This window comes from Coenobita brevimanus, chromosome 98 (assembly GCF_032717465.1).
Source record: "Coenobita brevimanus isolate Jiangsu-jjx chromosome 98, ASM3271746v2, whole genome shotgun sequence".
NCBI lineage: Eukaryota > Metazoa > Arthropoda > Malacostraca > Decapoda > Coenobitidae > Coenobita > Coenobita brevimanus.
The window spans coordinates 4584989-4729167 of NC_137051.1; the positions used below are offsets into that span (position 1 = coordinate 4584989).

General features: G+C 42.0%; 4 protein-coding genes, 1 long non-coding RNA gene and 1 pseudogene across 16 annotated transcripts; 3 read left to right on the forward strand and 3 right to left on the reverse strand.

Annotated features, from left to right (window-relative positions):
* Positions 1 to 12912: 12912 nt before the first annotated feature.
* On the reverse strand, positions 12913 to 20622 carry LOC145414113 (uncharacterized). The gene is made up of 3 exons (XR_013899828.1): positions 20489 to 20622; positions 18500 to 18596; positions 12913 to 13910 (listed from the first exon to the last, which is right to left on the reverse strand). It is a non-coding gene; the product is annotated as an uncharacterized LOC145414113 (long non-coding RNA).
* LOC145414290 (5S ribosomal RNA) lies at positions 19123 to 19240 on the reverse strand (annotated as a pseudogene).
* A 16959-nt stretch (positions 20623 to 37581) lies between the features above and the next one.
* Positions 37582 to 120053, reverse strand: LOC145414167 (organic solute transporter subunit alpha-like). Its single transcript, XM_080283733.1, has 6 exons — positions 119906 to 120053; positions 49855 to 50006; positions 48843 to 49078; positions 48375 to 48470; positions 43624 to 43895; positions 37582 to 42715 (listed from the first exon to the last, which is right to left on the reverse strand). Exons 1-6 carry the CDS (start codon positions 120051 to 120053, stop codon positions 42435 to 42437), a joined length of 1185 nt encoding a protein of 394 aa, XP_080139859.1. The 3' UTR covers positions 37582 to 42434.
* LOC145414184 (SET domain-containing protein SmydA-8-like) lies at positions 71559 to 84327 on the forward strand. 12 transcript variants are annotated; one of them, XM_080283757.1, is made up of 5 exons: positions 71559 to 71615; positions 73405 to 73514; positions 77550 to 77734; positions 78585 to 79732; positions 82827 to 84327. In XM_080283757.1, exons 3-5 carry the CDS (start codon positions 77565 to 77567, stop codon positions 83084 to 83086), a joined length of 1578 nt encoding a protein of 525 aa, XP_080139883.1. In that variant the 5' UTR covers positions 71559 to 71615; positions 73405 to 73514; positions 77550 to 77564; the 3' UTR covers positions 83087 to 84327. The 12 variants fall into 12 exon arrangements, with proteins under 12 accessions (XP_080139883.1, XP_080139874.1, XP_080139886.1 ...); XM_080283748.1 differs by having other exon boundaries at positions 77553 to 77734; XM_080283751.1 differs by having other exon boundaries at positions 71607 to 71661; positions 77553 to 77734.
* LOC145414062 (uncharacterized) lies at positions 91813 to 96780 on the forward strand. The gene is made up of 3 exons (XM_080283626.1): positions 91813 to 91933; positions 92439 to 93586; positions 94871 to 96780. Exons 1-3 carry the CDS (start codon positions 91815 to 91817, stop codon positions 95857 to 95859), a joined length of 2256 nt encoding a protein of 751 aa, XP_080139752.1. The 5' UTR covers positions 91813 to 91814; the 3' UTR covers positions 95860 to 96780.
* LOC145414098 (SET domain-containing protein SmydA-8-like) lies at positions 101479 to 109805 on the forward strand. The gene is made up of 4 exons (XM_080283657.1): positions 101479 to 101601; positions 106872 to 107045; positions 107508 to 108649; positions 109046 to 109805. The coding sequence occupies exons 2-4, from the start codon at positions 106879 to 106881 to the stop codon at positions 109312 to 109314; spliced, it is 1578 nt and encodes a 525-aa protein (XP_080139783.1). The 5' UTR covers positions 101479 to 101601; positions 106872 to 106878; the 3' UTR covers positions 109315 to 109805.
* Positions 120054 to 144179: the final 24126 nt, after the last annotated feature.

Genomic DNA, 144179 nt, shown 5'->3' on the forward strand with positions numbered 1-144179 from the left:
TGGTGGTGAAGACTAATAAATGAGATACGTCATACTGAAATTGTTCATGGAGTCTGTTTCTAACCTCTCCTCTTTGAGACCTCTTCCCTTAGTGAAGTAAATTTTGTATTGTGTGAGCAAGGGTAAAAAGCTATAAAAAGATATAATACTGAAGGGGTTATAAGACTACTTATCTACAAATAGGAAGGAAAGTGTAAGTAGTGCAGTTAGTTGAACAACAGCATATTCATTGAGTTTAATGTTTTAAGAAATCCCTCTTTCCATTGGTGCTGATACATCGAGCTGCAGGTACAAGCACTCCCTTTGAATCCAGATGATGTCCTTTTTAGCTGATACTTACTGCTACAAGTTGATTATATTCAGCTTAGGAAAGGCATTTTGTATTGATGGGGTTTATTAATGTTGTATTGAACCTCTCCAGTTTCCAGGAGCTATCCCATACTGAACAGAATCATCAGGAGCTGGCAAGAATAAAATGATAAAGATGTTCCAGGACTCAGTGGGTTAAGCAGGGGTTTAATTTCAGAAGGCTTTGGGAAGGTTTAAATGTAAAAATTTGCGTGTTAGATTTAACTCTTTAATACTTATTTGTAAATGCGCATACTATACATAATCATCATCAGCATTGTCATCATCATCATTGTCCTGACCTCTTCCCCGCCTAAAGATGGGATGCTGTTCCCGCCTAAAGATGGGATGCTGTTGGGTCCAGAAAACATGGAAGAGGGAGAATTGTTACCAACATGCCTGGTGAAAGAGTAAACCTATTGTATGCACTGTAATTATAAGATGACAAATTGTAAGCAGTGCAGCAGTAAGAATAAGCATACTGTACTATACACATTGCAGTGATATGCAAAAAAGCATTTAGTATATTGTAATAAAAAACAAACAAGCAGTCTGACATGCAGACATTTCTGTTTGGGCAGATTTCAAAAAATTGTGGTCAGAGTAAAAATAGGACGTTAATGTATTGTATACCATAAGCTATATCGAGTCCCTGTTGTAAGTTGATTTATATTAATTTTAATTTTTATGTTATTTTTGCTGTTTGAGTCAAGTAAATTACAGAAAAATTGTCAGTAAAGGTGTCATTGCTACATGTAAACTTTATTTGCCAGCTTTCCCAGGTTAACAGTACTCTGCAAGTTGAATCAAGGCAGTTGTGTTCTTTAGGAAGTTGGAACATTTCTCTTATACATTGTATAATGGGGACTGGCTAAATGCTTCTGTGCTTTGGAGTCTTACTGACAACTAGTCCTTAGCATTTTGTTTTTCATAATGCACTTGAATATTTGTATGATCTAATATTGACATAGTAGAGGTATATGTAAATCATATACAGTATTTTGTGCAACATTATCCAGCTGTATACAGATAGAATGTAGTGTGGAAATGATGATAGGGAACCTCTTTAACCCATTCAGTAATGTTTTATAATTTAATGGTTTGAGTCACTGTAGGGGTGATTTCTTGTTAAGATTATCTCCTAAGCTGAGCAGAATCACTTGAAGATAGCAAGGATAAAATATAAAAATATTTTTGCAGATTAAAGGGATTAAGTAACAAAATTTTGGGCCCATGTTTATCACCATAACTGTAGTATTTGTATAAATGGATTTTTTTTTCACTCTCGTCATGTATTTTAACCCTCTCATACATGAGGGCTTGGTAAAAAACCCAACTGCTCACACTTTTACGATGCAGGGTGCATCCAAGTGAAATCCAGCCACTTTCATTTTTTTTAGTCAGGTTGTGGTATTTTTTTACCACGACTTTCGGTTGCGTCGTTGAATTGTCTTCCTTGCCCTTATTTATAACTTATAACTGTATTGTTATGAAATTGCTACATGTTGTAAATGAATAAGTGATACTCCTATTAAAAAAAAAAAAAAAAAAAAAAAAAAAAAAAAAAAAAAATCCATACTTTGTTGTTCACTTATTTATTCATCTCTTATTTCTCACAGATCTATAAACATTTCATCAATGCTTGTTGAGAGAAAGTTGTAGAACATTCGACAAGTATTGATGAAATGTTTATACAGTAAAACCTCGATATAACGGACTTCAGTACTCTGGAATTTGCTTTTATCGGAATTGAGGAGCTACCGGGCTAAATTCTTATACTGTATATCGGAAAAAGCCCAACAAAGTTAGAAGCAGTCCGGACTGCGTGACCACTTCAGCTATGTTCACCACAATCAGGTAAATAAAAGACATGTTTATCAGTGTTCAGTAGAGAATAATTTTATATATTGCATCATTTGATTAATGTAGTGAATGTATAATATAGTACAGTACTGCAGCGGTAGTGAAAACAGTTTAAAAAACTGTTAGTGCGACCTGGACGAATATCAGAGATATCGGAAAAAGTCTGGGTTAACTGGGGGGAGTCTGGATGTCGCTTTTATCAGAATTCCGCTTTTTAAAAAAATGGCTTGGGCCCCAAATTAATCCGTTATAGTGAGGTTTTACTGTATATTTTTAAAATCAGCATTGAATAAATGAGTGAATGAAAAAATATAGGTATCTTTTTTTTTTTTCTACCGTTATAGTGAGGTTTTACTGTATATTTTTAAAATCGGCATTGAATAAATGAGTGAATGAAAAATATAGGTATCTCTTTTTTTTTTTCTTCTTCTTCTTTCATTAGGAAGATCATTTATTCATTTATAACATGTAGTAATTTCATAACAATACAGTTACAAATAAGGGCAGGGGAATGAAATGTTTGGAAACATTTTACAATGTTGAGCTAGCCGCTACTTGAGCGGCTGGGTGTGGTCAAAGAGCATAAGATATTTATGTTCCATAAGCCCTAGAAGTTTGGGAGAGAGTGTAAGAAACGGAATCTAAGGGTGAATGTAGGGAAGAGTAAAGTAATGGTCTTTGAGAGAGGTGAAGTCAGTGAATGTACAGCAAGGTTGGATGGTGAGGAATTGGAAAATGTTAGTACGTTTAAGTACTTGGGTAATGTGATGAGTAAGGATGGAGGTTTGGAGGATGAAGTGCTTGAAAGGGTACAGCAGGGAAGAAAGGTTGCTGGTTCCTTGAAAGCAGTGATAAGAAGCAGGGAAGTGAGCATGGAAGTGAAAAAGTTACTACATGACAGTATTGTGATACCAACTCTAACGTATGGAAGTGAAGCTTGGACGTTGCTGGAAGGACACAAGTCAAGAGTGAGAGCAGTGGAAATGAGTTATTTAAGAGGAGCCTGTGGAGTCACATGGAGAGACAGGCTGACGAATGAGGATATAAAGGAGCGTTGTGGTGTGGATGTGGATGTGATAGGAAGCGTTAGGAGGAATGCACTGAGGTGGTTTGGCCATGTGGAGAGGATGGAGGGTGAAAGACTGACGAGGAGAGTGTATGTGAGTGAGGTGGAGGGGGGAAGAGGGAGGGGGAGGCCGAGGATGAGATGGAGGGATGGGGTGGAGAGGTATATGAGAGAGGGGGGTGTGAGTTAGGAGCAGGGCAGTGAAATGGCGGGGGACAGGGCGACGTGGAGGCGATTTGTTTGTGGCCACCCCAAACGGGATTGAGGCGTCTGGCAATAGATAGATAGATAGAAGCCCAAAAAGTTTTTCTGGTAGAGCTAGAGGTGTCATTTTTTAAAGGAAATCATCGCAGATAAATCCACTACAACTTTCTATCAACAAACATTGACAAAAATGTTTATACTGTATATCTCTGAGAAATCAGTGTGGAATAAATGTGTGAATGATAAAATATGGTAATTTATTTTCTCTTCTCTTTTTTTTCATTCATTAGGAAGATCGTTTATTTATTTATAACATGTAGCAATTTCATAACAATACCTTTATAAATAAGGGCAGGGGAGAAAATCGAATGGAAACATTTTCCGATGTCGCGCACATCACTGAGTGTGGGGTGTGTGGTGCGTAAGGCCTGGGCCAGCCCGTGGGGGCCATGCAGTACTCGGAAGTGGTTCAACGCAGGCTGCATCGAAAGAGTTCAAGAGGGGTAATGACTTGTTCTTGGTACCTCTTGCTAATTTCATTCAGCTTTGGAGAGACCTCTTGTAGTGAAGGATGTATCTAATCACTCTAGTTCAAAAGTCTCAACTAAGCTGAATGAAATCAACTGGAGATACAAAAAATAAATCAGAATGAGCATCATAGTAGTGAAGTGGTTCAAGAAATTTCAGGTCAAATTATTCATTACAGTAAAAGGGTTTACTGAGTGTATTGCTGTTGACTGCTTCTATATAGGAGCTGAAGAATGATAAAAGTGCTGATTTTCCTCTTTTATCATTACATTACATCTGCTTCTTCAAGAGGGAGGGAGGTGTTATTTTGATGGTCCACCCACTTTTGGGGTCATGTGCAGTCACAGAATCAAGTATCTTCCCATTTTGCCTGAAGATTATGTAAAACTATACCCTTTTTACTCTAACTTGGCCTAAAATTGCAATAGGATGTAAAGCCATGGCACTGTCTTTTCCTGCCACTCGGTTACATGAAATTAGCCGCAAAGGATGAAAATCTGGGCCAGGTTAAGGTGAAAAGAGCATAGTAAAACATAACCAGTCTTAGCCTCTTCAGTGTGATGACTTTTTAAATATTATTTGTGCTATCGCCAGACTGCTTTATTCAACTTTTAGGAGCATTCCTGAGCAGTGAAGTGGTTAACGATTGCTATATCTCACACTTCCAGTTGAAAAGACTTTGTTAGATGAATAGTACATCTGGAGATAGCAAGAATGAAATGAAAAATTATTAGCAAGAATAAAATGAAAAAGGCATAGCAAGAATAAATTGAAAAATATACAGTGAGAATAAAATTGAAAAATATATAGCAAGAATAAAATGAAGAAATACATAGCTTGAATGAAATGAAAAATGTATAGCAAGAGTAAAATGAAATGCACCTAACAAGAATAAAATAAATGATACTTTGTTGGAATGAGGGGACCAGTTGGACCAGTGAATGTCTCAGCTGGTTCTGCTTCCCCATGCTCTGTTCACTAATATATAGGAAGACACAGCCTTTACAGTCGTGACATATTTTTGTAGTTTATTCTTGCTAATTCCCAAGAAATGTACCTGTGCTGCAGAATGAGTCAGTAAAGGTCAGAATTAGCCTTTCCAGTTTGAAAATTCTCTCCAAGGGCAATAAACCCTGAAAAGAGCAAGAAGAGAGTATGAAATATATAACTGTATTGAAGGGATTAATTCCCTAACACCACATTTTACTTAAGCATGTGTAAGATTATTCAGGAGTATTAATTTTAGTCATTTAGAGAATATCTTAAAGATATGTCATTTGCTTCTTTATACCCTTCTGAAAATTCTGCTTTTAGCCTGTGTACTGATTTTTATTTATTTTGGTACTGGTGGGCACACTAGGCAGATCAGAAAGTCATTTACATATGTTGTAAAGTGATCATCATTATATCATCATCATTATTGTTAGCATCAGCGTCACCATTGTTGTAACCATCATCATCGTACTTCTCTCAAAAAAATAGGTGGGTAGTTAGTCTCCAGGAATAGGACAGGAGAGCAGAAGAATTGAACTGTGGTCAGTGTCCAGGGAAATGGGTCAGACATCCAGTGTTTCATCACTCAAGCCTGCAAAATTTGTAGCTCGACCCCACAGATAAAACCCTGTACATCATTTGAATACAGCGTAACCTGCCAATATAAGTCGGTGGAGGTTATGTTTTTACCACGTTTGTGCGTCAGCTGAACTACAGAAAACCTGTTCGAGGATCAGAGTGAAGAAAATATGTTAAGATGTTCTTATTGACCTGAGAATATTGATTTGTCCCTTTCTCTGCAGACACAGGGATGAGGTTGTGCCAGGTCTTTCCAGTTGCGAATTGTTTATTATGGAAGAACTGTGTCTGGCTCACCCACCCATTCAGTCATTATGAGTCAAGAAAAAATGTAACAATTTCATCACAAGAAACTGCATTGCCAATGCCAAAGTCAAAATTAAGGGAATTGCTGGCTGTTGTGAAAAAGTTTCCGAAATTACACCAAATATGAGAGATACCTAGAAATTTTATCATTTGACTTTTATGAAAAAAAAAAAAAAAAAAAATGTGCAGATTGCAAAATGTCAAAATCAGAATTATACAGTGAAGTGGTACCTGTAACGACAAAGTGTCCCAAGAGAGGTTAATATTGAAATCATTAGCAAACGACTGTTTTGCCACCATAACAAGTTACAAATCAAACTCAGATATGGTATGATAAAAAAAAAAAAAAAAATTATCCTTCCTTATGAGAACTCTATATTAAGGTTGGCCATGTTATAGTTGATGTTTTCTGTGGATTGAAACCAGATGCCTAAACCAGCCAGATATAGCCCAGCTATTGCCAGAAACTGTTAAGGGGAAAAAAAAGAGAAGTCTTAGTTGTACAATACAATAATGTTATATGTAGCTTCTGGTGAATCTCCGAACGGCATTGATTATGTAGCTGATTGCAAAAAAAAAGGGGGGGGGTCTCCAAAAGTTGCATAATGGTGTTAAAGATCCCCCCCCCCCCCCCCCAAAAAAAAAAAAAAAAAAAAAAAAAAGCTAATGTAAAAAAATAACTACAGATATATTCATTAGTGTGGTGTTGGAAGATAGCAGAGAGGCCGTATAGATAGCTTTCTTCTGCCTGCAGTTCTTCATAAAGTCTGCTTGATGGATACCAACAGTACTGTAGTTAAAGAATTAACCCGTGGATTGTGCAATTACCTTTTTTTTTTTTTTAATCTCACCCTGTGGTGCACAGAAAATGAAGAAAAATAAGTTTTGTTTTTTAGTTTTTGTATATTATAAACTTGAAGATAAACATCCAGGGCATCATCTGGTGAAAAAAAATAATCTGTCTCTCTCTCCATCTTTGTGTAGTGCCATGTGTATGTTTACCTAGGGGAGTAGTGAAAAAATGAAAAAATATTGTTTTTGTTTATTATAAACTTAAAGATAAACATCCAGGGCATCATCTTTAGAAAGAGAGAAAAAAATCTCTCATTCTTTGTATTTTTGTGTAGCACTATGCGTAAGTTTGCGTAGGGGTGGAGTAGTTAACGGTGATGCACAGCCAGCACAGCCTGAGCTGTGGCTCGCAATCTATGGGTTAATATTGAGTATTTTGAACTGAAGGTAGAATTTTGAATGCTAGAATGATGTGTCAGTGGTTATGGGGTCCATTTTACTGTTGAAACTTGTAGTTCTACTTTTTGCTTTCTTGTCTTTGTATTGTACACACCCAGTTTTGTAGTGAGACTGATGGTGATGATGTCAAGGACAGTCATAATAGTATACTACAGCAGCATCCAGTCCCATAGCTCCCCTTGCTAGGTGTAGAGTTAGGTTACCATAGGTGACCTACACATCGGGTGGTGTTATAGGTACTGTACTTCAAAAAACCTCAGGCCACATCATGGAGATTGAAACCAATGAGTACAACTCACATGTAATGGTACCTTACTCCATAGTACTGTACTTTACTTCCTTCAGTCTAAGAGATCTCTCCCAAACTGAACAGAGTTGTCTGGCATTAGCCAAACTATAAAACAAAATATATCCTCAGGCTGAAGGAGTTCATGGAAAGTGTCTCTAATTCCTTCAGTCAGAGGAGTCTCTCCTAAGATGAATAAAATATCTGGTGTTAACCAGAGTAAGCTTGAGTATGCCTACCAGGCACCTAAATAAGGAAAGAGGAAGTGTGAATTGCCCAGGATGGCGGAGACATGTGCTGTGCTGAAGTCTTGATTTTCTCGTGAGTAGCTTATTGTATCATGAATGTTCAGAAATACACTAAAAGCCTTGGTTTGTTAGATGGATCAGTGTTGCCTATAAAACATCATGTTTTTTGATAATGCTCTATTTCAGTGGCTGCATGGAATTGTGGTTTATTAACCCGCCACGTCCCGGAGACGTGAATTCATGTTCTCACATGATGTGCACTCATATCCCGGAGACGTAAATTAATGCGGCAACATTGCAAGGTCCCTAATTTGCACAATTTTCAATTTTCGCGTGTGATTTCGCGAGTGATTTTTGGCACATGTACACGGGACACCTTCCTCTATTCCTCTACAAGATCCCAAGCAGGGACAATGCCTTACACCTCATAACCTCTCCCCCCCCCCTCTGCACGCCATTGTCTCGGCAATTCACCTGTTACCAGTGACCTGGCCAATAAAGACATTCAGGGCCAGAGTGATTCCCCAATCGATGACAATGTGGAGGACAAAGTTTACATAGCATTAGAGGAAGAAACATTCAGAAATGATCAGGTAATGTGGGAAAAAAAGGTCATGAATGGTGATGAGTTAGTGAGTGAAACAATGCTTATAATGCCTATATTACTCTTTGAAAACCAATATACTCTTGTACTACATATAAATTCGTACCAAGTAAATAAATAAATACTGTTTATGAGTGGATAGAATAGTTACCCTCCCATAGAACTCGTTTTCTTTGGTGCCAGCCTGTTAGAAAACCCAGTCAGGTAAGGAAGTACTCGTACCTGAATCAAGTATTTTAAACCTCAGGTGAGCGATTTCTCTATGAATTTTTGATGTTTCTCACCAAAATTGGATGTTTGAGCCAAAAAAAAAAAAAGGTCCAAAAATGCCGGGACTGGGGCGTACCACTGCCCAGAAAACGTCGGGATGGGGCGGGTTAAATTCCAAAGAAATGTATTTTTTATTTTATGCTGGAAATGAACTCATAGAAGTAGTTTATATCTTCATAAAGTGACATCTGTTTTGATGATTCAGCTGGAAATAAAACTTCTGTTACAATACTGTCTTTATTACAGTACAGTACACAATTCTTGTCCATGTACTTGTGATAGATGGGAATACCCACTCTCCCTTCACTCAGTGTAGTGGATTCTTCAGTTGACTCTGCATTGAGTGACAAGATTTTTTCTGCAACCCAGGAAACCATTGTATGCACTGAGTGGTAACCATGGTGAGTTAATGGGTTAGGGGGCTCCAACCAGATGTGGCTTCTTTTTGGATACAAGTTCAAGGGAGGGCTGGGATTTTTCACTCACATAATGTAGCTCAGGGATGAGAAATTGGTCATTATTGCCTGAAATGTCTGAAACGTAGTCCATCACAGTAGAGGCCAGTTCTCTTTCTTGAGCAACCTTACTTTCCACGTCCTTTTCACACTCCCCTCTCTTTTCAACTGCTGCATCAGATTATTCATAATCTTTCACCAGTGCACTTGGTTCCCCATTTACTAATACATTACATTAGAAGTTACCTATTCGCTCAGCAGCCATGACATTTATTCTTGTTAACACTGACTTTCACATATCACCTCAAAAACATCTGCAGATCTTGAATCAGTCTACCAAAATCCCATTCCCATTCACTGGTAGCAAGCTAGACAACATTCTGCATACATTGTATTAAACATATTCTTTCTTTTACCATCCATATGGACACTTTGTTCTTTTTCTATGACGCATTTTGAATTTCATCATAACACTAATCCAAATGTCAATTGAAATGCCATGGAGACATTATACACTGTTGTCTCACGTCATCTTGATACTGAGCCACTCATTCAAGCATCTACATACTCTTTCACATACTTGCCATCATTGTAATGTCTTCTTATTTAGTAATTTACCTTTCACACTATGCATGCAGTAGATAATTGGTGGCAATATTTCTGTTAGTGCATTTTGTTATTATGGTTTTGAGGTTCTGAGACTTCTTAAATATAATACAGTACAGTGTTGTTATGGGTGTGAGGTGCTTTATTCCTTTGCCTAAGCATGTGAAAACCATGGCTTGTTGATGGTACAAGTCTCTCTGTTTCTTGCCTTGTGCACCACTGTGATTCATGAAGGGGCAGTGTCATAATCAACGGGGTCTATTCCTTGAGATGTGGCTGTTGCTGCCATAAAACTCAAAACAGGGGAAAAGGTTTCATTCAACATCTTTCAGCACTCTTGCCACCTTTGTAATTTGGGCATACCTCTTCCAGAGAGTTGCCAACTTGTACACCGCCTGCTTATGGTAACCTTCCATACACCTCATTAAGATTTTCAGTTTATATTTTTAATACACTTTCAGCATTGTTTTGGATCCAAGGGGTGACACAGACGGGGATGGCACTGCCTACAGAAGACTCATTCAACTGAAACTGCCTTGACAAAGATACACAGTGATTTGGTGGAGAATACCTGTATAGGGATGTTCTCTCTATTGGTTTTACCTAATGACAGATTTTGACACAGGTCGTGAATTATTGCTGAGTGATCCTTACTTATATGGTGTTTGCAGTCAAGCCTTTAAGCTTCTGAGGTTGTACTTATCTTGGAAATCCCAGTGTGTGATGGTGAATCAGTCTTTAATTCCATTCCCTTGCTGTATGGGGTTCCTCAGGGTTCATTGTTAGGTCCAATTCTTTTCATCCCATGTACCAGCAGCTTGTCATGTCTGCTTGATGGACACAATGTTGCCTATCACTTTTGTGCTAATAACACTTAGTTTTATGTTAAGATAACAAATATTGCTGGTACTATGATAAAAATTGAACGCCTGATGGTTGATATAAAAATCTTGATGGTTAAGAGAAAGCTTAAGCTAAATAATGAAAAAAACTGTGATCACAGCTGTCCGAGGAAATAGAAGAGGTCATGATGCGAAGAACTCATTGATCTTTGATACTGGTGAATCACAGCTTTGTCCAGCAACTACTGTTCGAAACTTGTGTGTTTACTTTGATTTAAAATTAATTTGCAGGGAGCACATTAAGCTAGCTATTAGAAACTGTAATCTGTTTTTCAGTAATCTCAGTTTTGTGAGACAGTTCATGAAGAGATGCTGCCTTATGGCATTGGATCACTCAGTTATCTTGTGTTGATTATTGCAATGCCTTTTTAATTGGCCTTCCAAATTATCAATTAAAGAAGGTTCAAATGGTCCTAAGTAGGGCTTCAAGGCCTGTTTTTGGCCTTCCACCATGAACCCCCACAACCTCCAACCATGAAGAGTTGCACTGGTTGGGAATAAAAGCTAGAACTGAATTTAAACTTTGACTTACTGAAACATTTGTTTGCTCCTTCTGGTGCAGTACTGCAGAGCAGCAATGATATTTTGCATCTTGAAGAGCTGGGAGCTGTCCGGCAGTCATCTTTCTCTTATCAGTCGTTTTCTTATGTAGTACTGAGGCTATACAGTAAGCTGCCCTTATCTGCAAGGCTGCTTGCTTCTGTCATTTCCTTTTGAGGCAGTGTTAGACTACATTCCCAGTAAGTTATGATCTTGAAAGAGGTGTGATGATAGAAGTCTACAGGGTTTAGTCTCCCTTGGGGAGATGGAGGAAAGAATATTTTCCCATTATCTCTGCTTGTCATAACAGGAGACTAAAAGGGGCCTGTTTGTTTTCAGCCGTTCCCTCTGTACTGTCCTTTTCTGCTTTTCTGTTCTACCTCTTACCTCGATATTTCAATGTTTCTTCCGTCCTTTATTTTCCCTTTGCTCCTACAGTGCTATATAGCCATATTATGGCTTGGTGCTAATTCTTCATTATTCCTTCCTTCCTTCCAACAGAGTTCAGCTGATGCTACGGCCACAGATATGGTATAGTTTTCTGTCACCTCAGTGATCAGTGGCTCATCATATTACACATTCTTTGTGCATACAATAGTACTGTTTGTAAATGATGCTGGAGAAGAATCCCTTCAGGCAATGGCACCAGTCTAGCCGGGTGGCTTCACTGCCTGGTTATACAAACATCCCTCAGCTCTTTCCATACCCCCCCCCCCTCTCCTGGGAAAGAGGATGGTGGACTGCAGGAGGACTTCAATCTGCAGTCCACTAGTTTCATGACCAGATGAGCCCAGAACCACAACAATAACAGCATCATGTAAAAAATTCTATCTGTCTGTCTATTATAGCTAGATGCCTTAATCCTATAACGGGTGGCCTCAAACAAATCACCTCCAGGTTGCCCTGTCCTCTGTTATTTTGCTGACCTCCCTCCCCCCAACTTATACCTCCCTCGCTTATTAACCTCTCCATCTCATCCTCGGTTTCTCTCTCCCTCTTGCCCCCTCAAGCTCATTCACACACATTATCCTCAGTAGTCTCTCACTCCTTTGTCTTCACATGACCAAACCACATCACTGTATTTCTCCTATCGCTTTCTGCCACATCCACATTTACACTACAACAGTTGTTCCATCCATCCATCCAACATCCAGTCCTACATTGCCCCATGAGGAGCGTAGGAGCCCGGGGCTAGGCAGTTGGTCCTGACATTTAAGATGAGAGTGACCAGCCTCACTCATCCCTGAGTGGCATTGCATGAGCAATCAACCCCAACCACCCCTTGAATATAAACCTTCATCGGTTCAATCCAATTTACAGAGTGAAAATTGTTTGATCAATTAATAACTTCTGCACAATACTACTTGAATTTTATATATACATTATAAATACTGCATACAATACCTCTATCTATATCTACCTCTATGTTAGGGAATAAAAACTACTTTTTACTGTTTTCAAGTATATTAATGATTATTTCAGAGAATAAATGATCAGTTCATTGCACTTGGACCATTTGGAACTTTACAACTAATATAACTTCATTAGATGGATGACATGATGAATATTTTGACAAACATTCATCTCTGGTATTCTTGGTAGGCTACAGATATATCTGTATTCAGTAAACCTCATGACAGTTACCTATGGTGTACATTTATGAAACAGTATCTGTTTGAGAACAATGCCTTTATAGTACCTTAAATCAGAGTATGCTCTATTATAGTGGAAATCCTTACTAAGTGCATTTCACACATGCTGTAGCATAAGGAGCAGATATGAAGGTTGGTAAGAGAGAAGGTAAACCATTTTTCGCCTCCATGTTGCCCTGTCCCCTGCCATTTCACTGCCCTGCTCCCAGCTTACACACCCTCTCTCATATACCTCTCCACTCCATCCCTCCACATCATCCTTGGCCTCCCCTTCCCTCTCCCCCCCTCCACCTCACTCACGTACACTCTCCTCATCAGTCCCTCGCTCTCCATCCTCTCCACATGGCCAAACCATCTCAGTGTGTTTCTCTTAATGCTTCCTATCACATCCATACCATAATGCTCCTTCACTTCCTCATTTGTCAGTCTGTCTCTTCATGTGACTCCACATGCTCCTCTCAAATAACTCACTTCCACTGCTCTCACTCTTGACTTGTGTCCCTCCAGTAAGGTCCAAGCTTCACTTCCATACGTTAAGAGATGGTATCACAATACTGTCATGCAGTAACTTTTCCACTTCCATGCTCACTTCCCTGTTTCTTATCATTGCTTTCAAAGAACCAGCAGCCTTTTTTTCCCTGTTGTACCTTTTCAAGCACATTACCCTCTAAACTTCCATCCTTACTCGTCACACTACCCAAGTACTTAAATGCACTCACATTTTCCATTTCCTCCTCATCCAATCTCACTGTACATTCAGTGACTTCATTTCTCTCAAAGACCATAACTTTACTTTTCCCTACATTCACCAGTAGATTCCATTTCTTATACACTTTCTCAAACTCATTCACCAAGCCTTGCAGCTCCCCTTCATCTTCACTTAACAACACACCATTATCTGCAAACAACAGTACAGGGAGGTTCCACACACTATCATTAGGGCTGCACCAACATCCACTGCCCTACCTCGTATTTATTTTATAACCCCACCAATATACAGATTGAACAACCATGGAGACAATACACATCCATCATCCCTGATTCACAAGAGGTTGAATTGTGAAAGAAATTTTAGAAAAGATATGACAGTACAAGAAGAACAGAAAATGAGAAGCAGTGAGAAAGTTTGTTCAAACTAAAAGTTCTCAGATGCACTGCAGTCACATCCAATCTATGGAGACTCAGTGTCAGAGGCAGCATGCTGGGATCCTGAAATAAAAGAATTTTATTGTAAGTCATTTTAATTACTTGAGTTATGGCAACTAATTTGTGAACAGTACATGCTGTTTTTTCTTTTCTTTTGTCTACTATAATAGATGTGTGAACAGCCCATAACAAACCACAATTTGCCTAGTTTCAGCTTTAATGAACTCCATGAGCTACTTCAACAGTCTCCACCTATACGAAAAAAGGTTTAATATACCGTACTCTAAATGCCCAGATGTGTCTGCAATGCTTTCATTTTAGTTTAAAATACCCCATTTTAGGGTATTTTGACCATCGTTAGGGTAACGTTTAGGGTAAGATTAAAATATGCAAAATCTAGGGTAATCAAGCATTTCTTGGGGTATTTCACTCATATTTTTGAGTAACTAAAATTTCCATTTACTAACATGTTAGTGATTCTGAGAGTAAGCTAACGTGGAATAAATTGTTAGAATAATCTGTAATTTGTTGTGGATATGTTGCCATCTGTAAAATGAAACTAGTTTCCCATTAAATTAGCTCAAATATGCGTTTTCTCTTCTGATCTTTGTTTTCATTACTTTGATCAGCTGATTACAGAGCATCAGACCCTCTTTGTTGATATTGTTGAGTAGTGCTGCTTGCCTCTCAGGTAAATATTTAATTTTTTCTGGTGTGCAGTACTCTGTCAGCAGTACAGTTTCATTATTCATTTCTGTGTGATAACTTCTGTGATACATTGAACAATATGTTTATATTAATAACTACAACTCAGTTTTTGTTTATTGTGGCGAAGATGAACTGGATAGGTTGGTGACGATTGGCTGAATGCAACATGGCCGAATAACATTTACTAACCTAAATTTCCCCATCGGATATATGTTATCAAATAATAATAAAGAGATTATAAAGTGATGTTGCATTCAGACAATCATCACCAATCTGTCAAGTGCATCTTCGCCTCGATAAAAAAAAACAGTATAGTTAGGATTCCTTTTTCTTTAATCCGCATCCGACATTACGAGTATGGTGTTAATTATTTAATATGTTCAAATGGTAAATAAACCAGGGGCCAAATGCACAAAATCTTCCTTAAGTTATGGTGCCCTAGATGTTTTTACAATGCCTGCAAACTAAAAAGAATAAATGTGAAATGATGTGGTATATAGTTTTTTCATTGATACATTTTTCTATGGTTGTGTAAGACTGACGGAAATATCCTAATCATAGGGTTACAATTACATGCAAATTCAAGAAGAAATGCTCAGATTTTCAGTCTGTGTTGTCTTAGATAAGGCATCATATTTGTATATTTGCTTTGCCCTTTGGATACACACACACACACACACACACACACACACACACACAGATGGGCAGTGTCGCAATTCATGTATCAACGATACATACCAATCGATACTTTTGTGTTGGTATCGGTATCGCATTAGCTATTTAATGAAAGTATCGATCTATGGGTATCGCAAGGGCCCTTTTCTCAAAATGTATCGAAAAAAACTACATCGATACATTAGTGAAAACTAATGGAAATTAGAATTATTAGATACCGGGTATATATAAAGAGCAAAAAGGTAGAATAACCCATCATCATTTTTTATTTGTATGTATGTTAATATAGGCATGTTAAATTTAGCAGTTGAAAGATCCTAATACAGTATATACGGTACATGTCTATCATATGCTAAAAAAATGTACATTTATTTACCATACAGTAAAAATAAGTAAGTAGGCCTACATTTATTCACTAAATTTGTTGTCATGTCATATCCTCAGACTATAAACACCAATGAATATGTCACATTATCTTCTAAATCTCTATTATAAACACCATGATTGGATGATATTAGTGGGATTTTATATTCTTAAAGTATCGGCAATATATGTATCAGTATCGCTTTAACCATCTTCTGTACAAAGAATCGACGTATCGGTATCACTCAAGACGATTTCTGAGTATCGATGTATCGGTATTGCTTTAGACATTTTCGTGTATTGATGCCCACCTCTGTATACATATATATATATGTGTGTGTGTGTGTGTGTGTTATTTTGAGTTGTATTTAAAGAATTCTGGCTGTAGTCTTTTATTGATAGATTACTTTTTAAAAACTTTAAAGCATTAACATAACACAGTGATGAAAAAATCCACTGTTAATGTCAGTTTGATGAATCTAGGGTGATTTGCCCAATTTTAGGGAGAAGGTTTAGGGTAAAAAAATATTTACTTGTGGAAGTCCTGTGTGTCTGACCAGCTGACTGACCAGCAGTATTGGTCTAACTCTTCCACAGTCATCCTGCCGCTTACCTAACAGATTTTGTTATTGTATTATGCTGTGATTTACCAGCTAAGGTGGGCACTGGTCCTCTAAATAGATCAACAGTCTCGGTTCCAGTCCTTTCCTCACAGTGGAGTGGACTGATGGTCCCAGTCATGGTTCTTTCTAAAGAAAGCATCTAAAACCAACTAGGTCCTTGGTCCTCAGTCCTTTTGTACTGTATATTTTAAATGAAAAATTTGATTAAAATAAAAAATTATATCAAAGACACCGGAAATCTCTTTGTTTCTTAATAAAAATAACTTTTTTTTTTTTTTTTTTTTTTTTTTTTTTTTAAATAAAGAAACACCAGTTGTATTACACTGTTGGTTTCCATAATGACCAATGTCTGATGAGTAGTAGTCACTAATGGATGCCTATGCCGTGACTGTTTGACCATAAAAGCATTTTTCTTTTGGCGGGCTGTAAAAGAAATTTGTACCACAGTAAAGAAATTTTCCTTGGTCCTCTTGCATATATTAAAAAAAAAAAAAAAAAAAAAGTGGGGAATGTTGGATTGTCCAGAATTGCCTAACAGTGGACCATAAGTCCTCATTCCAGTCCACACTAAAAAGAGGACCAACTTGCACAGTTACGATCCTTTAAAAGAACAGCTCCCAGAATTCGGTCTATTTTGGAACCCAGTCCAGCCCACTTGCATTTATTGGTAACGCAGAGTGTAAATTATTAGTGATTTGTGTATTTATACGATATTTTATTGAGTTATACTCAACCATGTTGAACCCACAGAAAATTAAAACACAATACCATACGTGTACATGAACACATGTATCTAACAAACTTGGGTAGGTATACTGCACTGTATTACTAACAAGGGTTCATAAATTATGATGACTCTTCAGAATCAGTACTTTGTGAACCTTCTGATGTAATGACTTGCAGTGTCCTGTACTAGTTAGATATAAAGAGGGCTTTAATATGCAACATGCTGATATGCATAGTATAGTACTGTATGTACTGTATGGACAGAATGTAGAAGAGCTCTGTCTCACAGATAGTGAAAAGTTCGTGACAGGGATTAAGTTTCATGATTGCCAGAATAGTTTCTGACATCTAAATTCTTTGAAAATAAATGAGAATTGTAACAGACACGGAAAACAAAGCACTCAAAGGGTGCATACTGTACTTCCACCAGTGTTGGTAAAATCTGACTTGCTGCTGTATTCCACTTGCCTATCAGAGGAATACTTTTACAGCCTCACATAGTCAAATTCAGTACAGTAATTCAGCAGTCATTGTCTACCCTGCTCCACAATCTCAGGGAGCAGTAAAATTTATTATTTGTTTCTGTGCCTAATTTGGAGATGCCTTAAAAAATAACCCTTCCTTGACCCATTCCTCAACTGTCCACCAGATTTCATTAAGGTAAATATTTCCTTTATTGTCATTTCCTATTTTCGGGTGTTTTTTTTTTTTTTTTTTTTCCATTTGATAGTTTTTTTGTTCATATGACCATGACAATCTTAGTTACCTCCTAACCCTGCAGGAGCTCTTAATTGCCACCTAACCTAACCTAACCATACAAAAGTAACCTAACCTAAAGTAACCTAACTTACCCGGATGGTCCTTTTTGGCTCATCCGATAAGCTAAGCTAAGCTAAGCTATCTCAGCCTAAGCTAACCTAATCCATGTTCATGGAAATTTAAATGTTCATGAAAAAAAGAAATATTCATTTACACACAAAAACACACATACAGGCATATACTGTACTATATGATAGCACAAATCTACTGGGTATGGTAAGATTGCCTGCTAAAGAAACAGCAATAAAAGATATAAATACCTTCATTAAATTTGATAGCAACTTTTTTAGATACCAGCATCTTGTACGTAAACAGGCAAACATACAAACAGACTCAGCTGAATACATAACCTTCTCTCAACTTTGTTGGCATAGATAATAATGTTACTCCTCAACAACAGGAGTTCAGTGATAGACATAAACATCAGACTTATAGTTCTGTCTATCTTTAACCAGACGCCATAATCCCGTAAGGGGTTGCCATTTGTCTTTGAGTTAGTTGTTTTACCTTCTGCCAACCCACTTGTTGATACAAAGAGAACATGTCTGATTGGTTATATGATTACCACCCAGCATTGTAAATGGTTTCCTGGCCTACAGGAAACTTACCATTCATTACAGATATTAAGCTCATTCCCCAAATCTTTCACTTCAATGTATTCTTTCACTTAAGCACTATGAAGAAGTACATTTATTCCAGAGGATAATCAATATGTTGTCTGCTGTAACATGAACTTACCATTGGATCCTGTGTCACTTGCGTTCTCGTAGATGACGCACCCAGGTACATCATAAATGTGCTCTGCACAGGAACGTGATGGGGAATCTCCATTGCTCTGCTTTGAAGGCAGATAGAAGCAATGGTAGTTGGATAGCAGATGCTTACTTTATAGTCTGTATATATTGCAAGGTTATTAGAATAGTTTATGCTGAAATTTACAGTAGGTACCATTGATTTTACTGTATACTACAGTAATCATCATCATCATCATCATCATCATCATCATGACCTCTTCTTCCCAACTAAGAATGGAATGAAGCAGGCCTAACAATCTCCAGATATTTTTGAGTGTATTTTTATATATAGCCTAGATGTACTTCATATTAGCTACATACTATACTCAGTTTTTCTTATTGAAGCGAAGATGCACTTGACAGGTTGGTGATGATTGGCTGAATGCACCATGTCCGAATAACATTTACTAACCCAAATTTTCCCCACATATATATGATGTCAATTAATAATTCATTCATTCATTGCCAGACGCCATGTATCCCAGACGGGGTGGCCAATGGCTTAGAGTTAATTGTTTTACAGGGAGGGGCACTAATCCTCCACCAACCCCACTTGACACGTAGGGATGCCAACAGCATCTGGTGTTCCCAGGCGGTCACCCATCCAAGTACTAACCAGACCCAACGTTGCTTAACTTCGCTGATCGGATGGGAAGCGGTGTACTCAACGTGCTAACATGTAAAGGGACTATGACAAGATGTTGCATTCAGCCGGTCATCACCAGCCTGTCAAGTGCATCTTTGCCTCGATTAAAAAAAACTGAGTATAGATAGGTAATCCATCAAGTATCAGGTTAAAAAAGGAGTGCCAGACCTTTGTCATGTGCTCCTCAATACACCATTCCTCCAATTAACTCAACCCCGTCAGTTCCCTAGCCTCATTATCTTTCATTCCTCACTTTCTCACACACTCATTTACCATATCCATCCACCATCTGATGACGGAGGGGGATTCCTTCATGTGGTGACACTTATAACCAGACAGCACAGCTGCCTGATTATACAAATATCCCTCACTTACTTCCTATTGCCTGAAAGGAATTTGGTGGACTGCAGGAGGATGACAGCTTTGGCCTGCAGGCCAGTGGTTTCACATTTCAGATGAGCCTGGGACAACAGCAACAACAACAACATCTTCCATTTTTAGGTCTACCATGTCTACTCCAACCTTCAAACTCTCTCACATACTGGTAGGCAGATCCCAAGATACGATACCCCTGCATAGCAATGGGGGTGGAAATATCACCCTACCCTGCCGAATGATGGCCAAATCCTGGTGTAACGATGGGTTTTGTTTTTGTTTTAACCGATTTTGATGATATTTTAGACAAATTTTGTGCTTAGGTTGATTTTTAGATTTTTTTATTTTTAGACTTAGATTAACATGCTTTAGTCAGGTGGGGTGAGCATTGTCATTTTGGGTTACAGTTTACTGAGTGATTTTTTCCAGACATATTTATGATGATTTTTGGAATTTATTTTTGGGTTTAGGTGTGCTATAAACTGCTTTTAGGTTTAGTTTAGTTTATTTTATAGCTATTTGGGGTTTAGGTTAGCTAGAAATTTGTATTTCACCTCATTTGGGTGGGTTTAGGGCTTGGTTGGGGGGAAACCCAAGGCTCAAAAACACATCTCTATACAGTACTTTACATGTTAAATCTGCCTTGAGATATGATACCCCACCTAACAATGGGTATTTACTTAACAGTTTGCATCGTTAAATCGAGGTATGCCTGTATACAGTACCATTTTATTTGCCCTGTTTACATCCATTCTCTCCATCTGACCATACCATTTAATCACACTGATTTCACTGTGCTCCATTTCTTAAATAAATCACATGCATGTATATTCATGCTGCTTATCTCTTTGGAAACATGGGTGCATTGCATCAGCATAATTTACTGTACATGTATAAGTATATGATACTCACACTGGAGGGTGTTGGTGGGCGCTTGCCAGGCACTTGTGGGCGGCCAGATGTCCTCACATCAGTTCGAGGGTCGAGGTACTCCCCTTCCATGGTCTTGGTGCGATGGCCTCCTCTCCCATGATCACGACGAGGGTTTCGATCTACAGTAGGTACTTTTTACTTTTATTACTGTTGTTATTATTATTATTATTATTATTATTATTATTATTATTATCATCTGCTGTTAGTCTGTAGTGAATTACGGAACATCTGCCTCTCAAAAAGGCCCTCTTAAAGAGATAGCAAGAATAAAGTCCCATGGCACCCTACAGTATTCAGTAACTTCAGCATTCCCTTTACTATAAATTATAGCTTTTCACCTTTAAAGTCATCACTGCAATACCACCATGCACTGCATACCTCACCAGAAGGTCTCTCTTCACTCATCCTCATATTGCATCCTGATCCTTCACCCCACAGTGTGTAATGCGAATTCCACCATGAATATCACATTCCTCAGTCACCTTGCATCCCATCTAACTCCCTACAATTTTAGTCTAATGCATTCATTACTTACTCTCTAACCAGGTATCCCTCACCCTATATGTATATCCTCCACCATGCATATCATTATAGCAACACACCACTCCACAATCTTCTTCAGGAACATTCCTCATTCATCTGGCATACCAATCACCAAAGACCATTCTTCACTGTAACACTTCATTCATTACCAGTGTATTTTGGTATCTGGTATGTTAACATATTAATGTACGTTATTTATGCAAACTGTATTCCTTTAAAAAAGGATACAAATATAATGCCAGGGAAAAATAAGGTGTAATATGCAAACTAAATTGTTCAGGAAGTGTTGCCAAAAAGGCTCCAAAGCCAATGAGAATATGGCCTCCTGTGATATTACCATAGAAAGACTGGGGAGCATGGCGGTTATAGTGCACCAAGAGCCCAGTGATGGCAACCATGATGCCCAGGATCAGCAGGATTCCAGCTGTGATGGACCACAGTAAGGCACGTGACTCAACCTAGGGAATTATCTGCTTTTAATGTCACCAGTCAGCTTGCCATCTGTGTGTACTTATTTATATTTTTTTCTCCACATCTGTCAGTCATTGTTAGCATCTAAGGAAGTGCGGCAGTGCCACTGATGACCATTTATTTTTTTTTTTCACATTGCATTCTGTCTGTAGGTGCCCTAGGAAGTGGCTTCAAGCCATTCATGTCACCGCACAGACATGAAAAGTGGTGATGAGAGGAATCATCACAAACTTGGTGAGCTAAGGAGTTCATGCATTACTTATTATTCTTATCATCTACTGCATTGCCTCATTAGGTGTGATGACTTTCCCATAACATAATATTGTTAAAAGCCTCATCTGATCTTTAAAAATAGTATCTTCAGCCTATTTACCACACGTTAAGATGTGGGACTGATGGGACTGTGTACTTCACGACATTCTTTGAGGAACATTTATATTTGTGCCACTGTTTTCTTGTCTTCTATGTATTCCATCCTTTGGGTGAACCTATGCCCATGTTCTGGTGTAGTACTGTCCAGCATTTTATGTAAGAGTGTAGCACATTTTAATGTCAGTTTTCAACCATATTTTAGGTTTTTAGGTGTTTTGTAGACCTACATATGAAAATTCCAGATTGTGGTGCATTTCAGTCACATTCCTTAGTATGCTAGTTTTCTGGTATCATATATGTATTATTACTTTTGCATTGTATTCTTTGTGTTCTTAAGTAACTACATGTAGTGTAATTTTCAAATATTTTAGCCATTGATTTATGCACTTTGGCTCAGTGAGCCATTAAAGGCTCCACTACCTTAGTTTGATTTCACCATTATGTATATTTTATGTAAACATTTTTTTTTTTCCCTTAATGATGAGTATTTTTCCTTTATGGTAACTTTTTCAGACACTAGATTCTTAAGCCATTTTGTGTAGTCTCTTATTCTAAAACCTGCCATTATGCTTCACCCTTGCTTTCCTCTGCCCTCCATACAAGTTGGGTGTGGCTGTTCCTGAGTTACCACAGAACAGTATGGTGGGAGGACTGTCCTTCAGTTGGTATATTTTATTATCCTTATCCAAGGGTTGGCAGTTTTGTGACCACACTGTCTTTTCCTTCAACAAGTTGCAGATATGTGCGAGGTGAACAAGGATCTGCCAGCTGGGTAGCCCTCTCTGGGGAGTCAGGGTCATTCTACCAGACTTACAGAGAGATATTTGTACAGCGTTGTGCACATCCAAAATATCAGAATCACTGACAGCAAAAGAGAGATCTACATTACAGGTGGGTCTGGAATAGTCAGTGCTTTAATAAGTCAGGGTGGTTTTTTCGACTGACACGAGCAGCTTATGCTCTGAAAAGACTCCAGCAGCTTGGAATTGTGAATATTAAGGAACCCAGGAAGTACAGTAGGTGCATGTAAGGTAAAGCTGCAGAAATAATGCTTAACAAGGGTTCCCAGCTCCTGCCAGTCCCATACTGAACATAGGAACATGTATTTAGGCACTATGTTCAAAGAGCAAATAAGACATCAATGCCCCATTGGTAAATCATCATGCCACTGAAGCATTACAAATGGAGATAAATAATGTACTCACTTCTCAGCCCTTCCAAGCTGGGATGCATCCTCCTATCACTACTTCTAATACCTATGTGGTGTTGGAGGAAGCCTGAAGCCCCTTCAAAGGAAGTCTCCAAAAAAATGGAGTGTATGTTGGAAAAGTGCTGAACATGCTGTGGACATTTTTTTTTTTTTTTTTTTTTTTTTTTTTTTTAATAAACCCAAAAGTGACATTAGATTTAGCTAGGACCATTTTTGTTTAGCCAGGAGTTTTTAGCTATTAGTTATTTAGTAATACAGTAATGTCCATAACATAATGTTGCTTTTTTTTCTGTCAATGAACTTAAAATAATAGTAGCTGTAATTAAAGCTAAAAACAGGCAAGGCAAGCACAACCCTACTAGGGAAGTTGAGGGCACAGTCCCCTAGATAATTTTTTAAATTTACCACTAGATTGTGCAGTTTGGGGATATACAATAATATATAAGGAGGAAAATAGGCAATTTTATCCTACACAGAGAAAAAATGTTACTGCTTTATGCGCATATTCAGGTTATTTTAGGATTTGAGTGCATAACAAAGACATGGCCAATCCCTAAGCTTGGAGATGGATGGTGGTGTGGGCTGGGGGAGGGGACACCGGATGTGGCAGCAGCCTTGTATACCACAAGATGGCCACAGACCTGCATAGATACCAAAGATAACACGTTATCCTAGAGATTTATTGCAGTTCACCAACCTGTAACATGTTCAATACGTTGATACTTTTACATAGGCCCCTGTACATAACTGTCTATCTGTCTATCTATCTGTATCTGTCTATCTGTCTGTCTGTCTGTCTATCTATCTATCTATCTATCTGTCTATCTATATATACAGTATATATATGGGTAGTTGATGGTGTTCACCATCCACTCACTCGATTTAGTGCTGCTTTGGGTGTCTTCTCTTTCCTTTCATCCTTCTTTCTTCTTCTGTCTTTCTTTCCTTCATTCTTTCCACTTCCTTCTGCCTATGGGTGACTTTGCATGCCCTCTTCTGTCTTTCTTTCCTTCATATTGTCCCTTCTCCCTATGGGTGACTACACTGAGTGACAAGCCAAATGGTTTCTTGTACACCAGGAAACCATTTACTATGCTGGGAGGTAACCATATAACCAAATTATGGTGCCTGGTGGTTTAGTGGATAATTAAGGAGCTCCACTCGGATTGAGCCTGTATAGGTTTACATCCAAGGGATAGTTGGGGTTTATTGCTCACATACTGCCACTCAGGGATGAGTGAGGCTGGTCACCCTCATCTTAAATGTCAGGACCAACTTACCTAACCCCAGGCTCCTCTGCTCCTCATGGGGCAACATAGGATCGGATGATGGATATATATATATATATATGTATATATATATATATATATATATATATATATTTTATGTAGATAGAGAGAGAGAGAGAGAGAGATTTATATTTATACATGTGTATGTATATACAGGAAGGAAAAAAGAACTGTACTTTGTTTTTGTTGATTTGGAGAGGGCCTTTGACAGAGTCCTCTAGAGAGGTGGTGAGGTGGGCAACGAGAAAGCTTGGAAGCGAGGAGTGGCCGGCTAGGGTCGTTATGGCCATGTATAATGGTGGTCACACCCAGGTACGAGTGAATGGAGATTTGAGTTATGAGTTTTCCATGAATGTTGGTGTGCATCAGGGGTCAGTCTCTTAGGCCCCTTTTTGTTTATCAAGGTACTTGAAGCCCTCACATGACTTCAGAAATGGACTTCCCCGGGAGACGTTGTAGGTTGATGATTTGGTGTTGGCTGTAGAGAATGAAAGGGAGGTGGAGGAAAGATTTAGGAAGTGGAGAGATGGTATGGAGCACTAAGGCTTAAGAGTAAATGTAGATAAAACAGAAGTGATGGTATCTAGTGCTGGGGGTGGTACTATCAAAGATGAGGGAGAGTGGCCATGTGCGATGTCACAAGGGCATGGGAAGTAATTCCATCTTGTGCAGTTTTTGTGGCAAGTGGGTACATAAGAGATGTAGTGGTATTAGAGGTAGACTGTGAGTTAATGCTGATTTCATGTGTGTGGTGTGTTTTGGAGAGCATGTGGATATTGCCAGGCATGAAAGGGTTGAACTTGCTGGTGAGTCTCTTGAGTGTGTGGAGGAGTTTTGTTATTTGGGAGACATGTTATGCACTGGAGGTGGGGTAGGAGCTAGCTCTGTAGCTAGAGTGAGGAGTGGTTGGAAGAAGTTCAGGGAGGTGTTGCCTAACCTGACATTGAGAGGGCTCTCCTTCCATGCTAGGGGATCTTTGTATGTGGTATATGTTAGGAATGTAATGCTGTATGATAGTAAGACCTGGGCAGTAAAGGAAGAGGATATGAGGATATTTGCAGGCTCACATGTACAGAAATGGCAGTGATTAGGTGGATATGCAGTGCATCTTTGAGTGCAAGGCTTGGGGATGCTAGGTGTTCGATGGAAGAGCTGAGAGGTAGGATGGGACTGGAGTGTATTTGTGTTGTGATGAGAGGTAGATTGAGATGGTGTGGGCATGTTGAGAGGATGGGGGAAGATAATTGGGTGCAGAAAGTGAGAAGTGTTAATGTTGTTGGTTGGGTTTTGAGAGGTAGACCAAAAAAGACCTGGGACGAAGTCACTGAGTGTGACCTCATGGTTAAGGCACAAAGTAGGGAAGCTGCCAAAAATCGAGCAGCATGGAGAGCCCCCATTAGGCGACCAAGGTCAATGCTTGCAAGCATGTTGGAGCTTTCAGAAACAAAAAGGATATATATATATATATATATATATATATATATATATATATATATATATATATATCTCCATCCATCCATCCATCATCCAATCCTACAGTACATTGCCCCATGAGGAGCGTAGGGGCCCGGGGCTAGGCAGTTGGTCTCGACATTTAAGATGAGAGTGACCAGCCTCACTCATCCTTGAGTGGCATTACATGAGCAATCAACCCCAACCATCCCTTGGATATAAACCTTCATCAGCTCAATCCGACTGGAGCGCAATAATTACCCACTAAACCACCAGGTGCCAAAATTTGGCTATATGGTTACCACCCAGCGTAGTAAATGGTTTCCTGGTGTATAGGAAACCATTTGGCTCGTCATTCAGTGTAGAGTCACCCACAGGCAGAAGGAAAAACAAAGACTGAAGGAAAGACAGACAGAAGAGGGAGTGTAAAGTCACCCGTAGGCAGAAGGACAAGGAAAGAATGAAGGAAAAAAAGACAGAAGAGGATGGAAGGAAAGAAGGATGGAAGAGAGGAAAGGGCAGACACCCAAGAGCAGCACTACATCGAGTGAGTGGATGGTGAGCACCCCCACCTATCACATTTATATATATATATATATATATATATATATATAATAATTCTAGTTATTTTTATATAAGTTTGGAGCAACCCCTTGATTCTAATATTTTTTTCCACTTTATTCTGACTACTGCCAGATGATTTATTTAACTTAGGAGACACAATTCATATTAACCCTTATGCCTTAGGAGAGTTCCCCGTGACAAGTATATTGGCATGTCATTTTGCAGAATAATTAGATAAGTTACCTGTCATAGTTTAGGGTTCAAAGGGAAAAGACTGTGAAGTGTCAGGGATGGCTGCCTTTGTAACTTATATAACATCTTACGCTGTTTTCGCCGTCCATCGTTGAAAATAGAGGTTGGTCTTGAAGCCCACTGATAATGCAGACTCCCTTCAAGATGATAGGTCTGAAATACATGATTTAAATGAAGAATTCGTCATGCCTTTCAGTGTTCTTTACTGAATTTAAGTTACTTTTGCAGTTTAATTTTGGGTCTTGTTCACTCAGATTGTCATTCATGGAAGTAGAGGCAGAGTTTATTATAATGATAATTACTGTGATGAGGAAGGTAGCACACAACCCCCATATTACTCCTTTAAAGTGCCATAAATGCCTCCATTAGGTCTCTTTGCTTGAGGCCTAGTAGACTGGAGGAATTAATGTACAGTACCATATAGAGTATATATGTTCATAAGAACAGTTGTTCTGCTATGAACGACAAGCTTAATGGTCATCTGTAGCCATGTGCAGTGGCCAAACAGATGCCGGGTACACCATCTCCCAAGCTCCCTGGGTTTGGGATGATTTCTTCCCTTTTCATTTAAAATCTATTAGTGGTGTTGTAAGTGGCTTAGCACCTCAAATCTGGGTGATAGCTTTTTTTTAGTTTACTCTTGCTGCTGCCAGATGGTTTTATTCAACATAGGAAATATCTGTTGTACTGAACAGGTTACTGAAGGCTGTATCTATGCCTTCAGTTAGAAAAGTCTTCCCTCAGCTAAATGAAATCGCCTGGTGGTCGCAAGAATAAAACACCTTAATGGAGAAGAGTTAATCTCTTCCTTTTGGGTGCCTCCAAAGAATTGTAGAGTGAAAGATAAAATCATTGTCACAACCTCTTGTCCCACTCAAATAGAGATGGGACAGCAGGGATCCAGAACTTGGATTAGGAGGACATAAAGGTAGAGCTCTCAACAGAGCTCTCAGTAACATGGGCCACACATTCATTTACATCATTTATGCTTTCAGAATTTTCTGCTTCACTTTGTTTGTTTGTTCATTTCATTTTTAAAGGCTCCAACATCCCTGCGAGCATTAGCCTTGGTCACCTAATGCAAACTCTTCATGCTGCTTGATCTCTAGCAGCCTCCCTATTCAGTCCCTTATCCCTGGTCATATTCTATTACCTCATCCCAGGTCTTTTCAGTCTGCTTCTCACAATGCTACCCTCAACATTCACACCTCACACCTTCTGCACCCAGTTGTCATCCTCCATCCTCTCCACATACCCAAACCATCTCAGTCTATCCCATCTCATCAACAATACAAATACATTCAAGTCACATCCTACCTCTCAACTCTTCATTCACAATCCTAACCCCCTCAGACCTGTCATTCAAGGATGCACTACACATATATCTAATCATTTTCATCTCTGAACTTGAGCCTGACAGGCAAAGCATCCACACCCACATATTTTTTAGATGCACCTCAAATGTATGTGAGAGAGAGCAGTTTCATCAACTGCCAAATTTAAAGAGAAGTGGAACTTGCCCTGTGCATCTCCAGGCATAGCCTCATTCATCTTCTTTCCTTCATATTTGTTTGCTTCCTCATATCCCATGCTGTATCAGGTCATTGTCTTCTTTGCCACATACTGTATGGTATCAAATTTAGTCACAAATATCTTTTTCATCATCTTTTTCATCTCACCCTCAAACTCATTAACAGGTACTCTTTTTATCATCCTATTAACTCCACTGTCAAACTCACATAGTATTGTAACCTTTTTGTATTACTCTATAAACCTTGCATATTACTGAGCTAGCCTATATAAAAGCCTGTATAACTGGGTAGACATGTGAACTACAATGCTTTGCTTGACTCAGTTGTTACATTGCAGTCTTGGATCTTGTGGGGCATGGGGTTGGTTCTCTAGTCCGACATTGGTTGATTTATCAAGTTTAGTTTCACTTATTACACACTTCACCATGAGACACACTCACACATTAACGTTTTCATTATCTAAGTCACCCCATTTTCTGCATGTGACCATACCATCAAAGTACAGTACGTGTTTTTTTTACCCATTTATTAATAGACTTAATTGCTCCAAACCTTGCACAAACCTCTAATTGTTTCATATGCTGTTCCACATATGCAACCCATATACTGTACATTCCTTAACCCGCCCCGTCCCGGAGACGTGAATTCACATCCTCACATGATGTGCACTCATATCCTGGAGACGTAAATTAATGCGGCAACATTGCAAGGTCCGTAATTTGCACAATTTTCAATTTTCGCGAGTGATTTTTGGCACGTATACACGGGACACCTTCCTCTACAAGATGCCAAGCAAGGACAATGCCTTAACCAGCATGACCTCCTCCCCCCCCCCTGCATGACCTTTTCTCAGCAATTCACCTGTTATCAGTGACCTGGCCAGTAAAGCCATGTCATGCCATGGTACGAAATTCAGGGCCAGAGTGATTCCCCAATTGTTGACAATGTGGAGGACAAACATTAGAGGAAGAAAGAGTCAGAAATGACGATCAGGTAATGTGGCAAAAAAAGGTCAGGAATGGTGATGAGTTAGTGAGTGAAACAATGCTTATAATGCCTATATTACCCTTTGAAAACCAATGTACCCTCGTACTACATATAAATTCTTACCAAATAAATAAATAAATACCGTTTATGAGTGGTGTAGAATAGTTATCCTCCCATAGAACTCGTTTTCTTTGCAGCCAGCCTGATAGAAAACCCTGTAAGGTAAAGAGGTACTCCTACCTGGATCAAGTATTTTAAACCTCAGGTGAGCGATTTCTCTATAAATTTTCGATGTTTCTCACCAAAAGCGGATGTTTGAGCCCCCCCCCAAAAAAAGGTCCAAAAATGTCGGGACTGGGGCGTACCACTGCCCAGAAAATGTCGGGATGGGGCGGGTTAACAGACTCATATCACTCCAGAATTTACAGACTCATGTTACACCTAAGTCTTTACTTTAATACAAGTATCACAACACCTTTGTGCAGTCATCCAGCATCATCAGTAACCACTACTCAGTCCGTATGTCTTGTATCAGAGGCCTCCTAGCACTGATTAAGTTTCTTCCTGGAGCCACTTAGCTCTTCAAGAGCTACACATTTACTTCTCTTTTTCATTACTAGACTGAGGTACTGTGTACTGAAAACCAGTAATGGTATTGCAAAATATGGATCTCTCTGCAAGAGTAATGATTATACAGTACTCCAGCTTAAAGTGAATTTCAGCAAAGGTAACACATTACTTTCATATGTTGTTGTTGATGAGTGGCATGTTCTCATCAGATTAGGATTTGTCAAAGAAAAATTAGGCAACTATCAATAAGGATTCTTACCTCTGTCCAATGCTGAGAGCAAGTGACGAATGAAAAGAGAGCACACACCAAAGAGGAAGTACAGTATGTTATCTCTGTGTCATCCTGTGCGACATCAGAACTGTGGAATCACAACAAGGATTTTTCCATTTTCTCATGTAATTTGTTCGCTAGATTTTTATTGCTTTCATTGTTACAGACTGGACAAATGTTCAAATCGAGTACAATCTTATTACCTATAAGCAACAATTGATAAAGTTGTTTTAAGTATACAATACAGAAATGTAAGTTACCATAATACTGTTGTAATAATTTGGGGTTCATAGTACTGTATGTAATTTATGATTGTTTACTTAATACTGTTATTTTATTTGAAATCTGAAATAGTTCAAACTGTATCTGTATGTGTTTTGGAGAGATGAATAAGAGAGGAAGGTTGGTAGTGTTAAGTGTATCTGAAAACAGGAAGTGATAACAGCCTGTTCTTTGTTGACTGTTGTTTTCCCCTATCAAATCTGAGCTAACAGTAGGTTACTGTGGCAGGGTGAAGCAAAACCAGGTGAAGACTGAATTGGAGTAATGGTTGAAATGGAATTAATAATATAGGCCACTGTGAGCATGGAAGTGAATAAGTTACTACATGACAGTATTGTGATACCAACTGTATCGTATGGAAGTGAAGCTTGGACGTTGTTGGAAGGACACAAGTCAAGAGTGAGAGCAGTGGAAATGAGTTATTTAAGAGGAGCATGTGGAGTCACATGTAGAGACAGGCTGACGAATGTGGATATAAAGGAGTGTTGTGGTGTGGATGTGGATGTGATAGGAAGCGTTATGAGGAACACACTGAGGTGGTTTGGCCATGTGGAGAGGATGGAGGGTGAAAGACTGATGAAGAGAGTGTATGTGAATGAGGTGGAGGGGGGAAGAGGGAGGGGGAGGCCGAGGATGAGATGGAGGGATGGGGTGGAGAGGTATATGAGAGAGGGATGTGTGAGTTGGGAGCAGGGCAGTGAAATAGCAGGGGACAGGGCAACTTGGAGGCAATTTGTTTGTGGCCACCCCAAACGGGATTGAGGCGTCTGGCAATAGATAGATTGACATGTATATATATATAGATATATATATATATATATATATATATATGTATATATATGTATATAATATTTATTTATACACAATAAACTGCTGAAAGCAATTGAGGTTAAATCAGTAAAATGTACTCGTACTTGGATTCGAATACATCACAAATGTACTCGTCCTTGGACTTGAATTCAGCTATAAAACGGAGTACTTGTACTTGTACTTTGATTCGTGATACCGTAATGTAATCATACTTGAACTCGAGTACAGAAAAATGTACTCGAACCCAAGCCTGGTCAGAGGAGGGTGAGGGGTGGCATGGTGAAAGTGAGGAGTAGCTGGGTGAGGGTGAGGGATGGCAGGGTGAATGCTAAGTGGGAAGGATGAGGGTGAGGGGTGGCATGGTGAGAGTGAGGAGTGGCGGGGTGAGGGTGAGGGGTGGCAGAGTGAGAGTGAGGAATGCCAGGATGAGGGTGAAGGATGACATGGGAAGTAAGGGTGATAGCATGAGGGTAAGGGGTGGCAGGGTGAGAGAGGAATGCCAGGGTGAGGGTGAGGGGTGACATGGGGAGTAAGGGTGAGGATGAGGGGTGGCAGGGTGAGGGTGAGGGATGGCAAGGTGAGAGTGAGGAGTGGCGGGGTGATTTGTGGCAGGGTGAGGGAAGCAGAGATATGTAGTAGAATGAGGGAAGTAGTTATGTGGCAGGGTGAGAGAAGCAGTTATGTGGCAGGGTAAGGGAAGCAGTTCTATGACAGGGTGAGACTCAGTTTCATGACAGTGAGAGAAGCAGTTATGTGGCAGGATGAAACGCAGTTATGTGGCAGGGTGGGAGTTGTGTGCTGCCTAAACAGGAAGCCAGCAGATATGTTTTTTGGCCTTTCCCGCTATATCACGCCATGGATAAGTTAGATAAAAAAAGGGAGGGGGGAGGATAAAAAACTTGGCACACGATAACACCAAGTATCCGGTATATAGATTTCATAATACAGACTGGTTCATCTGCGTATTATAGGATGAAAAATACTGTACTGTATCTAGGAAAGGGAGACAAAGCTTTCAAACTCTAGGGTGCTTCATCTCCTCTTCCACAAATTATCCTCCATCAGATGTGGGGATGATATAGCTCTTTCACCTGAACATAGCCCAAATTTTCATCATTTTGTGTCTTCCCATAGCTCTGACAGAGAGAGAGAGAGAGAGAGATAATGTGGCTCTACATCCAGTCTTCAATAGTAGCATCTTATTCAGTTCGTAATGTTAATTATTTTTATTAATTAGTATCATTGATACACATATGGCAATTTCAGACCAAGTTAGAGGACATGGGGTATACTGAATTTAAACTATCCCGGCCATGATGGTTAACAGGCTGTATCTTCATGACAGGTTGTGACAGGCTGGTAGCTGTTGAAGTTGTCGCTTACCTTGGATTGCCTGACCAAACAGATTCGTCAGCCACAAGCAAGCAGGCACCTTTCTATGGAAGACAGCGCTTCACCAGGATCATAACAGGGTTCTTCCACATACTGAAGTACTGGTAAAAAGGAGGCATGATCCCCAAGAGGATGAGCCTTGTTCAGGAGGTATGTTTGAGTAGTAGTCTCCACCTCGGACTTTGACTTGTAAACGCAGTATTATTGTAACCAGTTTTTGCTAGGGGGGAAATAGATTGCATATTCCTTTGCAACTCCAGCAGTGCTGTTTTAAGTCTCCCCACACACACATATGCACCCACACACTCATACAGGCGTACAGTATATATATATGCTGATGATTTGGTGTTGATTGCAGAGAATGAAAGGGAGGCAGAGGAAAGGTTTAGGAAGTGGAGAGATGGTATGGGGCAAAAGGGTTTAAGGGTAAATGCAGATAAAACAAAAGTGATGATATCTAGGGTTGGTGGCGGTACTGTCAAAGACGAGGGAGAGTGGCCATGTGCAGTTTGCCACAAGGGCGTGGGAAGTAATTCCATCTTGTGCGGTGTGTGTGATAAATGGGTGCATAAGAGATGTAGTGGTATCAGAGGTAGACTGCGAGATAATGCTGATTTTATGTGTACGGCGTGCCGGGGTGAGCAGGTGGAGATCGTCAGACGTGAAAGGATTGAACTTGCTGGCGAATCTCTTGAGTGTGTGGAAGAGTTTTGTTATTTAGGAGACATGTTGTGTGCTGGAGGTGGGGCTGGAGCTAGCTCTGTGGCTAGGGTGAGAAGTGGTTGGAAGAAGTTCAGGGAGCTCTTGCCTCTCCTGACATTGAGGGGGCTCTCCCTACGTGCTAAGGGGTCTTTGTATGCAGCGTGTGTTAGGAGTGTAATGCTGTATGGCAGTGAGACCTGGGCAGTGAAGGAGGAAGACATTCGCCGGCTCAGACGTACAGAAATGATAATGATTAGGTGGATGTGCAGTGCGTCCCTGCGTCCAAGGCCTGGAGGGGCTGGGTTTACAATGGAAGAGTTGAGAGGTAGGATGGGACTGGAGTGTATTGGTGTTGTGATGAGGAGAGGTAGATTGAGGTGGTTTGGACATGTGGAGAGGATGGGGGATGATAATTGGGTGAGGAAGGTGAGAAGTGTTAATATTGGGGGTGGGGTTATGAGGGGTAGACCGAGAAAGACATGGGACGAGGTCATTAAGTGTGACCTTAGGGTTAAGGGACTGAACAGGGAGGCTGCAATGGATCGTGCAGCGTGGAGAGCCGCCATTAGGTGACCAAGGCCGACACATGCAAGCATGTTGGAGCCTTTAAAAACGAAAACGATATATATATATATATATGTAGTGTATATGTATATACTGTATATATATCAGCCACGGACTTGTTGCTTGGAAAGCCAGTCTTAATAGGAGGGAAATCACCAGGGCTTGTATGTACATCTTCATCTTTATTGGCTAACGTTTCGGTACAATACTTCTGCCATCATTAGAGCCTAAAAAAGAAGTAAAGGACTGTACATGTAATATTCTTCTTTACTGTATGTTAGTCATAAGTGATAAATAAAATTGCATTAATTTCTGCATAAAAACCTTAAGGTGAAGTGCAAAATGAATAATTTTGGGTGAAATTAATCTGTGAAAATAATGAATTTACAAGGTGAAAAATGCAAAATGAATTATTTGGGGTGGAATTAACCTACTGGAAAATAATGAATTTAAAAAAATCATTCCAGGTCAAATAATAAAAAAAAAAATCTGAAGTCGGGTCTGGTAAGTAATATCATTATTAAAACAAAATAAATAAATAAAATCACAAGCTGTTACAAAGTGTGGCAAGAATTCATTAACATATTAAATACTTACGTAAATACTAGTATAGAAACTTTAACAGTTAAGAAAAAATGCACTAGATGACAATATTTAGCAAACTTGTAAAAAAAAGAAAAAAAAAAAATCTAAGAGCCCAAGACATAGAATTAAAAACACAGTAATTCTGTAGATACCTCATTATTGCAGATAGTAGGTTTGTCCCTGTATGACGGATGGGACTCCAGTATTAACAGGTGACTGTCTGAGGAGGAACTGGTCAGCACAGACAAGCTCTCCGTGGACATAGGGTGGTCGTTGTCGTGAGCACGTTTACGAATAGCTGAGAAAGGCGGGCTGGTGATAGGGTTGTTTGTTCAAACAGATTGACCAAAGTGTTCATAGGTGCGTGTTTTGAGGTGCCGTTTCGGCTTCCCTATATGCAAAGCATTACAGCTTTGACACTTATATTGATATGCAATGGACAATTGCAGCTTCTCAGGAATTACATCTTTGAACTTAAAGAATGACTGGAGAGTGCAATTTGCCTTGAAAACTACCCTAAGATTTTATGCAGGATATTAATGCAATTTTATGTTATTACTTATGACTAAAATACAGTAAGAAAGAATATTACATGTACAGTCTTATTTCTTTTTTAGGCTCTGATGATGGTAGAAGTACTGTACCGAAAAGTTAGCCAATAAAGATGAAGATGTATATACAAGCCCTGGCGATTCTCTTCATATACAGTTTATATATATGTATATATATATATATATATATATATATATATATATAAATACTGTATATATATATATATATATATATACTGTATATGTATATATATATATATATATATATATATATATATATGTAATGCACACAGGACCATACATGTGACAGCATTCATAAAACATTCTAACCACATTTTACGGACAGCAAGTCTCTGTAATGGTTAACTGTCATCACAGTTTGTTTTGTTTTTCATATTTTGTCACTGCATTGATTTTGAAGTGTTTGATGGCCATATGTGTGAAGACAAACATATTTACAAATAAATTTATGCACAACTTAAGCTTAGGAGAATTCATAAATTCATCCTAGATATGATGGGATCAGATGGAGGATACGATATAGAAAGAGTAGAGAGACATCTATAGAGTCCACAAGCAGTTGTTTTTACCCTTACTGTAGCTCTCTCACCTCCCATTTCCAGGATCAGACTTGCTTGGCTTTGACTGGTGAAGCCCAGATAAATTTGGGGTCGTGCTTTTGGGACTAATATCTCCTCTGCTTCTAAAATGTCCGTTTTCAAGAACATGGAACTCATATTAAAGTGATGTGTGAAGTCAGTGAGTGTACAGTGAGGTTGGATGAGGAGGAAATTGAAAATGTGAGTATGTTTAAGTACTTGGGTAGTGTGATGAGTAAGGATGGAAGTCTAGAGGGTGAAGTGCTTGAAAGGGTGCAACAGGGAAGAAAGGTTGCTGGTTCCTTGAAAGCAGTGATAAGAAACAGGGAAGTGAGCATGGAAGTGAAAGAGCTACTACATGACAGTATTGTGATACCAACTCTAACATGGAAGTGAAGCTTGGACCTTACTGGAGGGACAGAAATCAAGAGTGAGAGCAGTGAAAATGAGTTATTTAAGAGGAGCATGTGAGTCATGTGGGGAGACAGACTGACAAATGAGGAAGTGAAGGAGCATTGTGGTGTGGCTGTGGATGTGATAGGAAACGTTAGGAGAAACACACTGAGGTGGTTTGGACATGTGCAGAGGATGGAGAGTGAGAGACTGATGAGGAGAGTGTATGTGAGTGAGGTGGAGGGGGGGAGAGGGAGGGGGAGGCCAAGGATGAGATGGAGGGATGGAGTGGAGAGGTATATGAGAGAGGGGGGTGTGAGCTGGGAGCAGGGCAGTGAAATGGCGGGGGACGGAGTGACATGGAGGCGATTTGTTTGTGGCCACGCCTTGCGGGATTAAGGCGTCTGGCAGTAGATAGATAGATAGAAGAACATGACCCACTACCTATTTCTTTGTGGAGGTTACTTGAGTTCACTAATGGATAGAGAATACTTAGTAGTAAGAGGGTTGGGGGTGTAATATTCTACTTCTTTGCCCTATGATATATCATTCACACACACACACACACACACACACACACACACACACACACACACACACACACACACACACACACACACACAGGCAGACTTTTTTTTTTGTGGGGGGGGGTACTCAGAGTAGGATGAGTTCACCACACCAATGATTACTCAGATTAGTCATAATAAAGCTGTTATTTACCAAGATATAACATGATAAATATGTTTTGCAAATGTCAAGGTGATGATGCGAGATGGTGCCTGACAATGTATCGGGATGTGTTCAGGTGTCTGGTGATGTGTTCTGGTGCCTTGTGATGTGTTCAGGTGTCTGGTGATGTGTTCTGGTGCCTGGTGATGTTTTCTTGTGCTTGGTGATGTGTTCTGGTGTTTGGTGATGTGTTCTGTTGCTTGGTGATGTGTTCTGGTGCTTGGTGATGTGTTCTGGTGCCTGGTGATGTGTTCTGGTGCCTGGTGATGTGTTTTGGTTCCCGATGTGTTATGGTGCCTGATGATTTGTCCTGATGATGTCTTCCCATACCTGCTTATGTTTCCTGATAGTGCCCTTTCAGTGTATCCTAGTGCCTAATGGTGTGTCCTGGTGCTTGACTATCAATCCACCTATCACTCTACCTGTCAGCCTGTCTGCTTATGTATGTACATGCTTGCCACCCTCCCTATCTGCCTGAAACCATAGTAACAAGATAAATGATTCCTTTGTTTACCTCTTAAAGGATCCTTTTAAGAAAAGCAACCTGTTACTCGTTCCTACGAAAGTAATGCTCCAGGATAGAAATATTCAGAATTCTGTTTTTAATCCATAATTCAAAGGAGGGGTGAACCCAGATGAATATGATGTGTAGAAAGAGGAAAGAAATGCCTCAAGATTTTACCTCTCAAGGATGACCCATTTTCTACCCATTCAACTCCATATTTTAAGGAGACTTGCCTGGTCTAGATGGATAAGACTCAGATCTGTCCAGGGTTTCACTTAAGTACTATCTCCTTTGCTTACTTGTATAATGCCAGCTTGCCCGTTTTCCAAAATAACCCATTACACCCCTTTTCCTATAATCTCATAGTGAGACCTGGCCTATGGATGGAGGACACACAGTTGAAGGGGAGTTGGGGTGAAAAAAAATGGGGGCTTCGTAGCTCTATGTTCAAGTTTATTGTGCATGTTACACCTTGATATTTATGTCTATGATATTTATAATTTTTAGTACTGACATAGCTTGTATCAGTATCGTACAAGAGAATATTGAGGTGTACTGTGTAGTATAAATCACTGAGGAAGAGTTGTCATGACCCCTGTCCAATCCCTGTTCTTGTGCTGAAGAGACTTATTGCTTAGATATTATACTCTTCTTACTCTAACTTGGCCTAAATTTACCATCTCTCCCTCTCCAGTGCTGAGTTTTAACACTAAATTAGCACTAGAATATGATGCCAGTCATGAAGTGTTGTGGTAAATCTGTAGTGCAGTACTATTCTTATTCTTCCACTGGGCTATGTGAAGTACATTGCAAAAGGTTGGAATTCTGGTCCAGGTTAAGGTGAAAATAGGGTATAATTTGAAATGCCAAAAAATATTGCAATAACTTTTTATAAACCAATTACTACAGCTACAGTACACAGCCTAATAACAATCACATTACAAGAAAAATAAGCACATAACAATACTCTCTTTTTCATTGAAAATAAATACACATTTGAATCAGATCACATGTCATAAGAAAAATATTGCCAACAATAACCAGACTAGCCTGTCAACTGCCGAACCTTTTGGGTGTTTGGCCTAAGAAGAACCTAATAAAGGCCTACTACCTCGACTTGCAATATATTCTTAAATATTCTTAAGCCATTTATTTTTAAAAATCAGTCTAAGAATCTTTATGAATATCACCTGACTTTTTTTTTTTTTCCCCATAAATTTTATTTGAAGATACATCATAACATGTGTCCAAAAGACACTTTATGCATTCGGCCTAAGTCATATTCATAAGACTATGAGTATGGCTTAAGTCTCTGGGATTATCTGGTAGGGTACTTAAAATGTACTGATAACTGTCCTGGAGGCTTTAGGCCCTAGGGGCTACAAAGGGATTTAATCCCTTTGCTAGGCAACAACGACCATATAGCCCCACTAGGGTTACAGGAGAGAGTTACCCCTCCTAGTACGGCCAGCCACCCGGGCAGGGGGCGAACTTTCAACCTTACGATCTCCAGCCTGACACCCTACCACTGAAGTACCGCACTCCCCTGGGGGCTACAAAGGGCTAGTTTCAACTTGATCACCAAGTAATTCAATGACAAAGCGTTTCTTGGCCTGCCCTTACTATGAGGGTGTGGCAAATACAGTACTAAGTGGTGCATCGTTTATCCCACTCCCTCTGCACGATTTATTCTTGCTGCTACCGGATGATTTTATTCAGCTTAAGAGAGCCATCCCACAAGTACAGGTTAAATGTAGGTTGTATCTAAACCTTTGCAGTGGTGAAAAGTCTGTCCTGATCCAAATAAAATCGTATGAAGACGTACTCGAGGATATATTCATGCGTAAGTGCTGTATATATGTATATGTACTGTATCTTCCAGGTTTGGCATGCCTGATATGGGTGGGCAGCTCTACTATACATCTCTGAGTCATGATTTGTGAGTTTGATGGGCAACTGATCCATCGGGCCAAGGAACACAACTTGCCGTCATTGAAGCAGCAAACCCGCCCCCAGCCTCTGCTTCAGGTGTGGGTGTGGAAAAGCTTTTGGAGTGTAGGGTGAGAGAGAACACACACAGACTGTTGGAGTGACTGTGTCTGTGAGTGAGAGAGACAGAGACAGAGTATGGGTGCGAGGCTTCTGGAGTGTAGCATGAGAGAGTGCAGGTTGAGGTTGTGCTGGAGTGGCTGTGACTGTGAGTGAGAGTGTATGGGTGTGAGATGCTTTTGGGGTATACAGTGAGAAAGTGTATGTGGAGACTGCTGGAGTGGCTGTGTCTGTGAGTGAGAGTGTATGGATGTGAGAGGCTTTTGGGATCTAGAGTGAGAGTGCATGTGGAGACTGTGCTGGAGTGGCTATGTCTGTGAGTGAGAGTTTGTATATCACACTAAATCTCAATAGGGTGCCAACATAATGACACCATATGAAAGGACATACAACTCCACCTTCTTAATATCACATACAGCTACACCCTCTTTAAAGTCCACCCCTGACTGAGATTGAGCTTAGATCAGGGTAATTGGTAGGGGCACGTTTTACCGACCCAACCATCTGAGCTTCCCCATCCATACAGGAAATACATATACATCTAATTATTGTCATATTCACATTCAGCAACAAATGAATGGATATAGCCTATATAAACAGAATTATTGTCATATTCAGCAAAAAACATCCTGAACAAAGTCATCTGGTGTTTGCTTGAGCAGTGAGAAAGTAACAACTTTGGGACACATTCTAGTCAGCTAAGAAACCTTTACCTTATCAACTTATCTCTGCATACCGTATATTATCTTAGTACAGTATTATCTTATAGGGTATATATGCTAACTACTGTATGTCTGTTTTAACCCCCTTCACTACTATTAGCCTTTAACATTTTTCTTACCACTGCCAGACGATTTTATTCAGCTATCTGTCTTTCTGTGTTTATATATTTACCTACCTATCTATCCATTTGGCCATAACAAAATAGCCATGAAATGTGCTAGTATGAGAAGACTCTATTTGTTCGAAGAGCGACTCATTACATATTTACAATGTAATATTTTTTAAATACACATGAAAATATTGTCAGCTCTGAATCTTTGAAATACATGCAGCGTTAAAGTATATGGCGAGTTTTATATAATACAATGTCTGGATCCTTGACATCCTGTATGAATGATGTAAAATGATGGTGATGACAGAGAGAAAGAGAGAGAGAGAGAGAGAGCTATCATGTTATAATGGTTCTAAAAACTTCAAGCTATTGTTGCTACTGCACTATACCCATTTCAGCTAAGGGGATTTAGATTAAGTAAATGCCGGTAATGACTAATGAATTAGAAAATACAGTTATACCACTGGACACAGTCTGGAGGGCTTCGCTGTAGAAGATTGCCTTCATTTGTAATGGCTGGCTACTACATGATCAGTTTTCTCTGGAATTATTTCCTGGTACAGCTCTTACAACAAAGTACTATCGTGACCAAAGTTCACTGATAGTCACCTGCCAGCACTGTTTCCTGCCTGCCACGTTTCTTATTCCTCACTGATGCCATATTCCTTTGCTGAGGACTTCATATCGCTATTGCAAAAAATATTTCACAAATCACATTCTATCACCAAAGTCTACAAGGAAGTGCTGGCGAACTTTTAATCATGGTAGTACATTCTTGGCTCACTTTAAGGTGGCACTCTGTACCACCTTGCCAAAACATACATGCTATACTGCAGGTGCCTGCAGAGGACAAGTAATTACCCTTGCACCAGTTTACCATGTGCTGCAATGCTTTCTCTATCAACCACCAAAATTACTATCTTCCTGCTTTCTGAGTATTGTGGAATCTAAATGACCTCTAAAGTTTTGTCATGAGGGCTTGTCATAATCCCTCTGCTTACATTTTAATTACTGTACAGGAAACAACAGACATTCATCAAACAGCATTCCTTCTGCACCCAACATAATCATCACCACTCATATGCATAAATTCTAAAACTGTAACTGCCTTCCTTTCGTATCTAATCTCTTCGTCAAAGAAAATGAATGTTTCTCACATTCTTTCCTCTAACATCAGTCACAAATAAATACCGGTAACTCTTTTCTCGTTGCTTTTGCAAACATCAAGCACAATAATAATTTTTCAAAAACATTCAAATCCAGATTTCTTAACTCCCTTTAAACTGGCCTTATACAGCATCAGCATCACTAAACAATAAATTGTTCCACTATTCCCTACCTTTATATATATATATATATATATACACACACACACACGATTGCAACTGTTTATTTTCATTCAGATTTAAAACACTACGTATTTGACTACCTTCCTTTAGCATCTGAATCACTGACACTTAAAGACACCCACATTGCTTTTCCAGATTTCCTGTCACAATCATCACTTTATATTTTACTGTAATTTCAGAACACTTACTGACCCTTAAGTTCCTGCTTGTAGTTACTAGCACACAATGACACTTAGCGACTCCTGTACAGTTCCTCCAGATTTCCGGTCATAACCATCACTTTGCAGTTCCACTATAATGTAAGATCACCAAATGACTCTACTGCTTTCCTATTGCATCGGCATCACATTAAATGGCACTGAGTATCTACTGTGGGAGGTGACGATCATCATCCACCCAACTGATGTAGTGATTCTTCCTTGGATGACTACACATTGACAAGCTGAATCATGATTTCCTGTGACCCTGGAAGCCATTTCCAATGCTGGGTGGTAACTATATTACCAAATAATGGGGTTATGTGGAGCCTACTATAGTGCCCCTGTTAACTGGGAGGAGGGGCACGAATGTGGCGTCCATCCAGGAACTAAACCTCCACACGGTTGTGCCTCGCCACAAGGCGTTGTCCACTGCAAGAAAACATTTGTCCATTGCACGGGATAGCCTTGAAGAGGCGATTTGTTTGCCTGCAGTTGCTGGGTTTGCGCAGCAAGACAGCCTGGGGTTGCTCTGTTATTATTACTAGATAATTTTTCCAAACTTCCTGTCATAGTCTGCTTTTATTTCCATTTTAATTTCAGAAGACTATTTGTCCCTAAAATTTCTTTTCTGAAGCATCATCACAAAGTGACACATGAAGAATTGTCTTGATCTATCAAATTTCCAGTCGCAGTCATCAATTTCCATTTCTATTATAATTTCTGAACTAATGATCCTTAGTTATTTTTCCCCAAGCATCAACACCAAAAGACACTTTGACTCCTGTTTTGGTCTTCCAGATTTCTAGCCACCAATCAATACTTAATATTTTCCATCTTGCTCTTCTATATTTCTAGCCGCCATAATTATCATTGTTTATCTACGCTGGACTTGAGCACGGTGATTTCAGGCTGTGTAAAATCCTCCAGCAGACCTCTTCCTTCCGGTCCTTCCCTGCTCCCCATTTCACTCTGGAACCTGGGCAGCTTGGGCGTTCCGTTGACCATGAGCATCCCTGAACTCTGGCCATTCATATCTTTGGTGTCCTGTTGCCTGTAAATGGTGACCTTCGGGATGGGCAGCTTGTAGTAGTGCCTCGCCACCACCATCAGTACCACCAGCTGGCCCAGCAGAAGGGAGTTCAAGATGGCTGAAAATAAGAGGACACATTAGAAAAAAAATTAAGGAAGGATGGAAGGTAAAGATATAATTAATATATGAAAGAAGGAAAGGGGTGGTTGGTACAGACAGGATTAATATGAAGAAAAAAAAAAGATGGGGGTATAGTACATAAAGTCTTCCACCAATTCATCTCTCTGCATTTAACATTGAGAGTCATCTTTTCCCTCAACAATCATTGGTGTACTCTTGTGTATTTAACATGTTATATCACGCTCGTCAAAGATATTCACAAGAATCTAATCAAGTCTGCAAAGATTCTGCACATCATCAGTAGCCTACGCAGCAATGTATTATCTGTGTTCATATAGCACGAAATGCTCGACCCTTCACCTTCCATCATCAGATCTGCTCCATTTTCCACAACTCAGGATTTTAAATTTTCTGTAATATCTCTCTCTCTCTCTCTTTCTCTCTCTCTCTCACACACACACACACACACACACACACACACACACACACACACACACACACACACACACACACACACACACACACACACACACACACACACACACACACACACACACACACACACACACACACACACACACACACACACACACACACACACACACACACACACACACACACACACACACACACACACACACACACACACACACACACACACACACACACACACACACACACACACACACACACACACACACACACACACACACACACACACACACACACACACACACACACACACACACACACACACACACACACACACACACACACACACACACACACACACACACACACACACACACACACACACACACACACACACACACACACACACACACACACACACACACACACACACACACACACACACACACACACACACACACACGAAAAACCTACTATTAGCAAACACCCTGGGCGAGATAGGGGGCAGACATGGAATAGCTCCTGATGGAACGAGGATAACATTGACAATAAGAGCCTGAAGACGGAGGAAGACAAGACACAGCTGGAAGGCGATGATCTTCGGAGTGTAGTGGAACTCCTGGAGCTGAGGAAGGGAGGCCTTGAAGCCAACGATGAAAGCCCACAGCCCGAAGAGGAAGGAGACGACGGAGAGGATGACGATGTACAGGTATGTGTTGGTGGGCTCCAATTTGCCGTGGGTGTACCTGTTGGGAAAAATAAAGGGGAAGTTACTGGGTCTTCAAGAAGTAAATGGGTAGGTTTTTGCAATATAATGAGGAAGAATTTCTAGTATAGTGGAGAGGTATTTCTGAGGCGGTATTTCTAGTTTAAAGGGGAGATTTTCTAGTTCAGTGGAGAGGCCTTTGGAGTTTAGTTTTTTTTTTATTTATGGGGAGGTATTTTCTAGTTTAGTGAACGAGTCCTAGTTTAATGGGGGGGGTATTTTCTAGTTTAGTGGGTGAGTCTTTCTCATTTAATGGGGAGGTTTTCAAGCTAAATGGGAGGCTTTTCTACTTTAATGGGTGAGTTTTTCTAGTTTAATGGAGGCATGTTTCTGGTTTAAAGGGGAGGTCCTTCTAACGAAGTTTAATGGGACGATAATAAGGTGTTGTGTGGGGATGCCTTGTGAGTGTATAATGTGGGAAGTAGGGTCGGTTAATGTGTGCCTATATTATAATTGCATTAATGGAGGTTAGATGTCTTGTTGAGTGCCAATATTTAGATTCTACAGGGAAAATGAGAGTTAATGGGTGCCTTCCTAAAAACAGGTGAGAATGGGAAGGCTTTCTAAAACTGGGTGGGTTAATGGAGAGATGAGATTTGAAACCTATAACATGTTCCCCTACGATAAAATTGGTAATGTATGAAGGTGTGATGATGTAGCGGTGAAGGTATTCGCTAGGGAGAGCTTACCTAACGGGAAAATGGGTAAATTAATGGGGAAATAAGAGACCATGATTTTTTTTTTTTTTTTTTTTTTGGGGGGGGGTTTAATGGGCAGTTTCTGAAGACGAGTATGTATGAGTAGGTATTGGCGGGGTGCACGTGTGAGGAAAAATGGGGAAATTAATGACTGCTTTATAATAGCTGGGCTAAGTTCTGTGAATGAACCACTGAGGATAATATTACTGACGAGATCTATGTGGAAAATCTTGGTAATGGTGTACCGAGGGCGAAATCGGAGTTAATAAGAGAGGGTGTTCTAATGGGTTATACTAAAAATAAATCAGTTACTGAAAGAAGATGGTAAACAATTTGGGGGGGGATATTTGCTTAAACGACCTTACAGAAAAGGAAGGCCGTGCTACGAGAAGAAAACTGGAAAATACAGAGAAAACATTATTTTATGGGTCTATCTATATCTATCTATATACCCAGGCTGCTTCCCCCAAGGAAAGAGAGGTAGCCGAGACAGGACGACACACTCCCAATTTACTCATCCACTCAAACACATTCATTCGCATCGTAGCCCTACGGGAAGAAGGGCCAGATCCTCACCGCACGAGGGTCAACTGTGTAGTGCGATCAGTGACATCCGCAGCAGGGCCCGACAGCAGAGCTGTTTTACCCCTGCCACATCATAATAGACCCATCCCCTTACCCGCAACTGACCTGATCAGACCAAATGCGGGAGAATATCCCCTCAGAGCTGCGTCATCATTTATTCATTCACTCCAATCATTTCTATCACGCACAGCCACTCTTCCATGCTCTACAGACATCCCTCTGGCATCCAACGCTCTCTTCACACAGTCCATCCATCCTATTCGTGGTCTTCCTCTCAGCCTTACACCTCTCACATCAGATCTAGTTATCTTTTTCACCAATCGCTCATTATCCATTCTCTCCATATGCCCAAACCATTGCAACACCCTCTGCTCAACTCGATCAGCCATCTCCCGCACAACTCTAGTTCTCCTTCGCACTTCTCTTCTCACTCGATCCATACGCGTCACTCCACACATACACCTCATCTCCGTTACATTCAAACTTTTCCTCTCTGCTACACCCATATTCCATGTTTCAGCCCCATATAGCGCAGTTGGTACCACAACACCCTCATATAACCTTTTCTTTACATCCATTCTAAGCGACCATCTAAACACTTTTTACATTCCTCCCAGCACCTTTCCTACTTCATTCATTCTAAACTTCACTTTTGCATCTATTCTTCCATCCACAGCAATATGTGACCCTAAATACTTAAAACACTCGATCTCCTCAAGCAACTGACCATTCAAAACTATATTCATCCTCCTACCATCTACCAACCTCGTACACTTCATCATTTTACTCTTGCTCTCATTTACTTTCAATTTCCTCCTTTCACACACCCTTCCACACTCCTCTACCAACTGTCTCAATCCCTCCTTAGAATCAGCTACCAGTGCGGTATCATCCGCAAACAGCAGCTGCTTCAGATTCCACTCTCTACCACAGTGGTTCCCAACCTTTTTGGTCCTGTGGCCCTCCCGAGAAATTTATGAGAAGCTCCATGGCCCCTATATAACTCAGATCGTATATTTATATATTTTTAATATTTGATATTGTGCAGAAAACGGTAATTACCCCAATATACTTAAGGCTAAACTAGCACAGTAAGGTATATTTCATACTTGATTTCTGTCAGGTTTTACCCAGACCAAATACCTTATAATATCTTATATTACCAATAAGGCCTATGGCCCCCCAGTCAATGTCCCATGGCCCCCTTGGGGGCCATGGCTCCCAGGTTGGGAACCGCTGCTCTACCATCAACATTCACCAGACTCAGACCCAGTCTCCACCTAACACTCTTGCATTCACCTCCCTTACAACACCATCCATATACATGTTAAACAACCAAGGGGACATCACAGATCCCAGCCGCAGCCTCACTCTCACAGGAAACCACTCACAGTTTTTCCCATTTTTTACACACGCTCTACTATTTACATAAAAACTTTTCACCTCTTTCACCAACCTACCATCAAGTCCATACAGTCTTAAAACAGTCCACAAAGCCTCCCTATCAGTTCTATCATATGCTTTCTCTAAATCCATGAACGCCCAAAACACATCCTTACCTTTTGCTAAATACTTTTCACGCACCTGTCTCACAGCAAACACCTGATCCACGCATCCCCTCCCTCTCCTAAAGCCACACTGCTCATTACCAATCACTCCCTCTTTACCTTCTATAACTCTCTTAATACTTTATCATACACCTTACCTACAACACTCAACAGACTTATACCCCTAAAGCTAGTACATTCATACTCATCATCCTTACCTTTATACAACGGGGCCACACAAGCACTTCCCCGGTTAATTGGCACCATACCTTTCACAAAGCACACATTCAACAATCTTACTAACCAGTCAACAATAGTCGCTCCACCACCTTTCAGGCATTCCACAGCACACCCATCCATACCTGTAGCTTTCCCCGTTTTCATCTCCTTTACTGCCTCCTGCACTTCCTCCATCGTGATCAAAGAATCATTCAACTCCCAACAAATTTATTCCTTCACCCTTCCATCTGCCACAATCTCAGCCTCCCTTTCCTCCTCTACATTTAACAATTTTTCAAAATACTCCGCCCATCTCTTCCTTACTGCATCCATCTCAGTTAACATCCTTCCATCCTCTGCTTTTACTCGCTCTTCCTTCCCAGACTCCCCTTTCACCTTCTTCCAAAACATTTTCTTATAGTGTTGAAAATTCTCAGTCAACCGCCTACCCCATCTCTCGTCTGCTGCCATTTTAGCATCACGCACATACATACGACAACTGATTTATATGACCTCAAGCAACATTTCCCAAACTGTTTGGCTTGGACTGAATGTTAAAAAAAAAAAAATACAAAAAAAATGTGTCGTTATTTCAACCCGTTTTATCCTAATTTATGCTCAAATGCCATATTTTGCTCAACCCAGCTTGGTTGTCAGTGCTCATGTATTTAGTTTAAAAAAAAAAAAAAAAAAGTTCCCCTCAGTTTTAAATAAAAATGGCAGAGAGTATGTAAGTGTAAAAATGAGTTAGCAAATAAGAGGCTAAGATGTGCTCGCTGCTGTGGTCCTATCTAAACTGGGCACTATCAAATGGACTACAGAAATCCTGCCACTTCATCCGGGTGCTCCAAGGATAATCTTCCGGGTGTATGTTAAAGGTTTGTTTGTGCTGTAAGAAGAAGCACCATGAAGTAAGACTGTTCTTGTGTGAGGAGCAGCATTATAATGAGGGTAGAGTGGGTTGTCTGTGAGCTGAATTTCGTGCCCAGTATTGAATTACAGTACGCATGAATGGTGGTGGGGGCAGCAGGCTCGACGAACTCTTATATCTATGGTAAGGGTACACCTGGAAGGGGGTTCAAAGAGGATGTTGTTTGGCTGAAGGCTTTAAAAGGCTGTGGTGGCCAATGCTTTGTTTTACATTATAGTGGTTGGTGGTGGAGGAGGGATTATCCAAGTACACTGTGTAGAGTTGGGAGGGTTGTTACTTTTCTGTTATTGTCCTGTGCTGTTAGAGTCCTATTATTGTCCAAGTGCTGTTATTTTCCTATTCCTGTCCTTGTCTCCCTCCCATTCTTCTTCTCATCTTCCACACCTGCCTGACTCCGTGGCTAACCCCCTGCAAGCCTGCCTCTCTCCCTGCCTGCCTGAGTCTGCCTCTCTGCCTGGATGCCAGCCTGCTTTCCTTACCATCCCTCCAGCCAAAGCGTGAGCATGATGATAGAGAGCACCAGCTGGAGCCACGGATGCTGCATCACCAGGATTTTCACCACACGGATCTGCCGTCTGCAACAAGGGGCAACGTGTTATATGGGGTCACAGAGATAGAAGATAAAACTGATACACAAGGATAGATAACTTGATAATGGATACGGATATTTTGTTAGTAAATAACTAGATAGCAGGGTCAGTAGCTGTTAGGGCAATGTGAAATGTGGATTACAGTTTTAGAGGTAGAGGATTTGCTAATAGCTTATTAATGTAATAATTCTGACAGGCAGCGTTCCATGCTTGCACATTATCAGCCTTGTTCACCTGACTGATGCTGTACGTACCTCTGACATTCCTAACCTCTTACTCACGTCTTCCCTCCCACACTCCCAGTCCTCACTCACACAGACTCTCTCACACTCAGTTCCTCCCTCCTCCCCCACTCACTTATTAACAACACTCTTGGGGCAGACGCAGCAGGGGAAGCAGCAGCACGGGGGTCCCTTCCACGGCAGCACGGTACCCTGCATCTTGTCCACGAAGCTGCTCTCCCCTCCGAAGTACTTGAGGGTGAGGGTGAGGAACTGATACATGCAGAAGGCGAACCACAACTGGGCAGCGGCGTCAAGGAAGATATTAGCCTTCTGGAACATGAGGCCCAGGTAGCTGCACAGGCCTAGTACCTGTGGGAGATAAGGGGATTAGTGATAAGAGATATATGGAATGGGCTATTGTTAACAATATATTGGCCTTCCGAAATATGAGGCCAAGGCAACTACCTTCATTGGCCTGGCACCTGCGGATGACGAGGAAGATTACAGATAAGGTAGATGAGCGATGTGTTCTTAACAGCTATCAATACTCCACGTAGCAGCACCTGGAAGTGAATAGGGAGATAGAGATTGTGGAGACAAGGAAAATGGTGACGTGCTCTTACGAGGAAACAAGCAAACGGACGCACAAACAGACATACGAGTAGACTGACAGACGCAACCAAAACATTACCCACCCGGTACACGAGCGACAAAAATATGTTGGTGATGAGGTAAACTACTGAGTCCTGTTATTTCCACCGGCAGAGCAGGACACTAGTACATGGAAATCTAAAGTTATTTGCATAACTATCACAATATGATACGTATGAGCTTCTACAATTGTTTGTTACTGATATGCTGAACTATATAAAGTTCATGAGTACAGCGCGCATGACTAATGTTATATATATTGGTGGCAACTTCATACCTTCCCTAGAAGACCAGATTTTATATGATTATTGTTGTCATGTGAAAATGCTTCAAGAACTTCCTTAGAACCAGTTAATATTGCTCCATATATATATATATATATATATATATATATATATATATATATATATATATATATATATATATATATATATATATATATATATATATATATATTCAGTGAAGAAACTGTCAGTGATGTAATACTAACTGACCGGGTAAACAGTGAGTACGATGGCTGTGGTCTCCTTCACCGGGACCTGTGTGTAGCGGACGACATGGATGACAGTGTCGGTGAACAAGACGACCAGGATGACGAACGCTATAGTGGCCAGGCACAGCATCACCCAGCCCCACACTCCTAGCGCTGAGAAAGATTGGAGATATGAGAAAGACATAGTGACAGACAAGAAAGAGATATAATATAGTATAAAATATAATATATGTTTTTTTCATTCCTTAACATCACTTTGGAAGTAAAAAACATACATAACAATAAGGAATAAGAAACATATAGTTTTTCTTTCCCTAACACCACCCAACTTCACACTTCTACCACTATGATAGTTACATGTGAAATACAGAAAGGATATAAGAAACAGTATAAGTATTATGTTCTTCCTCCCTGTACCCCAATCCCTACATTCCCAACTCTGAGATAAGAGATGAGAGGTAAGAGACAGATAAGAGATAAAGGAACAAAGATAGCACTGTGCATATTCCTTTATTTCTCATCATCCAACTCTACACTCTAAGCACTATGATAAGAGATATAGATAGGTGATGGATATAAGAGAAAGATTGCACAACACATTTGTCTTCTTTCCCCATTATCATAAAGTCCCAGACTAAAAAATGAAAAAATAAAAAAATACTGTTTAAGATATACGTAGCTGATTATCATGAACACATTGTTGGAGAAAGATAGTAAACAGAGATAAGGAAGAGAGGGCGAGTCAAGGAGTACATAGGACGGACACACACACACACACACACACACACACACACACTATCCATTTTTCCTAAGTTTTTCCTCCCTGCTCCCACCGTCTGTCTTGTATTTTATTCCTGTTGATTTTCCTCGTTTTCTCTCACGCCTCTCAGTCTTCTTCCTCCCCTTCCCCCCCCCTCTCTCTCTCTCTCTCTCTCCCCTCAAAGCAACCCGTCGTACCCAAAACTCCAGTATCAACAAAATGAGGTGATTCATAAAACCCTCCCACACCAACCCACGCTCCCTCACCCCTATCCCCATCCCTCTCCTCCTCCTCCTCCTGCCAATTCGGGTAAGTGAGGGAGGTGCCAGGGTAAAAAGCCGAATATACAAGCTGTGACGAAGTGGTTGAAATATGTAAACAGCCTAGCGAGGGATTAATATGAGAGAGAGAGAGAGAGATGCAAACTGATTGCGGAAACGGTACCATATCCGACTACCCGTCCTTCATTTTCTGTACTAGTTTATATGAGACTTGGATCTTAACCTATACAGACTTTGCTGCGATATTTTCACTAAGGGAGTCGTAATCTTCAGTTGACTAGTAGTAAGACTGGCAGGATGAAAATATAGATTAATAGCAATTAAGATCACGCAAGCCATCATATTCCTAACCACCACCACCACCACTACCATCATCACCATCACCATCATCCTTTTTGCCTGTGCTAGTCCACTGAAAATAAATAAAAGCATATATTATCCTTTCCTTCTTTATTCTATCGATAAGCTAAAACATCTTGACATTTCATGAAACACACACACACACACACGCACACACGTGTCTACAGTTTCCACGGTTAAAAAGCAGGTCGCATCATCCGGAGAATCACAGTGGCAAGTAGAGGCAGGCGGAGAATACGATGAAGAAATATACCGTAATCTGTAAACGTGAACTCAGATGGAATAGATGGCTACCAGCCTGGACTTCTGAGCTACAGACCCATTCAAGTGAGCGCGAAGTATCAAGATGAAGTCATGATATCTGGATCCGAGTCAAGATAGGTCCAGGGGTATCTTGACTTTCACCTGGGCTTTATCTTTCACGTAGAGGCACAGATAATAACCAGGCGGCGGAGCTACCAAGTAACGGGTATATACACATCCCTCAAGTCTTTCATTATAAGCTACTCTACAGGAGGGGGGACAGGAGGGATGCAAAAGAAGGGTAACTCCAGCCTGCAGAGAAATGGAACCACAACAACGCAAACATCGATCCATCCCACTCGTGTGCCATATTTGCAGTGAATGTTTTATTTCTTTCGACTAGTGTGATTCCCAAGTGACAAGAACACACAACGGAATACGGTGGGTAGGTACCATAAAGACAGACTTGTAAATATAGCCTACGTAAATGTATGGGGACAGAAACCAGAACGATCAGCTGAATTTACCATATCAGCACGGTACCGCAAAAACTACAGTGCAGGTCAAGTACAAATAAAGACAAACACGGCCCTTGAAATCTTACAAAATACACAGCTTACGTCCTCTACTTTCGTAATTTCCTTTATCGAAGAAGTCCTTATTTTATCCCTCCATGCGATATCCAGCATTACTCTTCCCATTCCTCCCTCAGCAATCCTAGGTTTACGTTTCAGGGACTTATTAGACAGGTCTCTGATCAGTGAGTTAGATGGGGGGTACACACTGATTATACGATTATACACATTGTTTTTTAAACCAAGACACTTCACTGACTATCTGTTTATTACATGGGGTGCTTCATAATCGTATTTCTCGATGGAATTAATTATGTTGAACTGGTACTATCTGAACAATCTGTAGCCTACTATGTAAATAAATAGGCTATACAGGAAGGCTTTCGTCTTTTTCCTATAAAGTTTTAATACTACTTTTACACTCCCTATTCGGCTCGATAGTATTTTCTGGTACACCACCCTTGAATCACCGATATTAGCTACCAGGGAAACGAATAATGTTCAGCTGTTCATAATTTACGTGAACTTCTTTCTCAGCGCTGACACCAACCTCTTCCAAACTATGACGGCATTTATTTGATTTCTGTTGCCAGATGATTTTATTCAGCTTGGCAGACGACCCTTGCATGGAAGGGGTTAGTAACAATTTTCGTTAACACCTACACCACTTTCACGTCTTTTTCTTTAGTATTATGGTTACCCTCAGGTGACGATGGCATTCCTCTATTTAAGCCTTGCTACCCTAGACATTTCTATTTACTTTAGGAAAGACTGCTTCGAAGGGGTTAATGAAGGTTATATAAAATTCCTTTACTTCGTCGTCTCTCCTAAACCAAATAAAACCATCTAGAGGCGGCGGAAATAAATAAAATGGAGGTTAAGAGAAATATTACGTGGCCAAGGAAGTTCTCGTACTTCTTTAACCAGTGCCAGCATCAGATAATGGGGCCTGTAGAAAAGCAGACAGGTAGGGAAACATCTCGTCCACGCTGGCAGCGAAATAAACAGAATACAGATATAAATAACAGGTGCAACGAGAAACACCTAGAACTTGGACGGGATACCACGAGACCTTGGCAAATACAACGCGGCCGGACACCACACGAGACATCTCGACGAATTATTACCCTCGACTCACTCACTCCTGATGCTTTTCCTTTTCATCACTGTCTTATTTTTCGCTGTCTCCGTTCTTGAAGGCTTTTTTTTTTTTTTTTTTACGTATATGAATCTGAATCTGAAGCAGCTGCTGTTTGCAGATGATACTGCACTGGTGACTGATTCAGAGGAGAGATTGAGACAGTTGGTAGAGGAGTCTGGAAGGGTGTGTGAAAGGAGGAATTTGAGAGTAAATGAGAATAAGAGTAAAGTGATGAAGTGTACGAGGTTGATAGATGGTAGGGGGATGAATATAGTTTTGAATGGTGAGTTGCTTGAGGAGGTAGATTGTTTTAAATATCTAGGGTCACATGTTGCTGTGGATGGAAGAACAGATGCAGAAGTGAAGTTTAGAATAAATGAAGTAGGAAAGGTGCTGGGAGGAATGAAAAAAGTGTTTAAATGTCGTTCGCTTAGAATGGATGTAAAGAGAAGGCTGTATGAGGGTGTTGTGGTACCGACTGCATTATATGGGGCTGAAACATGGAATATGGGTATAGCAGAGAGGAAAAGTTTGAATGTAATGGAGATGAGGTGTCTGAGGAGTATGTGTGGAGTGACGCGTATGGATCAGGTGCGAAATGATGAAGTGCGAAGGAGAACTGGAGTTGTTCGGGAGATGGCTGGTAGAGTTGAGCAGAGGGTGTTGCGATGGTTTGGGCATATGGAGAGAATGGATAATGAGCGATTGGTGAAAAAGATAACTAGATCTGATGTGAGAGGTGTAAGGCTGAGAGGAAGACCACGAATAGGATGGATGGACAGTGTGAAGAGAGCGCTGGATGCGAGAGGGATGTCTGTTAAGCAAGGAAGAGTGGCTGTGCGTGACAAAAATAAATGGAGAGAAATTGTGAATGAATAGGTGATGACGCAGCCCTGAGGGGATATTCTCCTGCATTTGGTCTGATCAGCTAGTCAGGTCAGGTGCGGGTAAGGGGATGGGTCTGTTATGATGTAGCAGGGGTAAACCAGTTCTGCTGTCGGGCCCTGCTGCGGATGTCACTGATTGCATTGCGCAGTTGACCCTTGTGCGGTGTGGTGCGGTGAGGATCTGTCCGTTCTCCCCTTTGGGGCTAAGATGTGAATGAATGTGTTTGAATGGATGAGTAAATGGAGAGTGTGTCGTCCTGTCTCGGCTACCTCCCTTTCCTTGGGGGAAGCAGCCTAGGTATATAGATAGATAGTATATGAGTACCTGACAGAGGTTGCCTTGGATAATGTAACGATATGGTGAAGTTTGTGGCGAAATTGCAACTAGTCCAAGTGTCCCGTTCCCACTGAACCCCCCCCCTCCTCTCTCTCTCTCTCTCTGCTGGCTACTTTAAGCGCACACACACACACACACACACACACACTCGAAGTCTCCTGTACCCACTGACCATTCCCCCCCTCTCCCCTCTCTCTTTCTCTTGGCTACTTTAAACACACACACACACACACACACACACACACACACAGATGCTTCAGTACAGACTTGCAGTAATATCAGTCAACACGGCCAACTGAGAACTCACAAGACATGCCTTCACATCTTGCCCTCTAAATTCCTAGATAACATAGAACACCGAAGACATCACTTCTTCTGTTTTCCTTTTATTTTTATTTCCCTCCTCTTACTCTTCGTCCTTCCTCCTCCTCTTCTTCCGCGTTCCTCCTCCTCCTCCTCCTCCTTCCTTTCTTTAACTCCTTCAATCCGGTGACGTGCTTTTTTCTTTCTTTCTTTCCCTTTCTTTCTTTTCTTTTCTATTTTTTCTGCTTTGACATCTCCAGTCGATTACAATCACCTCAGTTGGAGCTTTTCGAAAATGGAGGACTTGCAGATAGCCTTAGACTAATCCATTTTTTCACTAATTCGGGTTCTTCCCAGGTTAAATAAAATGGTATAAAAAAAATTCACCTACTTGAAGAGAACGTTCGAATTTCCTCTTGGGGTAAATAAACAGGCAACACCATTTCTTTCTTTCTTTTTTCTTTTTCTTTTTTTTCCTGTACATGCCATCTCCCATGCCAATACCTTCTGCCTTAATGTGGGGAATGTGGCTGTAACTCAGGCCTACCCATCTCCACTCAGGCAGGTCAGAATGTTGGGCACAGTCCGTCTTCCCCTTATTCCTGTTCACCCGCCACTACCACTGGGGACCTGGATGTTACGTTGACTGTTGTGTTATTGGGGAAGATTGGGAACTAGCAATGATTCACTGTCTGCTTTCATTACCTCAAGGAGTCGACAGGTAAGGTATAGATGAGTCATGTTCTTTTCTTTGTCTAGGCGTGAGGTTCGGTCTTGAGGTGAAACAGACAGGCGACCATACTTTAGGTGACACTGAACGCTTCCTAGCACCTCTTCTTTAGTGATTTATTTTACATCATTCTAGTATATGTTATTTATATCATTTTAATAACGACGTAGATCGAATAATAACCAGAGACAACAACATTACGGTGGAGTTTTTTGCGGGATAAATCGCTAAGGTGGTTGTGTTACGGTATGACATGATCCCGACAGTCGGCTGAAAAATAAGTGCATGTGTACTGAGGATTATTTTTGAACTTCAGCCAGTGTTTCAAAATTATGATCTAAATTGCAAAAGACGAATAGGGCGGACTGTTCTGAGTAGCTTAAGTCCTCGTACTGAATGGATCAAAACTTTATTCTTGCTAGTAACCCCATCACTACCATGACGTCTTTTTACTTCAGTTATGCCTCAAGGTTTTATTCAATTTAGGAGGCTTCATTTAGCTTTCATAAATTCGTTCACTATCACAAGAGTTTATCAGTACTGCCGTCAGTCTTTTTCTTTTAGCATCTTTTATCTTTACTGTTATTGCCACCAGATGAGTTGATTCGGCTGGAGGGGTTAACAGGAAGAATGAGAGCAGGAAAATAAACGAAGGTAGGTCAGGAGAGTGCAGGGGTAGAGATGGGTGGGGAGGGGACAGGGTACGACGCAGAGGTAAATGCCCTGTCTATGGGTGTATTATGGGTATATGGGTCCCCTTCACCCCCACCCCCCACCCTACGCCTCTCAAGGGCACGTCAAGAACTGTCACGTTTTCTCAAGGTCGTGCCCCCACCTTTCACATGCCCCCACCCACACACCCACCCACCAACCTTCAGATCCACGCGACATTCACCAACTTAATTTAGTCCCCCACCATGCAGAGTTGCCAGGCCGAATTCATACATGATGCTAAACTTGGTAAATGTCGCTAAATGTGCCCTCAGAATGTCACTAAATTTGCTTTTAGAACGTCGGTAGATGTGGTACATGAAATAATCCAGAATATCGGTAGAAAAGGTGTTAAAATATCTTATGCATCGCTAAAAGTGACAGAATTTTCTAATACCTCGACTGTCACAGTATAATGCTGATGTTCGCAAATCAAGTCAGGTAATGAGAAGAAACCTGAGTATACAGTAGGTAAAGCGCTAAAAAATTCTCAAATATAGTTGGATTTCATGACGCCAGACGCCAAGACTGTAGCTAAATGTATGTGTAGCTCAAGGGTAAAAAAAAAAAAAAAAAAAAAAACGCTGTATAAGCAACCCTGCACCTGACTGACTCACTCCTTCATAATCTTCACAATAATCCCTCTGCCAGACCACCTAGTTCCAAAACACTCACTCACTCTTCCCCTTCCTAGAAGAGCTGGTGGGGTGACGTTAAAGATAGACCCTCGCTCACGTCAAAGGCATCCTGGATCAAAGACTGGGACCCTCAAATTCACCTGAACGTGGGAAATGGTAGAAATAAGAGGGAAGGTAAATGTTTTTGAGATGGCGGGCGTCCACTGCAATTAATTCTCTCAAGTGTCTCCCGCCTCTCAGTTTTCGACGGGTGGGAATTAACATTTATTATATCTTTCCTTTGCTAATTTTAAGAGAAGCACCATTTCTTCTCTATTATTCTTTTATCACAGAAACATTCAGAGAGCTGTTTGAAGTGTATGCTCATTATGCTGACTCGTCTGTCTTCAATTAATTCCTTCAGTACGATGACTTATTTCTGTATACCTTTTGTCACTAATCCATTTTATTCATCTCAGGAGTGTTCGTTGGAAGGGTAGTGTTTAATAAGGACGATATCTAAACCCTTCAGTTCGAAGTTTCTCCTACTATGACACAGAATTTATGGATATAACACGAATAACACGCGTTCGTCGACTACATGACCTCAGTCGCACCATGAAATCGACAGAGGAGGGGTAAAGAAACGGGCGTGGTGACGAAGTAATGGATGACATCGGTTGGAATGCTGGTGAGCGGTGGGCCTGGGACAAGAAAGTACACTTTGTGATGTGGGCGTTGAAGGATTGGCTGTCTGAGTGCAGTGTAGGTTTATTTCAAAATATCCCCCAAAATGGAAGCGTCGGGGAAGTAAAGACATGGGCGTGTAAGGCAAAAGAAGTGGGCAGGATGAGCTGAAATTATGGTGGACGTGGGGAATGGATATGAAAGTATTCCCTGTGAAAATGGGTGCTACAGGTTAATGGACTGTGAGCAATGACAGCTGGTTTTAGACGTTGCCCTTAGAACACGAAGTTAAGGTTGTGCTGAAATCATATGCCTGGCGTCTTTCAACGCAAGTATAAAAGACGCCCTTGGGCTGACGGAACTGAGTCCTCATCCTCTTCATTATCACTGCCATTTTCATCACCAACATTAACATCAAATTCTTCATCGTTCCCATTAAAATCATCATCATAGTCATTATTATCACCGTCACTATCATCTGTCCTCTCCGTGTCATTTTCATAATCGTTGTCAATTATGGTAATTCTCTAATAATAAAATGATAACTTTCACCCTACAGACTTCCTTCATCCATCTTGGTCTGGATTACTGATCTTGATAACTACTGTTCATTTTATTAGCGCCTCCTCTCTCTCTCTCTCTCTCTCTCTCTCTCTCTCTCTCTCTCTCTCTCTCTCTCTCTCTCTCTCTCTCTCTCATTTAATCGTCTCTCTCTCACTCTCTTTAACTTGTCTCCTTATAAATCACTGTTCACCCATGCGTGTAAGGTAGGGTGTCACGGTGCTTGTGGAGAGTGATGGATGGGTGATGGAGAGTGGGAGGTGAAGGGGAGGAGTGGGGGTGAGGGGGGGGATTGACAGCGAGGGGGAGGAGAAGGGTTGCGTATAGGGTAATCTGTTTATTTCTGTCTGTCTATCTGTTTGTCTGTAGGTAAGTGTCCCGCGCATGTAGGCATGGAATACAGGTCAGTCTCCTCCAAGCTTTGATCAAAGGGATGTTATTTTTTAAAACATATCTTCACAATTGTTTATCTTAACTTTTCCTCCTCATCATCATCATCATCATAATCATCATCATCACCACCATCATCATCATCATCACCATCATCTCCGACGCCTTGTTTCCTTTCGGGAGCCCCTCGACACGGGATGGCTTTGGCAGAACCGCCTCCAGTCCACTCTCTCTCTCTCTCTCTCTCTCTCTCTCATAGTTCTCTATGCCCCCTTTCTAAACTGAAGTAGCAGAAATAGAGGATGCTGCGAACGCTCAAAATATTACACCAGCATCAACACAACCCATCAAAGCCAGAGCATATTTTACGTCAATCGGCGAACACAATATAATATACAGGAAGAGGAGGAGGAGGAGGAGGAGGAGGAGGAGGAGGAGTATTCTTGTTCTGATTCACTATGCTGTTGAGTTTAACAGTGAATACAGAAAAGAAAAAACTTATCTGGCCCTTCAGTACGATGTTGTTTTGCAATTTATTCATGCTCGCAGGCGATTTTAGAAAACATGGAGACTTTTTGAATTTGGATCTAACAGTGAAGGCACAAAATTCTCTTAAAACTATCTCTTTCAGTAAGATGGCGTATTTTCACTCTTTATATTCAACTTACGAGAGATCTTTTAGCACTGGAGGGGTTAAGATATATCCTTCACTTCTACGATGTTCTACTACGCTGAGTATAATCCTCTAGTAGCGGCCAAATACTACAGAAACAGGGCATCAGGGCGGTAGGGTTAAGTCTAAAAAAAGTCTGAATATACATAATGAAAGAGGCAAACGATGGACTGGTCTTAGGAGTGTGTCTACGTTATTCTTAGGGGTGAGTTTGTTACTGAAGATACCAACATATTAAATTCCCTTCAATACAGTGACCCATATTTACACTTTATTCTTTCCCATTACGGACGATTTTGCTCAGTTTGGGAGATGTTTCGAGTTGGAGAGGATGGAGACAGCATTCCTCAATCTCTTCGCCACGCAAGTCTTCCCTATGTTTAATAAAATTGTCTCGAGGAAGCAAAAACAGAAAAAAAATACGTCACTCGATTGAAGAGGCTAAAACTGAAGCATCAAAGCAATCAGAACCAATAAACAAATAAAAAACAGTATTATAAACAGAGACGTGACAGACAGACAGACAGACACCATGTTTACCCCTTCACTACGATGACGTCATTCCTAATATGACTAAAATCGCTTGATGGCAGAAAGACTAATTTAAAAAAGTCAAAACTGAGGAGGGAGTCATCTCTTCAGTCTGACGATGTATTTCTTTTATTACTGCTATCTCCAGGCGACTTTCTTTAGCCTCGATTTTTTTTTTCCCGAACTGGAGCGATTGCATAAATCCTTCATTAATCCCTTACACTGGGGACAGCTTTCCTTCGCTGAATAAAATCGTCTGGCGGCAGAAAGAATACACTAAGCTGGTACGTCGTGTGAATGAAGGAGATGATGGAGATTTTCAGAAAGCAATTACCACCAGAGTATGAGAGGAATAAAACTCGTCTGGAGGTAGCAAGACTGAATTTAAAAAGGAGAGAGAGAGAGAGAGAGAGAGAGAGAGAGGCCAAACAACGTGTTCATTAAAGGTTAACTTATTCCGACGATTTTAAATTATTAACTAATACTCTTAATCAATTCTGGAAACAAATCATCTCGTACTGAAGGGGTTAATGGAGGTCAAATACAATTGCTTTAGTTCGAAAATTCTGATAAAAGTGAACAAAATCGTTTCGAAGTGAGGGAGTTAATGAAGGAGTTATATATATATAAAATCCCATCACGTCTGAAAAGTCTTAAATACAGCACTAAGTCTCCTGAAGGAAGCCTGAAACACACACACACACACACACACACACACAAAAGCACGAACGCGCGCGTGCGCCTCGCTGCCTTCATACTCTGCCAGCTGGGAATGCAAAAATATTCACCCTCACGTGTCCTACGCCTTGTAGTAGTATTTGTGTGTGTGTGTGTGTGTGTGTGTGTGTGTGTGTGTGTGTGTGTGTGTGTGTGTGTGTGTGTGTGTGTGTGTGTGTGTGTGTGTGTGTGTGTGTGTGTGTGTGTGTGTGTGTGTGTGTGTGTGTGTGTGTGTGTGATTATTTTCCGTGTGTGCAAGAATGAGAGCATCCAAGTGCGAACTCGCGGGCGTGTGTGAGACTAAGTGCATGTGCATGTGTGTGTGCGTGAGAATGTGACTGTTTTAAGTGTAGGTGCTTGAGTACGTGTGTGTGTCAGTGCTTTATTTTTGTGTGTAGAAGTATGCTAGTTTCCATGTTTATATTTAAGGTGTGGGTGGTTGTGCGTGCGTGCGTGTGTGTCAGTGCTTCTTTTTGTGTGTATAAGTGCAAGCGCACTGAATACGAGTGTTTGGAGTGTGGGTGGTTGTGTACGTGTGGAAGTGCTTTATTTGTGTGTGTGTGTGTGTGTGTGTGTGTGTGTGTGTGTGTGTGTGTGTGTGTGTGTGTGTGTGTGTGTGTGTGTGTGTGTGTGTGTGTGTGTGTGTGTGATGAGGAAGTGGATGGAAATGAATTTATAAAGTAGAAACTTAGAAAGAATGGAAGAATGTGATAAATTAGAATACGTGAGGAAAAAGCATAAAGACACACACACACACACACACAAACACACACACACACACACACACACACACAGATACGTACACAAAAAAAAAAATACATCCGGTCCCTACCCTCTCTCTCTCTCTCTCTCTTTCATGTTTACCCGAAACCACAACACAGACTCTCAGCTTACCCATACCATCACGGTTCCACATTCCTCTCTCAAGCCTTAATTTTCTCTCTACCATTTCCTGTCCCTTTACTTTCTCCCTGTACTCTCTTTTCCCCTCATTTTTTTTTTTTTAACCTCATTCTCTCTTCCTTTCCTCCGGCCCTTTCTCTGTATCTTATTCCCCCCCCCCTCTCTGTCCCTTTCCTCTATGTCTCCTTCCCCATTCTTTCCCTTTTCATTTTCTTGTCTCTGTCCCCCATTTCTGCTTTTCATTTTTTCTTACCTTATCTTAACGCCAGCTTCAGTGAACATCACTCACATTCACATTTATTAACTTATCAAGCCATTCAATCATTAGCAGAGGCGAAGAAGCTACATACCAGCAAGGGTTTGGGCAGAGGAACAGGAATTTTTTTTTTTTTTTTTTTTTTTTTTTTTAAGGGATATATCCCCGCACAAGTGCACCGGATTCCTTTCCTTACTGTTAGCCCGTCTGTGCACTGTTCTCCAAAACTATATGTATCATGACGTGTTGCATATAATGTTCCTGAACTCTGATTCTGTAAAACATAAACAAAGCACAAAAATGCTGACACCTGAAGAAACCTGAAGAGGGAAGTATTTTGTACTACAACTCAAGGCTGCTTTGCCTACACAGGCATCTTTCTACATTATAAATCAAGGAATAAATAATTTTACATCTGTCTATACACATATATATCTATAATATCAATCTATCTGACACTATCTATCTATATCTATCACTGTTTTTCTATATAGATAAAAAGATAGTTATAAGTTGTTTTTCGGTAAAGCATATTCTGAAGTCATGATAAAATTCTAACCACAGCATTTACTTTTACAATGTCTAGTAGCATTAAACTTGCAGTCTGTGGGCAATTGTTTATACACAGAGGAGCAAACTAAGGTTACATATTAATATCAGTAAATGTCTCCCAAATCAGACAAAATATGTGTACATTAGTAAATGGTTCCTGAGTCAACGCGAGTCCGTAGTGAGTTAAACCTGCCTGCAAACAAGGTAAGGTAAACAAGGATGTGTTTTGGTTACTAGGGGGCAAGAGGAGGAGGAGGAGGAGGAGGAGGAGGAGGAGGAGGAAGAGGAGGAGGAGGAGGAAGAGGAGGAGGAGGAGGAGGAAAATAAAGAAACAAAAAAGATAAAACAACGACGACATACCGTAAACAACCTGAACAGACGAAACAGGAAGAAGATACAAGAGGATTAGGAGGAAAAAAGAGAAAACGAAATAATCATCCCAAAATTCCCCCTCCCCCTTAAAAAAAAAAAAAAAAAAAAAAAAAAAAAAATCGGCTCACCTCTGGCCTAATCTCTCTCTCTCTCTCTCAAACACCACAGCATGTATGTCAGTAAAAATGCCACTGAAATTTATGGAGACCTTGAGAGGGGGGGGGGAGGAGTATCTGGGGTACCTCTCAAGGATAATTCTGGAGTTTGAGAGAGAGAGAGAGAGAGAGAGAGAGAGTGAGTATGCATATCTGTGTGTGATATACGTGACTACCGCAGCGTGTATCGTCAACTTTGGGGGTACTAAGGCACAAACGAGTAGGGGCTGAATCTAAACTTTTACTCGTCACTACCAATCCTCTAAATCTGCCTTCCATCCCAGGTGAGGACGGACATACCAGTGGGTGTAGCCTAGCAGCAGTGGCAGTATGATCCACTGCGCGCTCTCAGTATTACACCCATTCGAGGTTCCTAGAAAACGCATATTTACTAAGACCGTTTTCTACGCGGCACAGTGGGCTTCGTAATTCCCTTTTCTTAGCGATTTATTTCACCTATTACATCCTGATAGCTTCTTTTCTGTTTTTTTAGGTATTTTATGGACCGACATAGCTTGCATCAGTTACATACAAGTGGACGCTGAGATGTAGCTAAAGTGCAGAGCAAATTGGCGAGGACGAGTTGCCACAGTCTCTAAAACCACATAGAAAACGACCAACATCACAAAACAGTCACTCCAGAAGCACACATTTCCCCCTGCACTTCATCTCCTTCACTTCTACAGCCTGCCACGCCTCTACCCATGCGTGTGGCACTGGGAAGGGGCGGGACACTTCCCTGACAGAGTGTTTTCCTTCGACCAGACGCTCTTCAGGACCTACACAACATGGCTTGGACGTGTGATATAATGCTGCCTCCCATGTCAGGCGTGTGCTAACTGGCCGTCACTATACATACATACATACATACACACATACATACATACAAACATACAACATACATATATATCAAGAGATCCCTCAAACATTCACAACACTGCCAACCCATCTAAACAAAATAACAAAAGTATAAAAATAATGTGTGTGTGTGTGTGTGTGTGTGTGTGTGTGTGTGTGTGTGTGTGTGTGTGTGTGTGAGCTTATTTCCTCATTCCAAAGGTGCAGGTTTTCACACATCACCTTTAAAGCATCAAACATTAAAATAAAATAATACAGACAGGGTTTCCTCTAGTAACTCAGCACATTTACATACCTGCATTTGTCCCTTTAACCCTTTCAGACTGATGACGCTTATATTTTCCTATCTTCAGACGATTTTACTCACGGACAGACTTTCCGAACTGGTGGGGTTATACACAGCCGTCCTTAAACCCCCTAAAATCACAAACCTCCCTTGTGCTGTATAAAATCGTCTGGTGAAGGTCTAATTAAGAGGAAAATACGCCATCGAAGTTAAGGTTTGCGTAAAATTAACCGACCGAAAAAAAAAAAAAAGTTTATCATCCGTGCGCCAAAATTCTTCCAACTTAAAAACGACTCGTAAAAATGGCAAGAATTTGGTCTCATTAGTGTATACCAGGTGAAAGAGAGAGAGAGAGAGAGAGAGAGAAGGTGAGTTTATACATAGAGTTACACCTCGCAGGCTTGGCAGGTGATACCACAGAGGTATTCCTTCTTCCTCTTTCTAGGTTTCGTTTGGACTGTTCGGCTACTTTCTTTTGTCTCCTATTTTTCCTAATCTCTCTCTCTCTCTCTCTCTCTCTCTCTCTCTCTCTCTCTCTCTCTCTCTCTCTTCTTCCTTTATCTTCCTATTTCTCTGTTTTTCTTACCCCTTTTTCTCGTTTTCGTTTTCTTGTTTCCCTTCCTGTTTATTTTACCGCCTCAATGACCAAGTTTATCTAGTGCTTTTTTATTTTCTTGTTTTTGTACTTCATTCTTTATCTTAGTGACATTTTCTTAATTTTGAGTTATTTTCTTCCTAGCAGTTTTTCGTTTACGTGTTTTTTTTTCATCTACTGCTTCCTTTCTCCTTCTGTTTATCTTCTCCCTTACTCAGTCCTCTTTAGTCTTCTCTCTCCACTCTCGTTATTATCCTCCTGCTCCCTCTGTTCTCTCATATTCTCCCTCACCTTTCCTCTGTTTACCTCTCCCTCTTTCTACCCCGTTCCCGTTTTCTTTACATTCTTTTCACCCACCGCGCATCTCTCCAACTTTACTCACAATATCATGTACCCACAGTATGTATGTATGGTGTATGTATGTATCAGTAAAAAGAATATTATTACACAGGGTCAAGGTCCTTCTCTCCTCCCCCCTCTCTTGTTCCCAGGAAGCGAGTAAGACAAATGACAGTCATAAACAGGCGATGACAGTCTACCCTCACACCTCCATGACAACAGAGAAGAGGGGTTGCTGTGGTACATGATTGTGTGTGTGTGTGTGTGTGTGTGAGAGAGAGAGAGAGAGAGAGAGAGAGAGAGAGAGAGAGAGAGAGAGAGAGAGAGAGAGAGAGGTTTTGACAGCACACTGACAGACATCCTCTCGCTCTCTTGACAGATGTGACAAGAGAGGGAGAGGGGAAAGAAAGTAGGACGGTAAAGAAGCTGAAAGGGAAATGAAGTGTGGTAAGTGAAAGATACAGGAAGAGAAGGGAGAATGAGAAGAGAAGGAGGGAAGGAGAAGGAAGGAATTACAAAAGAAATTATGAGAGAGAGAGAGAGAGAGAGAGAGAGAGAGAGAGAAATTACGTAAGTTGGCATTAGTTTATTCCTGCTACCTTCAGAAGATTTAAACTTGGGAGGCTCCTCGTACCGAAGGCAGTAAGAACAAATTATACTGGACGTCATCGTAGTGAAGGGACTATGCATAGCTGCTAATTATATAATGAAATCCCTACCTGGCCTAAATAAAAACGGATAAAAATGAGAAAATACAAATAACGATGATAGCATGAATCTGGTCGTTCAGACATTTCATTAAATGTTTGGCTTGACTGAAAACTTTATACAGTATATATATATATATATATATATATATATATATATATATATATATATATATATATATATATATATATATATATATATATATATTCTGGATGAAAAAATATTCAACGGCTAAGTCCTTTACTCTTTTACCTTCTTTCCTCGACCTCTTTCTGGCTCTAGCATTTTACACACACACACACACACACACACACACACACACACACACACACACACACACACACCAGCCGTCCTTATTAACCCAGTACAACCTCCGACGCCAACACATCATCGCTTCATCACCAATATAGCAAACCGTCTATACTGAATGTTGGCAATCCCCTTACGGACCGGTGCGACGGTGGTCATGGGGGAGTTTTTATAACGTATTCGTGATTGTGGGGGATATGGGAGGATTTTTTTTTTTATCTCTTTCAGCCCGATGACGTGAGGTATTCTATTTTAAGCTTACTCCCTCCTAAAGATTCAGTTCAGCTTTAGAGACTTTCCAAACGGCAAAAATTTATTTATGGAGCCATTCAGTAACCTTTCACTGAAAAAGTCTGAAAACAACAAGAATATGTAAAATACGTCGACAGAAGAGGTTACGCTGAATAAAATCGTCTTAAGAAAGCACAAATTATGCAAAATGCGTCATCAAACTGAAGGGATTGTTGGATAAAATCGTCTGGTGGTAAAAAAAAATAATAAAATACAATATACGTCGTCGGAGAGTAGGCGTTAACGAAATCCACATCCTCAGACTGTTCCTTTCGTCTATCAGAATCAGTAGTCTGCTCATTTGCCACTTGACCACCACCACTCCCTGGGATGGTTTGTATTACTCATGTCTCCAGCATCAGTAACAGCAAGAAACGACACGCAGACTTTCTCCAACAAAAACAACAGTAGCAGCATCCAAATAAACACATTCTCTCCAGCAACATCGCCACATCGCCGACGTGGAGCCACACATTTTTTCCAGCAACAGCAACAACAACAGAAAGGATGGGCACGTCGGGATCCAAGAAAGCATAAATTTTCTGAAACCTAAAATGAGCTGAAGCACAGATCTTCTACAATAATACTATAATGAGAGGAAAGAACTGCAACAATAATACCAGCACGAGAGAAACCACGCCTTTTCACCACCACCACCACCACCAACAACAACATCAAAGGAAGAACACATTTCTAAAAAGAATCTCTGCATTAAAAGGAATCATAAATTTCCTCCCACAGCACCAGAAACAACAGCGCCAGCATGACAGGCAGCACACGCGCCCCTCACACACACCTGGCTGTCGGAGGCGCAGGCATGTAAAACGAAGAAAAAAAAAAGGCTACACTTACCCCCTCAAGATGGTGACAAAACCAACGCCTCACTATCACCACCTTTCCCCATTTCTCTCTCTCTCTCTCTCTCTCTCTCTGGCTACTGGCGTCGCTGGTAAAAATGCTACACATCCTCTCAAGACGGGGCCACACAAATCCCTCACCATCACCACCTTCGTCTGCATTCCCCTCGGCACTGGTGGCTGTGTAGCGCGTCTTAATTTATTTTGCATATAACCCTTTACTAGTTTTTTGTATGTCCTTTACGTCTTTTCAATATCGAAGTGGATCATATAAAAAACAATGAAAACTATATAAACGCGCGGCACTTTTATATCGACGTGGAGTGAATAAATAACGCATAGTAATACAGGGGGTCATTATACAACACTCCTCTTCCACTGCGTCTGGGAATCTGTTGTGGCTCAGTCTACCCTGCGTCATCATTTCATTTTCTACTCTCACTGCCTCACCCAAGCCCACACCAGCAGCCTGAGCCGTCCTCGCAACACAAGACACCATCAGACGAGTTTTTTCACGAGCCACCCTGCCTATCAGCGTACCAGATACCAGAATAAATCGAAAAAGAAAAGGTGCTAGGGAGTCTTCTTAGCCAATAGGCCCTCCTCTCCTCAGCACCCCGCCATAAAGAAGGCCAATTTTAGACGCACGAATATTTACCAGCGAGAGCCAAGACCTATATATAGACTAAATTATTTCTTGTTGACGTCCCTCTCCAGCGGGAAATAAATTGCTGGGGATCGCTGGGTCCTTGGGGAATGAGCGGGCGATTCATTTTGGGATGTGGGCGAAGTATTGTGGGAAGCGATTGATTGGGATAGGGAAAAATAGTGGATTTTTGGATGGATGGCGTAAAGCATCGTTCAGGTTATTTGGATTTTTTGTTGGTGTTTAGTTAAGATTTCTAAACACGCTCACCTTTGAATTCCTCAGCCTTTCCCCACCCAGCCTAACAGCTGTATACATCCTCCTGCACACACACACACACACACACACACACACACACACACATACACACACACACACAGAGACCTTGTTTTACTCTCTTCCATACCTGTCTCCACCCGCAAACAAACCTTTCTACGCCTTAAACCATCCCACCTACGCCCACACCCACTGAAACCCACCCACAATAACAAACCCTAACCTACTTCCTTCCCCACCCACCTACACTTACTCACACACTTGTTTACACCTAACGCCCTCCCACCCACAACCACCCACTCACACACATTTTCCCAGTTAAACCTTGACCTACTCTCTTTCCCTCCCCCCACATTTACACCGCCCACACACCTGTATCTACACCTTCGGCATTCCACTCTCCTACACCCACATCTACTAACGCATACACTTACACATAATCCTACATAATAAACTGATCACATTTAAGTTATTCTCTTTCCCACCCACCTATATCCAAACCCCATACTCACTAACGGTACACCTATGTCTCTCCCTCTCACCCACCTACAGCCTCTTTTTCCACCCTTAAACCCACCTACGTCCACCTCTTCCCCACCTACACCCACTTCTTCCCCACCTACACTTCCGCCAACATCCAGCCAACCACCATCACCATTTACATACCTTCCAAATATTAACTTATTTCCTTTACCCTAATTCTGTCCCCGTCCCTTAAACTGCACCCGCTCACTTACTCCCATATGCACTCCCCCCCCCCTCCTCTCTCTCTCTCTCTCACGGAAGCCACAACAGAGGACAAAGGGAGACTAAGAATGGATAAATAAATATATAATGTGACAGGATGATTCATATTATCTGCACTTTATTGAGAGAGAGAGAGGGAGAGAGAAGGGGGTCAGGACAGTAGAGTTTGCTGTTATACTAAATTATACTATAGCATAACAGTATGCAATTGTAGGAGTATAAGGAGGGAGGAAGGAAGGAAGGGCGAGAGTGATAATACAACAAACGCGGCACTCTTCTCTCTTCTGTCATGCTGGTAATTTCAATGTCGGACCAAGGACGAATCCATCCCCTCCACTAAAGGCAAAGACTAAATTTCATGCAACAGGCCAGAAATAAGTCATAACTCGGGAACCGGTGGCCCGACTGGACTGGAAATTGTTTAATTCTTCAAGTTAGAAGATTTTTAACGGTACCTTGCTCTAACAAAAATTGCGCCACGTTGCACCGTTTTTGCTGTGTTACGGTAACAAACAAACATACAGGAACTGGATCATTACAGTATAGATGAGAGCGTGGGTAAAACACAAACACACACACACACACACATTTATCCTTGGTAAGACCTGAAACCAACCCCATACCCACGTGTTCCCTGCCCCTCCTCGTAACCGGTGCAAATGGGGGCCTGGTTACAGCTCACATTTTTTTTAATACAGAAATATCTATCTATCTATCTATCTGTTTATCTATCTATCTACATATATAAAGGAAGGGTAGTTGCAGAAGTCAATCCCTTTCATAATAGATTCTTCTTTTTTTACGTAATCAATATTGAAAAATGGCGGCAAAAATAAAAAAGGTGGTGATGAGAATGATGAGAATGAAAATCCCACCAGAAAATTTAAATACGAGTGGAATAAATAAAGGATATGCACTAGCAACATAGGAGACAAAACAGATTAAAAAAAAAATAAAATGAAAACAAGAGAGAACGGCCAAACTAAATTAGGAGAAGCATACAGGTAAAGAAAATTTTAAAAAGGTGAAGAGGAACAAGACGTACACTAAACTCCAAGATAAAATGAAAAAAATAAAATAAAAAAACACAAACATAAATGGAAAACAGAAAAAGCGTAAACTAAATCAGAGAAGGAAAAATCACAAAAATGCGGGGGGGGGAAACAAGAATTCGGACGAGGGGGAAAGAGAGAAACGGGTAAGTGGTAGAGGCTAGGAGGAATGTGAGAGGGAATGTGTGGAATGCAAGGGTGGACACACGTAGGGCGAGGATGCCACGAGACAGACAGACAGGCAGGCTAGACTGGGTGAGAGAGAGAGAGAGAGAGAGAGAGAGAGAGAGAGAGAGGGGACGAAGTAACAGGAGAGGGCACGGGGAAGAGCGAGAAGGAGGAGAGGAGGGAGGGAGAGGAGGGAGGAAGATGGTGGAATAGGAGGGACGAAAGGGAGGAGAGGATGGGGAAGGAGGAGGAGGCAGAAGATGAGGGAGAGGAGAAGGAGGAGGATGGGAGAGGGTTATCTAAAGGTGGGAGGAATTTGACAGGAAGACTGAAGATTTAATGGCAGGTTGAAGGAGGGAGGGGGGAGGGAAGTAAGGGAAGGAGGAAAGATGAAGGGGAGGGGAAGTGGTGAGGGGAGGGGGGATGAGGGGAATGTGGGTGTGAGGGATAGAGGGAGGGGACGGGGGAATGATAAGGGTAAGAAGGAGGGAGGGGAAGGAGGAGAAGGGGAAGGGGTAGGAGGAAGGGTAGGTATGAAATCTGATTAATTAAGTCGTGGGTGGAGAGGAGTGGGAGGGAAGGGGGAGGGGGAGGGGAAGGAAGAAGAAGGGGGATGAAGGGGGGAGGACAGGGGGTAAGGAGAAGGGGTAGGGGAGATGACAGGTGTGTTAAGATAGGGTGGGGAGGGAACGAGGAGGAGGGGAGACAGATGGAGAGGAAGAGGTCTTGGAGGAGAGAGAGAGAGAGAGAGAGAGAGAGGAACTAGGGAACAAGGAGAGACGGAGAACAGGGGAAAAAGAGAGGGAAGAGGAGGAAACGAGAGGGGAGAGGGGAATAAAGAGGGAGGGGATAGAGGGAAAAGGGAAGAGGGAGCATGGGAAAGAGAACTAGGGAGGAGAGGGAGATGGGGAGAGAGAATTTGAATTTGATACATTTATTGAGATACACAATACTGTACATATAAAAATAGTAGTTGTACAATATCTCAAAAGGAAGATGATACTTAGGTAGTCATCTTCCCGAGCCTATTAATGTATTATATTAGATTACAATATACTGTACGTGTGATTGGTCAATAATTTTAAAGTGGACTAATTAGTAATCTTATATACAGTAATACATGTATTAAACTGTACAATGAGTATAAAGAGTGCTGTTGTATGTAGTTACATGGAATTTGTTTGAGCATACTGATATATACCATATGTATATACATATTCACGTACACAAGATCGGTGAATGGAATAGGAAACAGAGGTCACAAACAGTAATACATTTGTACACACATAAAACTTATACATAGTGATCTACATATACATCCAGGGGAGAGAGAGGGAGAGGGATGCACTGAGGGGGAGGGGGAGAGGGAGAATTGGGGAAGGAGGAGGGGAGAGGGAGAGGCACAAATTAGGCAGACGTGAGAGGGTACAGGTAAAGGTGAATTGGACGAAGAGGGAAGGGGAGGGGAGGGAAGGGGAGAGGAAGGAGAGGGGAAGGAGAGAGGGTAGAGTGGAAGAGGAGGGGACAACTAGGGGAAAGGAGGGTGGAACGGAGGGAGATGAGGGGAAGAGGGTGACAGGAGGGGAAGAGAGAGGGTTCAGCAGGGGGGAGGGGAGAGTAAGGAGAGGGGAAAAACGGGGGGAAAAGAGTGAGACCCTGAGGGAGGTGAGGGGAAAAGGGAAGCGAGGGGGTGATGGGGGTGAGAGGGGACTAAGGAGACGGTGATGGGGATGAGGGGTGAGAGGGGGAGGGGCTAGGAAAGGGGTAGGGGGGTCGAGGGGAGAGTAGAACCACGCCCCTCACACCAACCTCTACACTAGCCTAGCCTCACCTCACGTCAGCTCAGTTCAGGCTTCAGCTGCCCACCGACACCACCAGCCGAAGAGTGGTGTGTCCCCGTGGTGGTGGGGGTGGTAGTGGTGGAGGGGGTTAGGGTAGTGGTTGTGATGGATGTGGTCAGAGAAGTGGGGATTATTGGTAGTGGTGATGGCAGTGTTAGTGGGAAGAATTGTAGTGATAGAGAAAAAAAGGAATGTACTCCTCCTTTTTTTCTTTCGTTCTTTTCCTCTCTCTCTCTCTCTTTTTTTTTACAATCATAACTTATACTTACCGCTGAATGTAGGAAGATAAAAAAAACTATGAATCAGCTGTGGTATCATCATCCCAGCCAGTCTTAAGTAACAGATTTCGTGTTTGACGTAATTTTAAGTGAAGTTCAGCCCGTACTGTAACTTAAAAAAAAAAAAAAGACTAACCAGACCCGTGATGTAGATGGGAATAAGAGTGGTGGTGACAGAAGTGGTGATCCAAGGGTGGTGGTGACAGAAGTGGTGATCCAAGGGTGGTGGTGACAGAAGTGGTGATCCAAGGGTGGTGGTGACAGAAGTGGTGATCCAAGGGTGGTGGTGACAGAAGTGGTGATCCAAGGGTGGTGATAACAGCTGCGATAAAGGTGGTGATGGAAGTGATGATACGGGTGGCGGTGACAAGCAGTGATAAGGGTGACAGAAGTGGTGATGTGAGGGTAGTGGATGTAGTGGTCATGGTGCGAAAAGTGATGAGGGTAGTGGTAGTCGTGGCTGTGTGGGAGAAGTTGTAGTGGTCAGAGTAGTGCCTGACGCAGTATCACAAATAAAATAATTCAAAATCCAGATAAAATTATGCTTTAAAAATCCTACTTAATCATTCACCTTTAACACAGATAAACAGTACAATATTATCTTTTAAGTATTTCTTCCAACACGAATTAAACGCAGTAAAATAAAAACATAACAAAATAACATCTATATCTACCTAAAATACACAAATAAAAACCAAACTTACTAATATTTTATCTATATATCTATCTATCCTGTCAGCTGAGAGAAATCCAAAGCGTGAAGAGGGAAAGAATCTCATCCATTATATTGTCTTATGCTATGTTTATACTTCCGTACAGATTACATTATTCTTATTATTATTTATTTATTTATTCGTTAGCACCGGTCGATTTTATTCTGCTGGGAGAAAAACTTGCAGGTGGAAAGTTAAATATTATCTAGATTAACCCTTTCTCTGCTATGCATTTCTATTTATTTCTCTATTTTAATACTTTCATCGGGGCCAAAAGAGGAAAAATAAAACAAACGAAGTCTCAGTTGGAACACGTAACTTCCCATAGCAAAGTGAACTCCCTAAACACTATTCTTACATCGAGGTTACTCTGATCACCAACACACTGCCAACACTCACACTAACACAGCAACACACACACACACACACACACACATTATGCAAGCAACGCCTACGCTATATACAAACAGAGACCAAAGCATACACACACACACACACACACACACAGAGGGAAAACACACACGTCCATCCACAAACACATGGAGATTCGTGTGACAAAAAACGACCCAGTGGCGCAGTGACTAATACACAGTCATTAGGTGCGTTAGTTGAGTGAGTTGTTACGACTTCCCTCCTCCTCCCTCCCACCAAAAGATAAATATACTAAACACTGCATAAAATAACAAATTGGTATATAAAAATGTAAGGAAAGTCAGTGAGAACAGATGCATGTGATTTCAACTTCGTGGCAGATGTATGAATGTAAGAAACTGCGAAAAGTGTGATTTCTCCCCCTCATCATAGCAATTAGACCTGTTTTAATCACTTTATATATCACTCAACAGAAAAGAAAACAGTGAAAGACGTGTAACGGAACATAAAAGCAGAAAAAACAGAGTGCATATCAGCAAGTGTAAAAAGAACCTGCCAGAGAAGTGAAGACCCCGGCAAAGCAGTAAGTGAATGTGCTACTTTATGTTTTAGTTTCGGTGACATTAATATCCTCAGCAACGACATAAAATCCATCACTAAATCAAATAACTGATCAAACATCTCGTCTACTGCCTTTTTTTTTAAAGAGTTTAATATTACGACTGACAAACGCTACAAAGACAGAAAACTGATTACAGGACAGTGATAAGCTTATTATTTAGGTTACTTTCTTTCCACGAATTCATATACCCTCTGCAACAATTTTATATATATACCTTAATTCTATTCAGAGGTGACGTAATATCATGTTTCACAGCTTAACAGGGAGTGGTTGTGCTTCAGACTTCAAACATCAGTCTAACCTAATCTCTTCCACCCTGCCCTGTCATAATTAACCCAACCCGTTCAGTCCGACGGACTGGAGAAGCTACTATAACTACTGTACCCTACACATTCCAGTCCCATCAAAACCTAAACAACCCTAACCTAATTTTACCTACCTTACCCTAACTGAACCATTTCATCCAATCGTATCCCAGTCTGACATAACATTGTATTGTCCATTATCCTTATTATAAATGCCAGCTCTGAGCCATCCTTAGCTAGTAACATCCTTTACTTTCTGCTTCCAAATCCTACGCCGATAATCTGGGATACTTCGAGCAATCAGGTAGATTTTGACGTGAGATTTATAGTAAAGTGAACGACATCCACTCTTCGTAATATGCAGTGTCCATACGGTACATGATATGGCCCACTTCGTATTTTAATATTCCTATCTCGTGCCCGATACCGCGTCCATCGAGGAATGGCTTCCATAAAATGACCTCTACGTATTTCTGTCTGTACCTGAATGCTTATTAACGACACTTACTCCCACCAATCACCAGCCTCGCCTAGTTCTTGGTCTGCCTTTTCTTCCAACCACTCCACTTTCGCTTCCTCCTAGTCAAACACTCACTCCATTCACTCCACGTGGCCGCCTCGCCTTTAAATATTTCTGATCATGATTCAGAAATATTAAAGGGGCAAACTGAACATATTCCTCGTGCTTTACCCATTAACAACCCAAAAGCCATCGTATGCAAAGGCTCAGATATTTTACATTATGCTGCCTACACCTCGCACATCACCTACAAGGATACCCAGACCAACTGAAGCACAAAATCTTACTTGCTTTGACTGCGCAAAAGTACAAATCAGTCTCAACTACTCAGGTGCCTGTACAGGTTATTGGCAATACAGGTCATAAGAAGGATGTAAAAAAACAATAAATAAATAAAAAAGCTATTAACGTTTTTATACATCCTAAATCCTTCACTTTTACCTCAAGACGCCTTTATCACAGAGTCTATCCACGATGGTTGGAACACATTTGCCTTCACCTGCCACCTCCATCACTACTCGCCTTCACTCTCGCCTGCCAATCTACGCCGCCTGCCTTCACATATCATCCCATTTTATCCTTCCACCTCTCTGCTCTTCCTTTCCTCCGTCTCTCATTAATCTCGCCTCTACAAACTTATTAACCTATCACTTTATCCATTACAGATGTCAAATTCAACTCAGACCTGTCAGTCACTGGACAGTTTTATTTTATTTTATTTTATTTTTTTTCGTTCCGCCGACTTTTATTTTTGCCTTCTGACGATTTCCTTCAGCTTAAACAAGATCTCTGGCACTGAAAGGGTTAATGAAGGCATCTTTCATTTTTACAGATTTAAAAATAGTCCTTTCCTAATCAATAAACTCGTCCTAATCTAATTTTAGTTATGTCCGTTCTAACTACACTATCAAATCGCTTCCCTACTATGTACCGCCACATCGTAACCAAACTAAAACATGCTTCGATGTGTTTTTTGCTCCTTACTGAAGCAGCTAATTTTCAGGCAAAACCCGATGTCCATTCCTAACCAATTAAGTCGCGTCCTTTCTAGTCAACTTAACACACATACTTCCTTAGTTAAATTCAAGGTCCTTACTAAAATGATGCCCCCTTTCTAGTTCCCCCTCTTTCGTCCTTAATCCAACTCGAATTCTGTTTCCAAGCAAAATCACGTCTATTCCTACCCAATAAAGTCACGTCTTTTCCTAACTACAGAGTATGTAATTTCGTAGTTAAAATCACGTCCCTTCCTGACTAAAGAGCACGTAATTTCGCAGTTAAAATCACGTCCCTTCCTACATACAGAGCACGTAATTTCGCAGTTAAAATCACGTCCCTTCCTAAACAGACAGTAGGTAATTTCGTAGTTAAAATCACGTCCCTGCCTAACTAACGAGTAGGTAATTTCGAAGCTCAAATCACGTCCCTATAATGCCCTCTTTTAATCCCCCCTTTTCTCGTCCCTAACCCAGTTTTAATCCCAGTTCTCAGCATCCCCAGGTAAACTAATAATCTGGAAGGACAGGTGGTGGTTGGGGGGATTTAACGAGAGGGGGGGGTGGATGATTAACGACATGGGTGGGGGAGAAAGCAGATGGTAACGTTTAATGTCTGCTAGTAACTCGTTTGATATTCGTCTCCTTCCAAGGCTAAGTTAAACATTTTTTTTTTTCCACCTTTTATTTATTTTATTTTTTTTTATAGTTTTGATGGTTGTTTTTTCATGTTTTACTTTTTTTGGTAACGTCACTATTTCTTGCTCTCTCTCTCTCTCTCTCTCTCTCTCTCTCTCTCCCTGTCTCTCTCTCTCAAAACTATGGTGTCAACATTTTTTTTTATTTTTTTTCTCAAAACTATGGTGTCAACATTTTTTTTTTTTTTTTGTGCATATAATTCCATCGCCACCCCCACCTCCCTCCCTCACATCCTCTCTCTGTTAACTATTTCCATTTTTCATTTTCCCCCATCATACTTCCCTCCCTACCTCCTCTCCCTTCAGTCCCTGTCAGAGCAGCTGGAGAAACACCTGTGATAAACTTACAGTCTATGTTTGGATAAATACGTCCATTTAAGAGGACACCAACAACTCGACCTTTCACATTCCTACAGTTACCCTCTAAGTTTGTTTCGCGCAGTAGTTTTCTATGATGGGAGTGTCAGATTTTTTTTTTTCTTTTTAACCCATCTTTCTTGATATTGCGGTTTACTTATAATTGCTGGCGCTTTTCCGACTGAGCTTTCCTTTCTCGGCGGTGTCCCTGAATTCTGCTACGTCAGTGAGCAAGAAAGATCTCATAATTATACTGGCGAAAATCGGCTGTAGATGTGTGTGTACGTGTGTGTGCTAAACGTACACACACACACACACACACACACACACACACACACAACCACCTGGACGAATGAGAATAAAGCGAAGGAAAATAATTTGGAGAGAAAGGTGCGAAAGGGGAACTGGGTGCTAAAAATCCCTAACGTCAACAAACCTAGCCAGCGAGCCATCCAGGTGACAGGCCCAGAGACTGTTTGCTTGTTTCTACCTAACTGTTTGATTTGTCTGCTTGATTGTTTACCCTTTCAGTCCCACGGATAATTTGCTATTCAATATTCTTGCTACTCTTACACGATTTTATATGGCTTAGGAAAAGTCACCAAGTTGTATCAGTAATGAAAATAAGGGGAAAATCTTAAAACTTACTATATACAACATCTCCAGTTAGAAAAGGCTCAATCTGGGTAGAGTCGAGGATCAAGAATGAATAACTAAATAAACAAATACGCCCAACAGTACAGTTTCCCTTTTCTTTTTCCTTTTGTTTTCGTTTTTTTTTTTTTTTTACCGTAAATTCACCCTTGCAGAGAAAGTGAAACGAGAGAGGGCCAAAAAAAAAGATCAGATCAATTGAAGATGCATGGATACACTGCTTGTGTTTTTTGCAAGTCCATAAAATAAATTTCTCAGAGTTTGGTATCCATAATTTTGTGCTGTGCTATACACCCTCTCCATTCCCGCATATTCAGAAAGAGAGAGAGAGAGAGAGAGAGAGACCAATCACGTTTTAGTAGTACGGTAAGATCCATAAACAGGGTGAAGGGAACTTATAAAGAAAAATATGAACGTGGGAAAACTATCAATTTTCTTCACCAACCTCACCTGCTTCTCTTCCTCAGCAGATCCGCATCAGCATGGGCGGAGGTGGAGGTCCCTGCGGCGTGTGTGAATGTGTGGCTCACTTGCGGTGCAGCGGGTGCGGCATGGTGCACTACTGCGGAAAGGAACACCAGAGACAGCACTGGCCGCAGCACCGTCAGGAGTGTCTGCCGTTCAAAGTGATCTCGTCCCCCGTCGCTGGCAGGTTACACACTCATTGTATTATTGGTGTTATTGGTGATCTTGCATTGGTGTTCCTGTATTGGTGCTCTTGTACTGGTGTCCTTGTACTGGTGCTCATGGTGGTGTGTTCAAGTTTATGGGTGGGATTCACTGACAACCTACGATCGGCTTCTAGTTTTGCAGTAAGGACAAAGATAAGGAGGATGCAGCATCTCCCCAGAGTCTCTCTCTCTCTCTCTCTCTCTCTGGAAAAACATAATCCTAGCTACGTGAGGGGTATGGCTCCAGGTCTGTTACTGAATCTCAGCCCCGGACAACAGATAAATTCTAAAATCTCAGGAGGCAAGGAATTCATGTTCTGGAGAAAGTTGGAGACAGCCCTTAAAAATGAAAAAAATGTAACTCGTGTCTTCTTACCCTTCATTTTTGCTTGTGACATCCCTGTTGTGACTAATATTTCTTTGTTTGTTGGGTGAAAAATGTAAACAGTGCTTTCACTTTACTAATATTTTTATTGTGACCATTATAACTTATAATTATATAAAAGTCTTATGCTTACCCACACCACTGTGACGTAATAACGTTATTCCTTAAAAAAAAAAAAATGAAGTTTCATGTTGCTAGACATCGGTCTAATGAAAACGTAAGTAAGTACTTTCGCCCCACTGCTTTGATACAGTCCATTGGAAGACTTTAGCTTTGTGACAGTTCATATACTATACGCAGTTAGCAGCGACAAGATGTTAAGGCCTGGACAGATCCTGCATGTTTCCGTTGAAACACAACTCAGCTTCCCACAACAGCATGTGTCAATGCCCTTGTGGCACTGGAGGTGTACTGGTGTGTCAGTGAAGTGGCTGTATTCTCGGCAGGTACCTGGTGTCGTCACGGCGGCTGCAAGCGGGTCAGGTGGTGCTGCAGGACACCCCGCTGGTGGTGGGTCCCCTGGCGGAGTCACCCCTACTGTGTCTGGGCTGTCATGACGACATCCCCGGCCCGGAGATCCCGCGCTGTCCGTCATGCTGGTGGCCACTGTGCTCCACCGAGTGTGCCTCCTCACCTTTACACCAGGGCGAGTGTTCCATCCTCGCAACAGACACCAAACACATAGCAGCACCTAACGCATTTGGTGAGACACCTCGCTATGACATCATCCTAATGCTGCGCTGCCTGCTGCTGAGAGACCAAAACCCAGCGGCATGGAAGGAGCTACTGGCTATGTCCCACCACGCTGAGCAGCGGGTGGCAAACCAGGAACCTCTCCAGGTGACCACAGTACAGTACATCCTGGACGTGTTGAAACTCAACTATCCTCCTGCACAAGTTAACCTGGTCAAAGGTGCAATCTCTACCAATGGTCTTGAAGTTCGCACTGCATATAATACGAAACTGAGAGCACTGTACCCACGGGTGAGGTTAATGAACCACTCATGCCTGCCTAACGTACATCTGTCCTTCACTACTGACAATGTCATTCAAGCACGGACAACTGCGAGTGTAGAGCCTGGGGAGGCGCTGTGCATCTGCTACACCAACACAACTCAGCCACTGTGGGAGCGCCAAAACATTCTCACCACCACCTATTACTTTGCCTGTGAGTGCCAGCGCTGCAGTGACCCAACCGAGGTTGGCACGCATTTCTCGTCGCCAAGGTGCCCGGAGTGCAGTAGCAGCTACCTGGAGCCGAGGCGGTGGCTGGACGAGATCGTCTGGATATGCCCCACCTGCAACATGGAGGTGAGCGACGCCAAGGTGCGGGAGGGAGTGCAGGAGTGGACAGGGCGGCTACATATGGATGACCTGTTTGGTGGCAACTCGTACAAGCAGGCTGCGTCCATGCTGACGCAAGTGGAAGAGGAGTTTCATCCGACTCATTACATGTGGATGAAGGTGGCACAGATGACTCTCTACAAGTTGCGGAACGACCAATCCTACAAAGCCCTAAAGCTGAAGAGGCAACTGTGGCAGCGTCTGACAGCGCTCTACACCACGCTGGAGCCCGGCCTAAACAAACGCCGAGGTGAGGCAGCCACGCCACGCCCAGCCACTCCCGCTAACACAATCCTCCTGCCCGCATCCTGGCACACATGACCGAGGCGAAGGTCAACACTGCCTCGTTAGGTCGCCAGGACGGTACAGTCTCCAGGATCCCTTAGGGTCACCAGGGCCCCATTGTGTCAGTTTAAGGTCAGTGTCTGAGGATAGCCAGTGTAGGTGTGGTAGGTGATAGCAAGGAGTCTTCACGTGGCAGACGAGTGAAGCTCAACCACCACGTGCAGACAGGGACGGTCCACGTCTGGCAAGTAGCTTATCGTCCGGGGTCTACGTTCTTGTCAGCTTGGGAAGCTTTCTAACACCTTGACCTTGGTGATTTATTCCGCCCACTGCACCTTCCTTTATGCTCTTGTTTGTTATTTATATCTTCTTTATACATAAAAAGTTGCATCAGTAACTTACAAGATGCTATTAACATATCATAATCAAAAATAAAGGGATGATGAAGAGGTGGTAGGGAGAATCCTAAGTTGACGAGAATAAAACCCCTGCTCTCACAACACACACAAGGGAAGCGCCCAACTATGGCGTGTGCAGCTTCGTAACGCTACGCCAACAATTAGTCTTTTCACTTCCAATTATTATTAACATATCTTACACAATGCTGTATTCTCTGCAGGCCTACAGTACTCGATGCTTCCCTTACTGCCACTCTTCTTACCTGTCATACTTGCAAACAGCTTATCTAGCCAACAATGATACCAAATGAGAGTAGACACTTAGTACAGGAACATCCATATATCCAAGCTTTAACTGTGGCTTCTGGTCGGCTTCTAGTGTGGGCAACACCAGGAGAGAACTGGATGAGTTGACTGTTGTGGCGTGAGTAAGGAATGAGGGGTGCTCTCCTCGTCTCACCACGCACGGGGGAGAGCACACCGACACTATCATCATTCTAGGACTCAGCAGTGGTTTGTTGTGGTGATCCTTGGTCCTACAAAATTCAAATAATTGATCGAAACTAATCTAACCATCCCTGCACTTAACTGTGGTATATTAAGTAATAATTTTAAAAGAAAAAAAATAATTCTTGGAAGAATCTTAAACCTGAGCAGACGACTCTCTAAAAATATTTCATATACCGGTAATCACTGTTGCATACTGATGGTGAAGGGTAGAGTTACAGAAGAAAGTTAGGTTTATATATTTACGAGCGTCTGGTATTACAGCCAAAATCGCCAATAATCCGCACCTCCACCATACTTCCATCCACAACACGATGTCCAGTGGAAAAAAATAAAAAATAAAACGCGACTCACGATTCATGACGCAATTCCCACGTGGCAAATGCAACAACCCTGGTATTTTTGTATGCATACAGATTACATGTTATTATATTGCACTTGTGGAGCATTAACTTATAATTCATTACAACTGGAGTGAGACAGGGAGTACTTGTAAAGAGTTCATAGGTCAAAAAGGAAACTAAGTTGGAGACTGTGGCTAACTACCCTCATTTAATGTTCAAATATAATCGTTAGTTCTACACGTAATTTTCTTTTGCATTAACAATATAACGCTCATTTTCTAAAGAAACAGCTGCTGGTATGTTCAGAGGTCAACAACATTTTATCATTTAGAACACTACGTAGAATGTTAACGTAAATGTGGTCATGGCAAATGGGATGTTAGTACCTCGACCCATAAAAAAATGCTTCTTCTTTATCTCTGCCCATCGTAATGCATACTCGTCTACGTCAACTATTGAATTCCATTGTTTAAACCACTGATGCTTGTATGTGATTGTGTAACCAGTATCTATTGTACATGTTCTGTGCACATGGCTAATTATGTGCACGTGTACATTGCACTAGTACATGCACACTGCCAAGTCACATCGCCAACGAAAGTCATGGTTATATAACGTGAAATGTGTATGTATACAGTATATACATGTACTCTTATAATTCTACACACGCATACCGCATAGGCTATTTCACCAGTACATAGGGAGTGCCACAGCATATCACCAGGACACCCCCAAAACACCACCACCACGACAGCCACTATCCTCGGTTCATCACTGCCATTAGGACTCACTTGTACACTCGCCATCAAGAGTTCCTCCCTGCTCACGACACCGTTGTTCAGAAATGTTTTGAGCACTGTTTGTTCACTGCCTGAGGAAAGGTGGGGGGGATCATTCATCTGAGTTCATTTAGTACGATCGGAACTCTGACGCTTGTGCAATGAGGTATAAAAAGCTTGTGTAGCCTGGTGGTCAAGTGGAGTTTTCTTTCTAGCTTATTGGTTACGTGGTGGAATGAGATCCTGCAGTGCCCGGCTTCTATTCCTTACATCTCTCACGGACTTGGACTAAGTTCGTGTTTTGTTTGGGTTATTGCAACTGGAAGTGGACGTGAGTAGGGAAGAACTATTGACCGTGACTGTACTTAGTTATTTGTGCAGCTGATATACACTAATATTCTCATCAACAATCTCCTGACATACATCATATTCAGAGGTTATCGGTGACAACAATGGTTTGATGTTAATTCTTCAGCCACTTCGTACGACAATATAACGTGTTCTTGTAACAATCAGACGATATTAAATGGTTTTCAGGAAAGCCCTTTCGTCCAGGTTCATCTGGACGTGAAATCGGTGGACCTAAGTGGAAGGTTTTATCACACTCCTTTGTACCCGCTTTACATAAGATAGCACCTCTTCTGTAAAGCCCATGCCACCATCATAATTTTTTTTTTTTTTTTTTTTTTTTTTACGAGAAACCACTCATAGTGAAGGGATCAACTTTAACAATTTTCATATGAAGGGATCAATTTTAACAATTTTCATATGATGACATCATTAAAATTCATTTGTACTGCGGGAAAACTATTTTAGCTAAGGGGAGACATTTCGAATTATTACTGGACATTAAATAAAATAACAACTAGGCCTATATGAAACAATCTGTTACTGATTTTGGCTTTTACTTAACTTTTCTTGTTTATTCCCCCCCCCCTCTCTCTCTTAAAACACTTCCCTTCCTCTCTTAAAATCTCTCCCTTCTCCCTATATTCTTTCCTTCTCCTACCCCCTCCTGTTCCCTCCCCCAGCCATGTCCCTCCTAGAGATGGGTGCGGCGATGCTTAATGAGGCCAAGAAAGAGTACGAGGAGGGCAGCGTTTACCTCCCCGTCTTCATCCAAAACGTCCATCCCATCCTGCCCATCCTGAAGGAGTCTGCAGAGATCTTCAGCTTGGAGCCCGAGGGAAGCCCCATGAAAGGAATGGATAGGAGGGCGAACCTGAAGCGCGTGGAGACGGAGGCGTTCCTGAAGAGTATAAGCCCGGAAGAGGAGACGCGTTCGGAGTGATGGAGACAGTTCTGGTGTGGGAGCTGGCGTATTTTGTATGTTAAACTTCAGACAAATTTATCGAGGTTCTTTTTAGACTCAGTTCCAATGACAAAGTAAGTTTTAAATACTTATTCTGAAACTCTCATGTTCCATATACCTGTACAGGATATTTCATGGACTCAACATCCACGTTCATAACAGATTCCAAAATTTCGGCATATACGTATACCGGGTATTCTGAAATTTCCAGTTCGATTTATTTGTTAGAGTTCATATCTATGAAGGATTCTAAATACCTAGTTATATTCAGACCTAATTTTGATAGCGGTCTCTGGATTGGCTATTTTTCTATATTTTTTTCTGAGTTCAGTTTTCATGTTAGACTCAATATTTCAGTGTCAAATTCAGAGCCGTTTTGTTGTTGTTGTTGATGGTCTCTGAATTTCGTGGCTGAACTCCGTTTGTTTTGTTATTTTGTGTGTGTGTGTTAAACTCTAGGTTCTTATGTGTAAGATTTAATTTTCCTTTTAACTTTCGAATCTCAGCTTCTATTATGCATCCATGATTTAAAGGTTGGACTCTACACCTACTAATGAGTGATGGATGTTGTGGTCAGTGAAAAACAAAACAATATGAATGTCTGTAGTACAGGTGATCTCTTGAAAATTACAGTATTCTTGGCGTGATCTCTTCTGAACGCACTATGTTTATTTTTAAGTCCATGTCATAAGAATATAGTACGTTTGTAGTTTGGTTTAAACCGTACTACGTCTTTTTAGGTTCTTAACAAATGACACAGCTGTATCATCCTGTATCTCGAGTGGGGTTAATAAGCCATGATTCAAATCCAAATGGCTGCCGCAATTTTCCCTCACGCAAAGCAAGGCCAGGGACGTAGGGTGGCCTTCTAAGGCTTAAGTAATCTGGAGTAAGTTAGAATAAGTTAGTCTGGCCTCTGACCCTACCACAGCGCCCCAAAGGGATAAGAAGGGATTGGCTGTCTCCGTTTTCTACTATTCTGTGTTACCGTTCTCTACTATTTGTTTGCTGTTTTTTAGGCTTACGGGGGTGACATTCATAAACTTGTTGATCCTTTCTCGTTTCTGTTATACTCTGCTACAGATTATTATTATTATTATTATTATGCTGTGGCTAAGCTGTGTAAATCTATAAACCTGATTACTATTTACAATGATTAGATTAAGGATTTATACGCTTATTACTGTACTAAATTAATTCTAATAAACATGTAAAAATAATGTGACACGATTTTTCTTAAATATATCTAACACTATAAAACTATGAGAGAGAGAGAGAGAGGGGGGGGGGGTCCGTGTTACGTTCGCTGCTGAGGTAAGAAAGTAAGAGTGAGAGGGCTGGGGGGAAGTGTAGGAAGGGACGATAGCTGGTGTGAGGAGGAGGAAGAGGAGAAGAGGAAGAGTGAGCGAGAAAGGGTGAAAGGAAAGGGGGAGAAGTGAGAAGGAGGGAGTGGGCAGAAGGGAAGGAAAATGAGAGGGGATGGAATGGGAAAAGAGGAGAGTGAGGGAGGGTGGGAAGGGGAGGTGGGAGAAGAGGAGGAATGACAAGGGGAAGGGAGAAGAGGGTGAGGGACTGAAACAGGCTGGAGGAAGCAGAAGAAAGGGAGGGGGTATGGGGAGCGAGGAGTGGATAAGGAAAAGAGACACAAGAGAGAGAGTGATTGGGAGAAAATGACGAAAACGAAATGAAGGAAGAAAATGGGAGGAGGAAGAAAGAGAATAGGGTGGAGGTGGGCGAAGAGGAGGGGGGAATAGCAGGCGGAGGGGTGGTAGGAGGAGGGAAAAAACGGGGTGGGGGGGGAGTAAGAATAGGTGACAATGTGAGAAAGTAAGTTACACAGTTGATAAATGGTGTGAGAATGAAAGTGACAAGAAGGGGAACAGGTGTAAGAGTTCAAGAATGTATGAGATATGAGACCGAACGAGTGTGAGAGTGAGTGAGTGAGTGAGAGAGTGAGTGAGAGATGTATGAATGAATGCTGTGCAAATGCGATGAGAAAACTGCGAAACTTGAGTGCATGGAACCAAGTACGTTCTACATATCAGACTGTCTATCTATCTATCTGTCTATTTATCACGCAGTGTGTGTGTGTGTGTGTGTGTGTGTGTGTGTGTGTGTGTGTGTGTGTGTGTGTGTGTGTGTGTGTGTGTGTGTGTGTGTGTGTGTGTGTGTGTGTGTGTAATGGTACCGGTATGTGTGTGGGAGCGAGTGCGTGCGGTATACATGCCTGGCAGTCCCCCAACCCCCTGTAAATAACACAATAACGCTGGCACCACAAGAGGGGCCCCCAAAAAACACAGCCAGTACTCCCAAAATGCCCCACCATCAATCACACCCCTTCACACGGCCACAACAAACAACACACTACCACACCAGGATTGCACACTACCACGACACACCTAACACACCACATTACCACACCACATCTAACAAATCAACCACACTACCACACCACACCTGCCACTCTTACCATACTAACACACCACACCTAACGCACTTAACACACTAATACACCACACCTAACATACCACACTACCACACTAACTCGGGAATGGTGCGCCTGAAGAAAGGACAGTAAAAGTGCTTGCAACAAAGGCAGGTCCACACAACAAGAGACATGATGGGAGGACCAAAATATATACTGACAGGTATTTGATATGAGAAGCTAGAGAAGGAAGGAGGGAGGGGAGAAAGAAGAAGGAATGAAAAACGAAGGACTGAAGAAAGGAAGAAGGATGGAATGAATGAATGTAGGTAGGCAGGTAGGTAGGTAGGTATAGGAAGGCAGGCTGGCAGGTATATAGATTGGTAGGTAAGCAGGGGAAAAGGAAAACAGAGAAGGGGAAAGTGATGACAGAAGGTAAACAAGCGATAATATGCTTGAAGGAAGGACAGTAAAGATGCTTGCAACAAAGACATCAATGCACATGATAGCGACTGAAATACAATGGTGTGCAATGCTGAGAGAACGCAGTAAGGAGGGGAGCCAGGGAGAGGGAGGGAGCGGGAGGAAGGAGAGGAAGGAAGAAAGAAAAGGGGTACTCATGAAGAAAGGACAGTCAAAGCGTTTGTAACAAAGTTCATAAGGCGCATGACAACAGACAGAAATATACTGGTGTTTAAGGGTAGCAGGATAGGAGGGAAGGAAGGGAGAGTGGGGAGGGACGAAATGAAGGTAGGAAGGAAGGAAAGAGGAAGCGGAGAGAGAGAGAGAGAGAGAGAGAGAGAAGAAGAAGGAAGGAAGGATATTTTGTGACTAATTGTAGCGAAAATGAAGCAGGCTATGAAAGTAGAATGTAATGAAGAAATGTAGAAAAAGAAAGACTAAGATATGAATGAAGGGAAGTATAAAGAAATTAAGGATGATTAAAAAAAAGGGAGGTAAGGGGAGAAGAGTGTAGAAATGGAAAACTTAACGATGGTATGTCCAAAGTAGAGGAAAAAGTAGGTACTCGTACAAAAGGAGCACAAAGGGAAGCAAACCACAACAGACCGGTTCGTTGTATCGAGCTGTCCGTTATAGAGCGGTAACTGGAAAAAAATAGTAAGAGACACGGACAGAAAAGGAGGAGGAAGAAGAAACAGAAGAAAGTAAGAATGGATATGAAAGAGAAGAGGAATGGTGAAAAATAAACTCTGCCTGATGAAATGGCGGTAAAAGTGCTTGCGAAAAAGATAGATTAAATATACTGGGATAAGAATGTGCTGAAAAGGTGGACGGGGACGAGAGGGAGAGCGTGGGGGGACAGGGAGGGTGGGAGGCAAGAATGGAGGAGAGCAACGGGGAAGAAATGCGTGAAGAGAAGACAGCAAAAAGGGAGGGAGGGAGTGCAGAGGGGAATGGTGGATAGGTAAGGAAGAGGAAAGAGGTAGGAAGGGAGGGAGGAGGCAAGAATAATGCAAGCAGGGGGAAAGGAGAGCGTAAAGACGAGATAGCAAAGAAAGGATGAAGAGATTAGAAAGGAAGGAAGGAAGGAAGCTGACACACAAGGAGGGCAACGAAATAAAGAGTAAGACGAGAAGCCAGTGTTTAAGTTTCAGATAATAAATTCGCAAAAAATATTCTAAAGCGTTTTCTCACCTTCTTTCTTTCTTTTTCTTTTTTTCTTTCTTTTTACGAGACTAAATATTTACTGAACAAAGGAAGAAATACACAGGAGAAGCGAGGCAACATGTGGGAAGGACAAGATGGAAGGAAGGAAAAATGAGATTGAGATGACACGGAAGGAAGATAAAAGAACTAGGACTGAGAGAAGGAAAAGAAAATGAAGAAAAGAAAAAAAAGAGGGCAGGAGTGGGAGAGGAAAAAACATGTGAGGAGGGAAAAAGTTTACATGAACGAGAAAAAGTGCGTATGAGGCGCACAAACATCAGAGGGAGGAGGTAATTTATGAGATGGAAAGAGAAGGGAAGAGGAAGGAGGGAGGGAAATATGGCGAACTGGAGGAAAGAGGAGAGTTTGGTAAGAAAGGAGGATGGTGAGAAAATAAGGAGGAAAAAACAGAGATGAAAAAAGGAAGAGAAAGAGGGACGAAGAGGATGAGGGAGGGAGAGAAGTTAACAGAAGTCTATGCGAGGGAGGGAGGGAGGGAGAGGGTGAAGCGAGAAAAGAAGGGAGTGAAAGAAAGTAAGGAGGAAGGGGGAAAGAAAATGGAGAAAGAGGGAGAGATAGCACGGAAGGAGCGAGGGGTAAAGAAACGAGGGAAGGGGGGGTGAGGAGAGGGAGAGGCGACGAGAGGGAGAGAGCTATAGAAAAAAGGAGAGAAAGAGGGAGGAAGTGGAAGGAGAGGGAGAAAAGCAAGTGGGAAAGAGAAGGAGTGAACGGCGGGACACAAAGAAGAGATGGGGGAGAGGGCGGGGTGAAATATGGGGGGGGAGGGAGGAATAAAGGAGAGAAGTTAGAGTGGGTGGGAGGGGAGGGAGAGAACAAGAAGCTACTGGAGGAAGGGAGGAGAAGTAGGAGGGGGAGGCAGGAGGGGAACTGCGGTAGTAAAAGGCGCGTGGAGGAGGAAGAGAGAGAGAGAGGCAGTCATAGTTCAGCTTTTGAAGAGAACACAGCCTGCCCTCACTCCATCTCTCTCACTTGTCGATTAATTTTACTCTCACTCCTGTGCTCTGACTCACACTTTTAACGTACTTACACACTGACTCACTTGTATTCATTCTTACTCATTTGCATTCACTTATATCATTTTCATTCTCTCTTTCTCTCCCTCCCTCTCTCTCTCTCTCTCTCTTTGACCCATCAGCTGACCCAGCACACTGTAAAGGTAAGTGACTGTAGCACAATGAGAGAGAGAGAGAGAGAGAGAGAGAGAGAGAGAGAGAGAGAGAGAGTGAGTAGGAAAAGCAAGCAGCAAGCACATACAGCACAAACAACCAAGTCCTCAGGTAGAAGGAATTTATAAACACGCAAAACCATATTGGCATCTCAAAGCGTCACAATAAACTGAGTGATGTGCAGTGGTGATGAGCGAGGGATGAGGTGCTGGTACGGCGAGCGAACACCGGGCCAAAAGGACGCGAGATCAACTACGAGATAATGTGGATGACGGTGTTAGTAGAAAGTGTAGCAGTAGTCGGTGTGTGTGAGTGAAAAGTAAAACTGTGTGTGTGTGTGTGTGTCTGTGTGTGTGTGTGTGTGTGTGTGTGTGTGTGTGTGTGTGTGTGTGTGTGTGTGTGTGTGTGTGTGTGTGTGTGTGTGAGAGAGAGAGAGAGAGAGAGAGAGAGTGGTATGTGAACGAGGGTAGGTGTGACAGTGACAGGAAGGGCAAGTGTGTGTGTGACAGGAGTAAGCCCGGGGTTGACAGAATATGAATGAAAAACGCCAAGGGTACAAACTTAGACATAAACACAGTGAATCACACTACAAAAAGCGCACACACACACACACACACACACACACACACACACACACACACACACACACACACACACAAGAACTAGGAACAGAAACACAATAAGTCAGATTATACAACTAAAACATAAACAAACACGGTGATTCAAAAAGTAAAAAAGTGATAAAAACAAACACAGTAAGTCGGCTTCCAAACACAGTCACTGAGTACAAACAAATACGGTGACTTAAATGAACATAAACAAATACACTGACTTAGAAAGTATACAAGGAGCTCCGTATATAGCGCTATACTAGAAATTCGCCTGATGGTATCTTTTGGTGTTGTGGGGGCGGCTCAGTACGCTGGTGAGGGCGTGGCAGTGGGAGTGGGAACTGAATAAATGATGCACGATAGGCACTGATAACAATCCTGTATTTATAAACACTTATAGGCAGTATAAGAAAGCACAGTGACGCATGGTATAAAGACGGTAATTCGGAAAATAAACAGTTACTCAGTACATCAAAATAAAAACTGTATTCTTAAAGGTTTATGCTGTGACTGAAATAGGTAGACGAAGAAAGAATATGAAGTGGAAAAGGTTGACTCAGAAAATGAGGTAGTTTACGGCGACAGACCAAGAAGGGAATGGTTACTTAGCAGGGACCAAGATGGGAGTCGTTACTTAGCAGGGACAAATATTTGGAAGATTTTTGTCGAATGTATCAACTCTGTAATTAATAAACAGTAATATCATTATCAAAATTTCCATCATTTTCGTTGTCGTCCTCCTCCTCCTTACCATCATCATCATCATCATCATTAGCATCATCATCATCATTACCATCATGATCATCATCATCATCATCAATCCAATCCTGTTTCCCAACAAGGAGCTCTGGGTGAATTACGATCCAGAAAGAAAAAAAAAGTACAAAAGTAAAATACTCAAGCACAAAGCTTTGTCAAATACGCATCAGAGTGAGTAAAAAGTAGCCTAAATAATAAACAAATAAATATAAATAAACAATAAACGTTCAAAATAAGCACTGGAAATAATAATGCTGCAAACAACCACACACAAGGAAGCATCATCTCACTAAGCCGTACCAATCGAACCCACCTTTGCGACCTTGGAACCTTTCACTACGATGAAGTATTTCCTAATTTATTCTTGCCATCGCCAGACGATTTTATTCAGCTCAAGAGACACTTTTTAAAACAGGAGCATCAGATACGACCTTTATCAAACCCTTCCCTACAAGACAATTCCTCTCAGCTGAGCCAAATCATCTGCTCCGTTGCCAGAACCACAGAAAAATAGGAGGCATCGTACTGAGTAGCTATTTCAATTATCACTTTCCTTGCTATAATACTCCGGTACCGTATTCAGGCAAACACACGACGATTTTGTTGTGTGAGAATTTCGGACACTCGAAAAGGGTATATTTCCACAACGTTCAGAAAAGTAACCTCCTCCTCACTGAATGCTGGGTAAACACGACATTATCTAAAGTAGCTCTTGGTCTATCTGTTGTCCGATGGCCCATCCTGTGAGAGGCGCCAGTCATAAAAAGATATCCAAGTATTTGTTCCCAGTCAATGGAGAAAAGTTCCTCTCACGACACACCACCCGCCCTCATATACTGTCTCGCTTTGTCCCTCAACTTTGTTCTTGATTTTCCTTTCGTTTTCCTTTCAACAAACTCACGTTTATCAACTCATGTAAAATAAATTTTATCAGTCTCAAAAGAACATATTTTCAGATTAGCCTACCTACAAAAAGAAATATATCGTACACACATGATAGCAGATAAAAAACAAAGTGCAAAAGAAAAAAAAGGAAAAGAATCAAACTAAGAGTAAAGAGAGAAAACGGGACGCACGTTTAAAGAACATGGAGGGTAGCAACAACAGGTGGTGGAGGGAGGACGAGGGGTGGGTGGTGGATAGGGAGGGGGAGGAAAGGAAAGGGGGAGTACAGGAAAGGAGGCGATAGAAAAGAGAAAGAGGTAAGGAGTGTGGGTGAAGGATAGGAACGGGGAGGAAAAAAAAGGGGGAGTGGAGGGGAGGAGAGAGGAGAGAGAAACAGGTAAGAGGAGTGGGGCCGCGAGAGGGATGAGGGTAACAGACAAGGGAAAACGGGAGACATGCAAGAGAAGAGGGAGAGAGAAGGGGAAGTGGGAGGGAAAGGGGAGGAGAGGGATGGGGGTGTGGGAGGGTGGGGTTGTGAAAAAGTAACACTGAGTCAAGCTGGCGGGAGAACCAAATTCCTGACTGCATTTACACCAGCGCGCGCGCGCGCGCACAACACACACACACACACACACACACACACACACACACACACACACACAAGCAAGCACGCACGCGCGCGCTTAAACGCTTGGCGCGAAGAATAAATACACATAGCCTATAAAACTAAATACCGCGCGAGCGCGGGCTTAAACACTTGGCGCGATGAATAAATAAAATAAATACACATACCAAATAAAACTGAATACAGGAGAATAAAGTTTTTTTTCTACACCGTCTGACATTAAAATCAAATGTATTGTACACAGTAAAAATTGCGATTTACCGCATAACTTGTAACTTCTTTCATACGTCACGTGCCATCCATTTGTCCTTGAAATAGCTGTTACCGGTAATCAGTTTACGACGCAAATTTAATGCCTTAATGTCTAATACCATACTCAATCTCCCATGATGACACAGAGAAAATTACTACAACCCTGACTATTCTTAGTTTAACTGTAGTCCTAAATTCCTTAGTACCCCCTACCGGTACGGTACTCCTTCTTAGGGTACCGTACTGATCTGATTATTACTAACTATTCCCTATCTCATCTCCCACAGGTGATAAGATGGGAGTGGAGGAGAGATCAACTCTGCCCATCAGCACCACTCAACATGACAACACGAAGGAGTCCGTCACGCCGCTACCTTTCCCTGTGGAGGAGCGGGCCACACCTGAGGCGGGCAGGTGAGAGGGAGTCGAGTTGCCCCACACCTGCTATAATCAACACACCTGTCTGGTCGTATTACTGCACTGATACTCAACTGCAACGAGAGTCTGATGCTCTCAGACAGGTTGCACTCTCTCTGCACTCCAAATGTCTCGTCAGTTTTTTATGTCTGCCTTGTGTGTTTCCTGTTCCCACCCACTCTCCTCCATGACACCCAGTATCATGTCATACATCCTCATTCTCCATCACGCTCGTCCTGATAGCCACGCCTTTCCAAATCACACTATAGTGGTCTTTATATCTACAAGGTCACACCTCATTCACCCTCACACCTAAACTACCATCGTCCTGACCCCCATATCCCAGCCTGCCATCCACACCCACATCTTTACTGTTCAATCACACACACGCACTCTACTGCCACGCACACTCGCATATGCATTCCCCAGCAACCCTCACACCCACAGCATGATACCCTTCACTCTCTCACCTCTTGCTCTCTAACCATGCCTCCCCCTGCAGGTTCCTGGTGGCGTCCCGGGCTGTGTGTGCTGGTGAGTTGGTGCTGATTGAGGCCCCGGTGGCGCTGGGTCCTCGGGCTACGTCGTCGCTGTTATGCCTAGGTTGTCACACCGCCATCCCTGAACCGGACATCCCTCGCTGCCCCGACTGCTGGTGGCCCATGTGCTCCCCCGCCTGCGCCGCCGCTCCTGCACATCTCCTGGAGTGCGCCGTGCTGGCCAGGGATACTGAAAGGATGGCCCAACCTAAGGTTCACGGTTACACTCCACGGTATGACGTCATTCTCACGCTGCGGTGCCTCTTGCTGCAAGAGAGTGACCCAGCCACCTGGCGACAGATGCTGGACCTTGCTAGCCACGCAGCACGCCGCCAGCAGGAGGGTGACGAGCGCCATGCTGCCACAGTGACTTATGTCACAAAGGTGTTGGGTGCAGCGCCAGATCCAGCCGCCGCACATCACATTCGGGACGCCATCGTTACAAACTGCTTTGCGGTGCGTGGGCCTGGTGGGGTTAGCCTGCGGGGGGTGTACCCAATGATGGCACGTATGAACCACGCCTGCCGCCCCACCGTCACTGTGTCTTCAGACCAGGATGGGGTTATGTACGTGCGAGCGGCAGTTGACCTGGCAGCGGGTGCCCCCTTACACGTGACCTATATCGGACTAACACAGCCGCTGTGGGAGCGTCGCGCCCTCCTAGACCGGGTTCACTATTTCACGTGTGACTGTCAGCGGTGTTGCGACCCCTGTGAGCTGGGTCTGCATTACTCCTCTCCGCGGTGCGAAAAGTGTAAGAACCAGTACCTGGAGCCCACCACCTGGCTGGGGGAAGTGACCTGGGAGTGTCCAAAATGTCCCTCCACCCGGTCCCAGGCAGTCATTCAGGAGGAGGTGCGCCAGTGGGAGAGCCGGTATGACTGCCAGGACGTCTTCTTGTACAAGGCCCCCTACGCAGTGAAGGCGTTTCTGCAGCGGGTGGAGGAAACCTTTCACCCTACCCACCACGTCTGGGTGCGCACCGCCCAGGCAGCACTCGCCATCCTCCATCCTGACAACTCCACCCCCACCCTGGCACTCAAGAGGGATCTGTGGCGTCGCCTCCTGGTCGTCTACAATGTCCTCGAGCCTGGACTCACCCGCCGCAGAGGTGTGCACACACACACACACACACACACACCTGCCCTCACAACACCCTCATCTGTCCTGCTTAATACATATCTCTGCTTAACCCTTCAGATGGCATATTCAACTCAGGTACTTTAGTCTGGCTATCACAAGACAATTTTATCCTGCCCAGGGAAACATCATGAAGCCAGTGGGTTAAGTTAAAAATTCTCCCAGTCAGCTCCCCTGACCAGCTTCCTTCTACCCTTGACGAACTGGGAAACTGCCACGTTACAGTTATAGGATTTCGAACTCTTTACTGACGTGTAAGTGACGGTATGGATCATGTCACTGTGCATGTATTCTGGAGTTAAGTTTTTGTAATTTTTTTTTCTTTGGTTCTGGATCTCAGCTTACTCCAATTTAGGGGTGGGAATTAGGGTTGGAATGATGATTATTTCTGGCAGCTGTTCGGGATGCCATTCATCCTGTCATGATAGGAAAAATTAGTATTCCTTGGCAGCTGACGCGAGGGGATTTTATTCAGATGAGTAAGTCCATTTAGCCTTTCACTGCTTAAGGTCACTGTACAAACACTGATCACATATTATTACTGATCAGTTTTGAAGCCTCGTGGACGCAAGAAAGACAGCTCTCCATTTACCGACTATGGATCCAGACTTTTAAAACCAAATTCATAAACAACTTTGCATCCTACACTTCAGTTCACCTTCCTCCTGCTCTCTGCCTCTCACCACAACCTCCTCCCCTCTCCCTCTCACCACAACCTCCTCCCTTCTCCCCTCCCTCTCACCACAACCTCCTCCCTTCCCCCCTCACCTCCCTCTCACCACAACCACCTCCCTCCTTCCCCTAGCCTTGACCTTCGCAACACAATAGCAACAGTGTACAGTACGTGGTGATCTTATGTGTCGCCTCAGGGGTAAACAAAACATGTACACGCCGCTCTCTCTTGCTGGTGTTAAGTCAGAGATATGGCTTAAATCTGACAATGATACATAATTAATACTGTTCTGTATAACATCTTATTTGGAATGTCGATTAACATAAAGGTCGATTTTGATCACCTTCAGCCAGAGTACGTCATTGCTATTTTGTTCTTGCTGCTACCGATTTTTTTAATGCAGTTTTAGAGGAGATACTGCGAATGAAAAAAATTACGGCTATATCTAACCCCTCCAATTCGAAAAGTCTACCCTAAACTGAATAAAAAAAATCGCCTTGAGAAAAAAAAATTACGTCCTCGGGCTGAAGGAGTTATCATGACACTTCAATTTCGTAACACCACACTATATCCTCGTTGCAGGAGTGACGCTGTACGAGCTAGGGGCGACGGAGGCAGCGCTGGCCCGGGCGGAGAGGAAGGCGGACACGCTCACTCACCACTTCTACGTCCAGTACCTACAGGGGGCGCTCATCAACCTTCAGGAGGCGGTGGCCATCTTGAGTCTAGAACCGCCAAGGTCCAGCGAGGTTAAGTGGTATTTCAGAGCTCAAAAGCAGCTGGATGAAGTAAGGAGAGACCTGGGACTGACACCACTATACCCTCCCGACACAGCCTCTCTGACACAGGTAGATGAAGTAAAGAGAAACGTAGAATTGACACCACTTCCTCCCGACACAACCTCTCTGACACAGGTAGATGAAGTAAAGAGAGACGTGGAACTGACACCACTAACCCCTCCCGACACAACGTCTCTGACACAGGTAGATGAAGTAAAGAGAGACGTGGAAGTGACACCACTAACCCCTCCCGACACAACATCTCTGACACAGGTAGATGAAGTAAAGAGAGACGTGGAACTGACACCACTAACCCCTCCCGACACAACGTCTCTGACACAGGTAGATGAAGTAAAGAGAGACGTGGAACTGACACCACTAACCCCTCCCGACACAACATCTCTGACACGGGTAGATGAAGGAAGGAGAGACGTGGAACTGACACCACTACTCCCTCCCGACACAACCTCTCTGACACAGGTAGATGAAGTAAAGAGAGACATGGAACTGACACAACAAACCCCTCCCGACACAACATCTCTGACACGGGTGGATGAAGGAAGGAGAGACGTGGAACAGACACCACCACCTCCTCCAAACACAGCCTCTCTGACACAGGTAGATGAAGTAAAGAGAGACGTGGAACGGACACCATTACCTTCTCAAAACACAGACTCTTTGACGCAGCTGGATGAAGTAAAGAGTGACGTGGGACTCCCGTCATTAACTCTTCAAAACACAGACTCCCACACGCAGCTGGATGAAACAAGAACGGTAGCGACCTGGGAATGATATCATCTCCTCAGACTGCAACTTCTCCAACCCGTCATCTCCCTTACCACTAACAGCATCTCTTCTCTAACCCACGACCCTTCCCAGATCACGTCCTCCCATCTCCAAGCCATGGACAAGTCGCCCCTGATGAGAAATGGTCACATAGCCTCTAAAGGACGACCTGAGAAACGTGCCACGAGAATGAATTACAGTTTTCGTGTGGCTTCTTATTTCACACTCTTGTACTTTTTATTAGACGCTATAAACTGACTTCCTTAGTCTGTAAGAAGAACCGCGTTGGCAGAAAAATTTATAGGCTAATTCCAATATCTCAGACAGCTATCACCTTCACATATCGTCGACATTTTGGGAATAAAAATACTGTGCTGTCTACCACTATGGACTTTCTAACAATGCTCTGCAAGGATACAAGCCTAAGGATGTAGAATTGTCTGCCACTTATAACCACGTTTTCTATGATAGTCTGTCTGGTCGGCATCATTTTCTATGCACACAGATTTAACAGTAACATGAGAAATAAAAGTGTCTATCTATTCTCCGCAGCTACGATGTGATAATACTGAGTATCCCTTTTCAGTGTACCTCTAATTATACCCTAAGTACCTGTTCCTCCACCCCAACGGCTAAATCTCATACGAGTGCCACTCTCTGTTAGTATTCTGTCAGGGAGGTGAAAAGAATTTCACGTTTTCTGTTACTAACTTCCACTTTACATTCTTTACTTCTAACACTTCATCGCTAACAAGTCTCTCTGATAAATAATCTAAACTAACCAACACCCAAGACCTACTCAGGGTAACGCCCTCGAACCTCAAATTAGGCTACATACCGTTACAGGGCCTGGCAAAACACCCTCACTATCGGCATGTTTCAGACTATGACGCGAAATGATTCTTAGAGCATCTTAGCTTTCCATGGTACCGGTACTTGTAATGTTATATATATATATATATATATATATATACACTGAAACATACATGCCTAAGAATGAATGTGAAAGACAACACTACAGGGGAACAACAATATTTTCCCTCGCCCTATCCTTAAAATATACCAATACATTATTATGAATTACTGAGAACACCATGAATGCTGACATCAAGGACTGTTGGCTATGTTAATACTAATACTCTTATCACCATCACCACTAAATATAGTATTACTACTACCGCTACTCACTAGTAGCAGTAGTGGTAGTTGTTGTAATCTCTATATTCATAAAACAAAGTTGATCTCAGTTGCCTGTAGGGATAACAACATCAACGACCTAAGGAATGAATCAGCATTAAAAACACATAAAGATTTATTTTTTATTCTCTTACCAAGTCATCTTCCTCAGATCAATTCTACATCGAAGCTCCATGCACCTAGTCTATCCATTTGTTTATTTACCCGTCTATATATATTTGTATAAGTATCTGTCTGTCTATGTTTCTCCCTATTCATCTACCTTAACCCTTTCAATGCCACCGGTTTACTGGAAGGCTGACTTAAATCGTCTTATGTCAGCATAATGAAAAAAAAAAAAAAAAATCTACTGAATGGGCCATGTCTCCTCAAATCCACTCACTACACATCAACATGAAGAATAAAAACCATCATATTAAAGGAAATTCAAGGATCCTCTCCTAAACTCTCAGCTGCTAGAAATATCTCCCTTAACTGAAAATAAAATAAACTGTCTGGACGTTTCTAAATCATTCACTCATGGAGGTCTAAAGTGAATGCAACTAAGATATTGAAAAAAAAAAAGGGGGGGGAAGACAAAAATGGCACTGTAATAAGTACGACTGTGAAAATGTGTGTATGAAAGTGAGAGATTCTGAGTATAAGTTTGAATGTGAGTCAGTATGATAATGTGGCAGTGGTTCTGAGAAAAGGGGTGAGGGAGTGTGAGAGAATGTGTCAATAAGAATGTGAGTGACAGTGAGAAAATGAATGAGTCGATGTAGCTGACAGAGAGAGAGAGAGAGAGAGAGAGAGAGAGAGAGAGAGAGAGAGAGAGAGAGAGAGAGAGAGAGAGACAGACAGAGAGAGAGAGAGAGAGAGAGAGAGTCAGTATAAGAAAGTGAAAAAAATAAGAGCGAGAAACTGAATCTATAAAATTTCGAAGTTTTAAGTTTGTTAGGCATAGAGTGAAAGCAAGAGTGAGAATAAGTATAAATCCGAGGGTGAATGAAAGAGTAAGTATGAGTGCATAAATGAGTGAGGCTGGGAAAGAATGAACGAGCATAAGAGTCAGCCTGAGAATATGGGAGAAAGGACGAGAAAAGCTTAGCAATTCTGGACTTCTCTTTTTTGAATTTTGGCGCGCTCTCTGTGGCACCCAATTTCAGAAAAGCCACGTGCCTGACGATGAGACGGGGCCTTGGCACTGAGGCACTGGGGGAGGAAGGATGGGGCAGAGGGAAGAGGGGAGGATGGGAGAAGGGAGGGAGAGAGGAGAGGGACTGAAGAGGAAGGAGTCGGAGAGAGGAGGGAGGGGGGAGAAACCTGTGAAGAGCAGGGACTGGGATGGGTATGGGGGAGGGGAAAGGAAGGGGCGAAGAGAATGGAACTGCCGAGGAGAGAGGGGGAGAGATGGGAGGGAGAGGGGAGTGGGATGGGAGAGGAGGGAGGGGAAGAAATGGGAGGGAGAAAGGAGAAGGAGGGAGGGGCGGGGAAGAGAGGGAAATGAGACAGGAGAGAGACAAAGAAATAAGAAAGGGGGAGGGGAAACAGGGAAGAGGCAAGAGATATGGAAATGAAGGGGAAAGAGAGAGAGAAAAAAAAGAAAGTGAAAACGGGGGAGAGGTGAATAAGGCGGAGAGGAAAAGTATAAGAAGGAAAATGATGAAAAAGAAAGAAAGATGGGGAAAAAAGGGAACGTCAGCAGGGAAAGGGAGAAAAGAAGAGAAAAGGGAAAGACACAGGAAAGGAAAAGGGGGAAGCGAAAGGAATGAGGGGGAGAGAAGAGGCATGGATGAGAAACGGGAAGAAGGATGGAAGAGAAGAGGGGGGGGAGGGAGAAGGAGAGGCAAAGAAGGAACGAAGGAGGTGGAGGGAGGGGAGGAGAGGCCGAAAGAAAGGGATAGAGAAAGGGAGAGATATGCCAGGGAGAAAAGGGAGTGGAATGATGAGGGAGGGAGAGGAAAGGTGGGAAGGGAAAGGAAAGTCAAAGAAGTGGAAAGGAGGAAAGACAAAGTAGGGAGGGGGGAGGGAAGAAAAGGAGATAAAGGGCGAAAAACAGGGCTGGCTGGGTACAAGAGAAGGAAAAATAAGAAGGGAGAGAGAAATGAAAAGGACAGAGAACATGGAGGGAGAGAGGGAGGGAGGGAGGGAGGGGGAAGGGAGTGGAAGGAGGGAGGGGTAGCAAGATAGGGCAAGGGATGGTTGGGTACAAGAGTGGGAAGAGGAAGGAGGGAAGGAAGTATGAAAAGAAAGGGAAATAAAAAAGGAGATGGAAGGAGGGAAGAAAGGGAGAGGAATTCGGAGGATGACATGAAGGAGAAGAGGACGAGAGAGGAAGGTGGGGGGAGCCAGGAAAGAGGAAGGAGAGAAGGAAAAGAGTGAAAAGAACATAAAAGGAGGTGGGAGAGAGGGAGAGATTAAGGTGAGAAGGAAGAGAGAGGAGAAGAGAAGAGGGAAACGTGAACGAATGAGAAAGAAAGAGGGAGAGAAGGAAGAGGGAGGAAAAAGGGTAAAGTAGTAAGGAAAGGAGTAAAATGGTGAAAGTGAAGGAAACGAAACTGGGTAGAGGGAGGAAGGGAGGGAAGGGATTGGAGGGGGAGGGAAGGGATTAGAGGGGGAGGGAAGGGATTAGATGGGGAGGGAAGGGATTGGAAGGGGAGGGAAGGGATTGGAAGGGGAGGGAAGGGGTGTGGAAAGGGAGGAAGGGGGGAGGAGGGAGGGGAAAATATAGGTTAATTATGAGAAGGGGAGGTGCAGACACGGAGAGGGAGGGGAAGAAAAAGGGGGAGGAGGAAGGGAAAGAGATAACGGTAAGTGTTGAGGGTGAGAGAAGGGGGGTCGCTAAAAGAGAGAGAGAGAGAGAGAGAGAGAGAGAGAGAGTCAGAAGGGAGCGGGGGGAAGCGTAAAGAGGAATCTGAGAGGACGATTTTTTTTAATATTTATTTTTGCTTTCACCAGACGATTTCTCTCATCTCATTCTCGGTAGGGATCTCTCTATAAAGTCCTTCTCTTTTTTCGTTCTTTTTATTTATTTAATTTTTATTTTTTTCTCCCAATCGATGACTACGAAGTGGGAGAGAAGTAGGACTGGAAAATGAAAAAAAAGACAAGAAATGAGGACGAAAAGGGGGAAAGGAAAAAACTGATGAGGGAAGACGAGGGGAAGGACTCAATGATGGGAATGAAAAAGGAAAAAGACAAGAAAAATAAGTAAAAGCAAGAAAAAAAAAACGATGTGAAGGAAAAGTGAAAACTAGAAGGGGAGGACGAAACTAAAATACATTACGTGGAGAAAAAATATGAACAGGAAGAAAATGAACGAAAGAGGACTGAAACGAGATGAAAGGAAGAGTGGCTAGAAATGAGCAAAAATGAAAGGAGGAAAGACCAAAAGGAAAACAGGATGAGGGATGGAAGAAGGTAAGAAGGAAATGATGGAAGGAAAAAATGGAGAATGAAGGAAGGATAGTGGAACGTAATGGAAAGAGGAAAGGATGGATGAAAAAAAAAATACTAAAGGAAGAGCGGAAGGAAGAATTTGGGGAAAAAAAAAAGTACGAGAAGAAGGCAGAAGGTGTGTGCAAAGCAAAGGAAGGCAGAATTAAATAGTATGGCACCGACAAACGAGAACAGACTTATATACTTAGGATTTATCAAGCTACCTTTTTAACAGGAACCATAATGGATCCTCTATCTGTGTACACAGTGTCTGGTGTGTGAACTGGGTCCACAGAGTCTGCATTCTTAGCCACACAGTACAGACACCTTTAGTACTATATATACAATATACATACATACACAGTACATATATATATATATATATATATATATATATATATATATATATATATATATATATATATATATATATATACAGGAAAATCAACCTACGACTGCGACTAAAAATAACATAAAAAACACCATCAGGGAATAGCCGATAAAATATAAACACCTTAACAAGTCCCCCCCACACGGTCCCGGTGAACAAGAAGCACACTGTTCTAACACGAAAATATAACAAACGAAGAACAATGGGCCGGAGAACAACAAGCAGAACATGCCTGTATTGCCGCTCTGAACGCACGCAAAATAAACTATCTCGAAAGGTCCCGAAAGTTGCGAAGAGACGGAGCATTCGTCCCACGTCAAGAACTCGACACAGACTTTTCACCGTCTTCTACAAATCTCCAAGTCAAGACAGGTTTAACCTAAAGCAAGAAGGCATACTAATGAAGTACGTAACATTGAAATCCGTACATACAAATTTGAAAAACATTGTAAATTTGACACCCATGCCGAGGTATGGGGGGACCGAAGGCTCCTATAACGAGGCTCTAAGTTTGGCAACCTCTGGCAATGTCGTGTCGGCCCCGAGAGTATTTTAGTGTGAGAGAGACAACGTGGAGTGTTGAGCCTTGTACACCGTGACTACTGACACCATCACACCAACAGCACCCCTACACCACATACCAACACCAGGCAAGCAATTTGGTACTCAAGGACCTTCATCAATCACCAAGAAGAGATCAATTTATATTCCTATTTCACAAGAGATCGAATTACATAAAGGTGAGATGAATTTTACATTCGTTTGTTTACTGCCTGATAATATTAAAACCCACTAACATTAACCCACAAGCATTAACACGCCATCTACTTTTATTTCCCATTTACAAGGGATCAAATTACTTAGAGGTGATATGATTTACCTGTCTAATTAGCACATGATGTCATACCGGTAATTAAGTTTTTCTCAAGCAATTAGGCTAAATCTACAAGCGCCTCTTTCAAGCACCAAGCAGTTTAATTTTATTCCCATTTTACGAGGGATCGAATAACGTGAAGGTAAGATGATCAGTTGCCTGTGTCTGTCTACTGGATCATAATTGCCCCGTGGGATTTTCGTCTTCAAGATTTCACGATCCATCAGCTTATATTCCTATCTTATGAGGGATGGAGTTACTTAAAGGTGAGGTTATCTTTTATACCCGTCTACTCAGGGCCAGATGTCGTCCAATGCCTGACCTCATGCAATTACATCCGCTAGCATCAACATCATTAACAAACACACGATCTATTTTTATCCTTATTTCAACAGGGGTCGAATTACAGTGTTTAAGAGGTGAGGTGGTCAAGTCTGTGTGTCTGTCCTTTACCATCATCACCTAAGACAACAGTTCCCAGTTATGTCTCCAAGCACAACCATCAAAAACAGAAGACGATCTATTTTAGTTCCTATTTCAAAAGGGATCGCGTTACTTATTTTACTTGTTAATTTATTCTGATATTAATAGTTATCAAGTCCCCAAGTTGCAACATTAAGCAAAAGCAAAAATAGACATTAATTCCTAGCTTAATCTCTTCACTCCAGTAACACACTTTTTACTAAGCTATGGCCGAGCGATTTCATTCAACCATAGTAGTAAAGGGGTTTACTACGGATAAATCTAACCCCTCCTGTTCGATAAATGTCTCCTAAGGTGTGTAAAATCGTCTGGATGTGCAAGAACGAAAAATAACAAAACGCCATCGGACTGACAGAGTTAGGAGGCGTGGGCTTTCCTTCAGGTGGAGGGATAATTTCTGTTTAAACATCAACAGAGTATAATATCTGTTTATTCAGTGCATAAAATAAGAAAAAATAGATCTCACTCCGGGTTTTCTGGCACAAGAGATTTCGTCGGAATTCCTCATTAGCTATTTACTTTGCATATTACATCCCTCAACATTCTCTTGGATGTTATATATATATATCGTTAATATCGACACAGTTTTGCAAAGTTAGCATACGAGGTCTGTTGTGAAAAAAAAAAAAATCAGTAAGGAATTGATGTCACGAATGGCAAAAGTATATGGACTCGTTACCTTACTATTTATTATTTATTCGAAGAGAACATGATTTGTCAGCGCACTTCTTTGAGCTGACCCAACTACATCCATTCCGACATCACACTATCTAAATATCCCTCTGCTCAATTCACCCTTCCCTCCAACTCACTCACACACACAGTACACCCCGACGATAACGCATACACATACACCCACTCACACATTCCCTTCCATGTAACGCACACACATCCACAGACACAAACACCCTCTACGGTAACTCAAGCGCACAGCCACCCACCCACCCACCACCCACCCACACACACACACACACACACACGAGGGCAATTCATCATCATCGCTCTCCGTGGCGACTTGTGGCCCTCCAACAGCGTCAATTTCTTGCCGCCGTACGTCAGAGTCGGCAACGCGATGCTTTCAAACAGTTACTTCTTCACCGCCATAACTGACACTACTTCCATCCATCATTGCATTACACACACACACACACACACACACACACATTTTTTACTCTACCCTTTAAGATGTGGCTTAGGTTGGTAAGACTTAATGCCAATATGTTAATCTGCAAAACTCCTTTAATCCGAGGGGTGTTCTTTATCCATTCATCTAGCTATCTGTCTATTTATTTATCTATCTCTGTCTATCTATCAATCTATTTATTCATCTACACATAATCACCAACCATTATCAGAATATAATATGAAAGATGTCCTCAAACTGAATGGGTTAATGGAGACTATTGTATCTAACCTATACAATTACAAAGAATAATAATAATAATAATAATAATAATAATAATAAACGGAACTCCACTATGGAATTAGGCCAAAGTCTAGTATTATTATGATCACTGATACAAACAGTATTAATAATTGCAATGTCTGAGCTCAGCAATTAGGTGTTTAGTAAGAGATAGTAATATTAAAGAAGATTACGAGATAGTAAGATTAAGGAAGATTACAGATTATCATGCAATGGATATACTCTCTGATAATATACTTGGCAATACGTATATTTATTTTGGGTATACAGGTAAAGTATACAGGTAATATACAGGAGCTTTCGTCACGGGTACTGTCTATAAACTTTGGGATTACGCGTGCAGCACTGAGCAAGCATATTCTTGGTGGTTGTTTTTATCGGTGTTTTTATTCCCCTACCATGAATTAACTTCGGGATTGGGCGTCTGACAAGTAAATAAACATTGGTTGTGTAAGATGTGTGTGTGTGTGTGTGTGTGTGTGTGTGTGTGTGTGTGTGTGTGTGTGTGTGTGTGTGTGTGTGTGTGTGTGTGTGTGTGTGTGTGTGTGTGTGTGTGTGTGTGTGTGGCGGTTACTGCAAATAAACTCGAAGATGTTTGTGTCTGTCTGTATCGCTCAGTTTATATAGTGGATAATACGACGGCTAATATGAACTCACTCTTGACTGAATAAAATCGCCTCACGTGAGCTCACCACTGTAGCCGTCCCGACCATAAGATGTTAATGTTACAAATATTGACACTCGGGCTCCTGTGACTCCCTGTTAGCTTAATAAAATCGTCTGGTTCAATGGAATACAATGCGGTTCTCCCGATGACGATTTATGTGGTTACAATATCAACACCCTCAGTCACGCAGCTGAATAAAACCGTCTGGCGTTAACTGAATCGAATACTAGAGTTGTCTTAATCATGACGGAGAAAATGTTCAGAATATTAACTGACTGACTGACTCTCAACTGAATAAAATCGTCTGGCATTAGCTGAGAAAAAGTCCTAGTGAGGTTTGAGTGAAATTTTCTGTTATCGCTACTCTAGATAAACTTGGGTATTATTATTATTATTATTATTATTATTATTATTATTCAGAGCATCAAACCTTTATTTATTCCCCCATCAAGAGCGTAGGGTTCCGGGGCTAGGCTACTCCCTCCAGTCATTAAAAGGTATAAATGTTGTAATGTTGAGGGAAACCCCTTTTGGCGGCACGTCATCACATCCCCTCACACACGGTTAGTGACATGCAAGGTGCGTGCCAACACCTAAATGAGTTATGTGGTATCATGTATGCTTTCCCCTTCTCTCTCACTCTTTCTCTCTCTCTCTCTCCCTCCCTCTCCTGCACCCCGAGGACGTCTATTTTTCCTTACTGCAGACGATCTTATTCAGTTTAAGGAAGATGTTTTGTCGTGGAGGGGTTAGCCTAATGGAGGCTACATCTAACCCATCCAGCTTGAAAAGTCTCTTAAGCTGAATAAAATCGTCTGGAGACGTCCTCGTAGTGAACATGTGGGAGACGTTCACGCATCGCAACATTCACTCATTACTTTATTTCCTTATTATTTATTTATTTATCACGGAGTATGGTAGCACTCCCTAAGTGGGAATGGTGCAGGTTCAAAATGGTGTCCTGTACTATAAGGTATAGGAGAATTCGCGCGAAAACGGTCGCAAAACCCAGTTCTAAGCTTATGAACTAAATGACATTAGCTATTCAAGTGCAAAACCATTCGCAGTCTTGCTAACCTTCGTAGGAGTCGCAAAATCGATCAGCAAAAATGTCGATTTTCTTCTTTCTTTCTTCCTTCTTCGTCAATCATACCTTCAAACCAAAAAGGCGTACGCGAGCGAACTATACACCAAAATGCTCTTTGTCAAGTGTAAACGTTTCATTTCACGTTTAGTTAAGCATTCAGGCTACGGTTCGCGAGTTACGGCCTGAAAACCGCATGGCGGTCACCCGTAGTCATTTTGCGCAATATTGGTTAGCTACAGCTCGCCTACAGTTAGACGTACCAAAAAATTTCTTTTCACTGGAAGGCACCCTCGTTTTAGTATTTCAGTATGCTATATATGTAACAATCCAAATCTAACTCTTGCTTTATGCATAATTATATAGCTCTTCATAAAAAGATCATAAACTAGAAAACAAAAATTTTCCTCTAAAATGATTGCAAAGAAGCAGGAATGGCAAAAGTGCACAGATAAGAAATGAAAAAAGCACATAAATAAGAAAGTATTCAGGATGGAAGGAGATCTGAAGACCTATACCCATTACCACATTCCACACTTTAGCCACAAACTTGTAGCTGGTGGAATGTAGTAATGGGTATAAGTCTCTAAATCTCCTCCCATCCTGAATGCTCTCTTGTTTGTGTGTTTTTTGTTTCATCTCTTACCTGTGCACTTTTGCCATTCCTACTTCTTAACAATCATCTTAGAAGAACATTTTTGTTTACTATGTAGCAAGAGAGTTATACAAATGACATCACCGGACTGAAGGGGTTGAGAGGGCTACATTCAACCCCCCTCGTTCGATAGGTCTCTCCTGCATGAAAATCGTCTGAAGGTATAGTTCATTCACCTTAACTTGGCCCAGGGTTTCCTCATTTTGCTGCTTCACTCACGCTGTGGAAGGAAAAGACCAATACCATATTTCGGCTTTACGTCCATTCTACAGCACTTCTTCCAGACCAGCATCATATTCTAGTGTTACATTCATTATTACAACTCATCAGTCAAGAGGGAGAGGTGGCAATTTTAGGCCAGGTTAAAGTGAGTGCAATGCAAAAGAAAGAGAGAAAGAGAGAAAGAAAGACAGACAAAGACAGAGTTAATGGCATGCATAATTGGGTTAAGCTGCAAAATCTGACTGGGAACACGTGCTCTAAGTACGCCATAATATCGCAAACTATGCTCTAACGCTTTATTAACGACAAAATAGCATGCAACCTAAATATACCTTTACTGTCTCTGTTTGTAACTCTAATGGCTATTTAGCTCTCTTGATGCTGTTATATATCATCTAAACACGCACGCACACACACACACACACACACACACACACACACACACACACACACACACACACACTTCCTATTTGCATAAGCTACATCCACACAGCTTAATACCCACATAGGAGCAAAAAATAATTAAATAAATAAATAAATAAAAATCACGCAGCACCTCCATATCCACACAACTCATTTACCCATCCCCTCTACCGCAGGCCAGCGATGACGGGTAGCGGCGCATGCGGTCAGTGCGGCGCTGCGGCCTCCTTGCGATGCGGCGGGTGCAGCTTGGTCCACTACTGCAGCAAGGACCACCAGAGGCAGCACTGGGCCATACACAAGGACCAGTGCTGGCCCGTCAGGATAACACACGAGGAGGGAAAGGGAAGGTTTGTACATGAACAACTTGTACACCGCAGAAGAAATACACCCGTGATTATTCGTACACTGAACTCGTGATTCCCTCATAACGAAGAAATTAATGTACACTACATAAACGAAGGCGGCGTGAACACTCTCAGGCTCTTATACGCACTCTCAGCCGCATAGAATTGTTTACCATTCGCCGGAATAAAATATTAAAACTGTTTTGACCATGAGAATTAATGGTGACAACATGGACACAAAGGAGTCTGTAATTTGCTCTCGGCTCAGGTGAATAAAATACTGGAGAAAAAATACTAGATGGAATAAATAACAGCCTGGAAAAAAATTGTTAGTATTAAATAACTGACAAAACGCGGCCATGACAGGGTTTCTAATGTGGTTAGCCTATGTCGGTCTTGGTGATTGCTGACTTACTGTAGCCTGTGTGTGTTTCCAGCTAATACCGTACTCCTCCCACCCCACAGATACCTGGTTGCCTCACGTGACCTCAGCGAGGGTCAGCTGGTGATGCGGGAGGGTCCCGTGGCGCTGGGCCCAGTGGCGGACTCGTTACCCATGTGCCTGGGATGCCATGCCATCATCCCTGCCCCAGCCCAGGACCAGGACATGTTCCGCTGCCCCGGATGCTCCTGGCCCGTTTGTAACGCCGCATGTGCCGCCACGGAGCGACACATGGCGGAGTGCAGCGTGTTGGCCTCCGACACAAAGGGCATTGGACCGCCCACCTCATACATGCGAACCCCACGATACGACATCATTCTCATTGTGCGCTGCCTCCTCCTGCGCTCTACCAATCCCGCCACCTGGGAGAAGTTGCAGGGGATGGAAAGCCATGCAAAGAAGCGACAAGACGACGATGATCCTCACCGTGAAGCAGCCGCGACGTACTTCACAAAGGTCCTAGATGCTGAATGTGATGCTGATACCGTAAATCACCTGCACGGCACCATCCTCACCAACGCCATCAACACGTTCGGTGGTCGCGGTGAGTGCCTGCGGGGCCTGTACCCGACACTGTACCTCATGAACCACTCCTGCCGACCCAACATCACCCTCCGCTCGGACGAAGCCAGTATCCTGTATGTGCGAGCGGCCGTGCCCATCAAGAAAGGTGAACCCATCCTCTTCAGTTACCTCCCTCCCACCGACCCTCTGTGGCGGCGGCAACAGGACCTCAAAATGATCTATAATTTCCAGTGTCAGTGCCCGCGATGCCAGGACCACACAGAACTGGGGACCTACTACTCCAGTCCACGATGCACCCAGTGTCACGAAGGCTTCCTCGAGCCGTACGACGGTCCGGGATCGCCTTGGTCGTGTCCAGAGTGCAGTGCAAAGAGGGAGCAGGAGGACATAGCCATGGAAGCAGAGGAGTATGTGGCCAAACTGGAGGGCAAGTGTGCTACGGTGGAGGAGGCCTCGAATCTCCTCAATGACATCGTGAATACCTTCCACGTGAACCATTTCGTGTGGCTGACGGCGGCACAGACGGTGCTAAGAGAGCTGCAAGAGGTTAGCGCTGAGGCATTGTCACTGAGGCGGGACCTGTGGCGAAGACTTATACACCTATACCAGCGGCTGGAGCCAGGCGCCACCAGGAGGAAAGGTGAGACACACACACACACACACACACACACACACACACACACACACACACACACACACACACACACACACACACACACGTTTTTTCTTCTTCTTCTCCCATATGCTTTCTGCTAGAGCTAACCTAAACGAGGAAAGGCTTGATATGTTGGGCAGTGACTGCGTTAAGTGAAGCTACACCGGTAATAGGTCAATACTGCATAACGATGGCACAGTGCAATAGGCATTTTTTAACAAATGATATGTAGGAAATTGTGTGTGTGTGTGTGTGTGTGTGTGTGTGTGTGTGTGTGTGTGTGTGTGTGTGTGTGTGTGTGTGTGTGTGTGTGTGTGTGTGTGTGTGCTAATGATGCTGCCATCAATAATACCGCAATAATAATAATAATAACTCTCCTAGGCGTGTCCCTCTACAACGGTGCAGTGGTAGAACGCGAGGCGGCCACCCTCCACCTAGCCAAGGCCGGCCTCAACCAGCCCTCCCCGGTGTTCGAGGAGGGACTCACCCGGGCCGTCAGGATGCTCGACGCCGCCATTGTCATCCTCGAACTTGAACCCCCGGGATCGACGGAGCTGCGATGGCTGGAGCTGGCGCGGAAGGAGAAGAAGGAGATATTCGACATGATCGGCGCTGGCAACCCCAACGAGATGGGGGAGACCACGGGCTAGGAGGGGTCGTGTAGTGATTAATGAGTCGGGAAATACGTGTCGATTAAAATATTGGCCCTCGTGAGCAAAAACAAACACACACATAAAAAAAAAAAAAAATCGATCATATAAGATACCTGTCAGAATAAAACAAATTCATACATGAGAAAATAAATAAATAACCAGATAAAACTTTGGCAAAATAATAGTAAAATTCGGAACATCAAAAAATCTAGCGTATGGGCCTAAAATTTAAGTCTTACGCCCCTGGGCCATCTCACCGAACCTAAGTAAAATCGTCTGGCGTGAGAACGATAATCCATCTGTCCTTAGCTTGACTCATACATTCTGGCTAAAGGGAAGCAGTAAGACGGTAACCAGAATAATGTAAACAAGACACTCCTACGCTGGAAGGGTTACTAATATCATTTTTCCTGATACTGCGTTGAAGGAACAAATTTGGAGCATTTGTGATTTTTATGCTGTTAAGATTAGGTTAGGTTTTGATACTTTTAAACAATGGTGTACTGTAATTGTTCTTTTTATAGTGACCCCCCCCCCTCCTCCAGCACACCACCAGCCTTTCATTCACAACTCTCCTTCACGCCCGCCTGACTCTTCCATCTCCCTCTGTCCTTAATTCTTATAAGTACAATGGCGTCTTTTTAATATCATTCACGCATGACCAGACGATTGTATTAAGCTTACTTGAGGCCATCGGACGGGAGGGTTTATCGCTTCTCATTTAATCCCTTCAGTACGAGTGGTCTCTCTAAGAAAAAAATCGTTTGCCGGTAGCAGTCAAATAATAGTCACTGTAGTAAAAAAAAAAAAAAAAAAAAGGCAACGTAACAAGTACTCTGTAAAAATTCGGAAAGTGTAAATGACAAGGAAAACACCCAAGCATCACGGTACCCCAAGAATACAACACACAACCGTCGATTTGCACATCCATATCCCCATTTTTAGATCTAATTAAGAAGCAAACTCGGGTAAATGTGTCGCCATAACGATAACCTCCAGACCTGGCCAATGGTTAAGAACTCAGCCATGGTAATAAATCTTCGGAAGGCAAAACGTGTTAGCAATTTACTGAGGATAAAAACAGGCATAAACCTCAAACGTGCCATGGCTTTATTTGGTTAGGCAATTTATTTATTTATCTATTAAGAAGGTTGAAGAGGATGAGATTTGAGTTGGATAAGTGGTAAGTCAGAGGGATGAGGTGGATGACGAAGCTGAAAAACGTAAACAAAAAAAACTTGCTTAATAAGAACTGTACTCAGCTAAGGGGGGACTTTCCGAGCTGATGGGGTTGGGTACACCCATCTTTAACCCCTTCAGTATGCGAGGCCTTTCCTAAACAAAATAACACCGACTTTAAATAGTGAAAATAAAGCCTAATGGATGTGACCGTACTGTACGCGTTAATATGACTGCTATAACTACAGATAACTTCCACGGCTGTCCCATTAAAAGACATTGTGTAAAATTCACCCCAAAGGTTGTCCACGTAAAAGACATTACTGTATAAAGAACTGTTTTATAATGTTTACTGTACGCTGACATTGTATTAAGGAATATGTTCACATCTGAGATTGTATAAATAAATGTTATGTTCATAATGTGAGTGTATATGTGTCTTCATTTCACCGGACTGGGTTAAATTAAGCTGAATCATCTGACCGCATAAATATGACGAAGCTTTACTTATTTACTTTTATAAAAATATATATAAAACATTATCGTACAAGTGGCGTTAAAATAACAAAAACAATGACAATAAAAATAAGAATAATAATAATAATGATAATAAATATAAAATAACAACAATAACAATAATAATCCAGACAAGGGTACCAGGAAAGGTGAAAACGCATATGCAGGATGATGAATATTATGACACCCAGGTGTAAATTAAATGTAATATTCAGGTGTTAATTGAAGGTAAAATAAGCAATCCCGCCTCACCTGCCAACACTGTACAATAAAGAGAAGGTCAGAACGACGACCACTTCACTTCGAGGACTTTTGAATACATTTCCTCCTGCTAACAGACGATTTTATTTATTTATTTATTTATTTAATTTTTTTTGAGAGAGACTTTTTCGAACTGGAGGGATTAGATAGCCTTCATCCACTCCCTTCCACTGATATAGTTCGTGCACTTTAACTTGGTCCAGATTTTCGTTCTTTTTCAGTTTATTTCATGTAGCTCAGTGGCAGGAAGACATTACTACGGCTCAACATTCTTTCCATAGCACTTCCTCATGACTAGTACCAGACTCCAGTGTTAATCTCTACAACTCAGCATTCAAGGTATCAGGCCAAGTTGATGTGAACAGAGTATAGGAGACGGGGGACTCTCATAAAACTGAATCTAATTGCCTCCCATCAGCACGAACAGAAAAAAAGGCATCATCGTGGTAAAGGAGTTAAGTAAGCAACCTCGTCTTAAATAACAACACAGACAAAATAAACAAATTACACACGTACCATACTTAACCAGCCTCAGGAGCATGACACACACACAAACCACTCTCCTGTTATTTACCAAGCTAATACACCGTGCTTGTTTAGTGCTGAGTGTATTTAAATAGCGCCAGAAACTAACATAGATACCCAGCCCTATTTGGCAACCCCGTGACGTCATGTGCTCCACACTGATTGGCTGGCTGGACGCTGACTGATTGCGTCCTGCTGGATCCTTCTGGGCTGAGAGAGAGAGAGAGAGAGAGACCTAATGACTTGCAATATTTTTCCCTTTACAAACTGACAGGGGGCAGACGGAGATGGAGGGGATGGAGGGATAGGGGAAAGGGAGACGAGGGACGGACAAGAGGGTGGGGGGGGGAGGAGGAAAGGGAAGGGAACAAGAAGGAGAGGAGAGGAAAGGGGTTGGAAAGACGAAGGAATGTGGAGGAGGGACAGAAGGAAGTGGGGGAAAAGTGAAGGGGAAGAGGAGCTTTGAGGGAGAAAGGAAGAAGGGAAGGGTTGGGGTAAGGATCAGTTGAGGTTTGGAGAGGGGGAGGGGATAGGTGAGTGAAAGGCTAGGGAAGAGGTGGGGAAGGAGAGGACAGAAGTAGAGAGCAGGTAGGGAAGGGGGACAGGGAGGGAAGAGGGGAGGTATTAGTGAGGGAAGGGGGAAAGGAGACAGGAGAAGGAATGGGTACAAAGCAGTGAGGGTGGGTGAAGAGGGGTGAAGGGAGGTGGGGTAGAGGTTTGAGTACTAGAGGAGGGAGGGGAGGAGGAGGAGGAGGCTGAGGAGGAAGTTGGATGAGGGGGAGAATATGACGATGAGGAAAGGACTAAGATAGACGGATGACGAAGATGTGGATGATGGATGCGGAGAAAAGGAAGAGAAAATAAATGATGAAGAGGGGAGTAAGAATTTGGGGGAAGATAGCAGAGAAGTATAGGAGAATGATGGATGATGAGAGGGGTAAGAGAGATGGCTGGAGAGAGAGGCAGATGACACATAAAGAGGGGGATAAGGGATGGAGGAAGAGAATAGGAATAGTGGATGAAGAGGATATCAGAGAAGGATGAAGTGGGGGGGGGATAAAAACGGTGGATGAAGCGGATCAGAAAAAAAAAAATGAAAAAGAAAGAACACAAAGAGAATGTGAAAGATATAGATGAATGTACTGAAAAAAATGAGAGAGAGAGAGAGAGAGAGAGAGAGTAGGAAAAATTAGATAAAATGCTTATCAAGGAAAAGCAAGAGAAAAATCCTAACAAGTAGGTGACGTGCTTGGAATGGAAGTGGGAGTTGATGAGTGGCGGGTGCTATGAAAAAAATGAATAAGGACTGATAAGAATGTCAGATGAATGAGGTGAATGAGGTGAATGAAAAGGGAAGTTGGGCGACGTAAAAAAAAAAAAAAGGGGGTTTAAGAAATGTGATTAGCGTGGATGAGAAGGCTGAACTGAATGAGATTTGAGGTGGATGAGAGGTGAGTCAGATGGATGAGGGGAATGATAAGGAACCTGAATGACGTAAAAATTATTAATGAATGTCAGTGTTGTGGATGAGAGGTGGGTGAGATGGTGGAAGCAGACAAGAAATGAGATGGATGAATGAGGGGTCAGGTGGATGAGGTGGATAACAGGCCAGGTGGATGACGTGAGTAGAATTCCTGCCAAGTGTTAAAAGTGGATAGTAAGGATAAGTGGTAAGATAAGGGAATGCATTGTCTAGATTATACACACATGACATGGGTGGATCTGTCTGTCTGTCTGTCTCTCTCTCTCTCTCTCTCTCTCTCTCTCTCTCTCTCATCCATAGGGCCAAGGAATAGATGTGAGAAGCTTTTAAAGTCCAAGATGGGATGAACATGTGTGTGTGTGTGTGTGTGTGTGTGTGTGTGTGTGTGTGTGTGTGTGTGTGTGTGTGTGTGTGTGTGTGTGTGTGTGTGTGTGTGTGTGTGTGTGTGTGTGTGTGTGTGTGTAATTCTAAGCGACGTTGGAGATTTCTTAACTCTTCTTCCTTAGCGATTTACTTTGCATTTTACACCAGACCCATTTTCTATATTCCTATCGTTCTTAGTTTCCATCTGTAAAAGACGAGAAGACAAACAAAGTGCGAAATAATAAATAAATAAATCGTTAAGGAAGAGGCGTTACACAATCTGCAGACGCTCAGAGGTGGGGAGAGTCATTTACATCATAGAGAGAACGTGATCAGGTTGTAAACAATGACGGCCCGTGCAAGGACATATTACTGGTGCGTCCACAAACACTTCACTCCCATAACATTATTTTTTTTTCTTGCTGGCTCCAGACGGTTTTCCTCAGCCCTGGTTATACTCGTAGTGTTGGGGTAAGTGAGGGCTTGTGTCTAATTTTCCAGTTCTAAATGTCAGGTCAAGCATATAATAATAATAATAATAATAATAATAATAAATAATAATAATAATAATAATAATAATAGTAATAATAATAATAATAATAATAATAATAATGTAATCTGCTTGAAAGTCCACCATACTTTATTCTTGCTACCTTCAGACGATTTTACTCAGCTTAGGAGAGGCTTGGGCACTGGAGGGGTTAATACAGTAAACCCCTATAATCTGATGACCTACTTTTTCACTATATTTCTGCCACCTTCAGACGATTTTCATTCATTTATGGAAATTATTAACCCCTTCAGTACGAGAGGCCTTCCCTAAGCTGAATAAAACCGTCTGGAGGTAGCAACATATAGATTTTGCAAAGGCGTCGTCGTAGTGAAAAAACGAATTAAAAAAAATCGTATGGTGGTGGCAAGAATAAAGTATAGAGGTCGTCAAATGGTGTTAAATGCCGGCCTCTTGGTGGGATCGAACCCGGATCATGCTGATTGCCAGACACACAACCGCTGCCAACCCGACCACCAGCAACGAGAGGAGAGGGGCGAGGTGAATATGAGTGTATGATCAATGGATGACGTGGATGAATAAGAAGCGCTGTCGTTTTTGTTGTTGTTGTCAGCGAGTCTTAAGGTGGAGAAAGTGGATGAGAAAGCATGGTAAGTGGGTGAAAGGAAAAAATGGTAAGTGGATTTAACAAACTTTTAGGTGGATGAGGCAAGAGGAAGTCGGCAGAGTGGACGGAGAGAATGGGATAAATGGACCCGTAAAACTAAATAAAACTACTAAACTGGACAAATATGCATGAATGGATGTGTGGATGAGGGTAAGTGGATGATGTGGATGAATGAGCCTGCCAAGTGGATAAAGGTGGATATATGCTAAGCGGGTCACTGACACGGAACATACAAGGGCACTGTTTGTTCCGTCAACATTCCTGCACCCCCCCCCGTCACTCTCTCTCTCTCTCTCTCTCTCTCTCTCTCTCTCTCTCTCTCTCTATTTTACTCAATTATCAGTATATATTGCATCTACACTATTTACTCCATTATCTTTTCTCATCTCCTCTCCCCCCCCTCTCTCTCTCTCTCCATAGGCCTATCTTTACTACCACCTAATTAGCCAAAGAACCCACAGTCCAGACCCTGCTGATCCCCAAAATCCATGGGTAAAGAGAGAGAGAGAGAGAGAGAGCCAGGTTGGGTTGGTGTAAGGGGAGAGTTCCACGAAGATCCCCCCTCAAGGCTAAGGATGACAATGGTATTTACTTAAGTTTTGCAACCAACCGCACCCTCCACCCGTTTTCTATGACTCATCCTCCCCTCGTTTTCTGTGACACCCTCCCCACGTTTTCTACGGCCCACCCTTCACTTTTCTATGACCCCCCTCCTCCTCCTCTCCTCTTCTCTCCCCCAGTTCCTCTCACTCTCCCTCCTTTCTTCCCCATATTTTCTTTCCCTCCTTCTTTCCTTCCTCCCTCCCTCGTTTACTCTCTCCATCCATTCCCATTTTTTACAGGATGATGGAGTCAAAGGCAAAAATTTCTGATAATCGTTGTTTGCACACAATAATAATAATAATAATAATAATAATAATAATACCATAATAAAGAATGGTATGGTTCTACACACACACACACACACACACACACACACACACACACACACACACACACATTTTTTCTTGCTAAAATAGTTAAACAAAAGGCGTGATATGTTTTTTCTCTCTCTCTCGTTTCAAATGACGTAACATTTTCACCATTTCCTCAACGTCACTTCCCAGAGCAAACAACCGGAGTTTTATGAGGGTTTGAGAGAGAGAGAGAGAGAGAGAGAGAGAGAGAGAGAGAGAGAGAGAGAGAGAGAGAGAGAGAGAGAGAGAGAGAGACCTCCTCCTCCTAATACCATTGTCACAAATCCCTCATGTTCCCCTTCCCCCCAAAAAAGGCTAATAAAAATAAAACAAATAAAACCCCTTATACCTTATCAGTATTACCACAGAATCTTTACTATAGGGAGTGTGGGCATTCAACCTATTCACCTCAGGAACGTGGTGTTGGGGAGAGAGACGCCTTCACGTGGTGGCACAAACGTAATTAGGTGATTCTATTGCCTATTTGCATTATATGAACGACCCTCAACTCTCTCCCTCATCCGCGAGAGGAGGATGGTGATGTGCCGTAAAAGATCAACTTCCCAAAAGGTTTAAATATTCATGGACATAATGGGTCTCTCTCTCTCTCTCTCTCTCTCTCTCTCTCTCTCTCTCGCATTAGCCAACCTTATTCTCTGAGCTGCTCTTGCCTCACTGTATCTCGAGTCTACATCAGCTTAGTCAGTTACCTCCCCACCTCTCTCTCTCTCTCTCTCTCTCTCTCTCTCTCTCTCTGCATTACCATACAATCCTCGTCCTCGGTCTGCCCCGCCTGCCTCTCCCGTCAACCTCACTTCCGTTACCTCTCTTTGTGATAATTTCCTCTCTCTGTTCTTCCTTCCATCTTTATATTTGGCCACTGTGGATCTAAACTACCAATATTTTGATTAATGTAACTCTATACTTCTGATAACTGAGCTAAAATGCAACTACTGTGCTTATTATCATCATCATCATTAGTAGTTACTCAGCTCCTTACAACTCAGTCACCATCATCATCATTAGCATCATTAGCACTAGTATTTCAACTCGTTAAAACTAAGTCACCATCATCATTACCTCGACTCCTTATATTCCAGTCATCATCATCATCATCACCAACAACAATACGCAACTCATCATTATCCACCATCATCAGCAACTCCAATTTAAAACAAGCATCTTAATATAATTCCCTGGAACAATTATCCCATACAATTGTTCCATTTATCGTACCCTACATCTTCATCAGTCCATCTGTCTTCCTCACTACGACCTCCATCCATTCTAGCTTAATTAATTTTATGGAGTACTTATTTGAGAGTAATGAGAGGGGGGACTACAGATAAGTTAGTTTATACCATGGTAGACTCATTTTACTGCTGTCTATCTATCTCTCTATCTTTCTGTCTGTCTATCCGTACATCTGTCTGTCTGTCTATTCATCTGTCTATCTATGTTTGTCTGTCTATTTGTCTACCTATTTAATTTATATATTTGTCTATCTATTTATCCGACACAATTCTCTCTCTCTCTCTCTCTCTCTCTCTCTCTCTCTCTCTCTCTCTCTCTCTTATCCTCTTTATCAGTCAGTAAATCGACTTTGCCGAGTAATTCCTCGTAATCTGGTAGCTTTATCTGAGGATTTATGGGGCGTGTTAATATGGGGCAAATCTCTCTCTCTCTCTCTCTCTCTCTCTCTCTCTCTCTCTCACACACACACACACACACACACACACACACACACACACACACACACACACACACACACACACACACAAGCGGATGGAAAGAGGAAAGTAGGACGGAGAAAGGATGAAAGGTCAGAGTGAAACAGTATGCTGGGGAGGGTGATGGTGTGTCGAGGGTACAGGGGTCGTTACTGAGGAGGGACAGACTTGCATGGAAGTCTTCTCGTGGATGCCAACCCTCACAAGATGCGGCACAAGTCATATAAACAGATCAAGAAAGCGACAAACAGATAGATTTACAGACTGATATAAATAGATAGTAAGATCATCATATCAAACTACACTTCCACATATACCATTACATAATCTTCACATATACTTACACATATACCTACAAGTCATACCTACACATATACTTGTACATATACCTACACATATACTTGCACATATACCTACACATATACCTACACATGTCATACCTACACATATATCATTAGGTAACCTACTGATATAATTATTTACCAAAGGAATTACTAAGCACCTGTTACTAGTGTGCAAATTACCCACACCTGATTATATACTCCAGGTGGGCGATGATGATGATGATGATGATAAGTGCATTTAATACTAACTTGTTAATATTTATAATGGTGGCTGCCTATATGAAAGGAATTATAATCATTTACAGTCCGCTTTAAAAAACGTAACCCATTCAGGCCGATGGCGTCTTTTCTGTTTGTCATTAATTCCAGTGTTTTTACAATATTCAGATTTTTTTGTTTACAGGTCTGACACTAAGTAGAAACAGCTGTGAACTCTGGGGGAGAGAGAGAGAGAGAGAGAGAGCATTTGTGTGTGTGTGTGTGTGTGTGTGTGTGTGTGTGTGTGTGTCTATAAACCCTCCTAAGCCCCAAGTTTTGCAAAAGACAACTTGTATATACATTTGTCTTCACTTAACACTTAATAATCTAAACACAGTGAATATGAAAGTGAACAAATACGACCTATGATAAGAACCAACTTTAAGGGGGAATTATAAACCGTACTGTAAAGACTGGTTGAGATCTTTTATACATGCGCCCCCCAGATCACAGTATCAGGTTAGCCAGTCCGTGAAAATTAATCTGAATATCATTAGCGAGTTCCATCTCACATCATCCCCTCCTTGTAACTCCTTTGGGTCTCTCTCTCTCTCTCTCTCTCTCTCTCTCTCTATTAGTCGCTAGGTAGAAAGTTAGGGGGAAAAAAAATCTTTCTGCACCCTAAGGAAAAAAAAAAAGAACATGGCGGGCAACAATGAAACCGGATTCACAGGTCACTCCCCCAGCAACAAGAAAAAAAAAATCAAACCTGTATTCTGGATATACGTCTCATACTCCTCTCAACACGTTCACCACAATGACGTACTTTTGAAACATTTTTGCTGCCACAGGTCGAATTTATTCCGGGAGAGAGACTTCGAACGAGACGAGTTAAAGTCTTCCATAAAACAAAATAAATAAATAAATCACAATAGGGTCCTGGCGGTGAGGAAAGCCTTCACGCAGGGGCATTGATATAAACGGGGGCAGAGCTATGCAAACGTCCCCCCTCCCCCTCCCTATCCCCCGAAAGAGGGATGGTAGATTTCAAAACAAGGGCAGCTTAGGCCTACACTCCACCATGTTATAAATTCCAATGAACCTGGGGCAACAACTACAATAACAACAAAAAGATGCTCTACGAAATTGGACAAAATCATCTGGAGAAAAAAAAAAAAAAAAACGATGTAGCCAATACGACGTCGCCATACTGAAGAAATTTACCCTTTCGATATGTAAACTACTACTTTTTATTCCTGTTAATGCAAGAAAATTGTAAATACAGCAAAAATTTACGTAAAACAAAAAATAAAAAGCAAATATCACTCAATTCTCCACGTAACCACTGGTGTATAAATGAGAAATATGCTAATAATACTCAACTGATAAGCACCGGTAACTACAATATCTTATAGTAATACAACACCACTTCCAAGAAATATGACGATTAAAAAAAAAAAATAATAATAATAAAAAAATAAATAAAAGGTGAACAGACGAAAAACCACAGAAGAGGAGAAAAAAAAATATCAGATAATTAAAAAAAAAATAAAGAAAATCCAAAAAAGGAGACGCAGGGTTTTGATTTACTGACATATTATTGCAGGCTTTTTGGTGACATCGTAGCGTCTCCTCCTCAGCGATTTATTCTGCATATACTTGATACGATAAAAACAGCATACAAGACAATGTTATGAAGGCTATGTATAAGTCTAAGTAAATTAAAAAAAATAACAAAATCATCTCAGAAAAAAAAACGCATGCCTTAATCCTAAAAATTTCTGGTCTGGATAATTAAAAAATAATAATAATAATTTTTGCAGTACATTAATAAATATTTTAACAGTGTACTCACCATTAAGGAATTCCACGACGGATGGCTCGAACTCCAGGACCTCCGGCGTGCAGAGGTCGTTAGTGGTGTTGACGACGATGGCGGCCGTCCCAGCTGCCGCCCCCAGTGTGGTGCTGATCGGCTCTTGTGTTGATGTCGCCTCCGCCATGGCTCGTCTTGCCTCTGGGACGGGTTTGACGATGAGAAGAATGGATGTTTACAAACCTTAATATTTTCTTGTATTATTTTTAACTGTCTTTTTTTTCTAGTTTTGTTTCCTGATTTTCTGTGAATGGAAAGTTAGAAGACGATGAATGATTGCACTGTTTTAATATGGTCTTTCCGCTTATTTATTCACAGTTTGCCTTAATTCTAATTCCAGAGTGATCTTCAGCGTCTGAAAAATTGCACGAAGGAAAAATTAATGAGTACGTTAGGTGCACAATACATTCTAATTATGAAACATGAGATATATAATTCATTTGTTTTTCGGACACGCTATAATGATTTTCTGTATGGAATGACTTTAACGACGATGAGAGGAAGCGCCAAGTAAACATTATCCTAACTGATCATTTACAAGTGTACATTTTTAAAGCTGGCGTGTTAACTTTATTTCCATTCAGTATAATCTTTTTCTGATATGGGGCAAGAGGAAAAACACGTCTCTGATAAACGAAAACACTAAACCATTTCTTGGCAACAAAGGAAGAAAGGAGGAGAGGATTACATGAGCGGTCTGCGTGGCTGTGATTTTACTCTTGTCTGTTAGTTTTCTTTATGCTGTCAGGGTGGCTCTCTCGTGTGTGGCACGAATTTGACGAGTGGGGGAAAAGCAAACCGTGTCACGGAGAAGTAAACTGTCTCTCTAAGTATTTCATTTTTTTAAAGATTTTGGGAGTCTTGGAAGAGCTTAATCCCTTCACTACGAATACTACTACACCCCTTCACTACGATTACCACAACTACTACTGCTACTACTACTACTTTTATTATTATTATTATTATTATTATTATTATTATTATTATTATTATTCACTTTAACATGCTTACTCTTCCTATACGTTCCATTCCTAACATCCGTCTGATTTTTATTTTTGTATTATGGACTATATATTTTTCTATCATGCGTGCCTGATGTAAAGTTTACTAAAATACACAATTCATCGGTTATGGCTATTGGCTCAGACAGGCTCATCATTTACGCATTTACGATTTACACGCTTGATTTACACATTTACGATTAATTCCCTATCGTGGCTGGGTTTATTTTCAGTAGGATGAGCAAGGGAGGATAAATATAGAATGTTTCCATGCCTCTTGGGTCTTCCTGTAAAAGCAACAGATACTTAAGAGAAAAAAAATGGCATAGTTCTTTCGCCTTTTGGCTCAGATTATTATTATTATTATTATTATTATTATTATTATTATTATTATTATTAGCTTATTTCATGTTGCTCAGTGACAAAAAGATCATGCTACGGCTCTCCGTCCTTTTCATAACACTTTTATTATCTACTGTTACAGCTCAGGATTGACGTTGGAGAGATGTCAATTTTAGGCCAAGTTGGAGTAAAAAAAGACCGTTTGTTTTGTGAATCTTAGCTCTATGGACGGCATTTATAAACTCTCATAAGGTTCAGTTATGTTTTAATATTGCTTGTGTATACGTTAATCTTCACTCAGACTTTTACCAAGTACTTCACGAATAATTGAGGGTGAACAGTGAATAGGCCTAATAAAGTGAATAATTACGAAAAAACGACCTGTTAGGAGTCTTTATAAATACGATCCCTGGGTAGATGTCTTGGGAGAACGAACTCATTAATGATATTACCTTTTTTTTTTTTTCTTTTTTAAGTTAAACAAGTTTCCATGAAGAAAATCATTTTGTTAATCTTGCCCCGAATTTTTCAAATTAGCATCCACTCGAGCGAGGTTGTAATGTGCTTGGCAGCTGTAAAAATAACGACGAACCAATAAACAAAGAGTTCCGTACACATTTTTTTTTTTTTTTTTTTACTGAAGTGTTTAAGGTCACTGCCCACTAATCCAGAGGACCTGGGGTTGAATTTCCGCTTGGGTGGAGAGTTTCCTCAGCCTCAGGTAGACTCCGTGCTTACCCGGCATGCCTTCAAGGGTAGGGTTCCAGCCGCCTTGTCGGGTTAGGGTACCAGCCGCCTTTCGGTGGTGGTGGTGGGGGGGAGGATGCCTCCCTCAGTAATATTTTCCGTCATGGGCTCAAACTATAACACTGTAGCTAGAGGGATGTCTATGGGTATGGGCAGGGCGATCATTCCAGAGGGTGTAGAGGAGCTAACATTTTTACTTTTCCTGTTTTTAAAATTTTCTTTCTTAATACCGCCACACAATACCACTAATTTTAAGGTGTAGAGGAACGGGTTATCAAGGCTTTACGTAACTTAACGACTTCGAAGTCTCTCCAATGCTTAATATAATCGTCTGGAGAAAAGAGTAATTCAGCAAAAGATGTCATCGGACTGTAAGGGTAAAGGGTCGGTCCCACGAACGTCCAGCCCACACGAACACGAAACTGATTTTATTTTCTGTTCACCCCGTTGGAGGCACGAAATCAATTGAAGAACCCATGTTATTCCTTTTTTACCCTAACTGGGCCTAAAACTGTCATCTCTGCATCCTGAATGTTGGGCTGTAGCAGTAGATTAACACTAGAATAGGATAATAGTCATGAAGAAGTGTTAGGCAATGAATGCAGAACCGTAGCATCGTCCTGTTCGTACACCGGGATACATGGAATTAGCTGCAGAAGAACAAAAGGACACGAACGAGTGGCCATCAAGTGACGAATGTGGTCTGGTGGTGGAGGAACGTTACGAGTAATATCCAAGCACAGGTAGACGGTAAGGGCTAGGCGAAGAGTTACAAGCACCAGGAGGGAGTGACGCGACCATCCACCCCACGACCGCCGATGCCGCACTGAGGTATCACGCTGAGCTCCCTCATGGTAAAAGTCGTTAGGGTTACTGACGAACACAATCAAGAATATCCAGGCATTGGCGAATAGTACAAATAATAAGTGACTAAATAAATAAGCAGATAATAAATAAATAAAATAAAATAAGGTCTGGGAAGATTTATGGACTCCAAGAGAGCGGTCCACAACCTGCCCCCACGACAGACGAAGCAACACTGAGCAAACGGGCTGTCTCTCGCAAGGTAGTCGCCTGGGTTATACTATACTACCCCTGCACAGGTGAACGAAGAGAGTAAGGGATGTTTTACGGGAAACAGGAGAGAGTCACAACCTTCCCTTGCGAAAGACGAAGCCACAATGAGCTACCACAGCGCTCTCCCTCCAAGGTGAAATGGCAAGCTGGGGTGTTCTCGCCTTCAGTCACAGCCTCCTGCCTCACCATGACTGGCACAAGGAACTTTCTGAGGAATCCTGGGAGACAGTGTACCCTCTACCCACGATACCCTCAGCACTATCATCTGTATAACTGTCTATTGCGATCCTATGGCTTTCATCCACTAAAAGAAGGGGTTGTGTAACTTTATTGAGGTGAAGTAACTATTCCGATCTACAGTACCACTTGTTCGGACTCAATGAAAGTATGTCTGTAACAATATAAGGAACAATTAAAGTCTGTTTACCTTAATTTGGCGGAGGTGTTCGTCCCGTTATTCCACGTCGCTATATGTCAAAAAAGAATGCTACAGCTCTACATCCTTTCCACAGCATTATTTCGTGATCTGCCCCTCATTCCAATGTTACTTACTCCTTTCCACAGCATTTTTTTCGTGACCTGCCCCTCATTCCAGTGTTAATCTATTTCAACAACTCAGCATTCAAGATGGAGAGATGGCAATTTTAGGCCAAATAAAGTGAAAAGAGTATAGTGAGAGGCTGGAACACCTTAGCTGCCCCGAGGACAAATGGCAGGCGCAGCAAGCCATGTGTTGCTCATGAAACTCATCTCAAGTGGTTTTCGAGATTTCGGAACACATCTTCCACGGCGATTTATTCAGCACTTTTACACCACTTGTATGGCAGTAATGGAAATTATGCTACTATTAAAAGTATAAACATACGACCAAATATGCGTAATATGCAAAGTAAATCGCTAAGTGAGATGTCCTTCGTAGCTAAGTGAGATGTAGAGTACTTATACCGCCCACACATAAATAGTCACCAAAGCTACTCACTATATCTAGCATACGGAGAGGCGAGTGGGACACAAAATTTCCCCGAGAGTTTGGATAGGCACAGAGTCACCTTCGAGTCCTTCCAGTTACGAGCTACAAGGGCTAACCAATGCATCACCACCTCCCCCTAGTATAACATATAGTCCTTAAAATTAAGTAAAGAATAGTCTCGTGATCTCTGGCACACTCTTAGCGGATCCCCGTGTATAGATTCAAACATTTGGCAGCCACAAACACAACATTCCTTGTTTACCTCATCCATTCAGCACGGGGACCTGTTCTTATTCTATTCGCGCCGCTACCCGACGATTTTATTCAGCAGGGAAGGTCATACGTACTGGAGGGCTTGAAGGACAGCTCAAGTATTACATTCCAGCGAACGCCAGACGATTTCATTCAGTCATGGAAGCCTGAGAGTTGCAAGACCCGACCTCCCCGTTCTGTTTACAAGAGTCAGTCCCTTCACTACTATGCATCCGTTTTCTGTGCTACTATTCATACCACCAGACGATTTTATTCAGCCTTAGAGAGACCTTTTTCGAACTTGAGGGGTTAGACGAAGCACTCATCAATCCCTGCACTGCAAGAGGTCAGCCACATGTTGAAGGAAATCGCCTGGAGATAAGAGAAATAAACTACGAAATACAGCCATAGGATTAAGGGGATTGAAACATGTGACGATCGTAAACACCACCTACTCTCTCTCTCTCTCTCTAACTGCTTGGCACAGTCAGGCGCATGCACCTGCTTTTCTGCCTTTTGAGTGTCTTATTCTTCTCCGCTGTTTTTTTTCCTCTTCAGTATCTCATTCTCCTCTGCTATTTTCTCTTCTATCTCTCCTTCTCCTCAGCTATTTTTCTTCTCCTCTGCTATTTTTTTTTTCGTACGTCTCTCACTTTCTTTTGTTTTACATCTATCTCTAATTCTCCTTTGCTATTTTGCCTCTTCTGCCTCTCAGTCTCCTCTGCTAGTTTTCCTCTTCTGTCTCTCGCTCTCCACTGCTATTTTTATCACCTGTCTCACTTTCCTTTCCTAGTTTTCGTCCTCTAGCTTCCTAAAACCACGGAAAAAAACAGCCCTAGAGTTACAAAACCAACTGGCATTAGAGGGAGTAAAATACAGGTCTATAAATCGCACTCAAATCAAAAATAAAAATCGCTAAAACACGGGTGCTCAACACTCACCCCAAAATCAAGAGAAAACGAGGCATCAGGTGTTTTCTATCTATCTATCTATTGCCAGACGCCTAAATCCCGTACGGGGTGGTCACAAACAAATCGCCTCCATGTCGCCCTGTCCCCCGCCGTTTCACTGCCCTGCTCCCAACTCACACCCCCCTCTCTCATATACCTCTCCACTCTATCCCTCTATCTCATCCTCGGCCTCCCCCTCCCTCTCCCTGCAGGCTCCTATGACCCAATAATGTCAACAAAACAGACTGGCATTAGCGGATGTAAAATGAATAGGGATAATTGTGAGAGTAGTTTACATTATCAAGCCCCCATGACTCACTATCAGCTGAATAAAATCGTCTGGAATGGAATACGAGAGTTGCCTGGACCATGAAGGGGGGGATACTGTTCTGTGTAATCGACGCAAGCTTATGTCGATGTTAATGAAGGCTATATTTAACCCCCCCCCCCCAGCCCGATGTCTCACTCCTAAGCTTAATCAAAATCGTCTGAAAATAACAAGAATAAAAGCAGAAATCCATCATCATCATCACCGTGAAAAAAGTGACGATCAAAACCGCCTCCTCTAAAAAAAAAAAAAAAAAGTCAGGAAACAGTGAGAGAGAGAGAGAGAGAGAGAGAGAGAGAGAGAGAGAGAGAGAGAGAGAGAGACTTCATCAGCGTAAATTAAAAGACTGTTACACACCCGGTCCTCCCGTTAGCTGAATAAAATCGTCTGTAAGTAGCAAGAATAGGCCCCAAGTCTCTGGCTGAATAAAATCGTCTGCGAACAGCAAGAATAAGACGAAAAACCGCCCTCACCCTAAACACAGACGCCGTAACAGGGTCGGGCAGGAAACAGAATGACTCTAGGCTATTTCTCTCTCTCTTGATGGGGGTAGGGGGGTAACTTCAGCCTTCAGTCCATTTCAGATGAACCTGGGGACTACCACCACAACTACTACTACTACTACTATTATTATCATTATTATTATTATTACTACTACTACTATCACTACTACTGTTATTACTTCTAACCCCTCCAGTTCGAAAATGATGCTGAATAAAATCGTCTGGAAATTAGCACGAATATAAAACGCCCTCGGACGGAAGGGGTTAAGGCACATCTAAATCCCTGCTGAGTCAAAATCTTCGCCTAGAACAACCATCCAATTTTCCATCCAGGTCCCATGCAAAAAATATCATGCCTATCGACCGCAAAACAACTTTTTTTTTTTTTGTAATTTACTCCTAATTTTCCCCCACCAATTCGACCCCCAACCATTTAATTTCCATCCCGACCCCTTTTTTTTTTTATGCCGCTGGGACGAAGGGCTTTACCGATAGCACCCTTTATGGTCCCTTTCGTCCCTTTATGGCGGGATAGGAGGCGAGAATCCCTATATGGCATACGATAATTTCCCTTTCGTAACTAAGGTAAGGACTCGTATTTATGAAGGATCTTAACTTCTTCACTCCGATGATTTTTTTAACTTTTTCTTATTGATTTGTTTTTATTGATTTTTATGGTTATTTATTTACTTTTTATTTCAATTGTTTTTAATTATATCTACTATTTAATTTTCATTCAGTTATCTCCGTTATGCTGTTTCTATTATTTTTATTTATTTATATTCTCAATGACGTTTTTCAGTTATTAAAATTTCTTTATCTTTATTTACTTATTATAAACATACAACTAATGGAGGCTTGATCTAATCCCTCCACTTCCAAATCTCTCTCTCTCTCTCTCTCTCTCTCTCTCTCTCTCTCTCTCTCTCTCTCCAAAAAAAAAAAAATCAAACAGGTCATCGGACTGAAGGGGTTAACCAAATCTTATCATATAAATCTCCTTATCAGTTAATTTTACCTCCTTGTCATTTGAATTATTACCAGGAGTCATTTGCATTTCGTCTATTGCCCCTTTTATCGGAAGCGTAAGGTCCTTGGGCTAGGTTGCTCAGATAAGACGTTTAAGGTGTGCCTGACCAGTCGCTAAACCCTGAGCAGTGTTATGTGAGCAGCTAACCTCAGTCACTTATCGGATGTTTCGGTAGGAAAGTAGGTAGATTGGTAGGTGGGTAGCAAGTTAGTCAGTTGGTCAGTATTTAGTTAACTGGGTATGCAGGTAGGTAGGTAGGTAGACAGGTGGGTCGGTGGGTAGGTAGGCAGATAGTTAGGTGGGTGGGTGAGTAGGTAGGTAAGTAGGTAGGTAGGTAGGTAAGTAGGTAGGTAAGTAGGTAGGTAAGTAGGTAGGTAGGTAGTAGGCAGGAAGGTAGATAGGTATGCAGGTTGTGGGTAGGTAGGTAGGTAAGTGGGTAGGTGAGAAGGTAGGTAGGTATTTACGTAGAAGGCAAGTAGGTATTGTAGCTGCACAGCGTTTTGTTCCAACAGTAACCAAGGAGATTAATTACTACCTTACAGCAAGAGTTCATGGAATTTGGTGCAACAAACACTCAGCATTAACGCACCGGAATTGGACCAGTTCTGACAGGTGAAAACACGGATTACAGGGGGCCCAACCTCCTCCAGGGGCGCTCACTGACACACACCTGAAGGAGGAAAAAGAAAGAAATAAAAAATAAATAAATAAAGTAACAAAACGAAACTAATAAAAATGGTACTAAATAAAATACTGAACAATTTGACCTAGAAAATAAAAACAAGAAGCCCAATCGCGAGAGTAAATTACAAAATAATAATAATAATAATAATAATAATAATAATAAAACGAAGGAGAAAAGTGATAGATGTGAAGGAAATACCATCATCATCATCATCATCATCATCATCATCACTCTCTTCTCTTCCTCACAAAATTCTGGCTGAGGAAGTTAGTGATCAAAAAAATAAATAAATAAATGAATAAATGAACTTCAGTGACCGAGACAGGGGATATCAGCCTGACTGATGTTAATTACCCTGCACTCCACTGACCTTGACCTTGACCCCCGAACTTCATCTCCGGACCTGGACTGAATATGCTCCCAAATTAAGTCTCTCTCTCTCTCTCTCTCTCTCTCTCTCTCTCTCTCTCTCTCTCTCCATTCTAAGAAACGATCTCACTAGAGCAAAAAAACACACACACACACAGTAATTTCCGACACAAGGCCATGTAAAAAATAAATCCTATTCAGATTACAGACATACGAACACAAAGGATAGAGCCAGATCATGTTACACACACACACACACACACACACACACACACACACACACACACACACACACACTGTGTGTGTGTGTGTGTGTGTGTGTGTGTGTGTGTGTGTGAATTCTTACTACCTTCAGACAATTTTCTTCAACAACTCAATCATGGAAAGACTTCGTTTAGGACATCAAACCCATCCAGTAAAAAAAAATACCGTCAGCTGAATAAAATCGTCTAGAGAGGGTTGTGTACAGGTCTTTGCAAATCTTAATATAATCGCCTGGTGTTAGCAAGAATAAGATTAAGATTAAGATAAATGTCTTGGGGTGGGAAGGCATTGACCCCACACGACCAAATGACATTATTTTCCTTCCTGCTCCCGTCAGGCGATTCTGTTCGATCTGAGGGAAGTACAGGGGATCAGTAATAGCTGTAACTAACCCCTCCCGTTCGTAAAGTTTTTCCTGCTATGAATAAAATCGTCTGAAATAAAAAAGAAAGTCATGGTGGGTGAAGTGGCTTGTCCTTTCACTCCTTATGACGTGATTTCTATTTTGTTCTAGTTGTCTCCAGACGATTATATTCATCAAAGGTTAGACTTTAGAGGGATTAGAGAGAAAGAGAGAATAACTTGAAGGTGTGACACTACATCGAGTGAGTGGACGTAGGGACCCTTCCCCCAAACCACCACCTTTATCAGACGCACTCTGACGTTGCTAAATTCAATACCGGTAGCGTAAAATCCAGCGAGTAAACGATTTCATGGTGGATAAAGCTTTATCTCTAAAGTAGCTAGCCTACTTTGGAATGCTGTGAGTCAGGTTTTATGGCGTGGTTTGCACCCTACACATGTGCGTCCTGAGTTACACATACTCCCACTAAATTTGGAGCTTTCTTAGCGCATCTCTTTCTGCGACTGAGCCTGCTACATCCTAATAATTATCGCGTTTCGTTGGTGATGCGAAATATGTCGATATTAAAATCTGTAATAATCGTAATGTGTGTTAGTGATGGTGGTGGAGAGGGGCCTTCCCGTGGTGGCACCGATATAACCAAGGGGATTCACTGCCCGGTTATATAAACGTCCCTGATTTCCCTCCCAATCCCCCAAAAGAGGGAGGATGGATTGCAGGAGATGGGCAACTTTAGCCTGCAGTCCACCGGGCTCACGTTACAGATGAACCTGAAGCTACACCAAGAACAGCTACTTCCACTACCGCTGCTACTACTGCTACTACCACCACCAAGTTTACGTCAATATTACAAACCAGATAAGTGGAACTGCCAATCCTTCATTACCCTTGTGAGGAGACCCAGAGGATCCGCATCGCCGATCGCGAGACATGGCTGCTGTGGGCCAGATCATTACACAGCAGGACACCACCCTACCTCCCAGTCACCATTTTACCCCTTCAGTCCTATTAAAGGAGTTTTGTATTTTCTTCCTGCTACTTCCAGACGATTTTATTCCCTTTAATATATATATATATATATATATATATATATATATATATATATATATATATATATATATATATATATATATATATATATATATATATATATATATATATATATATATATATTTATATATATATATCCTCGGATTGAAGGGGTTGAGTGAGAAAAAAACCTCCGTCGTCACTTGGGATCGTATTCTCCGCGGCTAAGGATGCTCCCTAACACCTCTTCCTTACCGACTTATTTTTGGATACGGCTGTCTAATATTATTTTGTAGCTATTTGTGAAGAGAATGGTGATATCAGAATGATTTAACGAACACGGAAGAGGACGGCAAGGTGAAATAAGCAAAATAAATCGCTTAGGAAGTGGTGTTTGGGAATTTCCACAACGGACGAGAATACGGTCCTTGGCGGGCTAAAGCAATCCCTCCGACGCCGCAAGATCCATTTCAACCATACCCCCTAAAAAAAATTAACAAACATAAATAATAAAAAAAATAAAATGAACAAAATCTCGGCCTACTTTACCTTCCAAATTACATGCTTCATCCAGCATTCTACACACGCGTGCTGTAATCACTGGCCTCCAAACCAATGCACATTTGTTCACGGTAATCCCCCTAAGCCCACAAACGACTAGCGATCACAACTAAACCAGATCACTGTGGAGTTATTAGGAACGCTGACATTAATGTATCTTCCTTCCTACCTTCCTCTACGAAATAATAAATAATAATAATAATAATAATAATAATAATAATAAATAAACGGTTTATTGATAAATACAAGCAGCCAGTGGCAGAAAACATACACAGAAATACAATTTATTCAATTTAATATGAAGACTTAATGCTTAGAGAAGTTAAGTGTCTGTAGAAAATGAACTAATTAAAAGTAAAGTTGGTGGGTAGGATGTGATCTGCTGGTCAATAGGCTAATTACATAGATCCTCGTATAAAAGCTAGGTATTAGGGAAGATAAATATTTTTGGGATGGTGCTGTATTTGTAGGTCCGTTCTGGGCCTGATGGGTGTCGGTAGACTGTGGTGACGAACAGCTACGTGGGGGAGGAGGAAACTACATAAAATGTCCTCGGGTTAAAGGGGCTTGTTTGATATGCTTCGCTAATTTATCCGGTGGATGTTCATGTGACAAAGATCCCTAACCCCCTTCGTAGCTTACTTGATGGTTAAGTGTAGTCAGAATGTAGGATAAATCTGACTAATAACCAAGGAGATTCATTTCCATAACTCTCACTGAATTTCACGCAACCACGCCTTAGTATTCAAGTTGTGAGTTACCCAGTTCCTTCAGATGAAAGCAAATTGGCTACAGAGGGACATGACGAGTGAGGGGGGATGGTATACAAGCAAGGTAAATCACGAAATGAAAGAACTAGTCAGGAGTTTAGAGAGCTGTTGTCCCTACTGCCCATGAGGGAATTTTACGTATGAAAGAGACATTATACCCTTCGTGTGTGATGCTTCAGACACAAGATCAGAAAAAGACGATGATTTCAGCAGACGTGAGCCCGCTGAAATGAGGATAAGTACGGTATAACGTCTCACTGACGGAAAGGATAACGTGAAGACTTAAGAAGGCGCTTGGATACTGTGGCGATTACATACAACACAGAGTGGAATGTTTGTCACGTGCATACACTGTAGTACAGTAGTAGTAGTGGTAGAAGTAATTTTAACCACCCTAGGCTCATCTGTCCTATATAAAAGAACGCTGCCTCTCAACTGCACTGTATGTATGAATGCATGTAACAAAGGGTGACATAATGTAACAAAGACTAAATTCTACCTCAACCTCAACGTCAACAACCGCCTTAAATGACCAAAAGGATCTAGCCTAACATCCACTCCTAACACTTCAATTATACACCACTCACTGCTAGTTCACCCCACACTAACCTAACACCGTGACGCATTCCTTACGTCATTCCTACTGACACCAAGCGATTTTATTCAGCAGTGAAGACAACCCTGATAGTGCCGTGGTTACATACTGTCTCCCACACTCCCTTCAGTATTAGGTCGCCTTATACTGTACTGTGCTGTATATTCTCCGCCTCGCTGAAGAAGGCGCCGACGGTTGCAGGAATATTAGACAACTATAGTGACTATTCTGAACCTCTACATTACGAAGGTCATCCCTGAGCTGAATAAATTATCTGAAGAGAGCAAGAATAAATAAAACAAATCAAAGAAGCGTTATTTGGAATTCTTCTACACCCTTTCACAACGAATACATCTCCCCTTAACTGACTGACTGACTGACTGACTGACCGACTGACTGACTGACCGACCGACTGACTGACCGACTAAGCCGTATAAAATTGCCCGTAGCTGGCAAGAAAAAGCCATTAACTATTTCACTGCAATGACATCGTTTCCTATTTCACCGTTGCCTTATCTGACTTAGGGTAGAAGCCTCGGAGTGAAGAGGGCAACTGGAGACTTTATTTATCCCGTCCCATTCTGCAGTCACTGTTCGGATGAAGAAAATCGTCTGGAGGTGACAAAGAACATGAAAAATGCTAAGGCTAGAAGAGTATAAAAAAAAAAAAAAAAAAAAAAACAGGGGGGGAAACCTTTGTCGAAGGGATGAGATTCACGCCCTTCATTCCGATAATATCACCATCTATTTCTATCCTTGTTATCTATACATCGGTTTTATCCTCGGTCTGTAGGGGTCCATTCGTAATATTGCTGCCAGCGGACGATTTTATTCACCTGAAGAAGCGTGCCTCGTGGTAAAGGGGGTCAAAGCGTGTCTCGTGGTAAAGGGGGTCCAAGCGTGTCTCGTGGTAAAGGAGGTCAAAGCGTGTCTCGTGGTAAAGGGGGTCCAAGCGTGTCTCGTGGTAAAGGGGGTCCAAGCGTGTCTCGTGGTAAAGGAGGTCAAAGCGTGTCTCGTGGTAAAGGGGGTCAAAGAGTGAGGTTACAAACTATGTCAAACAGCCGGATCATCCTCTCAGCCTATCGTGTTCAAATCGAGTCAATCATCTTAGCCCGCCATCTTACCCCCAGTGAAGCCAAGGACTTGCCATATTGCTTCACACAGCCTAGTGGTGGTGACTGGGTGAAAGTAAAAACTAATTCCTCTCTCTCCTTTTCTCTCCCTCTCTCTCTCTCTCTCTCTCTCTCTCTCTCTCTCTCTCTCTCTCTCTCTCATTAACCCCTTCACAACGATGGCTCAAACAGTATCATCCTACTCTCACCATCACCAAACTGTTTTACTTTAGACTTGGAAAACCTCCGGTAATACTCGCAGAGGTAACAAACGGTACCTGTAACTGACAATCCAGCAGTAACCCACGTCCAAGCGTAGGACACCGAGGCTAGGCTATCTGTCCAGTGTATTTAAGGGCAGGTGAGTATAGGGTAGATGACCAAGGTACTTCCCCTGATCGCATTACCTCATCGAAAAAGATCTCGCGTCACCTCTTGGGGGGGAGGGGGTACTACACTGCAACGATCTTTTAAGTGTCATCAATCAAGCAATCAAGCATTCAACACCAACTAGGGCCCTCTATGACATCCTTAAGCAGCGGCCTCTCGACGTGCCACTTTACATGCGCGGCGGTGGTTTAGCTGAGAGGCACACAAAGAAAGAAAGAAAAAAAAACTCTTACACTAACTCACTTCAATTTGTGTATATCTGGCTAAAGCTGGTGAGAGTTGGGAAATATTCTTGGCGCATAGGCCTACGCATTTTGGCGTACACGCATTTTCTTGGCGCATACGCATTACCTTGGCACAAACGCATTTTCTTGACAAGCATTATCTTGGCGCATACGCATTCTTGACGTAAACACATTTTAGGGTCGGGCGGCTGTGGCAATGGGCTTTCGGCGCTCTGACCACCACACCACCACAGACAGGCATATTACACACCAATACATGGGTTTACAATCTCCTTTATTTTTTTTCGGTATGTTGGCATCATTTTTATTTCTTTATTTCTTTCCTCCATACAACTGTAGTCGGATTTAGGCAGATCTCCCGCAGTAAAGGAGCCAAATCCCTCCCTTCCCCCAACCCAGGTAAGCTCCCCTACAAAAGCCCCACAGCCGAGACAAGCCGGCACCGTAAGTGAGAGTTATACCACTCTTACGTCAGAGACAATATTGGATAATTCGGCTGTATCATGCTTCGGCTAGCTGGTTCTAGCTAGTTTTGTGTGTGTGTGTGTGTGTGTGTGTGTGTGTGTGTGTGTGTGTGTGTGTGTGTGTGTGTGTGTGTGTGTGTGTGTGTGTGTGTGTGTGTGTGTATCGTAACGCCTCTTCCTTAGCGATTTTTGTACACCTTAACTTCCTACGCTATATTCCCGATGTAAACTATGTCCAAAATTAAAGAAGATACAGTACAACAATACATTAAGGTGTAAAATGCAAAATAAATCGCAAAAGAAAAGGCATCACGTAAGTCATCAGTGAGAATACGGTTATTTACGCCAGTCTTACGCAATGGTCGCGATACGGTGAGAGAATTGAAGAAATCGGCTAGGCTACATCCTACTTCGGCCTCGTCGTAAAAACCTTACAGGCGAACGTGTATTGATTGAGGTGGAAGTGTGGGTCAGGATGATGATGATGATGATGATGATGACGTTACTGGTGATGATGATGATGACGTTACTGGTGATGATGATGATGATGATTCCTTTTTTTTTCTGGATAAGCCTATATAGCAACACCTTTTCACGTAAAGAATTTTCTCACTCAATAAACTAATTCAGCTGCCAGAAATCCTTGCAATGAGAGGCATAATAACATATCTAGCAATTCCCACTACCATCTCCATCTATCTATCTATCCATCAATCCATCTATTTTTCCATCTATCTAGCCACCTATCTATCTATCTATCTCCCCGTCCGTCAATGCATCTATTTATCCATCTATCTATTTGTCTATCCATCCATCCATCCATCAATCTATCTATCTGTCAGTCTGTCTATCTACTGCCAAACGCCTTAAACCGGGCTGGAGTGGCTAGACACTAATCAGCTCCACACCACTGCCCCCCGCCATCTGGCTGCCCTATCCCCAGCTCACACACACACACACACACACACACACACACACACACACACACAGTACCCTACACCGCAATAACGTTAAGTACGATAGTAGCACACCTACACACACACACACACACACACACACACACACACACACACACAGTACCCTACACCGCAATAACGTTAAGTACGATAGTAGCACACCTACACACACACACACACACACACACACACACACACACGCAACCATAAAACTGATTACACCGGTATTTACTGAGAGGGGTGGAATTTCATTTACTGGGTCTGGAGGGTTTTGTGGTATACCTCTCTCTCTCTCTCTCTCTCTCTCATAGGGTAGGGAACGAAATATAATAAACGTAACAATCTGCCAGGTAAGAGGTGTTGGAATGTTATTAGCCTCTGTATTACATTATTATTTTCAGACGATTTTACTCAGCTTAGGAGGAAAGAAATCTGGCTGTGGAGGGGTTAATGGAGACTCTATCTAACCCCGTCACGACACACAAGTTCTCCAAAAATGAACAAAATCGTCTGGAGGCAGCAAGAACGAAATAATAAGGAAATACGCCACGGAAATCAATACGCTCAGTTACACCCCATTTCTCCCCACACCCCTTCACTACGACGACGTCTTAAATTCTTGCTATCACCAGACGATGTTATTCAGCTTACAACATCCTACTGAGGTAATGTGTGGGATGACTTTGACACGGTAATTATTCTGCCAGGTACGAAGTTCTTGATGGCGGTTTGATATCTCCTCTTCTATACAGTAGTTTGTCAGTATGTTTTCATCTAACGGGACTGCGCAACTACCACAAACAAATACCACGTCCTAGTTGCGCGAAATTCGATTAGACTTAGATATGAGGTACGAATAAGTCTCCTTAGTTACTAGTCAAATCGATCCTCCAATCTGACTAAATTTATCCACCAACTGAGCTGAAAGTATTGCAAACCACGTATATATATATAAAAAAAAAAAATATATATACCAAGAATTGTAGAAATGAATCTCCTTGGTTACTAGTCACATCAATCCTCCACTCTAAATTCATCCATCAATTGAGCTGAAAGGAACTGCAAGTCACCGTACAACACTTGACCATATAACCACCTTAACCACCAAGAATAATCAAGGTCCACGTGCGATAACTGACTGTGTAATAACTCCCTTGCTTTGCTCTGACGTAACCCATTCCCTCCCTGGCATGAAATATGGGAGATTTCGTAGCAGTTCTTCAAGTGATCTATTCTGTAGCTACATCATTTCTTTGCTACTGTATTGTGGATATATATTTTCAATTTCAGTTTAGTTAGAATATCAATAACGAACGAGACGATATCAAAGTGTAATATGAAAAATAAGAGAGGTAACGAAATCTCCAAAGTCAATTACCCTATTATCAAACCCCTCATGATGAACCTTACCAACGAGTCTATAAATAAAGTACAGAAATAATTGCAATCAAGCTATTATATATCACGTAAGGCACTAAAAATTATACTCATTATTTTCATTAATTTAGGACTGAATGGAAGGGGCTGCAAAACAACTAGGCCAATCAGAGAGCAGCTGATAACCCCCACACTCTCCCACCCAATCAGAATTCAGGACGGGAGAGTGAACGCGTAAGGGCCCCGTCCGTTACATTATCAAGGTTCTTAGTTACGATACAGCATCTTAGGTATTAGTTAGCAGAGCAGTATATTGTGAAAACTGTGTAAGATAAACCATTCTGCTGTTAAGAAAGAGAGAAATGGGATAAGTCTAACAGTTTCGCTAATATGGAAGTACTTTGGTACTGCACGCTGGCTAGCAGGCTAATATCGGACGATCCTGTGCAGCCGTGAGGAATCCAAGCACAGTCGAGGAGTTCAAAATTATGCCGATTAACCCTTTCGTCGCTAAGGATGTGATGTGGTGTCTTATTCAGCCTCATACCAGACGATTTCATCCAACTGTGAGAAATTCTGGCAACCAAAGTGTTAAAACATCTTTATCTCGGCATAAGTCAGTGCAAGATCCAAGAAAATACGATGGGTGATGAGACACTGGACAGTTTTACAGGTTTTAAGTGTTCTTGTGGGGAAAAAAAAGAAAAGAAAGAAAAGGGAAATATCAGCTGTGAATATATATATATATATATATATATATATATATATATATATATATATATATATATATATATATATATATATATATAGTTGCCAAGAAGTTTACGGCAAAATAATCAAATTCGGTTTCACTGCAGTTATATAAAAATCATAACACAATGCACGTATTTCAGTATCGCGAATTACCCTAAGGAAAAAAAAAAAAAAATGATTCGAGAATGTTTAGAGGCGGAAAATCTCAGCGTGAAATATAAACAGAGTGAAGTACGGTGTTAATCTACAGAAGTGTAACCGATCTGTGTGAAAACCAAACACACGATGAAGGACTGCGTCATGAAGGTAGGTAGGGTGAAAATGTTCGTCTACTAGCTATAAAAGTCTTCCTCCTGCTCGTCCTCCTCACCATCATTCTATATCCCAATTTTTACCTCAGGCTCCTTTGATTCGCCCAGCTGAAGAAAATCGTCTGGCGTCAGCTTGAATGCTAGTTGGGACAATCACACACACACACACACACACACACACAAAGACGGGCAGGACAAAAAAAAAAAAAACTAAAAAAAGGGGGGGGGCGGGGGTCACCATAGCAGAAATCATCAACCAACACTCCCTTACTACTCTGCTATTTTAAGGTATCGGAAATCGGTGAAGAATATACCATGGAGTAATGTGCAAATAAGTCGCCAAAAAATAGGTGTGAAGGTGACCCCTGCGGCAACGAATATACGAGGCATATATTCTGACGCAAATTGTCCGGCGAGTGTAGGTCAAGGTAGTAGTAGTAGTAGTAACCTAAAGCTCAAGGGGCTGTGAAACCGGTGGACTCCAGGCTTAAACTGTCCTCCTCCAGTCCACCATCCTCCTTTTGGGGGATAGAGAGAAAACTAAGGGTCGTCTGTACAAGTCCAAGGAGTCGCCCAGCTATATCGGTGCCACCACATGAAGGCGTCCCTCTCTAGCATCGTAGGTCAGGGTCAGAGGAATCAGACCAATATCACTGGCACACGCTTCGGGCATTACTTGTCTCACTGTCACCTGACTCATTTCTGGCACTGTGAAACTGAAAGCCTGAAACGTGCCCTGACGAAACAGAATGTTCTAGTTTCAGTTTTTACCCCCACCTACACGATCGTATAATATGCTTCTGAAAATTGAGTCTATCCTAGGCGACTAAATGAATCGCTAAGGCAGAGGCGTTGGGAATTCTTTAACGTCAATTTCTATGTTCGAATCTGACCCAGGACGCGCACAGGACTCTTATTCCTATTGTGAGAGGAAAACATTTTGAATTTTCCTGGTTCGAAGGGCTCCTCAGTGAAACAATTTTATTTTAGTGTACCAAATACTGCTTTCCAACCACCACGGAAAACGGGATTACAAAATGGGTTGCTTTGCTACTTTCAAACTATTTCATTTAGCCTAGGGAGAGACTTCAGGTTGTAAAAAGGTTTGAGGAACCTGTTTTTAAATTCTCCAAACTAAAGACTGTTTATCCAATGTTAGCAGCATCGTATGAAGGTTACAAAATACACAGAAATATACGGTATCAGTACAGGAGTGCTGTGAAGAGTATGTACGAGGGAGCTAGGGCTACGGTGCGAGTGGATGGTGAGCTGAGTGAGTTCTTTGATCTCAATGTGGGACTGAAACAGGGGTGTGTAATGTCTCCATGGCTGTTTAATATATATATGGATGGGGTTGTAAAGGAGGTACAAGGTAGGGCAGTAGATGTGGGGGTGGCCCTAATGAATGAGGGTGAGATTTGGAAGCTTCCGGTGTTGCTGTTTGCTGATGATACAGTATTGTTGAGTGAAGATGAATGGGAGTTGCAAGGTTTGGTGAATGAATTTGGGACAGTGTGTAGGAGGAGGAAGCTGAAAGTTAATGTAAACAAAAGTAAAGTTATGGTGTTTGAGAGGAATGAAGTCACAGAGTATGCAGTGAGGTTGGATGGTGAGGATATGGAGAATGTGAGTGCATTCAAGTACTTGGGTAGTGTGATGAGTAAGGATGGAACTTTGGGGGATGAAGTACGTGAAAGGGTACAGCAGGGAAGGAAGGTTGTTGGCACACTGAAAGCAGTGATGAGAAATAGGGAGGTGAGTATGGAAGTTAAGAAGTCACTGCATGATGGTATTGTGATCCCTACCCTGACGTATGGAAGCGAGGCGTGGACCTTGCAAGAGGGGAACAAGTCAAGAGTGAGAGCAGTGGAAATGAGTTACCTGAGAGGAGCATGTGGAGTGACGTGGAGGGACAGGTTGACGAATGAAGAAGTGAAGGAACGTTGTGGGGTAGATGTGGATGTGGTTGAAAAGATTAGGAGAAATACACTGAGGTGGTTTGGACATGTGGAGAGGATGGAGAATGAAAGACTGACTAAGAGGGTGTATGTAGGTGAGGTGGAGGGAGGAAGAGGGAGGGGTAGACCGAGGATGAGGTGGAGGGATGGAGTTGAGAGGTATATGAGGGAGGGGGGGGTGAGCTGGGGGGAGGGGAGTCAAATGGTGGGTGACAGAGTGACTTGGAGGCGTTTTGTCTGCGGCCACCCTTTGCGGGATTAGGGCGTCGGGCTATAGATAGATAGATAGATAGTACAGGATCGAATACCAGAACAGGACAGAATCTTTTCCTGTCCACAATCAGAAGGCACTGTGGCGGTCTGCACGTCTATACAAATATATAGTGGAATTGCTGGGTAAAGAAGAAAAAGAAAAAAACGAAAAATCGATTATGGGTAAACCAGTACTTGTACCAACGCGGTAAATTATGTATGTAGGGTATATTACGGTGTTTAACGTAGCTTTATGTTTTTGTATGCATATGTATACGTCTGTACATCTTCATGCATATGTCCTTTTTTTAAAGTTTTGTCGGTGCTATTTCAACACAGGCTACTGTCATTTGTCGGCCCAAACTCTGAGAAATAGGTTTCCAATGCTGGTGTGGGTTGTTTCATGTTAATATGCACTCTGGTGTATGGTGTAATTATCAGATGTTTGGCTGAAGTTTACCAGGGTGGTGGATGACCACGGACGACTTGGATAATGTCATCCAGGTGATTTTCGCACTTTTTGTGAATTACCTGGGCTGCTCTGGTGGTGTGCATAGTTAGTGGTGAGAGTCTTTGTATTGCACCTGTGTTTCAATCACAAAACACTGCAGAAAGATCTGCAGCAAGGGATGATTTGTGTTTTCTCCACAGTGGTCACATGGTCTCACGGATCTGGGGTTATTTCCCGCAGCATCTACAACCAGTGTTGCCAGATGGCTTTTCGGGAAATCGGCTATAACTTGCGCTAAAATCGTCTAAAAAAACGGATAAACTCAAACGAAAATGGCTAAAAAAAAAAAAACGGCTAATTCACGTGTGTATATATATTCTAAAGGAATCCTAAGGAAACTACCGTAGTCATTTTATTCTAGGTATAGACTGTACACTCTTTTCTTACATTTCAGGCGTAGTTACATGTCTTGTAAGATGATGTTTAGCACTTCTTCGTCATCACTTTCTTCTGCAGACGATGTTGAAGGCTTGTCTGTTGTACTTTTGCTTGACTGTTCATACTTCTGGCTTGAGGTTACAAGATCCAAAACATCATTTGGGAAATTGTATGTAACACAAGTTTCTGACATCCTCTTAAGGCCATAGCGTATGTGAAGTAATGCATTTGTGGTGTCTGTTTTCATCTTATTCCTCAATTTGCTCTGTACAGCGGCGACCCGCTCGGTACTCACACGAACAGGACGTGTGCGATCCCCTCCCCCCCTCCTCACCCCAACCCTACCAGCTCTCTCAATCCCCAGCCCTTGTAGATAATTTGGAACAATTATTTACTATATACTTGAATTCCATATACATTTGGATGCCCCTGTCAAACGGAGGGTGTAAATGATATCTTGAAAGCTGATAATCGGCTATAAAGTGGCTAAACATGTGTGTTTTCGGCTGATTTTTTCGGCTATCGGCTAAATGCGATATTTTCTGGCTAGATGTAGCCAAAATCGGCTAAATCTAGCCGAAAAACGGCTAATCTGGCAACACTGTCTACAACTCTGCCACAGCCTATTTAAACAGACTTTTGTTTATCAGACAGTGTTGTGATTGAGCTGCAAGGTGATAAAATGGGTACCAACGAGGTACACTCGCGATCCAAAGAAAGTATCCAGGCCAGCTCTCTCAATCCCCAGCCCTTGTAGATAATTTGGAACAATTATTTACTATATACTTGAATTCCATATACATTTGGATGCCCCTGTCAAACGGAGGGTGTAAATGATATCTTGAAAGCTGATAATCGGCTATAAAGTGGCTAAACATGTGTGTTTTCGGCTGATTTTTTCGGCTATCGGCTAATGAATGGTCTGGTGTTCGGACAAAGCTCCAAACCCCCTCCCCTCCCCTCTTCCTCCCCCAAGTACCACCACTACGTCCTTTGATCGAGGCGTTGCTCACTCCCCTGCTTCGCGTTCGAAGCAGCTCACAATACTTATGAATGTTGTGGATTCCGTATTACGTAAAAACACATGAAGAAATTCTGATTGCACAGTAACAGAACGAAAAACGTGATGTCAAAAGGGATGAATGTTATATTGGTTTTAAATATAAATTACTGAATTATTTCCCACAACATTCAGTCTCTCCTGTAAATCTGTTGGGTAGAGAATCATGTTGTCGGACAAAACTCATCTTCAGCGAGATGGACAGGCGACAGAAAAACTGACGGAAAGACAGACATACAGTAGCTACACCTTAGGGGGATTCATCTAAATTGTTAATTATATTCTAAATATTACCAAACACATTTAGTAAAGCAAGGTGAATATAAACCATTCCAACAAGGAAAAGGAAACACACAGACAGACACACGCCATTTGAGATTCGGGTGATTGCTATTTTATTCTTGTTAAAGACAAACGATTACATCCATCATCGGAAATACGTCTCCTACGTAGGACAGACAGGCAGGCAGACAAAGACAGACTCTGGATGGTGGATTCACGTTGACTTATTTGATTCTTGGTTGCACCAGATTACATGATTCAGATTAAATGATAACAGACCCTTGTAGACGTAGAGGAAGACGTGAAAGGCAAATGGGACAGACGGACAGAAGGAAAGACTGAGTCCAAATTATCAGTTCACATCGATTGCTATTCCGCTCCTGCTAAAGGCAGACGATTTATTCAGCTTAAGTGAGACTAAACCCTTTCCGTAGAGGAAGACGTGGAAGTTAAACAAACAGGTAGCCAGAAGGAAAGTGAGGCACGCAGTGTCCGAAACATCGATTGACATTAATTGGAATTATCAGTTCATATTAACTGTTACTGTAATATTGTTGCTGCCGAAAAATTGTATTTAGTTTCAGTCAGGTCAGGTGCGGGTATGGGGATGGGTCTGTTATGATGTGGCAGGGGTAAACCAGTTCTGCTGTCGGGCCCTGCTGCGGATGTCACATTGCGCAGTTGACCCTTGTGCGGTGTGGTGCGGTGAGGATCTGTCCGTTCTCCCCTTTGGGGCTAAGATGTGAATGAATGTGTTTGAATGGATGAGTAAATGGAGAGTGTGTCGTCCTGTCTCGGCTACCTCCCTTTCCTTGGGGGAAGCAGCCTAGGTATATAGATAGATAGATAGGAAATACGACTATCCTGGAGAGGAAACCGCAAAACATATTCAGGCGAACACGCTAACAGACAGACACTTAAAATACTCAATTCCTCAAGTACACTGCTACTTTATTCTTATTACTGGCTGACAGTTTTAGTTAGCTTCGGGTAGAACGAGCCTCACCCGTAACAGATATTCTTAGGCTGCTTACTGAATTACAGTAATTATACCAACACCCTCGGAGATAGATCGGATGCTATGTTTTAAGTGGCGTGTGTGTGTGTGTGTGTGTGTGTGTGTGTGTGTGTGTGTGTGTGTGTGTGTGTGTGTCTCAAGAGAGAGAGAGAGAGAGAGAGAGAGAGAGAGAGAGAGAGTAAAAATATGGAAAATACTCTGAAAAACGTATATAATTACGAATTTTCAGCCCACATCTTGCCAGCATCAGGCATTTTAATTGTCTTACATCGTCAGCAGGACTAATAATATAAAGATGCAGTGTGGCTCCTTATCATCTTATTTTTTATTTATTTATTTATTTTTTGAGAAAACATGTTGTGGGCTTCTTCCCTTTGGTTCCTTCTTCCTTGCATAAAAAAAAGTAAATCCAAATACCCAACTATCTAAAACCAAATCCTCCTCAAAATTAAATCGCTCAAAGAAAAATGTCAAGAACCACGCAGAAGAGACTCGAGTAAATTATCAATGTCTACCCTGCATTATTTATTATCTACTGCCACTGCCACACCGCCCACACCAGCAGACTGAGCAGCCTTCGCAAGACGCAAGCAACCGCCATTGCAGCCTCCAAAGAGGTGCTAATTACTGACTATCTTGTATAATTATATAAAATGATTCGTTAATTACCTGTATCAAATAGCATACCGACTGCTAATTACCGCATGATATATTTACCTGTAATTGCCAGTCCATCGGAGCCTCCAACGAAGTGCTAATTACAGTCTATCCTGTATACATAAAATGACTCGTTAATTACATATATTGCATACTGACTGCTAATTAATGCATGATATATTTACCTGTATTTGCCAGTCCATTTCAGTTAATCAGGGTGGGTTAACTAAGGGTGTGTATCAGGTGTAATTACCGGTGCTGGATCTCGTTAGCCCAGTTAAGAAACGACCCTCATTAACCCCTTCATTAAAGGATGTAATTAGGAGTTTTGGAAAAGTATTTAACAACCCCCCCCCTCTCTCTCTCTCCACTTCCTCGGCTTGCTTCTGTTCACTGGACCAGAAGAGACTCTTTCTGAAGGGTCAGAGGTCTCTCTCTCTCTCTCTCTCTCACACACACACACACACACACACACACACACACACATACCACTTAAAACATAGCATCCGATCTATCTCTTAGGGTGTGGGTGTAATTAATTCAGTAAGTAGCCAAAGAATATATGCCACGGGTGAGGCTCGTTCTACCCTAAGCTAACTAGTAAGAATAAAGTAGCAGTGTACTTGAGGAATAAATTATTTGTCTATCTGTTAGTGTGTTTGTGTGTATGCCTGCATATGTTTTGCGGTTTC

Coding starts and splice junctions, on each gene's coding strand:
- LOC145414184 (XM_080283757.1), top strand. CDS start 77,565: ATGGGCGGAGGTGGAGGTCCCTGCGGCGTGTGTGAATGTGTGGCTCAC. Junction 77,735..78,584: donor TCGTCCCCCGTCGCTGGCAG/GTTACACACTCA, acceptor TATTCTCGGCAG/GTACCTGGTGTCGTCACGGC. Junction 79,733..82,826: donor CGGCCTAAACAAACGCCGAG/GTGAGGCAGCCA, acceptor TCCCTCCCCCAG/CCATGTCCCTCCTAGAGATG.
- LOC145414062 (XM_080283626.1), top strand. CDS start 91,815: ATGGGAGTGGAGGAGAGATCAACTCTGCCCATCAGCACCACTCAACAT. Junction 91,934..92,438: donor GCCACACCTGAGGCGGGCAG/GTGAGAGGGAGT, acceptor CTCCCCCTGCAG/GTTCCTGGTGGCGTCCCGGG. Junction 93,587..94,870: donor TGGACTCACCCGCCGCAGAG/GTGTGCACACAC, acceptor TCCTCGTTGCAG/GAGTGACGCTGTACGAGCTA.
- LOC145414098 (XM_080283657.1), top strand. CDS start 106,879: ATGACGGGTAGCGGCGCATGCGGTCAGTGCGGCGCTGCGGCCTCCTTG. Junction 107,046..107,507: donor CACGAGGAGGGAAAGGGAAG/GTTTGTACATGA, acceptor CCCACCCCACAG/ATACCTGGTTGCCTCACGTG. Junction 108,650..109,045: donor AGGCGCCACCAGGAGGAAAG/GTGAGACACACA, acceptor TAACTCTCCTAG/GCGTGTCCCTCTACAACGGT.
- LOC145414167 (XM_080283733.1), bottom strand. CDS start 120,053: ATGGCGGAGGCGACATCAACACAAGAGCCGATCAGCACCACACTGGGG. Junction 50,007..119,905: donor CGTCGTGGAATTCCTTAATG/GTGAGTACACTG, acceptor AATCTTTCTCAG/CGCTAGGAGTGTGGGGCTGG. Junction 49,079..49,854: donor TCGTACTCACTGTTTACCCG/GTCAGTTAGTAT, acceptor TATCTCCCACAG/GTACTAGGCCTGTGCAGCTA.